The 121,896-nt window shown below is 42.6% G+C and overlaps 1 protein-coding gene across 2 annotated transcripts; it reads left to right on the forward strand.

Moving 5' to 3' along the window:
• Positions 1–57,488: 57,488 nt before the first annotated feature.
• On the forward strand, positions 57,489–115,113 carry Vps16A (vacuolar protein sorting 16). Of its 2 annotated transcripts, XM_068376638.1 has the most exons (20): positions 57,527–57,633; positions 73,890–74,004; positions 74,340–74,532; positions 74,725–74,853; positions 75,059–75,203; positions 85,326–85,441; positions 85,825–86,000; positions 88,625–88,787; positions 92,960–93,043; positions 93,358–93,483; positions 96,060–96,165; positions 98,580–98,746; positions 98,856–98,993; positions 103,770–103,931; positions 104,626–104,775; positions 106,043–106,156; positions 107,406–107,539; positions 108,754–108,850; positions 114,511–114,614; positions 114,839–115,113. In XM_068376638.1, the coding sequence occupies exons 3-20, from the start codon at positions 74,359–74,361 to the stop codon at positions 114,981–114,983; spliced, it is 2,430 nt and encodes an 809-aa protein (XP_068232739.1). In that variant the 5' UTR covers positions 57,527–57,633; positions 73,890–74,004; positions 74,340–74,358; the 3' UTR covers positions 114,984–115,113. The 2 variants fall into 2 exon arrangements, with proteins under 2 accessions (XP_068232738.1, XP_068232739.1); XM_068376637.1 differs by lacking the exon at positions 73,890–74,004 and having other exon boundaries at positions 57,489–57,633.
• The last annotated feature ends 6,783 nt before the right edge of the window (positions 115,114–121,896 follow it).

Consider the following 121,896-nt stretch of genomic DNA (forward strand, 5'->3'; position numbering starts at 1 on the left):
TCCCATCTAGACCTTTATGCGTTCCCCCCGTTCAAGATTGTCAACAAGGTACTGCAGAAGTTCGCCTCTCACGAAGGGACAAGGTTGACGTTGGTTGCTCCCCTCTGGCCCGCGAGAGAATGGTTCACCGAGGTACTGCAATGGCTAGTAGACGTTCCCAGGACTCTTCCTCTAAGAGTGGACCTTCTGCGTCAGCCGCACGTAAAGAAGGTACACCCAAGCCTCCACGCTCTTCGTCTGACTGCCTTCAGACTATCGAAAGACTCTCAAGAGCTAGAGGCTTTTCGAAGGAGGCAGCCAGAGCGATTGCCAGAGCAAGGAGGACATCCGCTCTCAAGGTCTACCAGTCAAAATGGGAAGTCTTCCGAAGCTGGTGCAAGGCGAATTCAGTATCCTCAACCAGTACCTCTGTAACGCAGATAGCTGACTTCCTTTTACACCTAAGGAAGGTAAGATCCCTATCAGCTCCTACGATCAAAGGTTACAGAAGCATGTTGGCAGCAGTCTTCCGCCACAGAGGCTTAGATCTTTCCAACAACAAAGATCTACAGGACCTCCTTAAGTCTTTTGAGACCTCAAAGGAGCGTCGGTTAGCCACACCAGGTTGGAACTTAGACGTGGTTTTAAGGTTTTTGATGTCAGCAAGGTTCGAACCGCTTCAATCAGCCTCTTTTAAAGATCTCACTTTGAAGACTCTTTTCCTCGTTTGCTTAGCAACAGCTAAAAGAGTCAGTGAGATACATGCCTTCAGCAGGGACATAGGATTTACATCTGAAACGGCTACATGTTCCTTACAGCTTGGTTTTTTAGCTAAAAACGAACTCCCTTCTCGTCCTTGGCCCAAATCGTTCGAGATTCCAAGTCTGTCCAGTTTGGTTGGAAACGAACAAGAGAGAGTACTATGCCCAGTAAGAGCTCTTAAGTACTATTTAAGACGTACGAAGCCATTACGAGGACAATCAGAAGCTTTATGGTGTTCTATTAAGAAACCTGCTTTACCGATGTCGAAGAACGCAGTTTCTTATTACATCAGACTTTTGATTAGAGAAGCCCATTCTCATCTGAATGAGGAGGACCATGCTTTGCTGAAGGTAAGGACACATGAAGTTAGAGCTGTCGCTACTTCAGTGGCCTTCAAACAAAACAGATCTCTGCAGAGTGTAATGGATGCAACCTATTGGAGAAGCAAGTCAGTGTTCGCATCATTTTACCTTAAAGATGTCCAGTCTCTTTACGAGAACTGCTACACCCTGGGACCATTCGTAGCAGCGAGTGCAGTAGTGGGTGAGGGCTCAACCACTACATTCCCATAATCCCATAACTTTTTTTAATCTTTCTCTTGAAATGCTTTTTATTGTTGTTTTTGGGTTGTACGGAAGGCTAAGAAGCCTTTCGCATCCTGGTTGATTTGGCGGGTGGTCAAATTCTTTCTTGAGAAGCGCCTAGATTAGAGGTTGTGATGAGGTCCTTTAGTATGGGTTGCAGCCCTTCATACTTCAGCACTTAGGAGTCGCTCAGCATCCTAAGAGGATCGCGAGGCTCAGTAAGGAAGACGTACTTAAAAAGGCAGAGTAATGGTTCAAGTCGACTTCCTTACCAGGTACTTATTAATTTTATGTTTGTTATTTTGAATAACTGCTAAAATGAAATACGGGATACTTAGCTTCTAATGTTAACATGTATGCTGGTCTCCACCCACCCCCCTGGGTGTGAATCAGCTACATGATCACCGGGTAAGATTAATATTGAAAAATGTTATTTTCCTTAGTAAAATAAATTTTTGAATATACTTACCCGGTGATCATGAATTAAAGGACCCGCCCTTCCTCCCCATAGAGACCCAGTGGACCGAGGAGAAAATTGGTTCTTTGTTGACAAGAAGTACTGGAGTACCTACTCGACAGATGGCGCTGTTGTTGTACACCCCCACCTGTATAGCGATCGCTGGCGTATCCCGCCCGTAGGTTTTTTCTGTCGGGCAGCAGAGCTGCAGCTAAATGATCACCGGGTAATTATATTCAAAAATTTATTTTACTAAGGAAAATAACATATTTACAACTTGGCACAAAAACAGCCTTCCGAACCAAGAGCATCCAAAGAACGGTACTAAAATGACCAAGATAACTTCTGTATGGAAATGAAGATGCTGATTGGCCAATAAAATGTCACGTGATAATGAATGAAAAATAGAAGTCGTCTAGGTATAGGAGGACTTGTCATAAAAACCCCTTACTATTCTTCTAATTTTTTTTTAGTTTGTCAACCAACTGCACTTTTAAAACTCAGAACGATGAATTTTTGCTAAGATTTATTAAAATAATATCCTTATTCTAGATACATTATAAGTAAGTTATATGATATGAAGGTTGTATTATTTAGCACAGTTTTTTTGTATATGGAAATCTGGAGTATCAAAGAAGATACACTGTATGTATAACCAATGCATATACTGTACACTTTAGAATATTTTTTTTTTATGTATTACTCTTTTAATAATGGCTTGTGTTTGTAATCATTTTACTTTTCAGGAGACTTAATAATATAATTTCTTTTTTGAAAAATAAATGGTACGAATATATCAGAATTTAGTACTGTACTTGAAATCAAGAAAGAACTATGTCATCACGACCAAAGAGAATCATCAAAGCTAAAAAGAAGGATGATGAAATATATACCAGCATCTGTACAGATATAAAAAGTACCCCATCTGTTGTAGCAAAAAGGAAAGTAAGTGGAGAGAAGGGTGAAGAACATCTCAAAAAGAAAAAAATTGTTAAAGCCAAAATAACAGATGTAAATGCTGCAATATATAAGAGACTTCAGGAAACCTTGAAAACTGAATCTAAAACCGAAGGTGCTGATGATGACAGTGATGAGGATGAGGATAAGAAGGAAAGTGTCCCCAGGAAAAGAATTCCAAAACCTTCCTTTAAATTGCAATTGGATGAGGAGTGTTCCGATGACTACCTTCCTTCAGATGAATCTGACCTAGACTCGGATGAAAGCGAGCCAAGAAAGACACCAAAGAAACCAAGAAATGGTTCTGTTAGGAGTTTTAAAAGCAATTCAAGTAAGGGGAGTAAATCTCACAAGGAAGGCATCACAACTTCGTGCAAGGTGATTATGTCGACTGTCTTTTTAAGTTTATGTAGCATTTGATTCTAGTTCAGCACTGTACTGTACTTTCATATCAAGGCTAATCATATAACCCTTTGTCTTGACTGCTTTATAGATAATGAAATCTTCTTAGAACTCTATCATCATGTCATTTTAGTATCCAAATCTTTTTTTGTTAGTGTCCATGGTTTTGTAGCATAAATTTTTTCAATATTAAACTTAGCCGGTGATTATATAAGCTGCAGCTCTGCTGCCCGACAGAAAAACTCTACGTTCAAAATACGCCAGCGATCGCTATGCAGGTAGGGGGTGTACATCAACAGCGCCATCTGTCGAGCAGGTACTCAGTACTCAATGTAAACACAGAACCAATTTTCTCTCTGTCGTGCCACCGGCAAGACCTACTAAATTCGCTATTGCTTACTGGATTGGTTTTCACATATTTTGGTGAAGTACACATTTCTAGTTTTGAGCTTTCGCTATGCAGGTGTTTTATCTTCATCTCAAAACTTGAACTCGTTTTGGATAGATTTAATTATGGTGACAAGGAGAGTATGGACTCTCTTTCACTTTTAAATGGCCGACCCTTCCCTTAGACGGAAGTGTGTTTAGGTTTTTAGTAATTTTGCTTAACACGTTATAGATCTATATATTTTATATCTCTCCGCCTTTATTAGGCCTCTTCGATTAACTTTCCATTTTCTGGGTCGAACCTGTGGCGCCGGGCGAAAAGTCCTTCTTGTATACCTTTTCTGATAAAATCCTTCCAATTATACCAGAGAAAGATAAAAGCATGGAATGCTGAGGTTACAACCCTCGCGCGAGCACCTTTTGGGTGTCGTGTATAAAGCAAAGGCGCGTAAAATCCACTATTCACAGGTTGTCTTCCATTTAGTTAATTCCTTCGCCAAAGGGATGGGCCGATACAGAGGCCCTAGACACATCCCCACCGCCGCACCACCCACGCCACGACGCGAGCGCCATCTGAACTACATCCTTCTTTTTGGAATTCAAAGTGTTGAATGTTTTCGTTGTGCTCTCGGTCTTTTTTATCTATCGTGGATTTATTTTGTCATGTCCGAAGCTCCATCTTCACACATTCCAATGTTAAGTACCATAGTTTGTTTTGACAGTATTTTATTGTACCGGGCTTGTGTTTTATATCCAGTATAGTCTGTTTTTTATTCCCGTCTGGCCTTTCATGGCGGCCATTGTTTGTTCACTTGTTTGGGAATTCATCTTTATCTGCCCGTTTAGTACTCTGTCACTTAGGTTCTTGGTTAAGTCCCTGGCCTTATGCCTTTAGAACCGTTATTATTTTTATTTTTATTTTTTTTGTGTATTTATGCTCATGGTACTTTTTGCAAGTAAGTCCAGCCTACGATCGAGATAGCGATTTAGCTTTGTTTTTGTTTAGTAACCGCCCGAGGCGTTCGTCACTCGACTCGGTTAAGGAACAGTGCTATTTATTTTCAGTTTTAACGGATGCTATTCTTCGATCGTAGTGTTATATGGATGTACTTTTTTATTTTATACGTTTATAATAGTGTTTTGTGATTTTTAGTCCTGTTTTTGTGTCCAAGAGAGCGGGAGATTGGGGTCCCCGTTTTCTGTTCGCAGTCACGAGTTACCCCTTTCTCTCGTTTTCTTTCTTAGCTCCGGTGGGGGAGCGGATTTCCCGTTTTCCGTTTTGTGCGTTCAGCGGGTTCTCCCTCCCTCACCTCTCCCCCTCTGGGTGGATGATAACTTACGAGTTATTTATTTTTCGTGACTTTTCAATTGTTAGCGTTATTTTGGTCCGTGTTTCGTCCTCTCCCCGTTACGGCTCGGGAGTAGTTATGAACGTTTTCCACTCCGCCTTGAGTTATACTCCGCCACGAGGGATTCTCAATAACTTTCGTTCTATTGTTATATTTATATTGTTTACTACATGGGACGGGCTTCATATTGTTTAGATAAGACCCTCCGGTGGCCCTTACTTCGGTCTCAGGCCACGGCCATATCCACAATAGCCTTTGTTATTACAACTGTGTTGTTATTCACAATAATTATTCAGGACCTTTCTTCTCCCTCCGGCCTCACCGGAGATCGTAAATACGCTTTACTATAATCTAAGCTTTAGTCTTTAGCTACGACTTAGCTTTTTATCTTTCACAATTGAATTATTAGCCACAATTGAATTATTCAGGGCATCTCATTATCCTCCGGCGTCACCGGAGGTCGCCCAAACACTTAACACTTAAAGTTGCCTTAGCTAATTAGCTAAGGCTCCTTTATTCAGGACATTTCATTACGATCCGGCCTCACCGGAGCTCCGGCTTCACCGGAGGTTGCCCATACACTTCACACTTATATTTGCCTTGCCTTTAGCTAAGGCTGGTGTTTGTATTTATTTTAAGGGCATGTCACTGCTTCCCCGACCCTTGGAGGTCGGCGGATTACTTTAAGCTTATTATCCTTATGTCATTAACAGACATTGGGTGCATTACAAATATACAGACAATTGAATTTTAAAGTGCCAACAATGGTATGGGGCAGTATCAACTTAAAGTTAATAGTTAGTTGTTTGGTCAATGCAATATGGGTGCTTAGGTAATTCAGTGAGTGCCAGAACTCTAAAATAATAGGTTTTTATCCCTTATCAGAGTTTCAAGCATCACCAGACTCATGTCTCCTTTCTTTTACAGAAGGCCCGTTGTACTGCTGAAGGATGCTCTGCCTCGTTCAGCGACCCCGTTGGGCATGACCTCTGTCGGTCTCATGCTCACTGCTCCATTCCCTTTATCCAGGAACCGGGACAGGCCCAATACCCAGTGTGGTTCCCGGATTTGTGCTCGTTCTGTTACGAGTTGTCGTCAGTTCTGCTGAATGATGATGTAAGTGGGTTTTCCCTTTGTTCCTTATTTCTCGTTGGCAGACACTAATATAGACATGAATATGATATACACAGTATATTTAGGAGGGCAAACCCCCTCCTCCATCACTAATCACTGCAAATCTTACAGGCCGATGATGTCTCTCTTCGGTCAGCAAGGGCTACTCTTCGGCCGTGGGTGTCGGGCTTTGGCAGGAATGCCCCGTCTGGCGCTCCCTATCTCCTCGATGGGGATATGGCCTCCCGTCTCTTCCCAGGCTCGACTACTGCTGCAGTCTCTCCTGACCTTGCTGCCCCTTTAATTGAAGAAGTCAGGGCTACCATTTCCGTGGAGGACGAAACCCTCGTACCGATGGACATGGCTGGTCTGGATATAGACGTAGAACCCAGGGACGAGCAGGTAAGTGGTGCCGAGTTGGTGGAAACCCTTTTCTCTCCTACTCCCTCTTCTACCTCTTCCTTTCTAGGTTTTGATAACTCTAAGGCTTCTCCTCGGGATCCCTCTGCCTCCGTACGACCCAAGGTGAAGCCACTTCGAACTTATAAGACTTCAGCTTTGCCAGTATCAACGTCACCGGTCCCCGGACCCTCGACAGCTCCTGATATTCATATTGCTCCTCGTAAAACCACTACTCCTAAGAAGTCTAAGTCTACCAAATCCAAGAAAAAACCAACGGGTGACTTTCAGGTACCCTGGGCTGATCTCCTCCCCATCCAACTGATCAAAGGATTGGTCAGGGATCAAGTTCAACATCACTCTGGTGCAATAACAGAGATTAAGGATATGATGGCTACTCTGATCCGCGCCGGAACTCAGTTCCCTCCCCCTTCTGCCCCAGACGCATCGAAGCTGCCGCCCTTCGATAAAAACAATCCTTGGCGGTTTGCTTTGCATGCTCCATTCGTAGATGGCTCCCTAACTCTGGAGGGCATGGGCACCCGCCCTCTAGAGGACCTGGAGTTCTATCCCCCGGGCCTAGCATTCCCGTTCAATGGTTTTGTACGGTTAAAGGAACATGCATTGGTCCGTATGGACAAGGTACCAAAGGAAACGGTCATATTTCCAAAAGAGCAGGCCCAGGCTATCTGGGCCAGAACACTATCAGAGTGGGGGTGTATTAACTCCAAGCTCACCCCTCACAAGGGTTCCTACACTATTTTTACGACAGCGGCCTCCATCTCTTTGCCGCTCATAGACAAAGTCACAGAGCTGACTATACAGGCCATCAAAGAAGGCTCTTCCATGCCGGCTCTCAAGGAGACGGACCCCACCTCTTTGCTTATTCCGGGTTCCTCGGCAGCCTGGGATGCTGCGGCCTCTACCTTCACGGTGGGGAAACTAGACCCGGACTGTGCCTTTACTCTTTTCTCTGAGAAGCTTCCCAGATTAATAGAGAGTCTTCTAAAAACTGAGTTCGAGACCCGTACTAGACTTGCTAGGTCCCTCCAATCCATCACCTCCATGGAGTCCCTTGCATCTCTTTACCCAGAGGAAACGCTGTTCAGAGTCGCCACAAAGAACCAGCTGCTATCCTACCAAATAGATCTCCATGACTTCTGGTCAGCACGGGTTAGTTGCAGGAAGTTCGTTCTGTCGGAGGCCACCATCAGGCATGAGCCGAACAGACTGATAGCTTCCTCCTGCTGGGGTAAGACCCTCTTCCCTCAGACCGAGGTGGATAAGGTTCTTCAGGACGCAGCGAGGGCAAACCAGAATTTGCAGGTAAGGTGGGGTCTCTCAGCCAAAAAGAGGTTCGAACCCCAGAGACACACATTCTTCAAGAAGAAGCTGAGGTTTAGTCCTTACAAAGCGGCCCGGGGTACCTCGTCCCCACAGCCTTCCGCGGCCTCGACTTCTCGACAACAGGCGCCTCCTCAGCAGGTAGTCTACCTCGCTGCTCCCCCTGGTACACAGCCCAACCCCTCTTGGATGCCCTCACCTGCATACAACCCTGCCTACGAACCCTCCGGTTCCTTTCGTGGATACCAAAGAGGGAGTTCCAGAGGTAGAGGACAGTTCCGCCAACGCGGCGGGCCCAGAGCAAGGGGTTCCCGTGGAGGGAGGGGCCCTAAGTTCACTCCCTCCCAATGACGTGATGCCGGTAGGAGGGAGACTTTATCACTTCCGGGATCATTGGACCTTCAGTCCATGGGCTCACAGCATAATATCAAGGGGCTTAGGTTGGAAATGGTCACAGGGATCCCCTCCTCCACCGGTGACCTTCTTCCAGAGACCCACTCCCATCCTGGAAGAGTACACTGCGGAGTTACTCAAGAAGAGAGCAATCAAGCGGGTTCGATCCCTGAAGTTCCAAGGCCGCCTGTTTACAGTCCCGAAGAAAGACTCGTCGGCGTTGAGGGTAGTTCTGGACTTGTCGAAGCTCAACTCTTACATCCTTTGCGACAAGTTCCGTATGCTGACTATCTCTCAGGTACGGACCTTACTTCCCCGTGGGGCCGTCACCACCTCTATCGATCTTACCGACGCCTATTATCATGTCCCTGTAGCTCGAAACTTCTCTCCTTATCTAGGCTTCCGTCTCGGCAAGAGAGCCTTCGCATTCAAAGTCATGCCCTTCGGTCTCAGCATTGCCCCCAGGGTATTCACGAAACTGGGGGAGACGGTGCTCGAGCAACTCAGACACCAAGGGATACAAATCGTCGCCTATCTGGACGATTGGCTCATTTGGGCCCAGTCGCACCAGGAATGCAAAAGAGCTACGTCGAAGGTACTCCATTTTCTCGCCAAACTGGGCTTCCAAGTCAACCTCCGGAAGTCCCGCCTACAACCATCAAGCCTCTTCGAATGGTTAGGCATCCGTTGGGACCTCTCAAAGCACAAGCTCTCCCTTCCTCCCAAGAAGGTGAGGGAGATAGCTTCCAAGGTCAGGAACTTTCTCAAACACAAACAGGTGTCCAGAAGAGCTTTAGAACGAGTCCTCGGCCTACTCCAGTTTGCCTCACTGACCGATCTCCTATTAAAAGCCAAACTCAAAGACATCAATCGAGTTTGGAGAAAGAGGGCGACAATACCTTTAAGAGACAAGACCTCGAAGATCCCCTCTGTCTTGAAAATGAGACTACAACCATGGTCCGATCGGAGGAACCTCTCCAAGTCGGTTCCTCTACAGTTCCCCTCTCCACAAGTGACAATTCATACCGACGCGTCTCTGAGTGGTTGGGGGGGTTACTCCCAACATCAGATGTGTCAGGGCTCTTGGTCACCCGCCATGAGACAGTTCCATATCAATGTTCTCGAAGCCATGGCGGTGTTCTTGACCCTGAAGAGAATCTCCCCTCCGAGGTCGACCCACATCAGAGTAGTCTCAGACAGCACGGCCGTAGTCCACTGCCTCAACAGGGGGGGGTCCAAATCACCCAACCTGAATCAGATCCTGGTCACTATCTTCACCTTGGCAGCCGACAAAGACTGGTTCCTGTCAGCAACTCACCTAGCAGGAGTCCAGAATGTGATAGCAGACGCATTATCCAGGACGAGCCCACTGGAATCGGAGTGGTCCCTGGACATGCACTCCTTCCGGTGGATACTCAGGCTGGTTCCAGGTCTCCAGGTAGATCTATTCGCGACCCGACTCAATCACAAACTCCCGTGTTATGTGACACCGAACCTGGACCCTCAGGCTTATGCCATGGACGCATTAACCCTGGATTGGAACCATTGGCAGAAGATCTTCTTATTCCCTCCAGTGAATCTTCTACTGAAAGTCTTGCACAAACTCCGCTCCTTCAACGGGGTAGTAGCTTTAGTGGCACCTCACTGGCCAAAGAGCAGTTGGTTTCCTCTCCTCCTCGAGTTGAAACTCCGTCCCTTCCGGATCCCATTCCCCAAACTGACCCAGGTGGTCCAAACACGGACTGTGTCAGATTCCTCAAGGATAGCCAAAACCCTAACTTTGTGGATTTCATGAAGTTTGCGGCACGTAGGGACGCAAACATCGACCCAGATAATGTCCTCTTTATAGAATCAGACAAAAGGGACTCAACGATTCGCCAATATGATTCGGCGGTTAAGAAACTAGCGGATTTCTTAAGGACCTCAGACCATTCGGTTATGACTCCTAATTTAGCCATCTCCTTCTTTAGGTCCATTTTTGACAAAGGCCTAGCAGCTAGCACTATAACCACCATTAAGTCAGCTCTGAGGAAAGTCTTCCTGGTTGGGTTTAACATTAACCTGGCGGAGTCTTATTTCTCATCTATTCCAAAAGCATGTGCTAGGCTTCGACCTTCGGTCCGTCCTCAAAAGGTCTCTTGGTCTCTAAATGATGTCCTCAAACTGGCCTCCGACACGGACAACGAATCCTGCTCTTATATCACTCTTCTTAGGAAGACTTTATTTCTAACAGCTTTGGCCTCGGGTTCCAGAATCTCAGAACTAGCAGCTCTCTCACGAAACTCAGAGAACATGGATTTCCTCCCTTCAGGTGAGGTACTTCTTTCACCAGACAGGGCGTTCCTAGCTAAGAACGAGGACCCCCAAAATAGGTGGTCCCCTTGGAAGATTATTCCTCTTCTCCAAGATACTTCTCTATGTCCGGTCACCACTCTCAGGGCCTTTTTAGCCAGGACTGCTACCCGATCGTCTGGCCCCTTGTTTATCAGAGAACAAGGAGGTACCATTTCCATACGTGGCATTAGGCAACAGATCCTATACTTCATTAAACAAGCCAATCCGGGATCATTTCCCCATGCTCATGATATCCGATCGATAGCTACCTCCATCAACTATTTCCAGAATATGGACTTTGATAACCTTAAGAAGTACACGGGTTGGAAATCTCCTATGGTCTTCAAACGCCACTATCTAAAGAACTTACAGGCTCTTAAATATCCAACGGTTGCAGCTGGGAGCCTTATCTCTCCCCATTGATCTTTTGTTCTTCCTTTCATCCATCTCTTCTCTTCTCCCTCCTACCCGCCACTCGCACCACGACGCCGCTTCCTTGGTGGTTCGTTAGCCCTAAGTGTATTACATATTAGGTTAATATGATTGTAACTATTATTGTTTTCCCTTGTTATTAAGTTGGGATATTCTTAGCCATGTCAGTTTTGTTGCATGTTTTCCTCTGATACTCAGAGGTTTCCTTGTTATCATGTTTGTTTATCCTTACTCTCACTATGCCCTGTGGCTAGTTTATATTTTATGCCTACTTACCTGAATTATATATGATTTTCTTTACATGGTGTTGTTTCTCTCCCCTTATTAAATTAGTAGTTATTGTTGGGCTTGGAAGGCATTCTCTGGTACATTTTCGCCCGGCGCCACAGGTTCGACCCAGAAAAGGGATTTTGACGAAGGAAAAATCTATTTCTGGGGAGAGACCTGTGGCGCCCGGCGAAACCCTTCCCCTTATTTTACACGCTCCCACCCTTTCCTTTCCAAGCCATCATGGTCAATACAGAAGGATGTTGTTCAGATGGCGCTCGCGTCGTGGCGTGGGTGGTGCGGCGGTGGGGATGTGTCTAGGGCCTCTGTATCGGCCCATCCCTTTGGCGAAGGAATTAACTAAATGGAAGACAACCTGTGAATAGTGGATTTTACGCGCCTTTGCTTTATACACGACACCCAAAAGGTGCTCGCGCGAGGGTTGTAACCTCAGCATTCCATGCTTTTATCTTTCTCTGGTATAATTGGAAGGATTTTATCAGAAAAGGTATACAAGAAGGACTTTTCGCCGGGCGCCACAGGTCTCTCCCCAGAAATAGATTTTTCCTTCGTCAAAATACCTTTATTATAAACATATAAAAATAAATTTTTATGTTTTGTTTATATGCGACCTTTCCTGATAGTAGGCGGTCCTTACTTGGAACCGAAGTTAATCAACGTTGAGCCCGTTATATCGTATTTAGCCTTTAAAGAATTTAAAACTTTTTAAAATTTAATGTTTTATGAAAGAATTTCTTTGATAGTCTTCGTACTGTTTTCAAAGATGAACTAACGTTTAGTTTTTTAGACTATGCAGTTGTTGACGTTCAGGACGTTCAACATGCACTCTATCGTTACGATAGAGAGAGAGTGTATCACGGTTTCACTTTGCAGTAAGAGTAAATCGATTCTGACGTTTTGTTCATTCTTTCTTAGCTTAAATGTTTTAAATTCTAAATTAAAGGAACTTTTTATTTGGAAAACCTTTCAGTTTTTTCCTTTAGTCAAATAACATGTTTTTTGACGATATATAATTGGGCTCTTCTCTTAGGTGCGAAATCAAGAGAGAAAGAGAGAGAGAGATAGAGACGGAGGGAGAGAGAGGAGAGAAAACGTTCCGTTCAAGCGGGTAACGTTTTTCTCGAGTTGCTCTCGTCCCTAGTCGCTGTACGGGGAGGAAGGATAAAACGTTTTAGTTTTTTATTCTCGTCCCCAGGCTATGTGCGGTGAGAGATTGAAAACGTAGTTATATGAACTAGTGTTTAGTCTCTTTCCCAGCCACTGATTTTTTTTTTATCTTAAAATAGGTTTTCTGTTTTTTGCTGGTATTAATGAGCTTGCATTATACGACTGATTTCGCAATTACTACCTTTTAATGAAGGGTAGAATTGCGTGTTTCAGGTAGAAATCAGTAAAAGTTTCGATTTCAGTGAAATAAGTGCAAAACAGAAAATCGATAAAGTGATATGCGCAAAGTGTTACAGTGTTGCGTCCGAGGGTTCGTCTGTTCGTGCCTGTCGTTCACCTAGTCCGGGACCTCTTGCAAGCTCCCAAGCCCAGGGGAGAAGTAATGTCGAACGACTTATGGGTTCGAGAGGCCTTGATCAACGAACAGACGTTTTCCCTCTGTGGTTTCGGGCGTATCTACCCAAGATCGCCCCACCCACTCTAAGACGAGAGAGCCCATTTATTCCTCGTCTGCGGAAGAGGTTTCTCGTAAGAAACCATGGACCAAGGTCTCGCGGCTTATTAAGCGCAAGTCGGTCCTTTCCGCGCAAGTCCAACGGCCCAGTTGTAGCCACTGGGTCAGTTCAGACTCGCTGCAGTCTTCCGACGACTGCTCACCTCCTAAGAGAGGCAAAGCGGTACCGCATCAGGCAGTCACACCGTCTGTTTCCGCACCTGCTCCTGTAGACCCTAGTGGTCTTTGCTGCAGACCATGCAGTCTCAGTTAACGTCATTGATGCAGGACTTTCGTGCGGAGAAGGTTGACGCTGCACCAACCTCTAGCCTACAACCAACCACGGTTGTGCGTCCTGTGGACGCTGAGGCGACCTTCTCCCGCACTCCAAGAGAGTCCCGCCACCCATGCGTTCCAGTGTACCCTGCCAGCCGCATGTTGACGTTCAGCGACGCACGGAATCTTCCGTTGACGTTCGCGAGGTACAACAACAGTCTAAGTTGTTTTGTTTTGACGCGGTGCGTCAACTTCCGCATTCTAGAGTTGTTTTGACTGCTTAGTCTAGACAGTCAAAGCAGTCTCGAGTGGACACTGTACGTCCTCACACACCTGTTGTGGTTGACAGTTCAGTTGTTGACAGTTCACAGACTGTCAAGCAGTTACATGACGTTGCCTTCTGGTCTGCTACTTATGCACCAGTGAGAGACTCACTGAGGTAACCTAGCTTTTATCGGACAAGGTTCCTGTGGATGAGGAAGTTGCTGTTCTCCCTCCTACTGATATTCCCTTGAGGACTCTGTCAGATGGAGAGGAGCCTCAAGCTGCTTAGCCTCCTATGGACTTTAATTAAATCATGATGATTTTTTTAAGGATCTTCGTCCGGATCTTGTAACTGCTGCTCCTCGTTCGCCTAAACGTCAGAACTTACACTAGGCCTAGCTACTTCGAAGCCGTTGTTTTTAAGCTAGTGCTCTCTCGCTCTCCTAGAGAGCGTTACGTTGGCTAGGCGACTGGTTTTTGCACCAGGAGGAGTTTTTTAGGGATACAGCCTTTGATTTCCCTTCTTTTAAACTGGCTTATAGAGCGAGAGTCTGATATGACACGAGAGAAGTTCTCGGCTTGGGAGTTCATGCCTCTGCCCAGATAGACTTCTCAATTCTGGTAGACTCGCCCTGGCGCCTAGCCAGGAGACGCTCCAAGTTGTTTTCAGGTCAACTTCTCAGCTTTTGTCAAGCCTTTGATGTTTTGCTGTACTATTATGTCACACATAACAAGGCTTTCAGGGATGGTAAACGGTTCCGCCTCAGTCGCTAACCCCGTCTGTTGCCACACCTGCTCCCGTAGACACTAAATGGGCTTTGCTGCAAGCCATGCAGTCCAAGCTGAGGTAACCTACTCGCGTCTGCCAGTTGAGGTGGTTCCTCCTTCTGGCCAACAACCTTCCAACCGGTCGGTTGTGCGCCCTGTTGACGCTGAGGTAACCTACTCGCGTCTGCCAGTTGAGGTGGTTCCTCCTTCTGGCCAACAACCTTCCAACCGGTCGGTTGTGCGCCCTGTTGACGCTGAGGTAACCTACTCGCGTCTGCCAGTTGAGGTGGTTCCTCCTTCTGGCCAACAACCTTCCAACCGGTCGGTTGTGCGCCCTGTTGACGCTGAGGTAACCTACTCGCGTCTGCCAGTTGAGGTGGTTCCTCCACCGATGCGACCCAGTGTGGGTTGCCAGTCGCACGTTGACGTTAAGCGATGCTCGGAGGTGGTTGTTGACGTTCAGGACGTTCAACAACCAGCAGAGGTGACTTGTTGTGACGCAGTGCGTCAACCTCAGCAACCCGATAGGGTGTTGACTGCACAACCCAGACGGTCTAGACAGTTTCGGGTTGACGCTGTACTTCCTCGCGAACCCATGGTTGTTGACAGTTCACAGACTGTGCAGCAGTTCCATGATATTGCGTCCGGCTCCGTCACGCATCCACCAGTGCGACCGGATTCAGCGAGTCAGGCGTTACCCACTCCGTTGCCGTTTCCTCACCAGTTTCGGATGAGGAACCCTCTGATGAGGATGTTGCTGAACAAGACGATCAGCCCCCCGCCCTGCTATCCATCCAGAAGATGCTGAAGAAGGAACGCTGCTCAGTCAGGCTGTGGATGAGTCTGGTAGGGACACTGTCATCCGTGGATCAATTTGTGTCACTAGGAAGACTACACCTCCGTCCTCTTCTATACCATCTAGCTTTTTACTGGAAAAAGGACAAGACGCTAGAAGCGGTCTCGATCCCGGTTTCCGGAAAGATAAAGTCTTGTCTGACTTGGTGAAAGGACTATATCAACCTTAGAGAGGGTCTTCCCCTAACTGTTCAGACTCCCAACCACGTTCTCTTCTCGGACGCATCGGACGTAGGCTGGGGTGCGACATTAGACGGTCGGGAATGCTCGGGATTATGGAACTCGAGTCAAAGGACAATGCATTTCAACTGCAAGGAGCTTCTGGCAGTACGTCTGACCTGGAAAAGCTTCAGGTCTCTCCTTCAAGGCAAAGTGGTGGAGGTGAACTCAGACAACACCACGGCTTTGGCGTACATCTCCAAGCAAGGAGGAACCTACTCTCTGACGTTGTACGAGATCGCAAGGGACCTCCTCACCTGGTCAAAAGGTCTAGACATATCACTAGTAACGAGGTTCATCCAAGGCAACTTGAATGTCATGGCAGATTGTCTCAGTCGGAAGGGACAAATAATTCCAACAGAATGGACCCTCCACAAGGATGTATGCAAGAGACTTTGGGCCACCTGGGGCCAGCCAACCATAGATCTCTTCGCAACCTCGATGACCAAGAGGCTCCCAATATTTTGCTCACCAATCCCGGACCCAGCAGCAGTTCATATAGATGCCTTTCTACTAGATTGGTCACATCTAGATCTATATGCATTCCCTCCGTTCAAGATTGTCAACAAGGTACTGCAGAAGTTTACCTCTCACGAAGGGACAAGGTTGACGCTAGTTGCTTCCCTCTGGCCCGCGAGAGAATGGTTCACCGAGGTACTTCGATGGCTAGTAGACGTTCCCAGAACACTTCCCCTAAGGGTGGACCTTCTACGTCAGCCACGCGTAAAGAAGGTACACCAAGGCCTCCACGCTCTTCGTCTGACTGCCTTCAGACTATCGAAAGACTCTCGAGAGCTAGAGACTTTTCGAAGGAGGCAGCCAGAGCGATTGCTAGAGCAAGGAGAACATCCACCCTTAGAGTCTACCAATCGAAGTGGGAAATCTTCCGAAACTGGTGCAAGTCAGTATCCGTATCCTCGACCAGTACCCCTGTAACTCAAATAGGTGACTTCCTCTTATATCTGAGGAAAGAACGATCTCTTTCAGCTCCCACTATCAAGGGTTACAGAAGCATGTTGGCATCAGTCTTCCGTCACAGAGGCTTAGATCTTTCCAACATAAAGATCTACAGGACCTCCTTAAGTCTTTTGAGACCACGAAGGAGCGTCGTTTGGTTACACCTGGTTGGAATTTAGACGTGGTACTAAGATTCCTTATGTCAGACAGGTTCGAAACGCTACAATCAGCCTCCCTGAAAGATCTCACCTTAAAGACTCTTTTCCTGGTATGCTTAGCCACAGCTAAAAGAGTCAGTGAGATTCATACCTTCAGCAAGAACATCGGATTCTCATCCGAAACGGCTACATGTTCTACAACTTGGTTTTCTAGCCAAAAACGAGCTGCCTTCTCGGCCTTGGCCAATATCGTTCGATATTCCAAACTTATCGTATGGTTGGAAATGAACTAGAAAGAGTCTTATGTCCTGTAAGAGCTCTTAAGTTCTATTTAAAACGAACTAAACCTTTACGAGGCCCGTCTGAAGCTTTATGGTGTTCAGTTAAGAAACCATCTTTGCCTATGTCAAAGAATGCTTTATCCTATTTTATCAGACTGTTAATACGAGAAGCTCATTCCCATCTGAATGAGGAAGACCAAGCTTTGCTGAAGGTAATGACACACGAAGTAGAGCTGTCGCAACTTCCGTGGCCTTTAAACAAAATAGATCTCTGCAAAGTATAATCGACGCAACCTATTGGAAAAGCAAGTCAGTGTTCGCGTCTTTTTATCTTAAGAATGTCCAGTCTCTTTACGAGAACTGCTACACTCTGGGACCATTCGTAGCAACGAGTGCAGTAGTGGATGAGGGCTCAACCACTACAATTCCCTAATTCCATAACCTTTTTAATCTTTCTCTTGAAATGTTTTATTATTGTTTTTGGGTTGTCCGGAAGGCTAAGAAGCCTTTCGCATCCTACTTGATTTGGCGGGTGGTCAAAGTCATTTCTTGAGAAGCGCCTAGATTAGAGGTTTTGATGAGGTCCTGTTGTATGGGTTGCAACCCTTGATACTTCAGATCCTAGGGGTCGCTCAGCATCCTAAGAGGATCGCGAGGCTCCGTAAAGAAGACGTACTTAAAAAGGCAGAGTAATTGTTCAAGTCGACTTCCTTACCAGGTACTTATTTATTTTATGTTTGTTATTTTGAATAACTGCTAAAATGAAATACAAAATACTTAGCTCATAATAATGTAAACTAGTAATGCTGGTCTCTACCCACCCCCCTGGGTGTGAATCAGCTTATATAATCACCGGCTAAGTTTAATATTGAAAAATGTTATTTTTATTAATAAAATAAATTTTTGAATATACTTACCCGGTGATTATATATTAAAGGACCCTCCCTTCCTCCCCAATAGAGACCCAGTGGACCGAGGAGAAAATTGGTTCTGTGTATACATTGAGTACTGAGTACCTGCTCGACAGATGGCGCTGTTGATGTACACCCCCTACCTGCATAGCGATCGCTGGCATATTTTGAACGTAGAGTTTTTCTGTCGGGCAGCAGAGCTGCAGCTTATATAATCACCGGGTAAGTATATTCAAAAATTTATTTTATTAATAAAAATAACATATTACTACACAGGTGTAATATCACAAATTCTTAAAGTGACTTGTATTTGTTTCTGCACAAATGCAAACCTGAATAAAGGAGCCAGGTTTGTATAGTTAGGAAAAATACAAATTTCAGTACTTTTGAAAAAAAAAAAAAAAAAAATCTAACTTCCTTGTATACAAATCTAAGTCCTTCAATAGGAGTATGCTTTCAGCATAGTAGAAACTCGGCTGTTAAGATTTTATGATGAGATGTCAGTAGTTACTGGCTGGTGGTGGCAAAGCCCCCTACCAGTACACAGAGTAGCCACTCTGACGTTAAACCTAGGACTTACAGTGTGTTTGAGGTGAGGAGTGTAACGTAAATGACGCAGGTTTGACTAGTTAGGAAAAATTCAAATGTGTTTGTTCTGAGATATTTCAGTACTTTTGAAACGTAGGTAACATAAACATTGTTAACTGTCAATTTTCCTTCAGCATTATTAGTTTACAAGTGTATAGGGTTCTTGCCCTTTTTTTCTTTTAGACTGGAAAGATATTTGGTCAAAATTGTATTCTTGAATTACTCAAGAAATTTCCAATCAGATTGGCTCATATACTTTCCCATCTCTTTGACTTAGTTTTCCTCTTACAAGGTGATGATTTCTTTGAGCCTTCCAGCTCATGTGTATTGCTTTAACCTCTACCTCTGCCTTGTTTTAGTATTCAAACTGTACTGAACTTGAAAGAAAAAAACAACTATGTCTAAATCTGTTTCTAAACTATTAGCTGTATTTGTTAGACACCATAAGAAGTTTTCCTCATTCCAAATTTTGGAGCTATATATTTACCATTTGTTCCTACACTTGATACAAACCCTCATTCTTTACTATAGGAGATATTCTAGCGCGAGCTTGAAAATACGCTAGAAAACCTTAACAAGGTCGTTAACGACCGGGCCGGTAGTTATCCACCTGTTAGTGGTGGGGAACTGCCTGTCGGTAGCTACTGAATACCTTCAATCGAATTCTAGCCGTCGCAGTGGTAACACCGCTGCTCCTGCTTTTATTTGACTGGCAGACTAGCCTTTCTATATTGTGTTTTTGATTAACTCTTTTTCTTTTTTCCTTGTTAGATGTGATGTCCTCTATTATGAGGAAGTGTCCCAGGGTTCCCCCAAAATCATGTGGCACAGTTATGTCACCACCAGAGGTGGATTCTCATTCCCTATGCCCTTCGTGCAGAGGTTATAGCTGTTCTGAAGGCTCCCCTTGCCAAGCATGTTGAGAATGGTCGCCCTTTCAGTAGGAAAAGTTCGTGAAGAGGAAGAAGAAATCCAAAATGGATTCGTTACCTCCAGGTTCGCCGTCGAAAGATAAGGAGTCTCGGGCCTCTTCTTCGGCCTCTCAATCTCTCCCTTCAGACTCTTCCTTGCCTCCATCCTCCGGGGGGAAGTCAAGGAAGAGCGGCACCATTGACTTAACCCTCATTCCCCTTGGTCATGCTGATCACGGGGGCCCCTCCTACTGGGACAATTTTTTCCGCCACCAGGAATGACTCTATTACCGCTTCCATTCCAGATCATGTACGAGCGGTATGGCCTGCCCTTGGACTTCCTGGTTCTCCTTCGGAGGAAATGTGGAACCAGTTCCTCGCGGGCACAGTTTTACCTCAGGTCCCTTCTGTTTTGGAACCCTCGGGAGTTCCGGACCTCGCCTACCTCCCATCAACTCAGTCAGCGCCTGCAGAAGTTTCAGTAGGTATAGTAACTTCAGCTCCGGCGGCACCTACTTCGCACCTCGCTTGCGCTTCTACAAAACTACAACGTCGCAAGAGCAAACATCGCAGTAACCTCCCCCCTCCTCCTCCTCCTCCTCCTCATCATCATCATCATCATCATCATCGTCCTCACCCTCCTCGGTGGCCAGGAGGGAGAGAGAAGAGGAAAAAGAGAGCTAGCTCTCCTTCACACAGACGTTCCCGTTGGAGAGGCAGGCAATATAGGAAGAGATATCATTGTTCTCGCTCTTCCTCGCCTTCTATATCTTCACGAAATGTCTCGCCGAGAAACTATAAGTGCTCTCGTCACAAACATAAGAAGAGCGCTTCCTTGCGTCATCATTCTGCCTCGCTATCGACTTCCTTTCACGAGGGATCATCTAGGCACTTCAAGAAAAAGAGCGCTTCGATACGTTCTCGCTCTTCGTCACAAGAGAGTTCTCCAAAGCGTAATAAGTGCTCCCGTTCGAGAAACTCTTCCCACGATTTTTCATCTAATCGCGCGCGGACAAGGGAAAAGCGCACTCTGAGCACGATCCCTCTCCTTCACATATTAGTTTGAGGTGCTCAGATTGCTCTAGGAAAGGGAGAAAGAGCACTTCTCCTCACCGTCGCTACGTATCATCAGAGAGAGAGCGCTCCCGTCCTTCAACCTCCCGATCGCGCAAGTCTCCGGACATATCCGCGCGGGGTCAATCACCTCCCCCTCGTGTTTCAGACAGGACAGCTCTGGTTCCCTTGCTCCCTAATGAGTTACGGAATACGAGCCTCATGAGAACCACGGAAGAAGACGCAGGGGTTCAACCCTTCTTTTCCTCGGTTGAGAGCAGAGGGTAAAGGCCAGATCGCCGATCAATGCAACCTCTTCTACCTCGTTCTTCAGACCCTTCAAAAAGAGGAATCTCTACGAATCTTGCCAGGACAGTACCGATAATTCGGTCACCTACGCCTAGACCATCAACTTCCAGGCAAGGTCAAGCGCTCGCGGCGCCATTATCCAGCGCTCAGCCTTCCCTTGGAACAACGGCAATGGAGTCTCCTACTTCGCCGTTACCTCCAGTCACTCTGACTTCTATCGCCCTTTCTCGCGATGAATTAGCGCAACCGGAAGATTCCTCAGAAGAGCAACCATCATAGGACTTAGAGTCCTCCTATCTGAGGGCTTTGATAACTATGTGTAATATCTCAGGCCTCGGCGATCTACATCTGTCGCCTCGACATACCAACGCTCCAGCTTTAGACAGACTATGTCGTCCTCCACCAAACCATAAGACCAGAATCGAACTTCCCTGGTCTATTCACACTGCAGGCCGTCTGAGGAAGATCTCGCAGGTAGCCTAGTCTCGGGGGAAGCGGGTTCCTTGAAGTCGCAAGGATCCCGTAAACTGCTACAATTCCCGTATTTGAATCAAAAGCGCTTTTACAAGGTCAGAGATGCCAACCCTTCTTCTGTGACCCTGGATCCCCTCACAGCAAGGCTCACACCTGGCTGCTCTTCAAAGAGACTCTCTTCTCTCCCAGTCTCCTTCACTGTCACAGAAGCCTCGGCAATAGAAGCACCTTCAATGTCCCTTCTGGAAGCATTATCCTGGTTTGACACATGATCAGGCACAGTCGGCTACCTAGCGAGTCACGAAAACCTATCAAACCAAAACTCCATGCAGTCCCTACAGGAAGTCCTAGCTGCTTGGGCCAAGACAATGGACTTCCTAACTGCTACAACTGCAACCATGTGGGGCAATTGGGTCCTCAAAAGGAGGGAATCAGTAGTTTCCAGACTTCATAGGAGCATCGGTAAGGCCGAGAAATCAGATTTGAGAAACTCGGACCTTCTGCAACCTCTCCTCTTTTCTAAACAAGCAGTTTCCTCTGCCTTAGATACGTGGGGGAAAGAGATGCAGGACACCGCGATGCAAAAGGCTGCCTCCCTTCGCACAATGCAACAGCAGCCAACTCCACAACCTAAAACCACAACCACAACTCCACTCCCAGCCAAGAGCCTCAGCAGCCCCTCTTTTATAGCCAAACCTATGGGCAGAGGAAAGTCGGCTCCTCCCAAGGCTAAAGACAGAGGGAGGAACCCTAGACAGAAATAGGGTCACGGCTCCCCCCTCGCAGTCCGTAGAGGGGAGCCTGCAGGGGAGTTGGAGGAGGTGGAAGGCTATGGGGGCTATGCAATGGACCATCAAGATGCTTCGTTGGGGGTACGGCATCCCCTTCATAGGCTCTCCTCCTCCTCTAATTCCTCCCCCAATCTCGTCCTCCCAGGTACCTCGGGATCCCGGGAAACAGCAAGCCCTAGCTTGGGAGATCCAGAGCATGCTTCTAAAAGGTGCCATACAAGAGGTCTCCAACACCTCCCTGGGGTTTATCAGTCGCCTCTTTCTGGAAGAGAAAGCCTCAGGAGTTTGGAGACCAGTAATCGGTCTCTCTACCTTGTATCAGTTTGTGAAGCGAACTCCATTCAAAATGGAGACAGCAGCCTCCGTGATCCAAGCGGTGCGTCCAGGAGACTTTATGGCATCTGTGGACTTGAAAGACGCATATTTCCAAGTACCGATTCATCACGCATATCGGAAATTCCTGCGCTTTCTGGTTCAGGGTCGAATCTTCGAGTTCAAAGCCCTATGCTTCAGCCTCTCGACCGCCCCACATGTTTTTACGAGGGCTTTCGAACTCGTTTCCTATTGGGCTCACAAGCATGGGATACGATTGCAAAGGTACCTAGATGATTGGCTACTCCTGGCCTCGTCCATGGAGCTAGCTCTGGATCACCTGAGAAGACTTCTAGACCTTTGCAAGGACCTGGGGATCCTTGTAAACGCAGAGAAGTCGTGTTTGATTCCAACCCAAGTCTTAAACTATCTGGGTATGTCCATCAACACCCAGGTAGGGAGGGTGTTCCCTTCGGAAGACAGACTTCGGAGACTGGAACAATCCATCGCCCAACTCTTGTCTCCACTGCCTCCTACAGCCAAGTTGTGGCAGAGAATTCTGGGCCATCTTTCCTCCCTGGAAAAATTAGTTCCAGGTGGAAAATCAAGAATGAGAAGTCTCCAGTGGCATCTGAAGACCCATTGGTCTCAAAAGATCGATTCCCTATTCTTGTCAGTGGAGGTTCCAGCTTTGGTGTTACAAGATCTTCATTGGTGGTCAACCAGAGAGAATACCCAAAATGGCATTCCCCTCCAAAGCCCAAGTCCGAAGTTAAAACTGTTTTCGGACGCATCGCTACGGGGCTGGGGTTCCCACCTAGGCCCAAAATTAGCATCAGGAGTTTGGTCTCCGATAGAACAAACTCTCCATATAAATCACATGGAATTATTAGCAGCCTGGAAAGGCCTAAAATACTTTATAATAGATCTACAAGGACGAGAGGTGGTGCTGATGAGCGACAACTCCACAGCCGTCTCGTACATCAACAAACAACGGGGTACAGTACTCTGGCAAGAGACCTCTGTCTGCTAGCGGTCCAGATTTTCCAGTGGGCGGAAGGTCACAACATTTCTCTCACAGCCAGGTTTATTCCGGGCCGGAGAAACATCGTGGCGGATCAACTGAGCAGGCATCACCAAATGTTGAGTGGCGAATGGTATTTGGAGCCTCGAGTAGCGAAGACATTAATAGCTTTGTGGGGTTTCCGTATGATAAACCTGTTTGCCACTTCTCTGAATGCGAAACTTCCCCGCTACGGGTCCTCAGTTCCAGACCATCAGGCAGCAAACCCAGGACGCCCTTCAACATTCTTCGGACAACCTGGACGCATACACCTTTCCACCCTTTTGCATGCTAAGAAGGGTGATCAACAAACTCAGGACCTCCTGGAACTGCAAGCTAATGCTAATAGCTCTGGTATGGCTAAGCAGAGAATGGTACGCAGACCTTCTTTCCCTGCTGGTTCGGGTTCCAAGGTTTCTTCTCAGAACCCCTTCTGCTGACGCAGCCACACAGTGGTGTCCCCCACGGGAGAATCCCCTTCCTGAAGCTTCACGCCTGTAGGCTGTCCAGTCACTCCTCAGAAGCACAGGCTTTTCAGGGAAGGTGGCTGAGCACATGTCCAGGCACCTGCGCCAATTTTCCACAAACCTCTACCAAGCAAGATGGAGAGTGTTTGCAGCTTGGTGTAGAGGGCGAGGCGTGTCTCCAGTCGATCCCTCTCTTCCATTAGTGGCAGACTTCCTTGTGTACCTCAGGGAGGAAAAACTCCTCTCAGTCTCGGCAATTAAAGGCTGTCGTTCAGCCTTAAGCCTCATCTGTAGACTGAGAAGTGTTGACCTTTCCACCTTAGAAGATATCACCTTGTTGATTCGAGGTTTTGAGAGATCTTGCCCCCCTGTTGAGTGGGACGTGTCCCTGGTCTTACGTTCCTTGAAGGGTCCACCCTATAAGCCCTTAAATAGGACCTCTGACTACTTCCTAACCCTTAAGACCGTCTTCCTCGTAGCTCTGGACTCGGCAAAAAGGGTCAGTGAACTACATGGTCTGTCCTACAACCATGGGGGGAAGTCTCACTCAACTTTGTGCCAGGCTTTATGGCCAAAACTCAGAATCCTTCATCGGCCGATGAGAGGTTTAGAGAATTTCAATTTTCCAGCCTCAGTAAGGTAACACAGGATACTGACCAATTGCTACTGTGCCCAGTCAGGGCGCTAAGAATATACCTGAAGCACACCAGACCTTTCAGACCACGCCTCCGTCATCTCCTCCTTAGTACCAACAAGGTAAAGAAGAGAATCTCTCGCAACACCATCTCTTTCTGGCTCAAGAAAGTTATTGTGAGAGCCATTCACGGAGACCCAGAGGCAGCTCAACCCAAAGCCCATCAAGTTAGGGGAGTGGCTGCCTCACTGGCATTTTAAGAAAAAATTTTCAGTCTCCAAAGTCTTAAGAGCTGGAGTCTGGAAACGCCAATCTACATTCACCACTCACTATTTAACCAATGTGACACATAGGTCTCTAAACACCTTTTCTATAGGGCCTATTGTGGCAGGTCAACAGGTGCTGTAGCTACCTTACGCCCTTTCAGGGGACAGTAGCCATTGGTCGAGGATTCTGTGTTACACTAGGTTTTTAGAAAGACATCCATCTACCTTCTGCACTTCCTTCTCCCTCCCATCAGGGTATCCTAGTCTGTAGCCAGTTGCAGCTGGACTCGCCAATGGAAATAAGGTATGAAACTCATCTGACTCCTCTCACAGGGTATAAGTTATACTCGTAGTCACGAGGGTTCCCCTTTTCAAGGTCGGGGGAATCCTAAGTATGAAAGGGTCCGAGTCAAATGTTTCTGACTGTTTTCATCCTGAAACATTTGTTTCCACGTAATTACAAACTTTCAGTCGTGCTAAGATTATGGGAATCTACAAAGAAAAGTTTAACGGAAGATTTTTTCATCAAAAGAGTCTAGTCTGAGGACTATCTTCCCTAGGAATAGGGAACTCCTCGACCACCCTGGCCTCAAGACTAAGTCTCCTATAGTAAAGAATGAGGGTTTGTATCAAGTGTAGGAACGAATGACAAACTTATAACAGAGTTTGTATTTTTCCTAACATACAAACCCGAATTCTTTACACAAATCTTCCCTCCATCACCGCCCCCTAAAAATAGTCCTAGCTAGAATCCGATTGAAGGTATTCAGTAGCTACCGACAGGTAGTCCCCCACCACTAATAGGTGGATAACTACCGGCCCTGTCGTTAACGACCTTGTTAAGGTTTTCTGGCGTATTTTCCAGCTCGCGCTAGAATATCAACTATAATGAAGTGTTCGGGTTTGTATGTTAGGAAAAATACAAACTGTTATAAGTTTGTCATATTTGGGCATATCTGGATAAGTTTTTATAACTTATCATATAATATATCTTAAGCTTTACCTTTAGCATTTGTCAAAAGCATATTACTGAAAGTAGGGATTGAAATAGTCTCCTAAATTCAAACTATTGTTTGGTATATGTACTGTACCTCTCTCTGAGAAACATATTACAACACTTGTTCTTTTAGACTTGGTATTATGTGATACTGTGCTCTCTTTTTCCTCTCCAATCTTCATGAGTTACAGGTAGATTAGTTGGTTAATCTACCTGTTAATGTTAGTGAAAAGAAGGATAATCCTGGTAGGGTGATGATAAGCTTATTGAGTTAGATTTCAAAAGAATTTGTTTTAAAAGTAAATATTTCTCATTTGTAATACGAACATGTTTATTTTAAAGACATCTAGATTTTGTAACGTATTTGTAATATGCTTGATTAGAGTATACTGTAGACATTAAAACAAAGTTACAAAAGTGTCCTAACCTGGTAAGGGAAATACAGTATAGAGAAATACTCTTAATTTTTTTTTTTGGTGCTAGTGTAGCATGTATCCTACCCATACTTCTTGTTCCTACCAAGTGTAGCTTGTATCCTACCCAAGGTTTGGGTGGGGAAAATTTACTGGGAAATCGATAAATAATGTAAAAACTAACCTTTTCTTCTCTGTACATTATTCTTCAAAAAAAAAATTGCACAAAATATCGGCATCCTATTGTACCAACCGTGTGTCACACAATTGTACATAATTCCTTTTGTATATATTATGCTTGTATCTGCGCTCTTCCCTCTCTCGGCCTGTCACACTATGCTTCTGCAATATTTTTCATTTGTTTGTTGACATTCTACGATTCACACATATTCGCTCCGGTTTATTTGTTTGACCTGGGTAGGGGGTCCAGGGGCTTGCCCCCTACCTAGGTCTAGAACTTGGGAAGGGGGGTTTTGGACTAAGGTGGGGTGTATTATGTTTTGTGCCCTTTTGAATGTATCCCAAAATCATTATACAGTAACTTAGGACGGGACAGTATTTTCTATAGAAAAAAGTTTTCCTTATAGTAGATACACCATAATGTATTTTTCACCTTGTCCAACCTAAAGAAATACTCTTTAAATAAAAAATGTGTACACTTATATATTTTTCTCCTTTTCCCACCTAACTTCTTAGTAGGATACAAGCTACATTCTCAATATCTTAGTAGGATACAAGCTACATTCTCAATATCTTAGTAGGATACAAGCTACATTCTCAATATCTTAGTAGGATACAAGCTACACTGGCACTTTTTTATGTTCATATTTATGGTATTTGTAATTACCAATGTAAAATCTTACAAAAACAATTTATTATTCCAGATTGAAGAAGACACAGAAATTACTATCAAGGAAGAGCAAGTTGATGTTGATGTAATGACTGTCTCTCAAGGTAAGGACCAGTTAACTGGGAGGGATAAAATCATCCAGTTGCCCAATAATCGCACATATTTTGAGTTTGCGGAGCCAAAAAAGAAAGTAATATTGCAGATTAAGGCACCTTATGATAGTCTTGAACTGAAAAGTCAGACTTTGTATGAGCTAGTGAATTCTCTGAAGATGAGAAATATGATAGGCTCTGATGGCCAGGAACTTCTTGAAGCTTTTAGGGAACTTCCTGAGACTTTACATAGAATCAATACAAAAACAATGAAAGTTCCTAAAATATACACAGTTGAAGTAAAAAAGTTTGCCACAGTTTTGTATATTTATGCACCAAAGGCATATGATTTAGTCAGTAAAATATTTTGCCTCCCTCTTAAAGATGAACTTCGGGAGAGCCTAATTTCAAAAAATTACTGGCCTGGCTTGACTGAGGAAGCTTTGGAGATCCTTCAGAAAGCTGGTTTTAAACATCCTTCAGAAAAAGTCTGTAGTATCATGATAGATTTTGTTCCCCTTAAGAAAGAGCGACATAAAGTTTGTGATGAGAAGTGGCTTGGGCATGTAGATTTCTCGGGAGGCCCTACAGCGGACGATTCAGACGAAGTGCCTCTAGCTTCAGAAGTATTATTACTTACAGTTGTAGGTATTGGATGGGACTGGAAGTTGCCTTTTGGATACTTCCTAAGTAATGGACTTTCAGGAGAAGCCCTCCACAGCCTAGTAATAGAAGCCATTAGAGCTGTAGAAGAAGCTGAACTGAAAGTCAAAGCTATTGTGTGTGACGGTTTCCCAAACACCATCAAAATGGGCGTATTATTTGGTTGCAACATACATACAAAATCTTTTGCAGAAATTGTCACAAGTTTTCCACACCCTTTGGATGATAAACGGAAGATTCACCTCGTTTTTGGTATTCGACGTGCCTTAGTTCTTCTCAGAAATCTCCTTGCAGACAGAACCATTCTTCGGAGCTCAACGTATGGGGTAAGCAACTTAGAGAAGGTCCTGTTCGTAAAATCTTTACAAACTTGAACTGTCCTAAGTATTGAATTTAGGTTAACATAATACACAATATAAATCCTGAAGAAGTCTGATTGTCTTTACTTCTATAAGTACAATTTGTTCCGTAACTGAAATACAAACCACGCTATTTAATATGGGTAATTACTTTCGGCGTAGTTGAAATGACGAGCCATTAGAATTTTAACGAGGGTTTACTACCCCACCGCTAGTTAGCGGGGGGTAGGGAGGGTAACTTGCTACCCCCCCCCCCCCTCACACACACCTGTGCTGAGTTCACTTTGCTCTTGGCTCGGGTGCTAGACGGACGTGTCCGCTGTCACCCTCGCCTTTCTGACAGCCATTTTGACTGATCTTTTATTTGCTTTTTCTTTTCTACAGAGTGTTTGTGAAGTTGGCCTCTGTGATGCGGAAGTGTTCCGGTTTACCTGACCGCCCTTGTGGGACTTATATGTCGGCGGTCGAAACGGACCCTCTCACCTTATATCCTTTTTGTAGGGGCCAACGGTGCGATAGAAATAATGTATGTGGTGAGTGGTCTACCTCACAGTGGGAGAGGTTTTCCCGGCGCCGGAAGAAGAAGTCCAAAAGGGATATTTCTCCTTCGAAGAGTTCTTTGAAGGGGGAAAAACCCAAGGCTTCTTCTTCCGTGCCCCAAACCTCCTCTGAAGCTCCCACTTGATCAGTTTCTACCGAGAAACTATCGAGTGGTAGCGTAGGCCGCAGATCTGTTGACCGATCTCGGAGTTTGGGAGAGGGAGTTGCCTCCCATAGCGAGGCAGCTCCTCTTCCTCCCCCGGGGAGGATATTGATTTTCATGTTAATGTTTCTAACCATGATTTGTTACAGCTTTGGGCTTCCTTGGGGCTTCAGGGTTTGCCCTCCAAGGAAACCCTGTTTGACATGATTAAGTTAGGAGCAGCTGTCAAACAGTCACCACTTTAGCAGAGATCGATCCTCTGTTTATCATCGACGTTGTTGTGGCAGAGGCTTCTGACAAGTTAGGTCAAACCTCTGCTCCTGATGTAGCTGAAAGCTTAGTTCCAACCTCCGAACATCCTTCGAGGGAGGAACTAAGTCCAACGGTCTCTCCTGCAGGTGATTCTCCCCCTCGGGGGAGTTCACTGACAGAGACTCCTCTTCGGAGGACTGCTGGTCAGCTTGCTGATCCTACAGCCCCCAGAGGGCATATAAGGCGCAAAGCCCGCCTTCCTCTTTGCCGTAGAGGCCTTCCCTTGCCCCACAAGGGCGTAAGGAGGCACCTGTTCGGCTCGTCATCCCCGCAGTCCGCCGCAGAGGAACCTCGTCGTCGATCACCGACCCTGCCAGCTGCATCCTTGGACCTCTCTGCAGATTGTTCGCGATCACCTCGGTGGAAGGTCGTCCTTGCAAAGGAAGCGCCGACCTTCCTCCCGCCAGACCTGCTGACCTGCCGTCGCCGTTCCTGGCCGCTGATGTGCTGTGGGCGCACACGCATCCCGTTTTCAAGCGGGCATCAGTCCCTTCGGGGCACAAGGGACTTTCTCTCCTAGAGACTAAGTCCCATACGCGCCATCGATCTCCTACGCACCAGCGCGCAGGCGCACTCCTGTTCCAGAGCCTGTTAGAGTGCGCCAGCGCTCTCCTGTGCGCCAGCGCTTACCTGCGCACCAGCCCTCACCTGTGCGCCAACGCTCTCCTGCCCTCCAGCGCGCCACTGCGCGCCCTCTTCCTGATGCGTGCCATCCGCGCCTACGATCTCCTGCGCGCCAGTATTCTCCGACGCGCCAGCTCTCACCTGTGCGCCAACGTTCTCCTGCACGCCCACGATCTTCGGATCTGAGCGCAGAAGGGAAGATAATCTCTTCCCCTGCTTGTCGGCGCTCGCCAGCACCCTCACCTACGCACCATCGCGCTCAGTCTCCATCGCGCGCCATCATTCGCCCACGCGCGCCCTCACCTGCGCGCCCTCGCCTGCGCGTCATCGCTCACCCACGCGCCAACTCGCGCCTTTGCCTGCGCGCCACCACTCACCCGCGCGCCCTCGCCATCGCCTACGCACACACGCGAGCAATCGCCCAAGCGCGATTTAGGTGGAATTCCATCGCGCGATTTAGGTGGACTTCCATCGCGCGAGCGCCAACGCGACCACCAGCACGAGTCTGTGGGACGACGTGCGGCTAGGTCACCATCATGCGCGCCCACGATCTTCGGATCTGAGCGCAAAAGGGAAGATAATCTCTTCCCCTGCTTGTCGGCGCTCGCCAGCACCCTCACCTACAAACCATCGCGCGCCCTCACCTGCGCGCCATCGTTCGCCCACGCGCGCCCTCACCTGCACGCCATCGCTCGCCCACACGCGTCATCGCTCACCCACGCGCCAACTCGCGCCTTTGCCTGCGCGCCAGCACTCGCCCACGCGCCCCCTCGCCATCGCCTACGCACGCACGCGAGCAATCGCCCGAGCACGATTTAGGTGGAATTCCATCACACGAGCGCCAACGCGACCACCAGCACGAGTCTGTGGGACGACGCACGGCTAGGTCACCGTCATCGCTCCTCCCCCCCCCACACACACACACACCCCACCCCCACCCCCACCCACCCCCCGCAAGCGCAGAACAGCGTGCTCACCGGAGGGAGGGAGAACTCTAGGTAGGTCCAGGAACTTGACTTCTTCTTTTCAGGCCGACCCTGCTTTGGTAACTCCTCCTAGGGATTGAACGATCCCCTTTCCTCCAGGGGGAGTTTCTAACAGCAGAGCTGTCAGTCGTCAGCCCTGGTTTGGGTCCCTCGTCAGAGCGGTCGTATAGGATTTCAAGCCTGTTCTCTCTGAACTAGGACACAAATCAGTGGAAGTTTCGACTCCCCTGAAAAGGAAGAGAGGAGGAGTGGGCGTGGTAACTTCTCCAAGGGCGAAGTTGACTCCTCTGAAGTCTTTGAGGAAGGCTTCCCCCCCCCCCCCCCGCAGACTTTCTCTTCCTCCCCTTCGGACGAGGATTTCCCGTCCTGAGGGGAGTCCCGTGAGGTGAAGCGTTCCCCCATCACACCAATGAGGGAAACCCCACCTCGCGCAGAGAAGTCTTCTCGGGTAGACGTGAAGAAGAGCCTCCCACCATCACTTCTGGATTCCTGTATCCCTCCCAGGAGGGAGTCGAAGGACTCCAAGACAGTTCCGAAGTCGTCCTCGAGGATTAGACCAGAGCCAGCCAAGCCCTCGGAGAACGTCCACAAGTCCCCCGAGAAGAGCCTTCGGGGACAGGAGACTTCACTGCCAGCCCTTCAGGAGGGGAGCTTCAGGAGTCAGAACACGCTTTCTGGCAAGTTCTGACCCTTATGAGGAATCTCAACGGGTTCTCGGACCCAGAGATTCCTCCTCATGAGGGCAAGAACACAGTCTTGGACCGAGTCTTTGGTACTCAGAAACCCTCTATGGCCAGTGCGGCTTTGCCTTGGTCCCAAGGGGTTAAGAGTGCCAGAGATAAGGTTGAGGGCCAGCTCTCCGAGCTTGCCTCCTCCAGTCGGTCCAGCGCCGGGAACAAACTCCTCCCGCCTCCTCGTGTCCATCAGAGAAGGTACTTTGAGATCATGGAGGAGACTTGTTTAGCTCTTCCTTTGCACCATTCTTTGGAAGAGCTTACCAAGGGAGTCCCTCTTGAGAGACTCTCCACCCGGCAAGTGGCTTTCTCGGCTACGGAGATCCTCAGCCAGGAGAAGGTAGCGAAGTGTGCCATGCAGGCAACTTCGTGGCTGGACATCTGGCTAGGGTTTCTAGGCATCCTGCTATGTGATATCCGGTGTTCCACAGGGTAGTGTTCTTGGCCCATTACTTTTCATACTATATACACATGACATGTGGTTTGGCCTAGAAAACAAGCTTGTTGCATATGCAGATGATGCTACTCTCTTTGCATCAATTCCATCCCCTGAATGTAGATCTAGGGTTGGTGAATCCCTTAATAGAGATTTAGCTAGAATTAGTGCATGGTGCAAATTATGGGGTATGAAGTTGAATCCTAACAAAACTCAAAGTATGATTGTAAGTAGGTCAAGGACGGTGGCTCCTCAACATCCGGATCTCAGTATTGATAATGTTTCTTTAAATATGTATGACTCTTTCAAAATTTTAGGTGTGATTCTCGACAGTAAATTTACTTTTGAGAAACACATAAGGTCTGTGTCTTCTTCAATTGCACAAAAAATAGGCTTATTGAGAAAGTCTTTCAAGATTTTCGGTGATCAATCTATTCTGACGAAGTGTTTTCATTCTTTCATTCTACCTTGTTTTGAGTATTGTTCTCCTGTCTGGTCTTCAGCTGCTGATTCTCATCTTAATTTGTTGGACAGAAACTTACGGTCTATTAAATTTCTTATTCCTGATCTAGATATTAATCTCTGGCACCGTCGTTCAATTAGTTCATTATGCATGTTGCATAAGATTTTTCATAACTCTGACCATCCTTTACATTCAGATCTCCCTGGACAATTCTATCCTGTTCATAATACTAGGCAGGCAGTTAATTCTAATAGCCAGGCCTTCTCCAGCACGAGGCTCAATACTACGCAGTACTCTAGAAGTTTTATTCCAGCTGTTACCAAGTTGTGGAATAATCTTCCTAATCGGGTTGTTGAATCAGTAGAACTTCAAAAGTTCAAAGTTGGAGCAAATGCTTTTTTGTTGACCAGGCGGACATGAGTCTTTTTGTAGTTTATTTTTGACATATTTGTTTTTGATGTTGTTAATAGTTCATATATGACATGTCTGTTTTGACGTTGTTACTTATTTTAAAATGATTTATTGTTAATTTGTTCTCTTCATTTATTTATTTCCTTATTTCCTTTCCTCACTGGGCTATTTTTCCCTGTTGGAGCCCCTGGGCTTATAGCATCTTGCTTTTCCAACTAGGGTTGTAGCTTGGATAGTAATAATAATAATAATAATATGATCCGAGGACCTGTCCAAGGAAAGTACCAGGAAGGCCATGGAGACATTTCTACTCTCAGGCACTCGTACCATCGAGTTTCTAGCCCACCAAGTCTCGAACTTGTGGGCTAACACCATCTTGAAGCGTCGAGATGCGGTGTCTGAGAGGTTCCACCAGAAAGTCCCCAACACTGAGATCAGCAGGCTCAGACATTCTTCCATCTTAGGGAGAAACCTGTTTGAGCGTAAGGACGTGAAGCAGGCACCTGAGAGGTGGAGGAAGTCCAACCAGGACTCTCTCCTGCAGAGGGCTTTAACATCTAAGCCCTATAAACCTCCAGCAACCCAGCAACCACGTCCTACCTAGACGACGAAACCGGCAACGGCAGCGAAGACAACGGTGTCAAAGCCCTTTCCTGTCAAAGACAAGAAAGGCAAAAAGTTCTCCAGGGGAGGGAAAAATCCTAGAGGGAGTGGCCGAGGCCGCAAACGCTAGGATTGGCAGTCCCCCTGCATGTCCACCAGTAGGGGAATGCCTGCAAAGTTGCGTAAGCAGAAGTCAGCAACTAGGGGCTGATTCCTGGACGATTTCCGTAATCAGTCAAGGATATTGCATCCCGTTCATAACATCTCTACCTCCCCTGACAGCGGATCCAGTGTCGTTGAGCTCCCTTGCTATGGGATCGGCAAGGGGGCAAGCCCTTCGGGCAGAAGTCGAGACCATGTTGAAGGAGGGCGCTTTCCAAGAGGTCATCGACGGGTCCCCAGGCTTTTTCAGTTGACTCTTTCTTGTAAAGAAGGCGTCAGGAGGCTGGAGACCAGTCATCGACCTCTCAGCTCTGAACAGGTTTGTCAGGCAGACCCCGTTCAGCATGGAGACGGCAGACACGATCAGACTTGCAGTGAGACCTCAAGACTTCATGTGTACACTGGATCTGAAGGACGCGTACTTCCAGATCCCAGTCCATCCGTCTTCAAGGAAGTACTTAAGATTCAGCCTAGACAACAAGATCTACCAGTTCAAGGTGCTGTGCTTTGGTCTCTCCACAGCACCTCAGGTTTTCACCAGAGTGTTCACCCTGATATCATCGTGGGCACGCAGGATCGGCATCCGTCTCCTCCGTTATCTGGACGACTGGCTGATCCTAGCAGACTCGGAGTCAGCCCTTCTTCGACACCGAGATGAACTTCTGAGACTTTACCAAGATCTGGGGATCCTGGTAAATCTTGAGAAGTCCTCTCTGCTCCCTAATCAAAGACTGGTATATCTAGGCATAATAATAGACACCAATCTCCACAAAGCCTTCCCATCAGATGACAGGATAGCAAGGCTGAGGAGGGTCGTGAGTCCTTTCCTCAGATGAGAGGAACTCCCAGCCCAATCGTGGTTACGTCTCCTCGGTCACCTCTCATCCCTGGCCCGTCTAGTTCCCAATGGTCGCCTCAGAATGAGATCTCTGCAATGGCGACTCAAGTCCCGGTGGAATCAAGGACACGATTTCCCGGACGTCATGATCCCGATGGGTCCTGCGGAATGGACGGACCTTCAGTGGTGGGTGACAGACGAGAACCTACGAAAGGGAGTGGATCGTCTCGTCCTCCCCCGGATTTGATGCTGTTTTCGGACGCTTCAAAGAAAGGGGGGGCGGCCCACGTTCTGCACCACAGGACCTCAGGCCTGTGGTCAGAATCAGAAAAGTGCCTCCATATAAATCTGCTAGAAATGAAGGCCATATTCCTGGCTCTTCAACAGTTCCAACAATACATGGTGGGTCACTCTGTGGTGGTGATGAGTGACAGCACCACAGTACAGTAGTGGCTTACATCAACAAGCAGGGAGGTACCTTTTCAGAGCAGCTATCCCATCTGGCAGTAGAGGTACTGAGATGGACCGAAGTCCACTCTACAGTATTCCACTATCGGCTCGCTTCATTCCAGGCAAGAGGAATGTGCTCGCCGACAGTCTGAGCAGAGTGTCTCAGATAGTGAGTACCGAGTGGTCTTTAGTTCATCTAGTAGCCAACAAAGTCTTGACTTTGTGGGGTTCCCCGACTGTGGATCTGTTCGCTACAGCGTTGAACTTCAAGTTCCACTGTACTCTCCCCAGTCCCGGATCCCAAGGCACTCTGGCAAGATGCCTTTCAACAACGGTGGGACAACATCGACGTTTACGCCTTTCCCCCGTTCTGTCTGATGAGGAGGGTACTCAACAAGACCAGAATATCGGTCAATCTCTCGAGGACCCTAATAGCTCCGCTATGGCATCATGTGGAATAGTTTCCGGATCTTCTGGAACTCCTAATGGAACTTCCGAGAGAAGTCCCTCCACGACACAAGCTACTCAAACAACTACACGCCAACATCTTTCACAAAGCCATAGCTTCGCTTCGACTTCACTCCTGGAGACTATCCAGCATCTCCTCGCAGAGAGAGGATTTTCGCAACAAGTTGCGAACAGGATGTCTGGACACCTGCAAAGGTCATCCGCAGGGGTCTACCAAGCAAAGTGGAGAGTTTTCTGTGGTTGGTGTCGTGGAAGGGGTATCTCTCCACTCGATGCCACTATTCCAGCGATAGCGGAGTTCTTCGTGTATTTGCGAAAAGAAATGCGCCTTTCAGTCTCGGCAGTGAAAGGCTGTCGCTCAGCCTTAAGTCTAGCCTTCAGGCTCAAAGGAGTGGACATTTCTTCTTCGCTGGAACTTTCCCTACTCATACGAAGTTATGAACTTACCTGCCCTCAGTCGGAAGTGAGACCTCCTCCATGGAACGTGGTTCAAATTCTCAGGTCTCTTAAGAGACCTCCTTACGAACCATTACGCCAGGCTTCAGATCGCCACCTGACTTGGAAGACGGTGTTCCTACTAGCCTTGGCCCCGGCCAAGCGAGTCAGTGAACTTCATGGTCTCTCGTATGACATCGTCCAATTAAGGGGATGGGGGGAGGCAGCGTTCAGATTCGTCCCTGAGTTTGTTGCTAAGACTCAGAATCCAGGAGTGCCGGACCCACGGTTCAACTCTTTCCAGGTTTCGAGTCTTCGTTCTGTAACAGATGACCCAGACCATATCCTACTGTGCCCAGTAAGGAGTCTGAGGCTATATCTTAAAAGAACGGCAGCAGTTCGTCCCCAAGTGCAGGCATTGTTTGTGAGCACTGGGAAGACGAAGAGGAGGGTTACCAAGAATACCATCTCGGCATGGATTCGGAAGGTAATCCATCTATCCCTGAATCCTGACCCTCCTCCGTCACGTCGCTCTAGAGCACATGATGTCAGGGGCGTAGCTACGTCCCTGGCCTTCAAAAAGAACTTCTCAGTGACGTAGGTTCTACAAGCAGGGGTGTTGAAGTGTCAGACAACCTTCACAGCCCACTACCTGCAAGTCGTGACCCACAGGAGACTCGATACGTTCTCTATCGGTCCTGTGGTGGCTGCACAACAGCTGGTTTAAACCTCAGGCTCCTTAATGGACAAGTAGCAGAGGGTTGAGGGCATTGTTACCTGGTCTTAGTCTGCATGAATGAAAAGGTATGCCTGGCCCTTATTCTTTTCTTCATCCTCCCCTATCTTGGGGAAAGCAGCATCCTAGGTTCTCTGCACAGCTAACCTCAAACCACTGCAGGTAAACCATGTTCCCTTGTGTTCTTAGTATTAAGTTAATACTGTCACGTCCCCATACCCTGACGAGGTGGTATTGGGAGAGTCCTAGCCTAAAGTTTCCATCTAAAGGACTTCAGGTCAACTTCCTAGGACGAGTCACTCTTCAAACCTTCACACACAGCTTACGTAGGCCGCAGCCCTTGCATAGCAAGGTTCTAGCGAGGTGCAGGGACTCCTTATTGTTGAGTGCTGACACTCAGATATTGAGTCCCCGGGCAAAGCCAAAAGCCAGTACTGGCTGGGACTTACCACCCTTCCTAAGGGTTGAGTCACACATATTAAATAGCATGATTTGTATTTCAGTTACGGAACAAATGACAAATTCGTAGATAATTTGTATTTTTCGTAACTATACAAACCTTAGCTATTTAATCAAACTTGCCCGCCAGCCCTATCCCCTGGGAAGTCTTACCTCTAAGCAAAGTGAACGGAGCACAAGTGTGTGTGTGAGGGTGGGGTTAGCAAGCTACCCTCCCTACCCCCCGCTAACTAGCGGTGGGTTATTAAACACTCGTTAAAATTCTAATGGCTCGTCATTTCAGCTACGCCGAAAGTAATTACCTATATTAAATAGCTAAGGTTTGTATAGTTAGGAAAAATACAAATTATCTACGAATTTGTCATTTCAGGTACCAGCAAGTGCTACATCCCCCCGTCAGTATTGTAATTACAGGTATTTGTTTGCGGTTGTTTGTTTATTTTTTATTTTAATTTTTGTGGAGGTGATTACAAAGGTATTGAGTAAAATAATTTTTTTCCAGATTATCCAGTGGAGATTTTTTGAACTGCTTTGGGGGAATAAAAAAAGAACCAAGTATGAAGCAACTCAGAATTTTAAGCCCAATCATCTTGAGTTTTATAATATGCTGAGAATCCTTAGACATTGCCATCCAACTTTTAGCTGTACTGAAAATATGGCTTTTGAACTAGCAAATGATTTGAAGATAGAAGGATACGACCGGTCTACTGCTGCAGCTAATTTTGTAGCTGATATTTACAGGTATGGGTTTTCATGGGGAAATATCGATTTTCCCTCAATGCATCAGTACAGATTAGTTTAAAAATGAGGGAAACAATAAAATGTATATGTTTCTACCCAACTTGAATAAATATTATAAATACTAATGAAATAGAGAATGCTGCATAGTAGATATTTAATTAGTATAGCTTATGTTTAATGAAAGCTTTTACTTCAGGGCATTTGATCTTTTAAATTCAAGAAATCCTGTGACTTCTGGGGAGAAGCCACCCATCACCAATCCATTTCTTCCTGAACAACTAGAGTCAATGTCTGTGATTGCTCAGCGTATTTTTGGACTTGAATTTCTCACAGGAACAGGAGTTATATTGGATGGTCGTTGGTTATCAGTAATGCTGTTTGCCTTTACACTGAAAAGTGTATCTCTTCTGGCATCAGAATTACTCGCTGAGAGATCATTAATGTGAGTTCTGGAGCATTTCTTGATTATTCATACTCGTTGGTGGGAAACTTTGTTATTAGATTGTATATGCAAGATTTTCTTTTTTGATAGTGCAGTGAATTTTGTTATTCATAAAGTACAGTATAAAATATATGCTGTATCTTGATATTGCATATACATTTTGCAAAATTCAATTAATCAAAAAGCATAAAACGTTTACTGTATCTTGATACCGTATTTACACCATGCAACGAAAATTAGCTATTTTTCTAGATTCAGACTTTATGTCCATTTTAGTAAGTTTTCTTTTTTGAAACTGAAAACTTTTAGGCCTCTTGAGGTGTTTTACAATCTATAAGTTTATATTTTATAGTTACGTTTCCTAGAAATCCTCTTTAGCTTGGTCCTCTTAAGTCAAAATGTGTCTATGAAGTGAATAAATCCTAAGACACTAAGTACTCGATTTGATTACTAGCTTAAAATTAAAACAAAAGAATTTTAATTCATTTTCTATCATGTTGCACTCACCATAGTCATCTTCATTATGTACATAGTCCACCTAGTAAGAAATTATTAGTAGCTGTTCTTTCACGTTCACACTCTTCGTTATACTTTTCATCACTGGTTAAAATTGTCCTATTTCATTCATTAGTTTATCACTTGGTTCTACATATCTTATTGAGTACGGGCTCTGCAAATTGTAAGTCTCTTTATGATGAGTTACATTTAAAGCAATGTCTGGTTTCTATTTAAGATGCTGGATAATTGACTGCCAATTTTGTTTTCACATCTTTATCTTGGTATTCCCAGCACATTACACTTAATCAATTAGCTTTGAGTTTGTCTTCTATTTTCATATTACTGTACTTCATTGTTACTCGTTTAACAAGACCATTGAGTCTCATTACTAAACATTGTTTGTTCCGTAACTGGAATACAAACCACGCTACTTGATGGTATAATTTTCGGCGTAGCTGAAATGATGAGCCATTAATTTTTAATGAGGGTTTACTACCCACACCGCTAGTTAAGGGGGGTAGGGAGGGTAGCTTGCTACCACTCCCCCTCACACACCTGTGATTGAGCTCACTTTGCTCTCGGCTCGGATGGTGATCGGACGTGTCCGCTCTCATCCTCGCCGACATTTTGGCAGCCATTAATGCTTTTTGTTCTTTTCTTTTTCTTAGACTGTGTACGTGAAGTTGGCCTCTGCGACCATGCGCACCTGCCCTGGTCTTCCCGACTGCCCCTGTGTAACATTTATGTCGGCGGTCGAGACCGATCCTCATGCCCTTTGTCCTTCTTGTAGGGGCCAACAGTGTGATAGTGTCAACAAGTGTAGGGAGTGGTCTTCTTCCCAGTGGGAGAGGTTTTCGCAACGGCGGAAGAAGAGGTCCAAGTGGGATGTTTCTCCTTCGAAGATTGCTTCGAAGGAAGAAAAATCCAAGGCCTCTTCTTCCTTTGCCCAAACCTCCTCCAAAGCTCCTACTCGGTCGGTCTCTTTCGGGAGACCGTTGATTAGTAGCGTAGACCGAATTATTTCTGTCCAACCTCGGGTCTCGAGAGATGACATTGCGTCCCCTAGCGAAGCCGCTCCACCTCTCCCCCCGGGGGAGGCCATGTCACTAACTTCCCTTTTTCAGATTTGGTCCTCCTTGAGGTTCGCGGGTTCGCCCTCCAAGGAGGTTTTGCTTGATTACATCCACCTGGGTGCTGCTGTCAAGCAATCGTCGTCACCGTCAGAGGTAGATCCCCTGACTCTTGTCGACGTTGTTGTGTCATAGGTGTCCCATGCGGCGTCACCCGTCTTCTCTACCACTCCAGACTCTACGGTAGCTGACGGCTTAGTTTCTCCCGTTCCTGACCATCCTCTGAGGGGGAAACTAAGTTCATCATCAGTCTCTCCTGCTAGTGTTTCTTATCCCTCGGAGAGTTCATTTACAGAGACTCCTCTTCGGAGGATTGCTAACGGTCAGCTTGCTGATCCAACGGCCTCCAGAGGGCGCATCCGTCAGAAGGCTCGCCTTCCTCTTCGCCATAGAAGCCTTCCTTCACCTGCGGTGAGGAGGCACCTCTTTGGTTCAACGTCGTCTATGCAGTCCCCTGCAGAGGAGCCTTTAAACCGATCGTCCATCACTGCACCTGCAACCAGTCTTGTGACTTCGGTCCTGGACCTCTCTACAGATCGTTCACGATCTCCTTTGGTGGATGGTCGTCCTTTTAAAGGACACGTCAACTTTCCACACAACAGACCTGCCGACCTTCCATCACCGTTCCTGCATGGGCCTAATAAGGCTCCACCTGAGTGCGCTATTGTACGCCAACGTACTATGCACCGCGCACCCACGCACCCACGCAACCTGACCAGCGCTCACTAGTAGCTCGTCAGGTCCCAACACTGCTGCGCACCACCCATCTTGCTCGCCCTAATGCAGGGCAACAACCTCATGCGCCAACAGGACCAGATTTCAACCACGTGCCATGCGCGCCAACGATCTCCTGCGCGCCAGGGCTCTCCTGCACCGACGCCCCGTGTTCACGCGGCCTGCGCCAACGTTCTATTGCGCAACAGTGCTCTCCCGCGCGCCAACATGCACACCCCACATCACGCTCTCCTGAGTGCCATCTTGCGCGCCAACGTTCTCCTACGCGCCAATTACCTGTACGCCAACATTCTCCTGCGCAACATCGCTCTCCCGCGTGCTAACGTGCGCACCCCACATCACGCTCTCCTGAGTGCCATCTTGTGCGCCAGCCAACGCGCCAGGCAAAACCTGCACGCCATCAATCTCCTGCACGCAAGTTCGTAGGTGAGGCTCGTAAGTCTTCGAAGCAGGTACTCTCCCCCCTCAGACTTTTCTCCTTCATCTTCGGACGAAGTTTTCCCACCCTCAGGAGAGTCACAGGAGGTGAGACGTTCCCCAATCACACCATTGAGGGAAACCCCACCTCGCGCGATAAGTTTTCTCGAATGAAGGTGGAGAAGAGCCTGCCTCCATCGTTGTTTTAGTCCTGCATCCCTCCCAGGAGGGAGTCAAGGACTCCAAAGAAATACCGGGAGTCCTCTAGCACCAAATCTTCAGGCTCAGACATTCTTCATTATGGGAATGAACCTGTTTGAGCCTAAGGACGTGAAGCAGGCGGCTGAGAGGTGTAGGAAGTCACCGAGACTCCCTCCTATATAGGGCTTTGACATTCAAGCCCTATAAACCAGCACCTCAGCAGTGGCTTCTTATGCGCGCAAGCGCCGACGATCTTCTTACGCGTGCGAGCGCCGACGATCTTCTTGCGCGCGCAAGCGCCGACGATCTTCTTGCGCGCGCAAGCGCCAACGATCTTCTTGCGCATGCAAGTGCCGATGATCTTCCTACACGCGCAAGCCCTTTCCGGTCAAGGACAAGAAAGGCAAAAAGTTCCCCAGGGGAGGGAAGAATCCTAGAAGGAGCAACCAAGGCCGCAAACGCTAGGATTGGCAGTTTCCCTGCATGTCCGCCAGTGGCGGGATACCTACAAGGTTGCGCAGACAGGGTGCAGCAACTCAGGCCCGTTTCCTGGACGATTCCTGTAAGCAGTCAGGGATATCGCGTCCTGTTCACAACATCTCTACCTCCCCTGAGGACGAATCCGGTGTCATTTAGCACCCTTGGCATGGGACCAGCAAGGGGGCGAACTCTGTGGGCAGAGGTCCAGATTAAAGAATACTATACTTCGGTCAGCATGGAGACTGCAGACACAGTCAGTCTGCCAGTAAATCGCAAGACTTCTTGTGTTTACTGGACCTGAAGGCCGTGTACTTCCAGTTCCCAGTCCATTCATCTTCAAGGAAGTACTTAGGATTCAGCATAGACAACAAAGAGTACCAGTTCAAGGTGCCGTTTTTCGGTCTCTCCACAGCACCACAGGGTTTCACAGGACTGTTCACCCTAATTTCATCATGGGCACTCAGGATCGGCTCCCGTCTCCTCCGTTATCTGGATGACTGCCTGATCCTAGCAGACGCGGAATCATTCCCTCATTGACACTGAGACAAACTTCTATGACTTTGCCTGGATCTAAGGATCATGGTAAGTCTCGAGAGGTCAGCTCTGCTGCCCAATCAACGACTGGTTCACCTAAGCATGATTATAGACACCAATCTCCATAAGGCCTTTCCATCAGACGACAGGATAGCAAGGCTGAGAAGAGTCGCAAGCCTTTTCCTTAGACGAGAAGAGCATCCAACCCAATCTTGGTTACGTCTCCTCGGTCACCTTTCACCCTTGGCTCGTCTAGTCCTCAACGGTCGCCTCAGGATGAGGTCTCTCCAGGGGCGACTCAGGTCCGAGTGGAATCAAGGCTGCAATTCCCTGGACATCATGATGCCTATGGATCCTTCGGAACGGACGAACCCCCAGTGGAGGGTGACAGGCGAGAACCTACGGAAAAGAATGGATCTTCTCGTTCCTTCCCCCGGATTGGAGGCTGTTTTCTGACACCTCAAAGGAACGGGGGGGGGGGGGGGGTCAGAATCGGAAAAGTGCCTTCATATAAATCTGCTAAAGATGAAGGCCGTTCTTCCTGGCCCTTCAACAGTGCCAACAAAGACCTAGCGGATCACTCTGTGGTGTGATGAGCAACAACACCACAGTAGTGGCTTACATCAACAAGCAAGTAGGTACCTTTTCAAAGTAACTATCCCATCTCTCAGTAGAGATACTGAGATAGACCGAAGTCCACTCGATTCCTCTATTGGCTCGCTTCATGCCCAGACAAAGGGAATGTGCTCACCGACAGTCGGAGCAGAGCATCTCAGATAATGAGTACCGAGTGGTCCTTGGATCATCCAGTGGCCAACAAAGTGCTGACTTTGTGGGGTTACCTGACTGTGGATCGGTTCGCTACAGCGCTGAACTTCAAGCTCCCCTTGTATTGTCCCCAGTTCCAGATCCCAAAGCATTCCGGCAAGATGCCTTCCAACAACGGTGGGACAACACCGACGTGTGCGCTTTTCCCCCGTTCTGTCTGATGAGGAGCGTGCTCAACAAGACCAGAATATCAGTCAATCGCTCAATGACCCTTTATAGCTACGCTATGGCATCACGCGGAATGGTTTCCGAACCTTCCGCAACTCCTAACGGAACTTCCGGGAGAACTCCCTCTGCGACACAAGCTACTCAAGCAACCACATGCCAACATCTTTCACAAAGCCGTAGCTTCGCTTCGACTTAACGCCTGGAGACTATCCAGCATCTCCTCACTAAGAGAGGATTGTCGCAACAAGTTGCGAACGGGATGTCTGGACACCTGCACAGGTCATCAGCCGGGGCCTACCAGGCAAAGTGGCGAGTTTTCTGTGGTTAGAGTCATGAAGGGGTATCTCTCCACTCGATACCACTATTCCAGCAAGAGCGGAGTTCTTCGTTTATTTGCGGGAAGAATGCGCCTTTCAGCCTCAGCAATGAAAGGCTATTGCTCAGCCTTAAGTCTAGCCTTCAGGTTCAAAAGAGTGGACATTTCTTCCTCGCTGGTACTTTCCCTACTCATACGAAGATACGATCTTACCTGCTCTCAGTCGGAAGTGAGACCTCCTCCAGGGAACATGGTTCGAATTCTCAGGCCTCTTAGGAGGCCTCCCTACGAACCATTTCGCCAGGCTTCAAATCGCCACCTAACTTGGAAGACGGTGTTCCTACTAGCTTTGGCCTCGGCCAAGCAAGTCAGTGAACTTCATGGTCTCTCGTATGACATCGCCCATGCAAGGGGATGAGGGGAGGTAACGTTCAGGTTCGTCTCTGAGTTTGTGGATAAGACACAGAATCCGGGAGTGCCGGATCCTCGATTCGACTTTCTAGATTTCGAGTCTTCGTTCTGTAACAGATGACCCAGACCATCTCCTACTGTGTCCAGTAAGGAGTCTGAGGTTATATCTCAAAGAACAGCTGCATTCGTCCCTAAGTGCAAGGTTTGTTTGTGAGCACTGGGAGAACAAAGAGGAGGGTCACCAAGAATACCATCCCCACATGGATTCGTAGGGTTATCCATCTGTCCCTCCTGACCCTCCTCCATCATGAGCGCATGATGTCAGGGGTGTAGCTACATCCCTGACCTTCAAGAAGAACTTCTCAGTGAAGCAGGTTCTACAAGCAGGGGTGTGGAAGCGTCAGACGACCTTCACAGCCCACTACCTGCCAGACGTGGCACGCAGGAGGCTCGATACGTTCTCTATCGGCCCTGTGGTGGCTGCACAACAGCTGGTCTATCCTCAGGCTCCTTAATGGACAGGTAGCAGAGGGTTGAGGGCATTGTTACCCAGTGTTAGTCTGCATGAATGAAAAGATTCGTCTGGGTTCTCTGCATAGCTGACCTCAAACCACTGCAGGTAAACCATGCTTCCTTGTGTTCCTAGTATTAAGTTGATACTGTCACGTCCCTATACCCTGACGAGGTGGTATTGGGTAAGTCCTAGCCTAAACTTTTCCATCTAAAGAGCTTCTGGTCAACTTCCTAGGACGAGTCACACACAATCCTTCACACACAGCTTATGTAGGCCGCAGCCCTCGCGTAGCAAGGTGCAAGCAAGGTGCAGGGACTCTTTATTGTTGAGTGCGGGCAAAGCTAAAAGCCAGTATGGCTGGGACTTTTCCACCCTTCCTAAGGGTTGAGTCACCCATATTAAATAGCGTGGTTTGTATTTCAGTTACGGAACAAATGACAAATTCGGAGATAATTTGTATTTTTCCTAACTATACAAACCTTAGCTATTTAATCAAACTTGCCCGCCAGCCCTGTCCCCCGTGAAGTCCTACCTCTAAGCAAAGTGAGCTCAGCACACAATTGTGTGACCCTACCTCCCGCTAACTAGCGATGGGGGTAGTAAACCCTCGTTAGAATTCTAATGGCTCGTCATTTCAGCTACGCTGAAAGTAATAACCCTTATTAAATAGCCAAAGTTTGTATAGTTGAGAAAAATACAAATTATCTCCGAATTTGTCATATTTTAGAAAAAATACTGATTTATTGTGTCATTTTTTTTATTCTTAAATTTTTTGCTGATGTTTATGTATTAAGGGTACAGTATTTGTTTCTATTAGCAAAGGGTATAACAAAATTCTCTCTCTCTCTCTCTCTCTCTCTCTCTCTCTCTCTCTCTCTCTCTCTCTCTCTCTCTCTCTCTCTCTCTCTCTCTCTCTCTCTCTCTCTCTCTCTCTCTCTCATGGTATACAGTACAGTATTTGATTATAAGTATATTTTTTTAAATATATTTCTCATATTTTTTCTAGGTATTTTACAACATATCGTATGAACCTTGACCACTCAGACATGATACTGAATTGCATCCAAAGGTTTGGTGGCTGGGAAGATGTTCCTACAGCAGTTGAGTTTCAAACTGGATATCAAAGGCTTCTAGAATCCTCAAAAAAACTATTCAAGGTGTCCTCCTTTTGCAGCGACTTTGAAGGGAGTGATTTAACTATTGGCCAAGGCATAATTTGTCCCTTTAAAGTATTCTTGCCTATTCTTAGATGTAATTATATTGAGTTTGCTGTTGAGTTTCCTCCCATAACAGATCTCAGTATTGACAGTGAAGCTCAAGCAAAGTGTATTTTGAGGTGCATATCACAAAGATTGACGTGTGCTTTGTGCATGGATTTGTTGCTTGAAAATGAAAGTTTGAACAATGTAAAAGGAGATAAAATCATTGTTGATGATACAAAGACTTCAAAACTTTTAAGAGACATTTTGAAAATTTCGGGAAGAGTTTTTAAACAGAAGTCATTATTACCAAGACCAGAAATTGAACATTTTGTCATGCTTATCTTCTGTGAATTTCTAAGTGACTTTTGGAAGACACGGTATATTGAAAATGATCATATATTAGAAGAACCTCATCATTTTGTATCTCTTATTAAAGTGGTTATCAGAATATATGTAAGATGTAAATTCAGTGCTTCAAAACATATATCGGTACTAAAATCTGGACTATTCAGGGATTCTTGATAAAAGTTACAACAAAAACATGAATTTTAATGTAAATACAGTATTTTTATACAATATTTTATAATAGAAAGAAGACTTATCTAAAATTGATATTTTAAAACTGCTAAAGATGCATTTGCAATGTATAGTACTGCAGTCTTTTATTTAAAGTTGTATATACAGTATTACTGTATTTAGTAAAAAATATCCTTGCTCTGTTTCCAGTAACCAAACAATGTAATTTAGATTGAATGTTGTTCTTCACAAAACATCTGAAATTTATTATATAGTCATCTCATTTCAGAAGTAAAATTCTACGTTAGTGAACCAATACCGTAATTATGGTATAAATATAAGACTTGACAATAGTTTATGGTAATAAAATCCATGCTATACTGTACTTCTATCATACAAAGGCATCTTTAATTAGCATGCCTTATAGAAGTCCCCATAGGGAGTTAGAGCTGTCAATGTTCCTCACAGAGTGTACTATAGACATTACTTAGGGGTTTTTGCCACATCCCTTCGCTACTTATGGATTACCCATTATTATTATTACTTGCTAAGCTGAAATCCTAGTTGGAAAAGCAGCCTACTACAAGCCCAAGAGCTCCAACAAGGAAAATAACCCAGTGAGGAAAGGAGATAAGGAAACAAATAGAATAGTGGGCCTAAGTGTACCTTAAAGCAAGAGAATTTGACTCCAAGACAGTGGAAGACCATGGTAGAGACTATGGCCCTACCCAAGACTAGAGAACTGTTTTTATGTCTGATTATCCTTCTCTTAGAAGAGCTGCTTACTATAGATAAAGAGTCTCTTTTACCCTTACCAAGAGGAAAGTAGCCGCTGAACAATTACAGTGCAGTAGTTAACAACCTGGGTGAAAAATAATATTTCAGATATGTAACTGTTATCAGATGTCTGAGGAAAGAGTGTGTAAAGAATAGGCCAGACTATTTGGTGTATGTATAGACAAGGGAAAAATTAGCCATAATCAGAGAGGGATCCAATGTAGTACACTCTGGCCAGTCAAAGGACCCAATAACTTTCTAATGGGTGACTAGTGTCTTGGCCAACCTACTACCATTCTGAGCCTCAGACCAAGTTATTTTCATTTTACATACCTTATGGGGCCCAATAGGAGAGAGATGTACTCCAGCTTAGATTAGGTTTAGATCATAGCCCTAAGCTAGTGTGGTAATGATGGTGTTAATTATATACAAACAAAATTATGAATACACTGTATTTGAATCGTAGGACTATTACTGTATCATTATCATATTACTATTAGCTAATGTATTCAAGTTGATAAGATCAATTAGTAGCATGTCCAAATTCATAAGGATTGGTTCCAAATTGAGAGGTGAGATTTTAGCAATTTCAAGTTGAAAATGTGGGCCAAAACATGTCGAGGAAAATGAAGAAAAATTTAAGATGAATCAAAGCAGGAAATTGACGGGATGCTTCACCAAAATGTCTTTTAGTGCCGTCCGCAGTGCCATGCATAAAGCAAAATATAAACAACCTGGAATCAATTGTATTATATTCTAAAGCCCATATGAAGCTATCAACCCCCTCACTGAAATAAGTTTAACTACCAAGGGAAAAAAAGATCAAGAAACTTATTAAGAAACATCATCTTTTGATGGATCTTACACAAATAGAGTTGGATATGATGATGTAGCAGGTGGTGTCATCATCTAAGGAATATTTTGAGAAGATTTATGCCAACCCTGATTTCAGTAATATTTATCTTTCATAAAACGTTTAATGCCCTCTCACCAACCAATACATGAAAGGCATGATTGGGTGATCATACTATATTCTTGTAAACTTTTGGCTGATCTTACCACATGCTTGTAAACTTATCTGGTCATACCACATTCTTGTAAACATATGGGGTAAGCTTTTGTGGGGTACCAACTCTTGTAGGAATAGATGAAAATGTGAGACCAGATGGGTTAACTTAAGTTGTAAGATTACATTATTGATCAATAACAATTATCATACTCTGTATGGAGATCGTAAGGAAGTTTCCATTCTTTCATTAGAAATAATGTAAATAAGATAGTATGACTGATAGTGGTAACCTAAAGCCCATGCAACTATCTATTGAAACATGGTATGCTGTGCTTAACCCTTTTACCCCCAGGCTCTTTGGAAATTAACAACCCTTAACCCCCAGGGGGTTATTATTTTCCCAGCACATTTTGCAGTATATTTTTTAAAAGTTGCTCTAACATCCTTAATTTTTGTCTTAGATAGGTCAGATTGGTCTCATTCTCTTGGAAAGTGCCTGAATTTTCTCAAAATATTATAAAAAATATGAAGAAAAAAAGATTTTTATAGCATTTTTTCGCAAGGACGTAGCGGTACGTCCATGGGGGTAAAGGGATGGGTTTTGTGAAACGTACCAGTACGTCCTTGGGGGGGGGGGGTAAAAGGGTTAAGATCACAATGACAAGAGAACCAGCATCATTTTAGTAAGATTCATATTGGACAAGTGCATGTCATTGATAGATATTTGGTACAAACTGGAGATGTAAGACTGGTTCCAGTGTCAAAACGAGCCTTTGGAGTATTCATTCAGCCCATATTGCACCTGCTTTGTATTCATTTACTTTACCTGTTTTTGTTTCCTTTTATCTTTCTGTCCAACCTCTTCTTACTTCTACCTCATACTATTTGATTGCGGAATGGCATCACAGTCTCCAACATGAGGCTATATAATCCCAAACAAAAAACAATTTAAATAGACTGTTCTCTGTTTAACCAAGAAAAATCCCCTCATTGCTTTAGAGGTCCATCAACAAAGTACTGTACTCGGTTATTTTTTAATGAATTTTAGTTTCTTGAATTTTATTTTGTGATCTATAGGTATTCTTACTCACTTCAAAGTACTGGATAGCTGAAGATACCCCAGTACTTTGCTTGTTAGCCTAACTTTAATCCAAGATAATATATATATATATATATATATATATATATATATATATATATATATATATATATATATATATATATATATATATGTAGTATAAGAGTTTCATTTGAACATTATCAAAGGATTTGTACTCCAATGACAATTTTCTGACAAAATCTAGCTTTCATTACTGAGCCATAACATATGTAAATCAATCCAATCATGTAGTCATTTTAAATATGAGGGTGGAATATCTGTAAAATTAGTGAAACTTAGAAAATTAGGGCAGCATTTCGGCAAAATTAATGGTCAGGAATTCTCAGACGTACATTATCACATACAAATGACAAAATCTAGCTGGGTATAAATTTCGGAAAGGAAATAAATGAAGCAATAAACCTATTCATATTTTCAGGATCTGAAGATATTTGCAATGTAAAAAATCATGTTTTGCTGTTTCATGTAGTATTTCTCCTATGAAACCTTTATAAAACTGGCACCGTGCACTTGATAAATCAATACTGTACACTGCTTAAATTTTTCTGTGAGTGTGTGGAGAGTGAAGTCTGTAAAAACTACCAAAAATTTGCAATATTACCAATGGTGAAGCCATATACTATAAAGACCTCTAAATAGCTAAAGAATATAAGCGGTTTGAAAAGATGGCACTACAGTAGACTACTGTGATGTGACACTAAGTTTGATTGATTATCTGCTTGGCATATGGAAGAAATAATAATAAGGGGAAAGTTCCATGAGAAAAAAAAAATTTATTTGGTTAGAGGACTGTAATTTCTATGGTGACATACTATGTCTAGAGAGTTATTGGGTCCTTTGACTGGCCTAACAGTACTATATTGGGTCCCTCTCTCTAGTTACGGCTCTTTTTCTTTTGCCTACATGTAAGCCGAATAGTCGGGCATATTCTTTTCACATTCTCCTGTCCTCATACACCTGATACCACTGAGGTTACCATACAATTCTTCTCCGTTCGAAGGATTAACTACTGCACTGTAATTGTTCAGTGGTTACTTGGTAACGGTAGAGGAGACTCTAGCTATGGTAAGCAATTCTTCTAGGAGGACACTCCAAAATCAAACGATAGCTTTTTACTCTTGAGTAGTACCATAGCCTCTGTACCATGATCTTCCACTGTCTTTGGTAAGAGTTCCCGTGTAGTTTTATGTGCTACCTACAAATATCCCATGACCCATCTTTCCAGATTTTGTATCGTAGGCCAATTTTCAATATTCAAACAAAAACAATATGCTAGTCCTGTTCCGAGTTCATCGCATTTGCCCAAACCAAACACCATCTCCTGAGAACAGTTGAATCCAGTGCAAAATAACAAATGGAAAAAAGCATACTAACAGCAGTGAGGAAAATGATTTTTAAAAATCTTCATCATGTGTATTTTAATGTCTGCAATTTAGTTATAACATCCTTTAAGTCTCCAAAACATGCTTAATTACAATATTGGAATGCTCTAAAACGTGTAATGAACAACTGTTTTATAACAAAATCTATAATGAACGTGCTTTAAAACAAAAGAAAAGTCTATGAAGGTCCATTTGCTTCACTGTGTGTATAATTCAGGTAAGTTGTTTCCATCTTGTTTAACTACCTCTCCAATTGATTTGTCCTTATTTCTATTTTCAAAACATCGTCACCCTGGGCCAAAATATTCTATTATTCCTTCGAATGACTAATTCCATTATACTTGAAATGTAATAAAATACGAATTACAGTCATAGAGTTCCTTCACTACCTAAGCTCGATACAATAGAAGCTTTGTCTGACAACCAATCTGCTTACAGAAAACTATACTCTAAGGAGACAGCTCTGTTGTAAATGATATGCTAGAAATGATGGATGAAAATAAATGTGGTATCTTAATACTGCTCGATCTCAGTGCTGCTTTTGATACAGTTGTGCATGAACTGCTACTAAATGATCTACGGTCCATGGACGTTGAAGATCAAGCCTTCGAATACCTAAATGACTACTTAGTTGGTAGAAATTACTGTGTACAAATTGGAAACGCTTATTCATCATATGAACCCTTAAACAGAGGGGTACCCCAGGGGAGTGTACTTGGCCCAGTCTTATTCTGCATCTATACTATTGGTCTATCGAAAATGCTTCATAGGCATGGCGTGAAGATTAAACTATTTCCAGATGACACAATTTTACTTCTCCATAAATGATATACATGACACTACTGAAACTCCAAATTGAATTCTTGATGGTGTTAGAGAATGGATGACATTTAAACAACTAAAATTAAATGAGAACAAAACTGAATTCATTGTGGTGGGCAAGAGAAACAGTATGAGAAACTTAGGTGATATTCAAATGAACATAAATGACTCGGTGCCGATATCTAGTAAAGTTCGAGATATAGGTGTATTTCTTGACTGTAACCTGTCTCTAAATGCCCAAATAAATAATGTAATAAAATCTGCTGGTTATCATCTTAAAAATATTGCGTTATAAAAAAAAGTACCTGGACAAAAATTCTGTAAAGAAAGGATTGACTACTGCAACTCTATTACATTTTACCAAAAGTGCAACTTAAGGAATTACAAAACATAATAAACAGAGGAGCAAGACTGATAAAAGGTGTCCCACCTAGAGAAAGGATCACCCCTATACTAATCGATTTACACTGGCTACCGATTGAAGCGAGAATTTAATTTAAAATATGTACAATAACCCACCAAGTTATCAGAACCGGACGTCCAAAATACTTGGGAGAATTGCTACATATTGCGCCACCAACAAATCGTGTCAACACGAGAATAGTTACATCTGGTGCCAAACTGTTTGAACCTAGATTTATGTCTACTTTAGGCTCCAGATCCTTTAGATATGCGGCACCGAGACTATATAATAAGCTCCCACGAAACATTCGAATGATTGAAGACGTTAAGGCTTTCAAGAGGTAACTGAAGACTTTCTTATTTCATGAGTCTTTTGACAGTGACTATTTAACAGTAAATGAACAATACGCGGTCGCAATATGAAACGTTAAATACTCTTAACGAACAAGGTAAAATGACAGTGGAGGACCTGTAGAGAGTGGGGTTCCCCTGTTTTATGGGACCGGAAAAGCAGCCATCAAAGTAATATATACATATATATATATATATATATATATATATATATATATATATATATATATATATATATATATATATATATATATATAATATTGAAGATTAGCCATACTCTATAGGTCATTCAAGCCAGCAAAGAGAATTCAGTCATTTAGACAACTGGAAAGTTCATCCTTCTTTGTGTATTTTGTCAAAATATAACTAATAAGAACACTCCGTCCCCAATTTACTTATGTATGTAATTCATCGGAATTCTGGCTAGTTTTACCAACAAAAACGCATAATCATCGGAGTCTCCCAAATGTCGGTTCATTCCAGTACTTTATTTGGCTATAACTTTCTCAGCTGTGATTGGTTGTTGCCTTTGTTTACTATAGCTTCCTGCACACACACATCTAACATCATATAAAAAAAAGCCAATCATTCCTTCGAATAATTTGCATTATACTTGAAATGTAACAAACTACGAATTGCAGTCCTGATCTGTAGTTTCTTCACTATTTAAACTCGATATAATAGTAATATTTATTTGAATATCGAATATTAGCCACATACTACTTTAAACCTCACTCAAACCAGCAAATAGAATTAATCGGACAGGCAAGCTTCATGTTCATCCTACTCCGTATGATGTCACAAAGACACAATAAAAATAGTAACTGGAATGTATCACTCAGAAGAAAATATATTGAAACATCTTATAAGAGACTGTCTCCATATATTTTGAGGAAAATATATCTCAAATTCCCTAAATAACAAAATAATGAGCAGCAACCCATGAGTTCCCGGAACTCTCTCTTGGCGGGATATCCCAGCCCTCTGATTGGCTGTTTCTTCTCAGCTATGATTGGCTGTTGCCATTGTTTACAAATTCACACATACACATCTAACATCGTAGCCAAAACTTGTTTCATTATTCCGTCAAAATGACGTATTTATTTAGATTACAGATTTGAACAAGATACATTAACTGTTAGATTATTAATCTAATAATATTTTGAGTTTGTTTTCATAAAAAATGTAATTTTTAAAACTTAATTTATTTACAATAAGTATAGGTATTTGTATCTCAACCCGGTTGAATTCATTCATAAAATACGAGTTACATGACGTCACATATAACCACCAATCACAGCAGAGGAGGAATCAGCCAATAAGATGCCAGATACTTTCCACTAAGGAAACGTATTAGGTGGAAGGGTTTCTCCCGCTTATGAGTTGCTGTTGGCAAAAAGTCAAATTCACACAAGATATTTTGTTCAAACGCTCTAGGTAAGGAAGTTTTTCATCAAACTTTTCTGTTAATTATAATAATAATGATGATATTTAGGGTTCATTTTATTACTATATCATTGTACTGAGTTTGTTTCTGTAAAATTTGCAGTTTTCAAGTCATCATTCCTCTGAAATATGTATATTGTTGGTATTTTACATCTAACGACATATTTCCTGATTAATATATATATGGTTTGGTAATCGTTTATTCAATTGCATTATACTTGAAATATAACAAAATACGAATTAAAGTTTCATGGTTACTTACATATTCAAGGTCGATATTAATTAATACCTCACAAACCAGAAAACGAAAGCAAAGTGAAGCTGTGAAATTCCTCCTACTCTTGATGACGTCACAAAGACGTATTTTGCGAATAAAAATAATGATTTAGTAGTAATCAGGACCCATCCTTCTAATGAAACATATCAAGATATCGTTTAAAGGATTACCTCTATATATTTTGAAGAATATTTATTTTTAGTTCCCTTAAAAACAAAATCTCTTCAGCTCGTCCCATATTGTGTATTGACTCTGCTGTAGGCAAACGAGTCATACCCACACGAGGCATTTCGTTCAAATGCTATACGTAAGTAAGGGCTCTTCGTCAAATTTCCATTTTACATATTATAATGATATTTGCGATTCATTTTATTACTAAATGGTTGTTTTGAGTTTGTTTACGTAAACTTGGGAGTTTTTAAGTCATCATTTCCCCTGACGACATATTTCCTGATAAACATAGTTTGATGATCATTTATTCAATTGCATTATACTTGAAATGTAACAAAATATGAATTAAAGTTACGTAGTTACTTCGCTATTTAAGGTCGACGTTAATAGTTCACTCAAATTAGCAAGAGAAAGAAAGCAGAGACAATCTGTAAAATTAATCCTACTCTTAGTGACGTCACAAATACGTATTTTGCTAATAAAAAATAATGATTTAGTAATCCGAATATATCCCTCAACTGTAATATGTTACCGGAATATCGTACACACGACTGCCTCTATATATTCAGAAGAAAATATCTTTAATTCCCTGAAGAACAAAGTCTTTTCATTTTCCCTTTGCCTACATACACACTGAATAGTCTGGCATATTCTTTACATATTCTCCTCTATCCTCATACACCTGACAACACAGATTACCAAACAATTCTTCATCACCCAAGGGGTTACTGCACTGTAATTGTTCAGTGCCACTTTCCTCTTGGTAAGGGTAGAAGAGACTCTTTAGCTATGGTAAGCAGCTCTTCTAGGAGAAGGACACTCCAAAATCAAACCACTGTTCTCTAGTCTTGGGTAGTGCCATAGCCTCTGTACCATGGCCTTTCACTGTCTTGGGTTAGAGTTCTCTTGCTTGAGGGTACACTCGAGCACACACTCCTATCTTTTTTCTCTTCCTCTTGTTTTGTTAAAGATTTTATAGTTTATATAGGAGATATTTATTGTTGTTACTCTTCTTAGAATATTTTATTTTCCTTTTTTTCCTTTCCGCACTGAGCTATTTTCCCTGTTGGAGCCCCTGGGCTTATAGCATACTGCTTTTCCAACTAGGGTTGTAGCTTAGTAAGTAATAATAATAATAATAATAACTCCTTCCCAATAATTGGAAATTCAGGCAGGTGTCTCGTACAGCAACTCATAATACCCAGAAACTCTCGCTTGGTGCTAAATTCTTGTTCTCTAATTGGCCAAATCTTCCTCAGCTATGATTGGTGGTTCCCGTCGGTTACCACACCTTCATACACGTACGCTGTCAAGCGTAAACACACATCTAACATCGTAGCCAAAAACATAGGCAAGTAATCCTACAAATATGACGTATTTATATACTTTGTGTCCTTCAACAAGATGTATTAGTTATTTGATTACTAAATCAATAACCTTTGTAAGTTTATTTTCATAAAAATTAAATTTTTAGGTCATAAATTTATCTAAAATATATATAGGTATTTCACCCCTACCCAGTTGAATTCATTCATAAATACAACTGCATGACGTCACAAATGACGATTGCATGACGTCCCAAACGACCACCAATCACAACTGAGGACCAATCAGCCAATGAGACACTAGATATTTCCCGCTAAAGAAAAAAAAAACATAAGACGAGAGGGTTTCTCTGTATTATGAGCTCCTGTTGGAAAACGGTTTAAGCTCATGAGAGCCATTTCGGTCAAACGCTCTAGCTAATGAGAGTCAACATCTGGTTTATGCGAGTGCTGTTTACGGACGAGTTAAATTTATGCAATTCATATAATTCAAGCGCCATAGCTAAGGAGTTTATCATCCTAATTCCTTTTTATATAAATATAAACGGTGATATTTATGTACCCCGAGAAGAATATTTTCCTATTTCTTATGTTTTAGATATCATTCAAATGTTTATTAATTTCAGACTTTCTCATCAGTAATCACGCTTTTTTTTATTTTAGGAGTGAGAAACACATATAATATGATTTTCATGCAATTTTCATCATCATTATTTCTATCATTTTGAATATTTTGTGAGATATAAGGTAAAGAATTTTGAGTTCACAATTATTGATTTTATAACAACGTACTTCGAGTCAGAAGTCCAAGAAGAATACATATCAAATAGTAATGTTCAGAATTGGTTCAGTAGGGACCTGAATTTCTTTTTTATACGTGTTTTTAAAGCTATGGCTTTGTGTAAAGATAAAACAGTAATAGGCTACACAAAACATGGGGGTCAAGAGAAAACTGTCAGAACAAGTGGACGTATAATGAGAAGTGCTCATGGTGCATGTAGTAGATGATAAATTGGCTTGAACTGTTTAATCTTACTTACTTTTACGGGTTTATTTCTCGCCCTCCGCCAGACACTAAAAGTCTGTTCTTGTGAGAATAAGGATATAGGGACAAGAAAGGGACTAGATTTGTGAAACAGATCTTGAAAAATCTGTTATTATTACTATATAGTACTACACTTACGTAGTTGAAGAGCTGAGAGGATGACGAAGAACAGACAATATAGGTAAAAGTTTGTGGAGTATTTTGTTTTCATGAGAACGGGATATGGTTAATACTTATCCTGAAAGTTATAAAATTTCTCGAAATAACTCAAGTATTTTGCTGTATCCGAACGCGTTTCCTTCAAATTTGGAAAATGTGCGTTAAAATATTTTTTTTTTATTTTTCTTTTTATTTCAGTAGTGGTCTAGAAGGACCACCAAGTAATAAATGAAAACCACCAGTGTACTTCTCTCAATGATTGTCAGTTCTCTCAGTGAGGCATGGGTGATGCAAATTCACTCATATTGGGGTCAAAAGGATACGGCCAGACGTAAATTGATATCTGACCAATTTAAGAATAAAACTAGAAGATAGAATCACGTGATATCTATGATTAGAATACCACTTACTAAAAACAGACAATTCTACGTGAATTTGTGTTTGTTCGATGGTAATTTCTTATATTGTACCAGCAATTTCTTATAATGAAAACGATAACAACATTTGACTTTAGTGGTCAAGTTTACTTTGACTGAGAGATATGATAATAATAATAATATCAATCATAGTAATGATATTTATATTAATACAATCTTTATAGGTAGTAGGTTGGCCAGGGCACCAGCCACCCGTTGAGATACTACCGCTAGAGAGTTATGGGGTCTTTTGACTGGCCAGACAGTACTACATTGGATCCTCCTCTCTGGTTACGGTTCATTTTCCCTTTGCCTACATACACACTGAATAGTCTGGCATATTCTTTACATATTCTCCTCTATCCTCATACACCTGACAACACAGATTACCAAACAATTCTTCATCACCCAAGGGGTTACTGCACTGTACTTGTTCAGTGCCACTTTCCTCTTGGTAAGGGTAGAAGAGACTCTTTAGCTATGGTAAGCAGCTCTTCTAGGAGAAGGACACTCCAAAATCAAACCGCTGTTCTCTAGTCTTGGGTAGTGCCATAGCCTCTGTACCATGGCCTTTCACTGTCTTGGGTTAGAGTTCTCTTGCTTGAGGGTACACTCGAGCACACTCTCCTATCTTATTTCTCTTCCTCTTGTTTTGTTAAAGTTTTTATAGTTTATATAGGAGATATTTATTGTTGTTACTCTTCTTAGAATATTTTATTTTCCTTTTTTCCTTTCCGCACTGAGCTATTTTCCCTGTTGGAGCCCCTGGGCTTATAGCATACTGCTTTTCCAACTAGGGTTGTAGCTTAGTAAGTAATAATAATAATAAAAGCGCCACAATTACCCTACTGTCAATTTCTTATTAACAGAGTTGCCAGTTTTTTTAAATGTGAAAAGGCCAACTTCTAATCAACAGAAGCTTTAAAAGGCCAACCCATTGGTAGAAAAAGGTCAAATATATAGTATTTAAGGCCTGCCTTTGCTTCATACTGTATTACTTAAGGTCAACCAATTTAAAAAAGGAAAAATTTCAGGTTTGGTGGGGGGGGGGCCTGAAAAAAAGGCCAAACTGGCAACTTTAGTTCTTAACCAAGGCGTTTAGTTTCTTCATTGTCGAACGTCCGACGGAAAAGTATGACAGGTCGTGAATGTCAACAATGGCTCTGATATCAGATTGGACGCAATTAGGAAGTGATATATTTTACAGGTACGTTAAAGTGTATTTAATTACTTACGTTTTGTATTTTGGTTAAGGAGCATAAAGATTAAAATTTAAATGTGTACGTTTCATTATTATAGTAGATAAACTTATGTATGCGATATTGTTTTTCGTAGTGTCATTGTAACGCCCACTAACCGTAAACAGGGCAGTTAACTTGACATGGGCAGTATAATTGGATAATTATACCTAAACTACAGTAACTTTGCATGATAATAAGATGTCTCTGCAGGTCTGGGGTATAAGTCTTTGGCGTAGCCCCCCACCCTAGGTACGTAAGCAAAGATACTTCTGTTAGGTTAGGTGGTGTTCTTGTGTTTGTTTGCCTTTTAAGATATTTTTTGGAGCCTTTGTATATCAGCGGCCAGTTCCTCACGCATTGATTAAAGTTGAACATCAATTAACCTTCTGGCAAAACGTCTTAATAGGTTTGCTGAAGGTAATCATCTATTCCTTAGTTTGCAATTTGGTTTTCGTAAAGGCCTTGGAGCATGTAATACCCTTCTTACAATCTCCAATGCTGTACAGAAATCCCTTGATTGTGGTCAGGAAGTTCGTATGATTGGCCTTGATTTTAGTGCTGCCTTTGACCGTGTTAATCATGAGGCCCTTCTTTTCAAACTCAAACAGTTAGGAGTGGGTGGGTTGTTTCTTAGCATTATTATTGATTTTTTTAAGTAATAGATCTCAAAGAGTTGTTGTTGATGGGCACCATAGTGATTATAGGAATGTGATATCCGGTGTTCCACAGGGTAGTGTTCTTGGCCCATTACTTTTCATACTATATACACATGACATGTGGTTTGGCCTAGAAAACAAGCTTGTTGCATATACAGATGATGCTACTCTCTTTGCATCAATTCCATCCCCTGAATGTAGATCTAGGGTTGGTGAATCCCTTAATAGAGATTTGGCTGAAATTAGTGCATGGTGCAAATTATGGGGTATGAAGTTGAATCCTAACAAAACTCAAAAGTATGATTGTAAGTAGGTCAAGGATGGTGGCTCCTCAACATCCAGATCTCAGTATTGATAATGTTTCTTGAAATTTGTATGACACTTTTAGAAATTTAGGTGTGGTTCTCGACAGCACATTTACTTTTGAGAAATACATTAGGTCTGCGTCTTCTTCTAGTGCACAAAAAATTGGCTTATTGAGAAACTCTTCTAAGATTTTCGGTGATCAATCTATTCTGAAGAAGTGTTTTAATCTTTTCATTCTACCTTGTTTTGAGTATTGTTCTCCTGTCTGGTGTTCAGCTGCTGATTCTCATCTTAATTTGTTGGACAGGAACTTACGGTCTATTAAATTTCTTTTTCCAATATTAAACTTACCCGATGATCATATAGCTGTCAGCTCTGCTGCCCGACAGAAAAAACCTACGGGCGGAATACGCCAGCGATCGCTATACAGGTGGGGGTGTACATCAACAGCGCCATCTGTCAAGTAGGTACTTAAGTACTCGATGTCAACATAGAACCAATTTTCTCTCTGTCGTGCCACTGGCAAGACCTACTAAATACGCCGTCCCTAACTGGATTTGTTTTCACAACGATTTGGTGAAGTACCCTATTCCAGTTTTGAGCTTTCGCTATGCAGGGGTTTTTTCTTCATTTCAAAACTTGAACTCGTTTTGGATAGATTTTATTATGGTGACGAAGAGAGTATGGACTCTCTTTCACTTTTAAATGGCCGACCCTTCCTTGACGGAAGTGTGTTTAGGTTTTTGGTAATTTTGCTTAACACGTTATAGTTCTATTTATTTTATATCTCTCCGCCTTTATAGGCCTCTTCGATTAACTTTCCATTTATTATAAACTTATAAAAAATAAATTTTTATGTTTGTTTATATGCGACCTTTCCTAATAGTAGGCGGTCCTAACTTGGAACCGAAGTTAATTAACATTGAGCCCGTTATATCGTATTTAACCTTTAAAGAATTTAATACTTTTTTTTTAATTTTAATGTTTTATGAAAGAATTTCTTTGATAGTCTCGTACTGTTTTCAAAGATGAACTAACGTTTAGTTTTTAGTCTACGCAGTTGTTGACGTTCAGAACGTTCAACATGCGCTCTATCGTTACGATAGAGAGACAGTGTATCACGGTTTCACTTTGCAGTAAGAGTAAACCGATTCTAGCGTTTCGTTCATTCTTTCTTAGCTTAAATGGTTTAAATTCTAAATTAAAGGAACTTTTTATTTGGAAAACCTTTCAGTTTTTTCCTTTAGCAAATAACATGTTTTAACGATATATAAGTGGGCTCTTCTCTCAGGTGCGAAATCAGAGAGAAGAGAGAGAGAGATAGAGACGGAGGGAGAGAGAGGAGAATAAACGTTTCGTTCAAGCGGGTAACGTTGTTCTCGTTTTTTTTTTTTTTTTTTTTTTTTTTTTACTCCTCTCCCTAGTCGCTGTAGGGGTAGAAGGTAAAACGTTTCTAGGGTTTTATTCTTGTTCCCAGGCTTTGTGCGGTGAGAGATTGTAAACGTAGTTTATTTTATCTAGTGTTTAGTCTCTTTTCCAGCCACTGAATTCTTTATCTTTATTTATGTTTTTCTGTTGCATTGTAAAACTGTTTTCGCAATTACTACCTTTTAATGAAGGATAGGATTGCGTGTTTCAGGTAGAAATCAGTTAAAGTTTCGATTTCAGTGAAATAAGTGCAAAACAGAAAATCAAAAGTGATAAAGTGATATGCGCAAAGTGTTACAGTGTTGCGTCCGAGGGTTCGTCTGTTCGTGCCAGTCGTTCACCTAGTCCGGGACCTCTTACAAGCTCCCAAGCCCAGGGGAGAAGTAATGTCGAACGACTTATGGGTTCCACAGGCCTTGATCAACGAACAGACGTTTTTCCCTCCGTGGTTTCGGGCGTATCTACCCAAGATCGCCCCACCCACACAAAGACGAGAGAGCCCATTTATTCCTCGTCTGCGGAAGAGGTTTCTCGTAAGAAACCATGGACCACATCTTGCAGCTTTTTAAGTGCAAGTCGGTCCCTTCCGCGCAAGTCCAACGGCCTAGGTGTAGCCACTGGGTCAGTTCGGACTCGCTGCAGTCATCCGACGACTGCACACCTCCCAAGAGAGGCAAGGTGGTACCGCAACAGGCAGTAACTCCGTCTGTTGCCGCACCAGCTGTTTTAGACCCTCAGTCACAACGGACAGTAGCTCCGTCTGTTGCCGTTTTTGTAGACCCTAAGTGGTCTTTACTGCAGTCTATGCAGACTCAGTTAGCTGCGGTTATGCAGGAGTTTCGTGCGGAGAAGGTTGACACTGCTCCCGTTAGCCTACAACCTGCCACGGTTGTGCACCCAGCTCACGCTGAGGCTGCCTGCTCCCACACTCCGGCTGCGGAGACCTCCACCTCTGATGCGCACTCGACCCTGCCAGACGCATGTTTACGTTAGCCGACGTGCGGCACCCTCCGTTAACATGAGTGAGCTACCGTATCAGCAGTGGGAAGGTGGAGTCAAGCTGCCGTGTTTTGACGCGATGCGTTAGTTTCCGCAACCCACGGCAGTCCCCACCACGCACCACCACTCCGCTTTGGTTGTTGCCTGCTCCCACACTCCGATTGCGGAGAAGGTTGACGATGCACCCGTTTGCCTACAACCTGCCACTGTTGGGCGCCCAGCATAGCTGCCTGCTCCCACACTCTTGTTGTGAGAGCTCCTCCACCCATGCGCAGTCGACCCTGCCAGATGCATGCTGACTCCCGCAAACACACGGAGCACTCCGTTGCCGTGCGTGAGCTACCACAAGCTGCCGTGTTTTGATACGGTGTGTCAGCCTCCGCAACCCACTGTGGTTACCGCCACTCGCCCGCAGCAGACTAGTCAGTCAGGAGTTGAGGCTTCCCCACACATCTTTGGTTGTTGCCAGCTCACAGACTGTCAAGCAGTTACATGATGTTGCCTTCTGGTCTGCTACTAATGCACCAGTGCTGTATGTCCTCACGCACCTGTTGTGGTTGACAGTTCAGTTTTTGGCAGTTCACAGACTGTCAAGCAGTTACATAACGTTGCCTTCTGTTCTGCTGCTTATGCACCAGTGAGACCCTCACTGAGATAACCTAGCTTTTCTCGGACATGGTTCCTGTAGATGAGAAAGTGCTGTTCTCCCTCCTACTGATATTCCTTTGAGGACTCTGTCATTTGGAGAGGAGCCTTAAGCTGCTTAGCCTCCTATGGACTTTAATTAAAGCATAACAAGGCTTCCAGGGATGGTAAATGGTTCCGCTTCAGTCGCTAACCCCGTCTGTTGCCACACCTGCTCCCAGAGACCCTAATGGGCTTTGTTGCAAGACATGCAGTCCAAGCTTGTGTCCTTGATAGAAGATTTTTTACGGAGAAGAACCTTCTGGCCAACAACCTTCCTACCGGTTGGTTGTGCGCCCTGTTGACGCTGAGGTATCCTACTCGCGTCCGCCAGTTGAGGTGGTTCCTCCACCGATGCGACCCAGTGTGGGTTGCCAGTCGCACGTTGACGTTAAGCGACTCTCGGAGGTGGTTGTGGACGTTCAGTGTGTCACTAGGAAGACGTTCAACAACCAGCAGAGGTGACTTGTTGTGACGCAGTGCGGCAACCTCAGCAACCCGGGAGGGGGTTGACTGCACAACCCAGACAGTCTAGACAGTTTCGGGTTTACGCTGTACTTCCTCTCGTTCCCATGGTTGACAGTTCACAGACTGTGCAGCAGTACCATGATATTGTGTCCGGCTCCGTCACGCATCCACCAGTGCGGCCGGATTCAGCGAGTCAGACGTTGCCCACTCCGTTGCCGTTTCCTCATCAGTTTCGGATGAGGAACCCTCTGATGAGGACATTGCTGAACAAGACGATCACCCCCAGCCATGCGATCCATCCAGAAGATGCTGAAGAAGGAACGCTCCCCTGTCAGGCTGTGGATGAGTCTGGTTAGGACACTGTCATCCGTGGTTCAATTTGTGTCACTTGGAAGACTACACCTCCGTCCTCTTCTGTATCATCTAGCTTTTCACTGGAAAAGGACAAGACGCTAGAAGCGGTCTCGATCCCGGTTTCCGGAAAGATAAAATCTGGTCTGACTTGGTGAAAGGACTTTATCAACCTTTGAAAGGGTCTTCCCCTGACTGTTCAGACTCCCAACCACGTTCTCTTCTCGGACGCATCGGACGTAGGCTGGGGTGCGACATTAGGCGGTAGGGAATGCTCGGGATTATGGAACTCGAGTCAAAGGACAATGCATTTCAACTGCAAGAAGCTACTGGCAGTACGTCTGACCTGGAAAAGCTTCAGGTCTCTCCTTCAGGGCAAAGTGGTGGAGGTGAACACGGACAACACCCTGCTTTGACGTACATCTCCAAGCAAGGAGGGACCTACTCTCTGACATGGTACGAGTTCGCAAGAGACCTCCTCACCTGTTCAACAGGTCTAGACTTTTCACTAGTAACGAGGTTCATCCAAGGCAACTTGAATGTCATAGCAGATTGTCTCAGTAGGAAGGGACAAATAATTCCAACAGATTGGACCCTCCACAAGGATGTATGCAAGAGACTTTGGGCCACCTGGGGCCAGCCAACCATAGATCTCTTCGCAACCTCGATGACCAAGAGGCTCCCAATACTTTGCTCACCTATCCCGGACCCAGCAGTAGTTCATATAGATGCCTTTCTACTAGATTGGTCACATCTAGATCTATATGCATTCCCTCCGTTCTAGATTGTCAACAAGGTACTGCAGAAGTTCGCCTCTCACGAAGGGACAAAGTTGACGCTAGTTGCTTCCCTCTGGCCCGCGAGAGAATAACTCACCGAGGTACTTCGATGGCTAGTAGACGTTCCCAGAACACTTCCCCTAAGGGTGGACCTGCTACGTCTGCCACGCGTAAAGAAGGTACTCCAAGGCCTCCACGCTCTTCGTCTGACTGCCTTCAGACTATCGAAAGACTCTCGAGACCTAGAGGTTTTTCGAAGGAGGCAACCAGAGCGATTGCTAGAGCAAGGAGAACATCCACCCTTAGAGTCTACCAATCGAAGTGGGAAATCTTCCGAAACTGGTGCAAGTCAGTATCCGTATCCTCGACCAGTACCTCTGTAACTCAAATAGCTGACTTCCTCTTATATCTGAGGAAAGAACGATCTCTTTCAGCTCCCACTATCAAGGGTTACAGAAGCATGTTGGCATCAGTCTTCCGTCACAGAGGCTTAGATCTTTCCAACAATAAAGATCTACAGGACCTCCTTAAGTCTTTTGAGACCACGAAGGAGCGTCGTTTGGTTACACCTGGTTGGAATTTAGACGTGGTTCTAAGATTCCTTATGTCAGACAGGTTCGAACCGCTTCAATCAGCCTCCCTGAAAGATCTCACCTTTAAGACTCTTTTCCTGATATGCTTAACCACAGCTAAAAGAGTCAGTGAGATTCATGCCTTCAGCAAGAACATCGGATTCTCATCCGAAACGGCTACATGTTCTACAACTTGGTTTTCTAGCCAAACACGAGCTGCCTTCTCGGCCTTGACCAATATCGTTCGATATTCCAAACTTATCGTATGGTTGGAAATGAACTAGAAAGAGTATTATGTCCTGTAAGAGCTCTTAAGTTCTATTTTAAAAACCTTTACGAGGCCCGTCTGAAGCTTTATGGTGTTCAGTTAAGAATCCATCTTTGCCTATGTCAGAGAATTCTTTATCTTATTTTATCAGACTGTTAATACGAGAAGCTCATTCCCTTCTGAATGAGGAAGACCAAGCTTGGCTGAAGGTAAGGACACACGAAGTTAGAGCTGTCGCAAATTCCGTGGCCTTTAAACAAAATAGATCTCTGCAAATTATATTCGACGCAACCTATTGGAAAAGCAAATCAGTGTTCGCGTCTTTTATCTTAAGAATGTCCAGTCTCTTTACGAGAACTGCTACACTCTGGGACCATTCGTAGCAACGAGTGCAGTAGTGGTGGGGGCTCCACCACTACAATTCCCTAATTCCAGAACCTTTTTAATCTTTCTCTTGAAATATTTGTGGGTTGTCCGGAAGGCTAAGAAGCCTTTCGCATCCTACTTGATTTGGCGGGTGGTCAAAGTCATTTCTTGAGAAGCGCCTAGATTAGAGGTTTTGATGAGGACCTTTAGTATGGGTTGCAACACTTCATACTTCAGCTCCTAGGAGTCGCTCAGCATCCTATGAGGATCGCGAGGCTCAGTAAGGAAGACGTACTTAAAAAGGCAGAGTAATTGTTCAAGTCGTCTTCCTTACCAGGTACTTATTTATTTTATGTTTGTTATTTTGAATAACTGCTAAAATGAAATACGGAATACTTAGCTCATAATAATGTCAACATGTATTGCTGGTCTCTACCCACCCCCCTGGGTGTGAATCAGCTATATGATCATCGGGTAAGTTTAATATTGGAAAATGTTATTTTCCTTAGTAAAATAAATTTTTGAATATACTTACCCGATGATCATAAATTAAAGGACCCACCCTTCCTCCCCAATAGAGACCCAGTGGACAGAGGAGAAAATTGGTTCTATGTTGACATCGAGTACTTAAGTACCTACTTGACAGATGGTGCTGTTGATGTACACCCCCACCTGTATAGCGATCGCTGGCGTATTCCGCCCGTAGGTTTTTTCTGTCGGGCAGCAGAGCTGACAGCAATATGATCATCGGGTAAGTATATTCAAAAATTTATTTTACTAAGGAAAATAACATATTCCTGATCTAGATATTAATCTTTGGCACCGTCGTTCAATTAGTTCATTATGCATGTTGCATAAGATTTTTCATAACTCTAACCATCCTTTACATTCAGATCTCCCTGGACAATACTATCCTGTTCATAATACAGTACGAGGCAGGCAGTTAATTCTAATAGCCAGGCCTTCATCATGAGGCTCAATACTACACAGTATTCTAGCAGTTTTATTCCAGCTGTTACCAAGTTGTGGAATGATCTTCCTAATCGGGTAGTTGAATCAGTAGAACTTCAAAACTTCAAAGATGTAGCAAATGTTCTGTTGACCAGGCTGACATGAGTGTTTTTATAGTTTATATATGACATATCTGTTTTTGACGTTGTTAATAGTTTATATATGACATATCTGTTCTGACGTTGTTACTGTTTTTAGAATGATTTATTGTTTGTTTGTTCCCATCATTAATTTATTTCCTTATTTCCTTTCCTCACTGGGCTATTTTTCCCTATTGGAGCCCTTGGGCTTATAGCATTGTGCTTTTCCAACTAGGGTTGTAGCTTGGCTAGTAATAATAATAATAATAATAAACTTTCCCCCCCAACCTTACCTACTAATCGTGTCCTTACCTACTCACCTAACGGGATGGCTAACACCGCCCTGCGACCCCACTTACACTGTCTTATTCTAAGTTTGACATAATAATACATACAGGTGGCCGCTATTGTACATACACCGCTATCTTTTTTTTTTTTTTTTCATTTCAGTTAACTTTAGAAATTTTACACCCGGTCTGTCCAAACCAAGTACAAAGGCTCAGTCTATAAATCACAATCCAAAGTAACAACCTACCAGTAACTGAACTTAACTTAGCATTGTGAATGCATCCTTACTTGTAACTCGTTTTCTTTATAGAACAGTGCAATATTAGTTAGGAGATTAGCACTCGTATAATTCAATAGATCCTTGTAAATACCCAATTTTGAATTCCTTATACTACTGACAGAAAACTCTATTAACGAAGTTGCAGATTTTAATAAAAAAGATAAATTGATTTGTCATCATTGCTCAGGCTACAGGAACCTCCTTCCACCCAGTAGTTCAGAAAAATCTGATAGTGGGTGCTTCTGAGGTAAGTTACTTGTGCAAACAGAATAAAGGGCCCAACTTCTTATATTCTAAACCTCTTTATTATTTGTTTTCAATATTGGTATATACAATATAATTACAGGTATTGTTTTAATTATTATTTTTCAATATTAAACTTACCCGATAATCATGTAGCTGTCAACTCCGTTGCCCGACAGAATTCTATGGAGGGATACGCCAGCTATCACAATACTAGAAGGGGGTGTATTTACCAGCGCCACCTGTGGCCAGGTACTCAAGTACTTCTTGTTGACACCTCCTCAATTATTCCTCTGTCGTGCTTCCGGCAAGACGTTCTGGGATACGCTTATGTTCTTGGAGTATTTTCACGACTTTGGTGAAGTATTTCTCTTTGATTTCGGCTGTCGCTTTACTGGAAACTTCTATATTAGCTTAGTTAGCTTTTGGAATTAATTTGATTAATTATGGTGACGAGAGAGTATGAACTCTCGTTCACCTTTCAATGGCCGACCCTTCCCTTAGACGGAAGTGTTGGTGTCTAAGAGAGTATAGACTCTCTTTCTTAATTTTGCTTAACAAAAGTTATAGATTTATTTTATATCTCTCCGCCTCTTATAGGCCTCTTCGCTTAACTTCCTTTTATTATAAACTCATTAAAATTAATTTTTATATTTGTTTATATTCGACCTTCCTAATAGTAGGCGGTCTTTTACCGAAGTTAATAAACTTTGAGCCCGTCATTTCGGTTTTACCTGTTTACATATTATGCTATTTCCGCCACAGAGTTTGAAAGATTTTCTTTGACAGTCTCGTACTGTTTTCAAAGTTGAACTAACGTTTTGTTTTGTCTCTGCAGTTGTTGACGTTCAGAACGTTCAACTTGCACTCTATCGTTACGATAGAGAAAGAATGTTCACGGTTTCACGTTGCAGTAAGAGTAACCGTGTCTAGCGTTTTGTTCATTCTTTCTTAACTTAATGGTTTTGATCCTAATAAAGGAACTTTTCAGTTTTTTTCCTTTAACAATAATATGTTTTAACGATATATATGATTGGGCTCTTCTCTCAGGTTCTAAGTCAAGAGAGAGAGAGAGAGAGAGAGATAGAGACGGAGGGAGAAAGAGGATAAACGTTTCATTCAAGCCTGCCAGGCGTACGAGTAACGTCGTTATCGTTTTTGCTCTTCTCCCTAGTCTCTTTAGGGGAAGAAACTAAACGTTTCTAGAGTGATCTAGTGTTTAGTCTCTTTCCAACCACTGAATTATCTTTCATTAGATTTTTCTGTTACATTGTAATTCTGTTTTCGCAATTACTAACTTTGAGAAAGGATAGAATTGCGTATTTCAGGTACAAACCACTTAAAGTTTCGAGTTCAGTGAAATAAGTGCAAACAGAAATCAAAGTGATAAGTGATTAGTGCGTGAGGGTACTTTTGTGCGCGCCAGTCGTCCTCCCAGTCCGGGACCTCTTGCAAGCTCCCAAGCCCAGGGGAGAAGCAATGTCGAAGGGCATAAGGGTTCAGCAGGCCTTGATCGGCGCACAGAAGTATTCTCGGTGGTTGTGGGCGTGTCTTACCGAGACCGTCACTCACACCCGCAGACGATTGAGCCCTTATTTTGCTCGTCTGCAGAAGAGATTAGGGGAGAAATAAAGGCAGAGTAACGCTGGTCTCAGGTCTCAAGACCTCTTAAACGTTAAGTCCAGACCTATGCCAGACGTACGAAGTTAAAGTTCACAACCCGAATGCAGTCATTGGGTTAGCTCTGACTCTCCTCAGTCATCAGTTGATTACACTCCGCCTAAGAGGAGTAAGGTTCTGCCACAACAGATCTCTGCTGTTAAGGCTTTACCTCAGCAGAACTTAGTGTCTGCCGACCCCAAGTTAACTCTACTGCAGTCCATACAGTCACAACTTTCGGTCTTGATGCGTGAGTGTCGGGCTGAGAGTGTTGCGCCTCCGCCTCCGCCTACACTCCCCCCCGCCTATGATCGCTCCGCCTGATCACAGTACCACCTGCCAGGCGTACGATGTTGTGAACTCTACTACAGTCCATGCAAGCACAGCTTTCGGACTTGATGCGTGAGTGTCGGGCTGAGAGTGTTGCTCCTCCGCCTCCGCCTACACTCCCTCCACCTACACTCGCTCCGCCTGATCACAGTACCATCTGCCAGGCGTACGATGTTGTGGACTCTACTACAGTCCATGCAAGCACAGCTTTCGGACTTGATGCGTGAGTGTCGGGCTGAGAGTGTTGCTCCTCCGCCTCCGCCTACACTCCCTCCACCTACACTCGCTCCGCCTGATCGCAGTATCACCTGCCAGCAGTTCCACCTGCCAGGCGTACGATGTTGAGCCACGTGCTGAGTTTGCTGTTCCCTGTGGTGTTCAGCCTCCGCCTTCCTTAAGGCAACCTTTACATTGGGATCAGGAGGATTATACCTCTCTTCCTCCGCCTCCACTTGCTGCTCCACCAGTGATGCAACACTCGGTTGAGGTACAACAACCTCTCCCGTCCATGAGTCAGTCTCCTCAGCTCTTGCTGCAGCGAGCTCAACCCTCCACAAGGCAAGCACCACAACACCTTAGCCTTGCGCCTCAGGAGCCTCAGCTTGCGAGACATTTACCTTGTTCTGCGCAGCCTCTTCCTCATCGCGCTCCGCTCACACCACAGGAACTGGAACTTGCTACTCCGCTTCCGCCAACCGCTCAGCAAGCGCAACCCTTGGGTTCAACCACTCATGCTAGGAGTCAGCCTCCTCCACCCATGCGCCTTCCTTCTGCTTGTCTTTTATTCAGCCTTTGCAGACTGAGCCTCAGGTGTTCCCTCATCGGAGTCTTGAAGAGGAAACCACAACTATTGTTGTTCCAGCTCGTTCTGACTCTGCTGTTCAGCATACCTTACCTCCATTTTCATTCCATGGTTTAAACCCCATGCAAGCATGCATAAAGCACTCTAGCACTGGTCATGGAATTTCTGAGAAATGTTAAACGCCATGCACACGCTCTGCTTTCCTTACAGCAGGCTCTGCTTACAGCAGGCTCTGCTTACTACATGCTCAGCATTCAGCATGCTCTGCATTCAGCATGCTCTGCATTCAGCATGCTCTGCATACAACATGCTCTGCATTCAGCATGCTCTGCATACAACATGCTCTACATACAGCATGCTCTGCATACAGCATACTCTGCATACATCATGCTCTGCATTCCTTACCGCATGCTTCTCAACACATCTTGGGTTGTTGCCAACTCACTAGACTGTCAAGCAGTTTCATAACGTTGCCTTCTAGTCTGCTGCTTTTGCACCAGTGAACCCTCACTCAGAGAACTTAGCTTTTCTAGGATAAGGTCCCTGTAGATGAGAAAGTTCTTTTCTCCCTCCTTCTGATATTCCCTTGAGGACTCTGTCATTTGGAGGGAGCCTTTAGCTGCATAACCTCTTATGGACTTTTATTTAAGCATAACATGCTTACAGGGAAGGTAATGGTTCCACTTCAGCCGCTAATCCCGTCTGTTACCACACCTGCTCCCATAGACCTTGAGCTGTGTTGCATGACATGCAGTCCAAGCTTAGTCCTTGTTAGAGGATTTTTTGTTTACGGAGTCAATGTGTCACGGGGAAGACGTTCAACAACCAACAGAAGGGACTTGTTGTGACGCAGTGCGGCAACCTCAGCAACCCGTTAAGGAGTTGTCTGTACGACCCAGACAGTCTAGACAGATTCGGGTTGTCACTGTACTTCCTCGCTTGCCCATGATTGACAGTTTACAGACTGTGCAGCAGTATCATGATCTTGTGTCCGGCTCCGTTAGACGACTGGCTTTTAAGAGCTCCCACAAGTCGTCGCTGTCTGGAGATTTTCAAATGGACTATGGATCTGACCAAGGAACTGGGCCTCCTGGTCAATTTTGAGGAGTCTCAGCTCGTTCCATCCCAGACCATTGTCTCCTTGGGTATGGATCTTCAGAGTCGAGCTTTTCGGACTTGTCCGTCGGCCCCAAGGATCTTCCAAGCCCTAGAATGCATCCAGAGCATGCTGAGAAGGAACCGATGCTTAGTCAGGCAGTGGATGAGTCTAACAGGGACACTTTCATCGCTGGCCCTGTTCATCGAGTTAGGGAGACTCCACCTCCGCCCCCTTCAGTATCATCTAGCTGCTCACTGGATAAAGGACATGACGCTAGAGACGGGCTCAGTTCCTGTTTCCGAAGAGATGAGGTATACTCTAACGTGGTGGAAGAACAGCATTCTTCTCAAGGAAGGTCTACCATTGGCTGTTCAGACCCCCGACCACCGTCTCTTCTCGGACGCATCGGACACGGGCTGGGGTGCGACACTGGACGGACAGGAATGCTCGGGAACATGGAATCAGGAGCAAAGGACACTTCACATCTATTGCAAGGAGTTGTTGGCAGTTCATCTGGCCTTGATAAACTTCAAGTCCCTCCAGCTTAACAAGGTGGTGGAGGTGAACTCCGACTACACCACAGCCTTGGCTTACATCTCCAAGCAGGGAGGGACTCATTCGAGGAAGTTGTTCGAGATCGCAAGGGACCTCCTCATTTGGTCAAAAGATCGAAAGCTCACGCTGGTAACGAGGCTCATTCAGGGCGATATGAATGTCATGGCAGATCGCCTCAGCCGGAAGGGTCAGGTCTTCCCCACAGAGTGGACCCTTCACAAGAATGTTTGCAGCAGACTTTGGGCCCTGTGGGGTCAGCCAACCATAGATCTATTCGCTACCTCGATGACCAAGAGGCTCCTCTTGTATTGTTCTCCGATTCCAGACCCAGCAGCAGTTCGCGTGGATGCCTTTCTGCTGGATTGGTCCCATCTCGACCTGTATGCATTCCCGCCGTTCAAGATTGTCAACAGGGTACTTCAGAAGTTCGCCTCTCACAAAGGGACACGGCTGACGTTGGTTGCTCCCCTCTGGCCCGCGAGAGAATGGTTCACCGAGGTACTGCAATGGCTGGTCGACGTTCCCAGGACTCTTCCTCCTAGAGTGGACCTTCTGCGTCAACCTCACGTAAAGAAGGTACACCCAAACCTCCACGCTCTTCGTCTGACTGCCTTCAGACTATCGAAAGACTCTCAAGAGCTAGAGGCTTTTCGAAGGAGGCAGCCAGAGCGATTGCCAGAGCAAGGACGACATCCACTCTCAGAGTCTATCAGTCTTAATGGGAAGTCTTCCGAAGCTGGTGCAAGGCCAATGCAGTTTCCTCAACCAGTACCACTGTAACCCAGATTGCTGACTTCCTGTTACATCTAAGGAACGTAAGATCCCTATCAGCTCCTACGATCAAGGGTTACAGAAGTATGTTGGCAGCGGTTTTCCGCCACAGAGGCTTGGATCTTTCCTCCAACAAAGATCTACAGGACCTCCTTAGGTCTTTTGAGACCTCAAAGGAACGTCGGTTGTCCACTCCAGGCTGGAATCTAGACGTGGTCCTAAGGTTCCTAATGTCATCAGGATTTGAACCGCTCCAATCAGCCTCTTTTAAGGACCTCACATTAAAAACTCTTTTCCTCGTGTGCTTAGCAACAGGTAAAAGAGTAAGTGAGATCCACGCCTTCAGCAGGAACATAGGTTTCACATCTGAAACGGCTACATGTTCCTTGCAGCTCGGTTTTTTGGCTAAAAACGAGCTTCCTTCCCGTCCTTGGCCTAAGTCGTTCGAGATCCCAAGCCTGTCCAACATGGTGGGGAACGAACTGGAGAGAGTACTTTGCCCAGTTAGAGCTCTTAAGTACTATCTAAGAAGGTCAAAACCATTACGAGGACAATCAGAAGCCTTATGGTGTGCTATCAAGAAGCCTTCTCTACCAATGTCTAAGAACTCAGTTTCTTACTACATCAGGCTTCTGATTAGAGAAGCAAATTCTCTTCTGAAGGAAGAAGACCTTGCTTTGCTGAAGGTAAGGACACATGAAGTGAGAGCTGTGGCTACTTCAGTGGCCTTCAAACAGAACCGTTCTCTGCAGAGTGTTATGGATGCAACCTATTGGAGAAGCAAGTCAGTGTTCGCATCATTCTTTCTCAAAGATGTCCAGTCTCTTTACGAGTACTGCTACACCCTGGGTCCATTCGTAGCAACGAATGCAGTAGTAGGCGAGGGCTCAGCCACTACATTCCCATAATCCCATAACTTTTTAACCTTTCTCTTGAATACTTTTTATGGGTTGTACGGTCGGCTAAGAAGCCTTCCACATCCTTGTTGATTTGGCGGGTGGTCAATTCTTTCTTGAGAAGCGCCAAGGTTAAAGGTTGTGATGAGGTCCTTTAGTATGGGTTGCAGCCCTGTATACTTTAGCACCTTTGAGTTGATTCAGCCTCCCAAGAGGAACGCTGCGCTCAGTAAGGAAGACGATCTTATTAAAGGCAGAGTAACGGTTCAAGTCGACTTCCTTACCAGGTACTTATTATTTCATTGTTATTGTGGATAACTGATTATATGAAATACGGGATACTTAGCTATCCTTTAGTCTTGTACACTGGTTTTTCACCCACCCCCCTGGGTGTGAATCAGCTACATGATTATCGGGTAAGTTTAATATTGAAAAATGTTATTTTTATTAATAAAATAAATTTTTGAATATACTTACCCGATAATCATGATTTAATCGACCCTCCCTTCCTCCCCATAGAGAACCAGTGGACCGAGGAATAATTGAGGAGGTGTCAACAAGAAGTACTTGAGTACCTGGCCACAGGTGGCGCTGGTAAATACACCCCCTTCTAGTATTGTGATAGCTGGCGTATCCCTCCATAGAATTCTGTCGGGCAACGGAGTTGACAGCTACATGATTATCGGGTAAGTATATTCAAAAATTTATTTTATTAATAAAAATAACATGTTAATAATGAAAAGTTAGGGTAAAATAGTGCATTTGATATGTTTAGTCTGATAATGAGAAATGCAAGCCAAGTCCATGTACAGACATTGGCTGGAGTTCGAAGCTACAACTCTCCTGTATGGTAAGTTTGTATAATTGAAATAAGAGATAAATTAGATAAATAAAATAATATCAAACTACTAGCCCACGGTTCTAACATGCGTAGTGAAACATGTTCTGCTTGCCAGAACAGAGAAGCAATGAGATGATGTTTAATTGCGAATGAAGCGAGCTACGGTAGAGCAAAAACAATAATCCATTAGCTCAATTAATTAAGGATGTATTTGTATTACGTTGAACACTGCTATGAATGATTCAATAGAATATGAATGGAAAAATAATGGTTTCTATATGGTATGTCAGGAAGTCATAGCAAACAAAAGCTCCAGTGTTTTGATCGTGTTTCATTACTATTATTCAGTTTTGATTACAGTAACTTTTTTTTTATTACCATGATTGACTTTTATGATGATGACTGGCAGAAACAACAAAGTCCTAGTACTGACTTCCTTTAAACCCAGTACTGGCTGGAGCCCTAACAACTTTTATATCTCTCTGATTAGCTGTTAAGAAGTTGTGGGAGTCTGCTTCCTCGCTCCCGTACGGGACCAGGAAGGATGACATTTCTAAAGAAGAAAAGAACCCTCCAGTTTTGTTCCAGAGGATTTTCTCTCATCAGTAAGTGAGATTTCCTATTTTAAAGGACTAAAGGATTGCATATGGGTAAGAACAAATAAAAATTTTTAAAGTACAGTAATACAGTATTTTTCCTAGCTATATAAACCGGAGTCCTTTAAATTGAATTTCCCGTCTCAACCAATTCTCTGAGTCTTATAAGGACAAAAGTGGGTATATCACTCTATAAAAGATGGTTGTGCTGTGCTTCCCCTGTGGTTTGTAGTTAAGAAAATACAAATTACTGTACTTTTCGGAAAATTAATAATTTTTTTTATCTAAATCAAATTTTAAATTTATTCTTGAAGTCACTTTAATTTGTTTTATTTCTTTGTTAGGAAACATGAACTCTACTCAATGGAATGGGGTGGGGGCATCAATCTAGGTGACTTTATGGTTGCTGCTGCACCATATGGAGGACCAATTGCACTCACTAGAGATGAAACAAAATACACAAAAGTGGCACGTTCTGGAGGGAAGCCCATTGTCTTTGTGTTTAGTGCTTCAGGAAAGAAGATAGCTTCGTTCAAAGTAAGTTTATCAGTTGTCAATGTGAAAATGTTCAGAATACTGTACTTTTTTGTCTTGTATATTAAGGAATATTTTCAAATAAAAGAAAAGTATGTGTACTGTAGTGTATTTAAGGAGTGTGTACCAATACTTGGGAAAATTGAATATGTTTGCTGTTCTCTAAATTTATATTATTTTGGCCTTCATATCCAGTGGACTGGCGGATATCTCCTTGCTTTTGGATGGTCTCGAAGTGAGGACATAGTATGTGTGCAGGACGATGGAGCTGTTCTTATGTATGATATGTTTGGGAATTATCAACATACTTTCAATTTGGGTCAGGTAGGTGGTACTTTATTTAAAATGCAGGCTAGATAATTAACATTGGTTGTCCATGTGTCCAAGAATCTTGGCATCAGTCATAACATTGTGTATAGATTTTATAGCTAATGAGCATTTCTTTCTTTAAATCTTGAATGTAATGCTGGTTGTATTTTTAATTTCTTTACATTTGTTTACTCATATTTTTTTTTACATTGTTGTACAGGAGGTAAAAGACACACACATTTTGAGTGCTCAAGTTTTTACAAGCCATCGTGAGACTGGAGTGGCCATCTTGAGCAACTCGAATCGAATATTTCTGGTTAGCAACATTTATGAACCTCGGACAAGGAAGTACCCAGATATTCCAGGTGAGAATTTTTTTTTTGTGTTTGAAAAAAAAATATCATTTATGAACCTCGGACTAGGAAGTACCCAGATGTGCCAGGTGAGAATTTTGTTTTTGTGTTTAAAAAACAAATATCATTTTACACATTGTTATGGTTAGAAATATGTTACGGCAAACTTCAGTTTAAAGTACGTAATGCTTTAATGTCCTGTTTTCATGAACCTTGTAGTTGATTCTATATCAGTGGCTAAGTGAAGTGGTGATCCATCCTCTTGGGGTTAAGTAATTTAGAAATTGATCAATGAACCTCAAGTTAACTCATCTAAATTCACAGACAAATTGGGAGTGTTCAGTTCAACATTACGGAGCAATAGTTTGTTGAAAGAATGCAAATGGAAGCTATGAAGCTTCGGAAAATAAGTCATTCAGTTAATGGAGAGGATTTCAGCTAATGAAAGAAATCCCGTCCCTGACAGAATTTGCATTTATGAAGCATTGAAATTATTTTAGTTTTATTTCAGTAAACAGAATATGAAATTTATTCTTCCAAGAATACAGAGCCACTTATAATAACGATAATATTGAAGAGTATTGTAACTCATTTTTCAACATGTATATATACCATCATCCTTTAAAAAGGAGTGTCTTCAATGTGAGCTAGAGCGGACATTGAATTTCTACAATACTGTAGTAGATAAGGTAGTTAGCAGGTGGCAGGAAGAGACAGCCTCCTTCTCGACCATATCTTGTCACTTTGTCTTTGACTTCAAACAGTCTGGATGTACTTGTTCTGTGCTTCCTGACTGTTGGAGATTTTCATCACTTGTGATTAATGTTAGTGTTATTTTGTTTCATAACCCCTTTCACTTACCAGCTGAATATCATTGAAGGTAAACATTGCAAAAGGAAATTTTTCTTACGTGGATATAAACCTTCTGTACTTTGTGTTGCGTGTCTTGTGAAAGGTGGGACTGTACATTGTTTACCTCCTGAAGGGTGGGACTGTTTGTAGTTCCCCTCCTGAAGGGTGAGACTGTTTGCAGTTACCCTCCTGAAGGATGGACTGTTTGCAGTTCCCCTTCTGAAGAGGTCGTTCTGCCAAAGATATCTCATTGCTGATAAGCGAGTAGATGAATTTCTCTAGGAGAGTTACTCGGTTTGCTTGGGAATTTTTCTTCTCTGCAGGGAATTTTTATTCAGGTCCGACTGTTTGCTCTTTCCTCTGTGCTTAGTGATCTTCATCATTTGTAGGGTATGCCTCACGTGCTCTTAAGTGTGAACCTTGTAGAATGCTATGGTCACCGCAATCTATCCAGGGAAAATAACCCACGCGGTCACGCCCACCTTGTGATGTCATGGCATGCTTCCACCTCTCCCAAGAGTTCCCGCTTAGCACAAGCACGACATGTTGTTCAACAAAAATTCCAGTAGATTTTGGCTTTGAACTTTTCTTCACTCTTGTAATTATAATTCCTACAATTATCTGTCACAGGAGCATAACACTGGTACCTATAACTAAAGATAAAATTATCAAAAATGCACAGTTATTTGGGAATGCAGTCTGATAGAAGCAAAACAAACATCAGTGAGACCACACAGACAATTTGGGCATTGTATTAAAATCCAAAACCTTATCCTGTGCATATATAGCCAAACAATGAGAATAATGACAAAGCCCATCAGTGGAAGAGAAAGTGTAATATCAGCGAGTCCCATGGGAGTAGAAGATTAGGGGAAAGAAAACCAAGAATAATAAGTCAGAGATAGAAATAAGGGCATAAAATATCCCTAAGTAAAAACTTGAGGAATAGGAATAGCTATAGAGTAAAGTATTAGTTAAGTTAAAGGGAACTAATAAGTTAAAAGAATGAAGGAATAGAAGCTAGAGAGAAAAGTGAAAGAAAGAAAAAAGAACAAAACTGAAATATATGAATGCAAGAGAGGTGTTGGGTGTAGGGGTGAGTGGGTGGTCCGAATTAGCCGAAGGGGAGGGTGAAAGGACGATGGCAGGTGTTAAGAGGGTTATAATTTACAAGACAAAAGAACAATAGGCTTGGGAGCAAGAAGGGCAGTCGCGGGGATGCATATATGTTCAGGAAAAGTATTTGGTAAGGAAAATTACAAGGAAAAGACGAAAAGACAATGAAAGGAATTGGGGAAAACCTGAAAGGGAAAATGACCTACGAATGGCAAGAATGTGGGAAGGAGCTGAGGCAAGCATTGAATGAAGTGAACGATGAATTACGGGAGTGTGGGGAGCAAAGCACAAAGCTTGGAAAACAGAGGTTGAAGCATTCTGAAACAAGCAGTAGATTACTGAAAAGCATAATACAGTAGAATAAGAGGGAAAAGATGATGGTTATAAAAAGAATATAAATTAGTGAATGAGAGTATTTAAGAGAATATGCAGAGAATTGGTGATAAAAAGAAGGGAACAAGAAAAGAAAAGACACGAATAGCACGGTGACAGTAGGTAGGAGGGATACCAGAGAGCTGCTTCTAGATGTTTGACTGCAACTAGAGGTGCAAAGAGACTGAGAAACAGCTGATGAGTACAGTAGTGAGGAGAAGGACATTTTTTTTGCTTCCGTCAGACTGTGTTCCAAAAATAATTGTATTTTCGATAGTTTTAACTTGAGTTATAGATACCAGTTTTATGTTTCTGAGACAGATTATTGTAGGAATTATGATTAAAAGAGTGAAGAAAGTAAGTTAAAAGCCAAAATCTACTGGAATTTTTGTTGAATAACGTAAGTCATGCTTACGCTGAGCGGGAACTTATGCGAGTGGTGGAAGTATGCCATGACGTCATAAGGAGGGCGTGGCCTATTTTCCCAGTTGACTTTGTCAAAACTACAGTATAGTGTCAGTTTTTCAATATTAAACTTACCCGATAATCATGTAGCTGTCAACTCCGTTGCCCGACAGAATTCTATGGAGGGATACGCCAGCTATCACAATACTAGAAGGGGGTGTACTTACCAGCGCCACCTGTGGCCAGGTACTATAGTACTTCTTGTTGACACCTCCTCAATTTTTCCTCTGTCGTGCTTCCGGCAAGACGTTCTGGGATACGCTTATGATCTTCGAGTATTTTCACGGCTTTTTGGTGAAGTATTCTCTCAGATTTCGGCTGTCGCTTTACTGGAAACCTTCTTATATTAGCTTAGATAGCTTTTATATAGTCCTGATTAACGGTTAACGATCTTTTGCTTGATTTTGGAACCCCACTTGGCTAACTCTTTGGGTTCAAGATGTCTGACATTTCGCAAGCCCCCACCCATAGGCGATGTAGGTCTTGTAATAGGCGTATTCCGAAGGCCTCGGTAGATCCTCACACCGCTTGTTCTGACTGTAGGGATAGGCCCTGTCAGTTAGAAAATCGATGTGAGGAATGCGCCGGACTTTCGGAACTTGATTTTGTCCGTCTTTTGAAATATTCAACTAAGTTAGAGAGAGGTAGAGTTAGGAGGAGTTCTTCTCACTCTTCACTTTTTTCCTCACCTCATGATCCCCTACCTTTTCCTACCCCTGTAGTGGCTACCCCCGAACCTACTATTTGCCCTCAGCCTGATATGTCTGTTGTTTTGCGTGCTATTCAGGCCTTAGGCGATAAAGTAGAGTCAGTGGTAAGTGATCATAAGTCTCTTATGGCCGAAGTCAAGGAACTTAAGGTCAAGAGTGCAGTGGGTGGAATTAGTGCCAGTGCTGTGACGAGTGCTAGTGTCAGTGCAGTGCCAAGTGCTAGTGTCAGTGTCAGTGTGGTGCGTGAGGATACTTCTGTGCGTGCCAGTCGTCCTCCCAGTCCGGGACCTCTTGCAAGCTCCCAAGCCCAGGGGAGAAGCAATGTCGAAGGGCAAAAGGGTTCGGCAGGCCTTGATCGGCGCACAGAAGTATCCTCGGTGGTTGCGGGCGTGTCTTCCAGAGACCGTCACTCCCACCTGCAGACGATTGAGCCCGTCTTTTTCTCGTCCGCTGATCAATTGTCAGGGAAGAAACGCTGGACTCAGGTCTCTAGACCACTCAAACGCAGAGTCCAGTCCGCGAGTGCTCAGCCGGGCTGCAGTCATTGGCTCAGCTCTGACTCGCCGCAGTCATCAGTCGACTGCACTCCGCCCAAGAGGAGTAAGGTTCTGCCGCAACAGATCTCTGCTGTTAAGGCTTTGCCTCAGCATACTGTAGTTTCTGCCGACCCCAAGTTGACTCTACTACAGTCCATGCAGGCACAGCTTTCGGACTTGATGCGTGAGTGTCGGGCTGAGAAGGTTGCGCCTCCGCCTCCGCCTGCACTCGCTCCGCCTGCGCTCGCTCCGCCTGACCGCAGTACCGCCTGCCAGGCGTACCATGTTGAGCCACGTTCTGAGTTTACTGTTCCCAGTGGTGTACTGCCTCCGCCTTCATTAAGGCAACCTCAGCAATGGGATCAGGAAGCTTATACCTCTCTTCCTCCGCTTCCACTTGCTGCTCCACCAGTGATGCATCACTCGGTTGAGGTACAACAACCTCTCCCATCCATGAGTCAGTCTCCTCAGCTCTCGCTGCAGCGAGCTCAACCCTCAGCAAGGCAAGCACCACAACACCTTAGCCTTGCGCCTCAGGAGCCTCAACTTGCGAGACATTTACTACGTTCTGCGCAGCCTCTACCTCATCGCTCTCCGCTCACACCGCAGGAACAGGAACTTGCTACTCCGCTTCCGCCAACTACTCAGCAAGCGCAACCCTTGAGTTCAGCCACTCAGGCCAGGAGTCAGCCTCCTCCACCCATGCGCCTACCTTCTGCTGCTTCTTTTGTTCAGCCTTTGCAGTCTGAGCCTCAGGTGTTCCCTCAACAGATTCTTGAAGAGGAAACCACTAATATTGTTGTTCCAGCTTGTTCTGACTCTGCTGTTCAGCACACCTTTCCGATCTCTTCGCTACACTCTGGTGATGAGGCGTCGGATGATGAGGCGGCACACCTGGATCCCTCATCAGACGTGGATGAATCCAAGTCTTCTCCGCCTTCCATTGACTTTCGTAAGGTCTTGGCTCTGTTTAGGGAGGTATACCCAGACCACTTTGTCTCTGCTACTCCCCGCTCTCCACCATCTGAGTTTTCGCTGGGCATGCAGCCAGCTAAGTCTACCTATACTAAGCTAGTCCTAGCAAGGTCCTCTAAGAGAGCGTTAAGGATCTTAGGGGAGTGGTTGCAGACTAAGCAACACCTTGGCAAGACTTCGTTTATGTTTCCTCTGACTAAGCTCACTTCTAAAGCGGGCGTTTGGTATGCCACAGGAGAGGAACCAGGCTTGGGAGTACCTGCCTCTGCCCAGGCTGACTTCTCAAGTCTGGTAGACTCGCCTCGTAGAACTGCAATGAGGCGCTCTAAGGTTTGCTGGACCTTCTCAGACCTTGATCACTTCCTCAAGGGTGTTTTTAGAGCATTCGAAGTGTTCAACTTCCTAGACTGGTGCCTGGGGGCCCTCAGCAAGAAGACCTCCCCTGCGGACAAGGATTCTGCCATGCTATTAATGTCCTGCATGGATAAGGCCATTAGAGATGGATCTGGCGAGCTTGCGTCGATGTTTGTATCAGGGGTTCTTAAGAAAAGGGAACAGCTGTGTACCTTCCTTTCCTCCAGCATTACACCTTGTCAAAGGTCGCAACTCCTTTTCGCTCCGCTCTCGAGGTTCCTCTTCCCCGAAGAGCTGGTTAAGGACTTGTCTGCTGCCCTGATACAAAAGGACACACATGATCTTGTAGCCTCATCGGCTCGTAAGACTAAAGTTGCTACCTCAGTCCCCAGGACTTATCGTACCCCAGTGGCTGATACTCCTGCTACGAGGTTCATACCGCCCTTTCGTGGTAGAGCCCCCAGCCGAGGAAGCTCCCGTCCAGACTCTTCCAGGAGCAAGTCTAGGAAAGGTTCCAAGGCCTCTAAAGGAAAAAACTGACTCTCCGCATCTCCAGACAGCAGTAGGAGCCAGACTCAAGAGCTTCTGGCAAGCCTGGGAAAAGAGAGGTGCAGACGCCCAGTCTGTCAGTTGGCTGAGGGAGGGTTACAGGATTCCATTCTGCCTCAAACCCCCTCTGACCACATCTCCCATCAACCTCTCTCCCAACTACAAAGAAGAGGACAAGAGGCTAGCGTTGCACCAGGAGGTGTCGCTACTTGTGCAGAAGAAGGCAGTGGTTATAGTCCGGGACCATCAATCCCCGGGCTTCTACAACCGTCTCTTTCTGGTGGCCAAGAAGACAGGAGGTTGGAGACCGGTGCTGGACGTCAGCGCGCTCAATGCGTATGTCACCAAGCAGACGTTCATGATGGAGACGACGAAGTTGGTCCTAGCAGCGGTCAGGCAGGAGGACTGGATGGTCTCGTTGGACTTGAAAGATGCCTACTTTCACGTTCCTATTCATCCAGACTCCCAACCTTTCCTGAGATTCGTTTTTGGAAAGGTTGTCTACCAATTCCAAGCCCTGTGTTTTGGCCTAAGCACAGCTCCTATGGTGTTCACGCATCTGATGAGGAATATAGCAAAATTCCTCCACTTATCGGACATCAGAGCCTCCCTCTACTTAGACGACTGGCTGTTGAGAGCCTCCACGAGTCGTCGCTGTCTGGAGAGTCTCAACTGGACTTTGGACTTAATCAGAGAACTGGGTCTGTTAGTCAACATAGAAAAGTCTCAGCTCATTCCCTCCCAATCCATTGTGTACCTGGGAATGGAGATTCGGAGTCAGGATTTTCGGGCTTTTCCATCGGCCCCCAGGATAAGCCAAGCCCTAGAGTGCATCATGAGCATGCTGAAGAGGAGCAGTTGCTCGGTGAGACAGTGGATGAGTCTCACAGGGACCCTTTCATCACTGGCCCTGTTCGTCGAGCTAGGGAGACTCCACCTCCGCCCTCTTCAATTCCATCTTGCAGCTCATTGGGACAAGGGTTTGACTCTCGAAGCAGTCTCTATCCCAGTCACCAAAGAAATGAAGACCACTCTGTTGTGGTGGAAGAACAATCTCCTTCTCAGGGAGGGCCTATCGTTGGCTATTCAGACCCCCAATCTTCATCTCTTCTCAGATGCATCGGACTCGGGCTGGGGTGCGACCTTGAACGGACGGGAATGCTCGGGAACGTGGAACGAGGAACAGGGAACGCTCCACATCAACTGCAAGGAGCTACTAGCAGTTCATTTAGCCCTGCTGAACTTCAAGTCTCTCCTGCTAGGCAAAGTGGTGGAGGTGAACTCAGACAACACCACAGCCTTGGCTTACATCTCCAAGCAAGGAGGGACCCATTCGAGGAGCCTATACGAGATCGCAAGGGACCTCCTCATTTGGTCAAGAAGTCAAAACCTCACTTTGGTCACGAGGTTCATTCAGGGCAACATGAACGTCTCAGCAGATCGCCTAAGCAGAAGGAATCAGGTCATTCCCACGGAATGGACCCTCCACAAGAGTGTGTGCAACAGACTTTGGACCTTGTGGGGTCAACCTACCATAGATCTGTTTGCCACCTCCATGACCAAGAGACTTCCGCTGTACTGTTCCCCGGTTCCAGACCCTGCAGCAGTTCATGTGGATGCTTTTCTACTGAACTGGTCCCATCTCGACCTTTACGCATTCCCACCGTTCAAGATAATAAACAAAGTTCTGCAGAAATTCATCTCGCACGAAGGGACACGGCTGACGCTGGTTGCTCCCCTTTGGCCTGCAAGAGAATGGTTCACAGAGGTACTTCAATGGCTAGTCGACATCCCCAGGACTCTTCCTCTAAGAGTGGACCTTCTACGTCAACCTCACGTAGACAGGTTGCACCCAAACCTCCACGCTCTTCGGCTGACTGCCTTCAGACTGTCGAAAGATTCGCTAGAGCTAGAGGCTTTTCGAAGGAGGCAGCCAGTGCGATTGCCAGAGCAAGAAGGGTTTCCACTCGTAGAGTCTACCAATCTAAGTGGGAAGTCTTCCGGAGCTGGTGTAGAGCCAATTCAGTATCCTCTACCAATACCTCTGTGACCCAAATAGCTGACTTCCTTTTACATCTTAGGAATGAGAGATCCCTTTCAGCCCCTACGATTAAAGGGTATAGGAGTATGTTGGCTTCAGTTCTCCGCCACAGAGGTTTGGACCTTTCTTCCAACAAGGACCTTCAAGACATCCTTGAGTCTTTTGAGACGTCTAAAGAGCGTCGTCTATCTACTCCAGGCTGGAACCTAGACGTAGTCTTAAGGTTCCTTATGTCACCTAGGTTCGAACCTCTCCAGTCAGCTTCCTTCAAGGACCTTACCCTCAAGACTCTTTTTCTCGTCTGCCTTGCAACAGCTAAGAGAGTCAGTGAGGTTCATGCCTTCAGCAAGAACATTGGTTTCACGACCGAATCTGCAACATGTTCTTTTCAGCTCGGATTCCTAGCAAAGAACGAACTTCCTTCACGTCCTTGGCCTAGATCGTTTGAAATACCTAGCCTCTCCAACATGGTAGGTAACGAACTAGAGAGAGTTCTTTGCCCTGTCAGAGCTCTCAAGTATTATCTTAATAGGTCTAAACCTATTCGAGGACAGTCAGAAGCCTTATGGTGTGCCATCAAGAAACCTTCGAGGCCCATGTCCAAGAACGGGGTTTCGTATTATATAAGGCTTCTGATTAGAGAAGCCCATTCTCACTTAAAGGAGGAAGACCTTGCATTGCTGAAGGTAAGGACCCACGAAGTAAGAGCCGTAGCTACTTCGATGGCCTTTAATAAAAACCGTTCTCTGCAGAGCATAATGGATGCAACCTATTGGAGGAGCAAGTCAGTGTTTGCATCATTTTATCTTAAAGATGTCCAGTCTCTTTACGAGAACTGCTACACCCTGGGACCATTCGTAGCAGCGAGTGCAGTAGTAGGTGAGGGCTCAGCCACTACATTCCCTTAATCCCATAACCTTTTTTAACCTTTCTCTTGAATGCTTTTATTGTTGTTTTTATGGTTGTTACGGTAGGCTAAGAAGCCTTCCGCATCCTTTTGATTTGGCGGGTGGTCAATTCATTCTTGAGAAGCGCCTGGGTTAGAGGTTGTGTAGAGGTCCTTTAGTAGGGGTTGCAGCCCTATATACTTTAGCACCTTTGAGTTGATTCAGCCTCCAAGAGGAACGCTGCGCTCAGTAAGGAAGACGAACTTAAAAAAGAGGCAGAGTAACGGTTCAATTCGACTTCCTTACCAGGTACTTATTATTTCATTGTTATTTGAGATAACTGTTATATGAAATATGGGATACTTAGCTATCCTTTAATCTTGTACACTGGTTTTCACCCACCCCCCTGGGTGTGAATCAGCTACATGATTATCGGGTAAGTTTAATATTGAAAAATTTTATTTTTATTAGTAAAATAAATTTTTGAATATACTTACCCGATAATCATGATTTAATCGACCCTCCCTTCCTCCCCATAGAGAACCAGTGGACCGAGGAAAAATTGAGGAGGTGTCAACAAGAAGTACTATAGTACCTGGCCACAGGTGGCGCTGGTAAATACACCCCCTTCTAGTATTGTGATAGCTGGCGTATCCCTCCATAGAATTCTGTCGGGCAACGGAGTTGACAGCTACATGATTATCGGGTAAGTATATTCAAAAATTTATTTTACTAATAAAAATAACATATTTCTGTCCCTCCCCTTTCTCTTCATTGGACACTTTTCTTGGAGAAGTTGTTGACAAAGGGAATGGTCGCTCAGGAAGGCCTCCCACCTACCTCCTGTGAACTACTACCCTTACCTTGTTAAAGATTCAATAACTTGATCAGCTCTCACAACTGTATAGACATGGTGCTATTTAAAGAATTCAGATTTATACTGTAGTTGGAAAAAATGTTAATTGATTTTTAAATTATTGATATTGTAGATGCTGCTTCTTCTGAGGATTGTAGATACATTATCTAATTTTAAAACAATAAATTTTTTTTATAAGATTAATAAAAGTAGTAGCTCAGTAATGGAGTTATTAGATTTTGTGAGAATATTTATCATGTGTTTTAGGGTTAATTTCTCTTCTTTGAATTCAGTTACACAATTCTGTAAAACATTTTAAAAATAAAATTTTAAGGTTGTAATAAAAGGTGAATATATCAAAATTTAGAATTAACATCCTTCAGTGTGTTTGACTATACCATGCTTACATGTGTGCTTTCAGGAGGAGTTGTAGAATGTTGGTGTGTGGTTAGAGAGGAACGTCACACTAATGTTTTGGTTAGTCAGGGTCAAGATCTGTTTCTACTAAGTCATTTGGAGCAGCGACCACAAGCTTTGGTATGTGTTCAATCAGGGTCTTGAGAAATTTGAGAAGCATGTTTTACAAACATATTGAAATGTTATCATTGGTTTCTAAAGGTAGAATTATGATTATCTACTTAATAAGTACTATACAGGGAATTGTTTATTTTGACACATCAAGTTTTGAAGATAAAATGATACAGCCCTCTTTAGGAGTCATATAATATTCTCAGTGATAATGAAATTTACACATCATAATTATATTACTCACTCTGAGATTAAATATGTTCATCCTTCCACAACATTACTTAAGAAATTGATAATTTTAACTGTAAGGTCACAAATATACTGTAGTACTCACCATCTTTAAAGAATATATTGCAAGGATGTTTTAATAAGGGAAAGGAAATTAATTTCAGTACCCTGACTGGAGTGAGCCAGGTGGACGTATACTAGAGATGGCCGTGTCATCAAATTCCCGTCATATTGCACTTCTTTCGGATTCAGGAAAGCTTTGGATTGGATCCTCAGATATAAGAATGAAGTATTGTGAATATGATGCAAAGAGTCAAGTGAAACCAAAGCAGATATCTTGGTGAGTACAGCTCTGTTATAGCATTTCATAATTTGAAAGAAACATGTTTTATTTTAAAGGTAATGTTCCAGTACTAACAAAAAATACAGAGACAAAGGAAACAAGTGTGATGGGTAATTCAATAAGAAATAAACACCTTATACTTCAACACCATATTGCTGATGTAGGTTGCTTATACTTTAGAGTAAGTCCTTGTAATTGTTCTCATATCCTAACGTGTCCTTGAAGCATTACTAAAGGTCTTTTTACACTCTTTTGGCCTGTAGCTGTATCCCTTTTTTTAATCATCTAACCACCTCCTGTTCTTGCTTCCTTTCGTCCATCTTTGTGTCAAGCTTCTTTGAACTGCTAATGAATGCTGCAACTGTGGGGTTTTCCCCTAGTTTCACCATGGCTCTGGATGACCTTAAGAACTGGGCTATATGGGCTTAATTTCATAGGTCCAGTCCAACCCTAAACCTTCAATTTTTACTAATCTATAGACTTTAAAGGATTATCATCAAAATAGATACCATAGTTAAGCCACTATTATAATTTAATCAAGAAGTCCTGACATCTCAAGTTTATAAGATCTGCAAAATACATAAAGTTGTACAGTATAAAAAATTTATACAATACAAAAATTCTGTAATAATTTTCAGGAATTTATTTTTAGAACATAAATATGCTGAGTGAAAGACAAAATAGTTGAATGAAATAGAGAGAGAGATTTAGTTCAGTGTGCCTAAATTCTATAGGCTCAAAACCAATTGCTTGACCCTTGTGCAGTCTTGACTATGAGTCCTAACACTCTAAACAGTACTCTTCCTGGTACATTTGCACATCCTTCCTTGAAAGCCCTCATCTTTTGTTTAGTTCTTTGAGACCCAAACCTTCATCCCAGGTAGCACCGATGGAGGATGCGTTCAAACATCCCTGGAGCAAGAGCAACCGTGGTGTATTATGTATTTTCACCTTTCTGCCTGATTTATCGGGTCATCAAGAGTGTGTTGGAGACCCCAAACATCAGGATGACCTTGGTGACTCCCAAGTGGCCCCAAGCTCAATGGTTCACTGATCTGCTGATGCTCCTTGCCGAGGTTCCAAAAGAACTACCCTGGTAGCCCAACTTCCTCTGTTATCCCCACCTTCAGAGATTCCACAACTCTGTGGCATCCTTGTCACTTCACCTGTGGCGGTTATCCAGCATCTCCTCCAAGTAAAGTGATTTTTGTAAACACTGCAATGGGGATGTCTGGATATCTGTGCAGATTCTCTGCAGCAGTCTGCCAGGGGAAGTAGGCCATCTTATGTGATTAATGTCATAGATGGAATATTTCTTTGGTCGCAGCACCTTTGGAAAATATTGCTGCTTTTGTCGTCTTTCTTCGCAGAGAGAAGCACCTCTCGGTCACTGTGGCAAAGGGCTATCGCTCAGCCCTGAGACAGCTTCTCGGATTAAAGGGCTTGAACATTTCCTTCCAGTGAGAACTGTCTGGCACATGAGGAGCTTTGAACAGTCTTGCCCTCCAAAGGAACTCTGATCTTGTGAATGGGACGTCGCGAAAGTCCTTAGATCTCTATAGAGAGAGTCATACAAACCTCTGAAGGAGGTGTTAGATTGCAATCTGACAAAAACACTCTCTGCTTGCCCTGGCCAAAGTGAAGTGAATCAGCAGTGGGTTGTAAGGCATCTCATATGCTGTCAGTCATGCCAAGGGTTGGAAGAAGGCCTCTTTTTCATTCGTCCCACAATTCATAGTAAAAGCGCAGAATATAGTGATTCAGGATTCCAGGTTTGAGACCTTCACCATCTCCTCTCTTAAGAAGTAACTGGCAATGGAGATGATCTGCTTCGTCCTATGAGGGGTTTGAGATGCTACCTCCAGAGAACTTAACGCTTCAGACCTGAGCATCAGAGACTTTTACTAAGCTCTGGGAAGGTTAAGAACATTATTTCCTACAGGTTTCGGGAAACCATCAGATGATGCACACACATAGGCAGACCCTCGAGAACTAGGGCACATGAAATCAGACGTATTGGCTCTACCTTAGCCTTCAGGAATAATCTGTTTGTGGTGCAGGTTATGAAGGCCATATCTGGAAAAGGCAGGTGACCTTCACTGCCCACTACCTTTGGGAATACTATACCCACCGGTTCTTGGATGCCTTCTCCCTGGGACCAGTGGTAGCTGCTTAATAGGTGGTGTAGCCAGCCCAGCTTCCTCACAGGACAAGTAGCATCTTCTGGATAGCAGTTGTGACGTAAGTCTAGAGTGAAAAGTAAGAATGACTGGCAGTTTGAGTTAACTCAACAGTTAAATATTCAAATTGGCAAGCATTTTATGAATACGGTAATTGTAAACTTGTTCACGCTAATAGCACTAAGGGGTGGAGTAAGGATCTAGTAAAAAATCAGACTTTGATGGTAGCTAACCTAGGCAACAGTATGTTTGGCTACCCCAAATTATAACCTAACAATGTGTAGCCTATGCAAACATAGACAAATTTTGGCAAGTAATCTAGAATAACATAGGTTAAACTACTCCAAAATTATAACTTAAAATTGTTTATGCATAGAATTCAAATAGATAAGTTTTCCTAAATTTTCTTATTGATCTCTTTTACCTATAAATGTTTTACAGGTGTGGAACAGGTGCAGTTGTGCTTTTGTGGGATATGACCCTTGAAGTTGTGAGTGTAAATGGTGATGCAACTAGTTATTATCTCGATTCTACATCATATCTTGTTCAGGAAGCTGATGGAGTTAGGGTTATTGGAAGTGTCTCTCACGATTTGTTACAGAAGGTAAGATGTGCCTAAAACTTTTGAGCATAATATTGGTTTGTCCTGATACTGTAATAGCAGAGCTTCATGGTTATAGAAAAGTGGTTATAGAAAAGGCAATTTGTGATGGGAATTCTGGATGTTTATTCTTTCAGGATGTATGCTTTTATAAATACATTGCCTTCGTAGATACAGGTATATCTTACCCTATGCCGGTGATTGGTTCCAAGAGAGGCAACTTAAAACAAAATAAGACTCAAGTCGAATTTACTTGTCTCCTAATTTACTTGTCACTAGGCTAAACCACAATTACCGGTAACTTCCCAGTTCTGTATTCTATTTGTAAATGCAATTTGAATATATGGTTAATAAGAATCTATTTTAAGCTTATAAACAAATAAATTTCAGCTTTTAATGTAGTACTAAAAAAGTAATCTAAATTTATGAATCAATGTACATGTAAATCTGGATATTTAAAGATAGCCATGTTTATAGCACCTGTACAGCATAGGCTACTTATTAGAGTGTGAGGTTTACTCTAAGGTTTAAAGGTCACTCATGAATGGCAGAGGCAAGAAACAGTGACAGTTATTTTTGTAAGGTTAAATAAATCGAGTCATTAGAATTATTTTTCTATATAGAATAAACTAATTTGTTAAATTTACCAACTTTTACAATCAATTTGTTTGTTTACATTGTGTAAGTGAGCATAATCATGATATCATCATGACCTTGAAAATAGATGACAATAAACATACATACATACATATACCAAGGCACTTCCCCCAATTTTGGGGGGTAGCCAACATCAACAAATGAAACAAAAAAAAAAGGGGACCTCTGCATTCTACGTTCCTCCCAGCCTGACAAGGGACTCAACCGAGTTCAGCTGGTACTGCTAGGGTTCCACAGCCCACCCTCCCCCGTTATCCACCACAGATGAAGCTTCATAATTCTGAATCCCCTACTGCTGCTACCTCCGCGGTCATCTAAGGCACCGGAGGAAGCAGCAGGGCCTACCGGAAATGCGTCACAATCGCTCGCCATTCATTCCTATTTCTAGCACGCTCTCTTGCCTCTCTCACATCTATCCTCCTATCACCCAGAGCTTTCTTCACTCCATCCATCCACCCAAACCTTGGCCTTTCTCTTGTACTTTTCCCATTAACTCTTGCATTCATCACTTTCTTTAGCAGACAGCTATTTTCCATTCTCTCAACATGGCCAAACCACCTCAACACATTCATATCCACTCTAGCTGCTAACTCATTTCTTACACCCGTTCTCACCCTCACCACTTCGTTCCTAACCCTATCTACTAGAGATACACAAATGAAAACAATCGGTAATTCCTGTTGTTAAAATATACCTTTAATATTATTAACCCTTTTACCCCCAAAGGACGTACTGGTACGTTTCACAAAACCCATCCCTTTACCCCCATGGACGTACCGGTACGTCCTTGCAAAAAAATGCTATAAAAATTTATTTTTTCATATTTTTGATAATTTTTTGAGAAAATTAAGACATTTTCCAAGAGAATGAGACCAACCCGACCTCTCTATGACAAAAATTAAGGCTTTTAGAGCAATTTAAAAGAAATATACTGCAAAATGTGCTGGGGAAAAAATAACCCCTTGGGGGTTAAGGGTTGGAAATTTCCAAAGAGCCTGGGGGTAAAAGGGTTAATAATGGAATACTGTATTACAAAATTAATTAAGCAAAGTTCAGATATCAAAAAACAGAATTATTTTAGACGTCTTTCAGTAAATACTGTATACGTTATGTTCTAAAGCTACAAATCAGCTGACGAAATTGAATAAAATTTTTTAAGCCTGGCCTATAATCGAACAGACTTAAGCAGTGTACAAGTGTATTTTGTGTGTAGTATTTACACATACGCACACACACAATGTATTCATATAACTAATGGTAATAGATACAGTATAAACAAAATGTATGAAAACTATATTCTATAATGAAGTGGTGCTGATGTAATTTCCATTAGGAATTTGTATTGAGCAAATTAAGAAATTATATAGACGATATTCTTTGTTATTCGTACATGTGCATCTTCTCGATAAAGTCTTGAGATTAGCTGATCACAACCAGAAGTAGAAAAGCCCTCTGGGAGTGCAGACCTCTGCCACGGAAGCTTATTTCTCAAAAACCAGCTTGCCTTTCCCATAATCAATTTAGACCATAAGCATATTTGAAGTCTGTGTAACAACCATGTGTGAACTTGGGGTTAAGGTTAAAGTTAATGTGGTTGGCATTTTGCTCGACCTTGACCTTTGACCTAGGACTTAAAAAATTGAATCACTTCTACGTCTCAACATAGTAATTAATCCCTGAAAGTTTGACTATTCTATGATTAAACTTGTGGACAGGAAGTTGTTTGCAAACAAACAGACAAACTGTCAAACAGGGGCAAAAACATAATCTCCTTCCTACTTTGTTGGCAGAGATAATAGAAAATAGTAAATAGCTGTTGATTGTTAAAATGCACATGAAATTGAAAAATAAGAATTAAAAATTGGCTTAATAAAGTACTATTAACCTTTTGAACTTCATGCTTATTGCAACTACCGTGGAAAACGCCTTAAGGTCTGAAAGAGTGCTATGTAAGTTGACAGCAACAACACATAGTCATGGATACTTTCATATTTCGTTCTCTAAGATTTATGATGATTATACAATTAACATTTACTGTAACTGTACGTATTTTTATAAGATTTTAAACTGTACACTTTTGTTGTTATTTATTGTACAGTAACTTGATTTATATACTTCTAATGCTTTTCTAGTGATGTTACGACTTCAATATCTCTGGCGGAGTGACATAAAAGCAGATAAAATGGCTTAAACTTTACTTTTAATTTTCCATATACAGTATTGTACAGTATTAGTTTTTACACCACAATACTGGAAAAAGAACAAATGCCCGGTACTGAAATAAACTGTCAAAACAAACTATGGTACTTAACATTGATAAAGGTGAAGTAGCAACGTCAGTCATGTTGAATTAACGACAAACACTTGCAAAAAAACACTGATCAAAACACTATCGACTTATCGGGCAAGTCCAAAACAGAAGGATGTCCTAGAGAGCGAGCGTGGTAGGTGTCGGAGGGGTAGTCCAACTGTGTTCTCTAGGGCCTGTCACGGCCCTCCCCATTGATGAAGGGATTATCTAAATGGAAGACAGCCTGTGAATAGTAGTTTACACACGCCCTTGTTAAATACACGACACCTACATGGTGCTCGCGCGAGGGTTGTAACCTCTGCATTCCATGCTTTTATCTTTCTCTAGTATATTTGGAAGATTTATATTAGAAGAGTAAAGAAGGACCTTTTCACCGGGTGTCACAGGCCTCTTCCCAGAAATAGATTTTTCCTTCGTCAAAATCCCTTTTTACAAATGACATATAATCGAAACTAATTTAGATAGAAACGACGTGATCCAGGGTATACCTGTACAGTATATATTTTTGAGTACAGTACTGTACTGAGTGCACCCTACTCGCAGAAAATGTTATGTGCTTCTAACCAAAATAGATTGAACAAGAACAGTACTCTGATCATTTTTTAGCTCCTGATCACCAAATTTATCAGAAATTTCCTCATTTGTCATATGATATTCTTAACACAGGCTGGCCACTCAGATGTTTCTTGTCAACTCCAAATTTTTCTTTGTGTAAGTTCTCAAATCCCCACCGCATTCTGAAATATGAGATCAGGTACAGTAGCAATTCAGCACAAGGAAATTAATGGGTCTGTAGGTAAAGTTTTGAGAGAGGTACTTGAATATTACTCTATTGTGCTTTCAACTGTTGTTTAACAGCATATAGCACAAAATTTAACTCCTTAGATAATGAATTTAGAAAATGGAGATCTTTATATAGTACCAATGGTTTCTAAATGTTGCAGCATACTGATAATTTTTTTATATTTGGTTTTCTTATAGTTTAATTTTTTTTTCTTGACAAAGGAAAGTTTTGCACTCTATCTATGCTGTTGGATGAGTAATTCATGCAATTTGCATAGGGAAAAATTACCTGAACTGGAATTTCAATTCTTGATAATCTCATTGATAAAACAATTTTGCTCTCATATCTCATTATAATGTACAGTATGTCACATTGCTATTCTTCAGATCTTTGGAATAACATTTTTTTTTCTTTAATGTACAGGTCCCATTGGTAGTAGCAGAAACACTTGGAATTGGCTCTATGGCACCTGGTGCTTTGCTGCTAGAAGCATCTAAAGGTTTTCAGGTAAGATGGTGTTACAGCAGGTTCTCGGGTTGGAAACGAATCAATTGCAACTCTACTTTTGAAGTAAATAGAAATAGGCCTAAATACGGTACTCTACATAAGCACTAAAATCACTCGCCCCTGCTAATGGAGTAGAAAAATCATAACACAGGACATTAAATACTTTGGCGTGCAAAGATAAATAGGATTAAAAAGCACTCATAGAGGATATTAGAATAATAAAATAGAAACTAAAAAAAATTCAAAAGGTTTCCAAGTAGCAATACTGTATATTGTATTCTTGTTGTCTTTTAATAAATACAAATTTTTTGAAGGAACGGAGCACAAGAGCAAATGACTGCTTGGGTATGATTAAGGAATCCATGGAAGAAGCTGTAACTCAATGTTTACAAGCAGCGCAACATGAGTTTCGCCCTCAGACACAGAAAATGCTTCTTCGGGTAAGAATGGAAAATATTCTTGTATCTTCTCATATCTAAAATTTTTAAAGATATCCCGTTGTTTCTACACTGATACAAATCCTTGTCCTTTAATAGGAGTATGGGTTCAGCATAGCTGGAACTCAGCTGTTAAGATTTGTAATGAGGGTTGCATGAAAGCCATGACCCTCCATCACCTCACCCCCGGCCTGCACTTTGAATAGCCACTTTGTTTTCAGCCACTATTGATTAGACATACTCCTGGTGCCATCAACTGACTTTTTTTAATTTTTTGGTCTTTCTTTTAGATAACTGTTGGCAGTTTATGTGCAAGGGATATGAACAAAGAATCAAGGTTTTGTAGGCTTATGATAACTGTAGCTGGCTGACAGTTAATGTGTAATCTGCCGATATGCACTTTCTTGTTCCTGTTTGACAGCATTCTTGATGCTGTTTATCCCCTCAAGAGTGGGAAGGATTGTCAGCTGCCACAGAGTTAAAAGGATGGAGCGCCATCCATAATATCATCAGCATCTTCCTAGAGTTCTTAGGATCCTTTCCTTAGTGTGTCATTGCCGTCGGCCGGAAAGCAACACAACACTGCTGTTTCACTCACTCACTTTTCCCCGGGTCCCTGTGACTCCTCTCACCAGAGTTGAAGAATAAGACGGCTCCTAAAGACGACGGGACCGCAGAGGACACCTGAGAGTGCTCCTTCTGAGAGTGCTCCTTCGTCTCAACACATACTGCCAGTCGAAATAGAAGAGCTCGACCCTTCTTTACCCTCTTATGGATCAAGCTCTAAAGCATGCCTCCTGCCGTTTCTCTCCCGTAGGAGAGACAGTGTTAGCTGCGCGCGCACAAGCACGGTCTCCTATATGCATATGTGGTCCTCTAGGGCACGCTTATTTGTTTGTGTACCAAGTAGCATGCTTCTATGCACCCTCTTGCCTTTTAGCCTTTACCTTTGTGCGTGTACTAACTTGTTACAGTATAAATCTTAACAGCAGAGTTCTAGCTACCCTTAAAGCATATTCCCATATAACAAGTAAAAATATAAAATTTCCTGTTATGCTTAGAATGGTCTTGATGTCAGTCATGTACTATATTAATTCTTAGCACCACCAGTCCTCTAATATTCCTACACAGGTATTTGTTGAAAGGCCTAAGAAATACCAATTTTCTTATACTGTACTGTGTGTTGTTCTCAATAATTCATTCTAATTGATTTGAAATACCAAAAGCACCTATACATTACTCCTTATTCATTTGATAGTTTCATTTACTGTAATTTGAAGGATATTTCAATCCCGATTCCTAACCTGGTCTAATGTCTTGGAATCCAGTGGTGGTAAGGAACTGAACGGATTAATGAAAGTACAAAGTTTCACAGTATAAAGACCTGAAGCAATTTGAGAGAGATCAGTGGTGAGGATATTAACTCTGTAATGCAGTGTGTACCATCAGAACCTTTACTAGCTAGTATATGTGAACTACCAGGCAAAATATAGCTAGTGTATGGTTCAGATCAGAGAAAGTTAGGCTCAGATTGCATGAATATAGTTTGAACTTCCAAGAGTTAGGAAATAGCATGAGCAGTGTCATCATCATCCCAACCTAAATCCACCAGCCTAGTCCTCTCTAGATTCTCCCCTGAATTAAAAACTTTACTTTTTAGGTTTAGAGCTCTTTTCTTGAACTTAATCAGACATAAGCTTAACATATGGTTCCATAAGAGGGACTGTTAAGTTGATCACAGAACATTGATAATATAAATCACATTGTTGCCCTTGACACATGACACAAAGGGATTAATGATCCTTGTCATCTAGCAACTAAGCCTTTGAACATTTAACACAGAAAAGCACATCTAAGAAGACATTCTAACTAGTCTAAAGCTAAGTTTGGATTTGGTTAACGAAAGATGTGCTCGATCTAGACATTAGCGACAAGAAGACTGAAATGGAGTACCCAATGTGTTCTCATTGTCATATACTGCCATATAGGTACAATATGAAACTAGGGAGTCATGTTTATTGAAGTGAAAGAAAAGGGGAAAGTTTAAAGTTTAGGATGTATGTCGACATTAACCTAGCTTTGAGAGGGAAGCCAGATGTACCTCAGGCTAGTATAAAAATGAATTTTATTGAAATTTCATCTTTTTCTTTCATCTATTTTAATTACTGTACGTAAGTTTACTCTTGATAGAATTATAGTGAACATTACTATCAGAATGTTGATACACATGAATCCAAGTAATGGAATAAGAATACTGTAAAGAGATTTAAAATTTTGATAAGCAGAAATTTTTTTTCTGATCTGTACTATACAGTATATCAGCTGCATACTTAAATAGGACATCAAGGCCCAATTTTGTGCTAAGATTCACATTTCAAATATTGTACCACACAGTGATTGAATATTCAAAGATGGTGCTCCTTCAGAGAACTATATGTATGATATACAATAAAGATTGTAGCTGAACTTTTGTGGTTTTATCCATATAGAAAAGCATTCAGGTTAAATGTTTATTGGATTTTTATGCTTTAAAAATTTCCTCTCATTGTGATTGCTCGAATTATTTTTTCTTTTTGCAGGCATCAATTTTTGGTAAAAGTTTCATACCTGAAATTAATCCTGAACCATGCAAGAAAGCTATATTTACTTTACGGGTCCTAAATGCAGTTAGAGATTACAGAGTAGGTAAGTGAACATGATCATCTATGACCAGTTTAGCATGTTTAATTGCATTTAATTTTCTTCTTTTTAATATTAAGCCACTTCCCTTTACCGGAGTAACTCCAGAGAAGTCACATTCCCATTTTAACTACTGAATTCAGGATGAAATTCCTTTGCTGAAAACACACACAAGTTTAGCTGCTTCATATGCCTACGAAGAAGGCTCATCAGCAGCATATATATATAATCCTAGACATGAAATTCGGCTCTTTTTGATAATAAAAGGAAATAGAATTTTATGATAAAATTGGTTTTGATAATCACCTGTGACTCACCTGGCTTCCCCTTCGAAGTGCATTCATATCGATGTCTATCATTAGAAAATTACTTTCCATTCTCTACGACTCCAATTGCCTCACCTTCTAGAGTACTGTACTATTGTATGGCAACTAAACCAGGTGTGGGTACACTTTCTGTACTTGAAGTGTTCTAATCTAGAAACTAACTTAACCAACCTGAAAAGGTTCACCTTAAATTTCCAGTATCCTGTGGAGTTTTCACTGAAAGGTAGAGAATCCTTCTCATAATTTTGCAATAAAACAAGGTTCCAGATTGAGAAAACTAAGTAAAAAATCTGTCATAAGGGAAGAAAATTATACAAACTTTAAGGAATCATAACTAACACAAAAGTCATTGATATACAAATCCAAAATACCCACTTAAACAAAATTAATCAGTTGCAGCTACCATAACACCTAATACCCAGCATATATATATATATATATATATATATATATATATATATATATATATATATATATATATATATATATATATATATATTATATATATATATATATATATATATTTATATATATATATATATATATATATATATATATATATACTGTATATATATATATTATATATATATATATATATATATATATATATATATATATATATATATATACTGTATATGTATATATATATATATATATATATATATATATATATATATATATATATATATATATATATATATATATATACTGTATATGTATATATATATATATATATATATATATATATATATATATATATATATATATATATATATATATACTGTATATGTATATATGTATATATATATATATATATATATATATATATATATATATATATATATATATATATATATATATATATATATACTGTATATGTATATATGTGTATATATATATATATATATATATATATATATATATATATATATATATATATATATATACTGTATATGTATATATATATATATATATATATATATATATATATATATACTGTATATGTATATATATATATATATATATATATATATATATATATATATATATACTGTATATGTATATATATATATATATATATATATATATATATATATATATATATACTGTATATGTATATATATATATATATATATACTGTATATGTATATATATATATATATATATATATATATATATATATATATATATATATATATATATATATATATATATATATATATATATATATATATATATATATATATATATATATATATATATATAGATAGATAAAAATACTGACAGTGTACCCATGCCTGGTTTAGTTTCCATACAGCATCATGTACACTACAATAGTATTCTTGGTGGGTGAGGTAATTGGAATGAGTGGGAATGAGAACGTAAATTTTCTAATGATAGCCATCAATATGAACAAGCTTTGAAATGAAAGCCAGGTGTGAACCCCAGGTGAGTCTCATCAAAATGAACTCAAGTTAATGTTTAGCCAGAGAAACAAAACACAATGTGAAGTATCAATAATTTAAAGAACGTATTTTCTCTGATAATGTAGAATTAATGCAATTTCACATTAATGTAAATAGAATTTAAATAGTTGCCTATTTTTATACAATCATTACAGTGCCTGATCATTTGCCTATTTTTGTACAATTATTACAGTCCCTGATCATAAGTTATGCAATAATTTTGGTAAGTGATATTCTAGTTTACAGAAATGGGGGCCACATAACTCTTCTTTTCTCTATTGGACCACTTGAAAGCATAACATGTTTTTAATTTTTCAAATACATAAATAATACAGCATTAAGTTTAGAAGTAGTAAGTACTTCTTATTTACTAAAACCCAGTAGTACAGTATGTTGTTACTCTGGATATCCCTGACTATTTACCAAAGGCTATAGACAGATTTTATCCTTTTTTAATTGAAAACTAATGTTCAATGGAGGAATAAATATGAAGATTATCAGTGCTTTAATTTTTTATACATAGGAGTTTTTATTGATGTATATACGGCTTACTGTGCTGTGCAAATTTTATACCTGAAGAATATAAACTGTTTATACATACTGTATAAAGATGGATCCTTGTTTTCAGGTCTGCCTTTAACATGGAGCCAGCTGGAACATCTGACTCTCCCAGTACTCTTAGACAGACTTGTCTTTCGCAGACTCTTTCCTTTAGCTTTACAAATTGCGGGATTCTTAAAGCTACCAGAATCTGATGGTGCTTCACGAATTTTAGCTCACTGGGCTTGTTACAAGGTGTGTGTAACGTACAGTATTGTCTCTTCCTTGCTTATGGAAAAAGTTATGTGGTAATATATCTGAGTGAAATATGAATTAAATATTTATAAGATTCTGAACTTTTCAGGTGCTTCAACCATCTCAGAAGAGCGATGAACAAATTGCCAAAGAAATTAATAGTAAGTTAGGATATACCCCCGGCATATCATACACTGATATTGCTAATCGTGCTGACAGAGCTGGAAGAAAGCAGCTTGCTGTAAAAGTAGGTTTTCATTTATGCATTTGAGTATTTATTGAGTTTTCAGTATGCAAATTTATTTTATAAAAGCAGTCTTAAGTAATATTCATGTTACTGTTACAGAAAATATAATTTCTTAAAAGTTTAGAAATTTTTTTATAGAATACAATCATAGCACTCTAAAATGACCTTATAAAGGTATAAGTAACATATTTGTACCACTGAACCAATAAGAATACAGTAGTCATGAAGGAACAGAAATCTAAGAAATTGATTTTCAGATAATCTATTTACAATGTAAGTGACTGAAGTTCTCTTTTCCTCTTACCTTTCCTTATGGACATGAAGTGTAAAAACCATTTTAAAGCTTTATAGATTCATTTCATTATACTATTATTGAATCTTCTTGGTAAATGTAGATGGCCACTCATTTTATTATCCTCTCCATTCTATCAAGTGTGGTAATTATATTGAAAAGGAGGGTTTTCCATCACACAGAGAAATTGTCACCGAGCATTTGCTGTATTTTGCTCATAAGTTATTGGCGAAGTCAGTGGACTCATTTACCCCTTTCAAATTATTGAAGAATAAGTTGATGAATAGGTTTGCTTTTACAGAACATAGAAATAACATTCAGTGTTTTACATTTTAATCCATCTTGTTTCATTAAAGTTGTATACTAGTTAACAATAATTTAATCTATTTTGTGTGAAGGTGTGTCACTACATTGTGTTAAATCAGAAATATTCATAAACTGTGATTTCATCTCAATTAATTCAAGGTGATTCATTAAGTATCATGGGGGTATACTAAACCTTTTTTTTGGGGAGGGAATTCTTATACTGATGGAATGATATTTTTGTAATTCCCTGCAGTGTGTCTTTTGCAGCACCTTGTAGATACAGTAATGGTATTGAGCAGTTACATATTGGCACCTAGCTATATTGCTTTATTCTTATTACCATTCAATTACCCCTGTGGCCGCGGGGGCATATAAAAATTAGAATAGCGCCAACGTTATCCCTGCGTGTCGTAAGAGGCGACTAAAAGGGACGGGACGAGGGGGCTGGGAACCCCCTCTCCTGTAAAAAATTCCTGCGAGACATCGACAAGGAGATGGAGCTGGGGGGAGAGTGACTGCTCCCCGCACTCTAGTTTTGGGGTGTTTAAATGTGCGTGGATGTAGTACGATAGAGAGTAAAAGATGTGAGATTGGAAGTATGTTTAGAAGTAGAAGGATGGATGTATTGGCCTTGTGTGAGACAAAGATGAAAGGAAAGGGTGAAGTGATGTTTGGTGAAATGTCTGGTAGAGTGTCTGGGATTGAAAGGGGAAGAGCGAGAGAGGGTGTGGCGTTATTGCTGAGTGAATGGATGACAGGTAAAGTAGTGGAATGGAAGGAGATATCATCTAGGTTAATGTGGGTAAGGGTTAGGTTGGGTAGGGAATGTTGGGCGTTTGTCAGTGCGTATGGGCCAGGTAGTGAGAAAAGTGAAGAAGATCGGAATGAGTTCTGGAATGATTTAACTAGGTGTGTAGAAGGACTGGGTAGAAGGAATTATGTAGTTGTTATGGGTGACTTAAATGCTAGAGTGGGCGCTGGAGAGGTAGAAGGTGTCATTGGTAAGTATGGCGTACCAGGTGAAAATGAGAGTGGTGAGAGACTGGTAGACATGTGTGTTGAACAAGAGATGGTAATAGGTGCTAGCTTCTTTAAAAAGAAAGATAAGAATAAGTATACATGGGTAAGAGTGGCAAATGGAAGAGTAGTAGAAAGGGCATTAATGGATTATGTGTTGGTAACTAAAAGAATGTTTGGAAGATTGAAAGACGTGCACGTGTTTAGGGGTATGGCTAACGGTATGTCTGATCATTTTTTGGTGGAAGGAAAATTAGTTGTAGCAAAAGAGTGGGGGAATAGAGTAGGTGGATGTAAAAGGGAGGTAGTGAGGATTGAAGAGCTAATAAAACCGGGGGTAAAAAGTAAATATCAGGAAAGGTTGAAAATGGCATATGATGAGGTGAGAGTAAGAGAAACTGGTAATTTAGAGGAGGAGTGGAAGTTAGTAAAAGAAAATTTTGTTGGGATTGCAAGTGATGTATGTGGCAAGAAGGTTGTTGGAGGCAGCATGAGGAAGGGCAGTGAATGGTGGAATGAAGGAGTGAAGGTGAAAGTGGAAGAGAAAAAGAGGGCTTTTGAAGAATGGCTGCAGAGTAATAGTATAGAGAAGTATGAAAAATATAGAGAGAAAAAGGTGGAAGTAAAGCGCAAGGTACGTGAGGCAAAAAGGGCAGCTGACCTGAGGTGGGGTCAGGGATTGGGTCAGTCATATGAAGAGAATAAGAAGAAGTTTTGGAAAGAAGTGAAGAGAGTAAGGAAGGCTGGCGCAAGAATTGAAGAGACAGTGAAAGATGGAAATGGAAGGTTGTTAAAAGGAGAGGAGGCAAGGAAAAGGTGGGCGGAATATTTTGAAAGTTTGCTGAATGTTGAGGATAATAGGGAGGCAAATATAACTGCTGTTCCAGGTGTTGAGGTGCCAGTGATGGGAGATGAGAATGAGAGAGAGATAACAATAGAGGAAGTGAGGAGAGCACTAGATGAAACGAGAGTAGGAAAAGCATCTGGTATGGACGGTGTGAAAGCTGAGATGTTGAAGGAAGGGGGTGTGACTGTACTTGAATGGTTGGTGAGATTGTTTAATATGTGTTTTGTGTTGTCAATGGTACCAGTAGATTGGGTTTGTGCATGTATTGTACCACTATATAAGGGTAAGGGAGATGTGCATGAGTGTTGTAATTCAAGAGGTATTAGTTTGTTGAGTGTAGTTGGAAAAGTGTATGGTAGAGTACTGATTAATAGGATTAAGGATAAAACAGAGAATGCAATCTTGGAAGTACAGGGTGGTTTTAGAAGAGGTAGGGGTTGTATGAATCAGATTTTTACAGTTAGGCAGATATGCGAGAAATATTTAGCAAAAGGTAAGGAGGTGTATGTTGCGTTTATGGATCTGGAGAAAGCATATGATAGAGTTGATAGGGAAGCAATGTGGGATGTGATGAGGTTATATGGAGTTGGTGGAAGGTTGTTGCAAGCAGTGAAAAGTTTATACAAAGGTAGTAAAGCATGTGTTAGAATAGGAAATGAAGTGAGTGATTGGTTTCCGGTGAGAGTGGGGCTGAGACAGGGATGTGTGATGTCGTCGTGGTTGTTTAACTTGTATGTTGATGGAGTGGTGAGAGAGGTGAATGCTCGAGTGCTTGGACGAGGATTAAAACTGGTAGGCGAGAATGACCATGAATGGGAGGTAAATCAGTTGTTGTTTGCGGATGATACTGTACTGGTAGCAGACACAGAAGAGAAGCTTGACCGACTAGTGACAGAATTTGGAAGGGTGTGTGAGAGAAGGAAGTTGAGAGTTAATGTGGGTAAGAGTAAGGTTATGAGATGTACAAGAAGGGAAGGTGGTGCAAGGTTGAATGTCATGTTGAATGGAGAGTTACTTGAGGAGGTGGATCAATTTAAGTACTTGGGGTCTATTGTTGCAGCAAATGGTGGAGTGGAAGCAGATGTACGTCAGAGAGTGAATGAAGGTTGCAAAGTTTTGGGGGCAGTTAAGGGAGTAGTAAAAAATAGAGGGTTGGGCATGAATGTAAAGAGAGTTCTATATGAGAAAGTGATTGTACCAACTGTGATGTATGGATCGGAGTCGTGGGGAATGAAAGTGATGGAGAGACAGAAATTGAATGTGTTTGAGATGAAGTGTCTGAGGAGTATGGCTGGTGTATCTCGAGTAGAAAGGGTTAGGAACGAAGTGGTGAGGGAGAGAACGGGTGTAAGAAATGAGTTAGCGGCTAGAGTGGATATGAATGTGTTGAGGTGGTTTGGCCATGTTGAGAGAATGGAAAATGGTTGTCTGCTAAAGAAGGTGATGAATGCAAGAGTTGAGGGGAGAAGTACAAGAGGAAGGCCGAGGTTTGGGTGGATGGATGGTGTGAAGAAAGCTCTGGGTGATAGGAGGATAGATGTGAGAGAGGCAAGAGAGCGTGCTAGAAATAGGAATGAATGGCGAGCGATTGTGACGCAGTTCCAGTAGGCCCTGCTGCTTCCTCCGGGGCCTTAGATGACCGCGGAGGTAGCAGCAGTAGGGGAGTCAGCATTATGAAGCTTCATCTGTGGTGGAAATGTGGGAGGTTGGGCTGTGGCACCCTAGCAGTACCAGCTGAACTCGGTTGAGTCCCTGATTAGGCTGAAGGAACATAGAGAGTAGAGGTCCCCTTTTTGTTTTGTTTCATTGTTGGTGTCGGCTACCCCCCAAAATTGGGGGAAGTGCCTTGGTATATAGATAGATAGACCATTCAATCATTCCTACTGGCTGCTTCTTACCAAACTATCAGACTTCTTTAGCTCCACATTGGTAGAATTTTTCTTTCACAATCGAGGAAAATTCATAGAACTGTCTGGAGATGTTATATATATTTATTCAAGTTCTCATTAAACTACCTTTTTATGAATAAGTAAGCATCTATTTATTATTTGTACATACTTTGACAACTCCTGGCATACCATTCATCTATTGAATGTGGGTATTGAATAGAATAACTCTTTAAAAACATTTTTTTAGAATAGATTTTAGAATCTTTAAATGTTTACAGTATATATGGAATTTTTGTTTTTTTCCAAAAATGCTAATATCCTTTTTGTGGCTACCAATTTGCCATCACATGATTTTGTCCTATAAATAAGTTGGAAATGGTAATGTCTTATTTTGCTAATTATGAAACCTTTTCCCTTCCACTCAGTTAATTGAATATGAATGCCGTGCTAAGGAACAAGTTCTAGTTCTTATGCGACTGGGAGAAGCCCAGACAGCACTTAGAAGAGCAATACAAAGTGGTGATACTGATCTCATCTTTACAGTGCTAGACCATTTACGCCAAAAACTCCCTTCAGGAGACTTCCTGGTAAGTATTCAAAACTCATGAAAGATTTGTGAGATGAAAAATGTGTTGTCATCATTTTTCAAGTCAGTAACCTCCATGTTGTTATTTAAGTACAGTACTCATAGTTTTGCTTTAAAGAGAAGGTTTTATGCATGCTTCATAATTTTTTATGCCCGTTAATGGGGTTCGCTTACATATCCGTAGTCTAGTACAGTACAGTTATCTCTTTTGGTTTCTCCAAAGTAACAAATATTTTATCTGCTCAGAGGTATTCCATAGTTCTCATTACTGTAAGTTTTTGTACAATTCAAGTACAGTGGTACCTTAGTTTACAAATCACTTTCCGCGGGTCTCTTTGAAGGAATTAATGACATAGGGTGGGCTATGACTAGTATAATCAAGGAATTCCATACAATAGTTGAAATTGTAAGAAGAGCATCACATAGTCATTGACCTAGGCCCTTGTAAAATTCAAACTGATAGCAAGAGAAACCATGATTTCTCTTGAACAACTATTTAATAATCTTAGAGGACATGGGATCTAGAGAATTTGGGTGTAACTTAGTAGGAAATTACGCTCCAACTTATTCTTACTAACTTGATAAAAAAAAATAAACAATTTAGGAGATATGTGTAATCAGCAGTTAACAAATAAAGTACTATGCAGTATGCTATTCGGGTATACACCTCCATAACCATATTTTCTTATTTTCAGATGCTTATTAGAGATTTCCCTGTGGCCAAGTCTCTATATATTCGCAGCTGTAGAGAAACTGATACAGACCAGTTGCGTGACATTTTAGTCCAAGAAGATGATTTCCACGGTCAAGCACTTCTGAGAGTCAAGGAAGCTTATCAATCCAATGTAAGTTCCAAAACATATTTGTTTCTATGTGTATATAAACCTTTCACCCTTTAGAATAGGTTATGTTTTCAGCAGTGTTGGAACAACCGTTGAAATAGTTAACAAGGTATTTAGTGACAGGTGGTGAGTGTGGGCAAGTAGCCCCTCTCTCTTTTCCAAACAAGAATCTTTACCTTTGTTTTTGGATGCAACATGCAGATCTTCTGTTGCGTTTAAAGACTTTAATCTTTTTTCTTTTGCAGTTTTAATGGTTGACTTTAACCCCCAATATTATTGTAAGCGAAGCAGGATATTCGTAATAGTGTGGGGGAAGGGTGGATGCTGCCTCAACCACCCCTCAATGTCCCAGGCATGAAGGTTAAAAGTGCTAGTCTTGCTGACAGATAGGTGGGCTTGGCTTTCCCCACACCACTTGTCTGTCGTTATAACTACTAAATTAGGTGTTGATGGTTATTTGAGCTTTGCTGGTCTGTTCATATTAAGGTGTCATAATTCCCATTAAGTTATGTTTTTTAAAGTAATTTGTATTTTTCATAGCTATACTGTACAAACCTGAGTTCTTTATTGTTAAATTTCCCATCTCAACCAACCCTGTCAAACCTGAGCCTAAGGTTAACAGAGAGGAATCTGAAAGGAAAGGGGGTGGGGCTACTCACCTATGATCATCATGTCATTACCTACCTCATTAACAATTTCAATGGACATTCTAGCTTGGTTAAATACATTTCCTATTTCAAAGGACTCTGCTGCGTATAATTAGTAAAAATACAAATCGATGATAAAAGGGATTTTGACAAAGGTAAAATCTATTTCTGGGCGAGGGACCTGTGTCACCCAATGAAATGCTCCTTATAGCACCATTTCTAAGGTATAAATACTGCTAAATATTACAGGTATTAAATAAAAGACAGCACTGAAGAGTATTTTTCCAAGAATTGTAGATAGATACAGTAACTGTATCTGTGCCTGTAATGCTTTAATGTACTCTATTCAGAAAGATTTTTCATTGCAATGTTCATACTATAATTGCAATAGTTTATTAAAATATCTACTTAATGTTTTAATCCATACAAATTTTATATATAAAAAAAAAAGATTGTAGTACATATTGTTCCGTGTTCAACACGAGACCTACTCTCAAGTGGTACAGTATTTGATTTTGATATACATTATAATATAAAAAATAATTGATACACATTACTTATTTTTGATTATCAATAAAAAGGTAATTTTGAGTAAGAATTTCATTGTTTATAATTTATTTCAGAGAGCAGATACAAGACAAGCTTCATTACAGGGTGCTGCTGAACTCTTCCGAAAGGCAAAAAATGAAATGGCTTATCAAATGACCGAAGAGCAAATAAGGCTTTTCAAATGGCAGGTAAACCCTGGTAGCAAAGGCTTTTCATATTTTTTTTTCTTTTTTTCTTAAGTTGAATGTATGTGAAGATAAAAGGTAATTTAGGGTTGTTCTATTCATAAAATATTTTTTTCTATTTTGCAATTTAACCTCTTTAATTTTTATGATATTGTGAAATAGTTTTACAGAATTTTAATCATTCTTACTTTGAATTCATAACTATTTCTTACTTGAAGGAAAAATTAAACCTTTCAATAGAAAATTTACTCTCCCTGACTGAGTGTGGTAACTGCCTTGTCTAGAGAAAGTGCCAGGGTTTGGATCTGGCTTCTGCATCGGCTGTTTCTCATACAAACAATTCTAACCCTTTTTGACGAATTAAATAGCCAATCCACATTTGTTTTCCCTCATAATTTTTTTCTCAGAGTAAGAATGTCACCGCGCACACCGGTCATTAGAAAGGATGCCGCAAATGTGTGAAAAACCCAAAATTATTTGTTGAAATATTTCGCGGATTTCAGCATGTGACTAAACAAAACTGCAAATTTAAAAGGTGACTGTACTTTATTGTGGTTAGGTCAGTACTGTACCTTGACTTCTCTAGAAAGGTTATCTTTGGACTAGCCCTTATTTGGATCTGGTTGCTTGCTTTCATTTTTGTTTTTGGAATAATACTTATAAGGTACAGGGATTATGTTATCTCATTTTTTTATTGGGACAGGAGTAAAAGTTATGAGGCCCCTTCCAGCATCAAGTTGCCTCCGGACAAGAGTAAGTGTCTTACATAATATGTTGGGCGTGTGACACATCTCTCATCTCGGTGTGGAATTCTTTGACTATCCCTATTGTTTGCTGCTTTCCTCCTTCTAGCAGGAATCAGCACAATGAAGTTTGGGTAATACAGTACTTATTGAAAGGCAAAACAAATTTAATAAAATTTATTTCAGTACTTCTAACGTTCATTGGATCCCACCATGCTCCCCATACAGTATGTAGTGGGGAAAATGAAAATGACAATTTCTGAGTGCCAGCGAGACAGAAAGCATAAAAGATATGAGAGGAGAGAGCTCTTCAGATGTGGAATCGTTTAATTGGGCTAATCATAAGTATTATGATAGGTCATTCCACATTATAGCACTCTAATAGAGATGCCATAGGTTTTTGCTTAAAAGGCATAATTTTATAGATGGTATATTTTTGTCGAATGCTGAAATATGCTTTTAAAGGACGCCATATATACTGTTTATTAATATTATTATTGTTTTTCTAGGTCAAGCTTGAAGACAGTCAGCAAAAACCATATGTAAATATGTCATTGCATGATACTCTCCATCAGCTAATTATAGATGGGCAAGTCAAAGAGGCAGAGAGACTCAGAGTGGAGTTTAAGATACCTGAAAGACGGTAAGATATGTTGTGTGTACAGTATCTACTAACTGGTTATAAAATGCTTCCATTTTAGGATCATGTGTAGGTTTAGTGTATTGAATTATGTGGTTTTAAAAAAAAAATATGCATTGGAAACTTTACAACATATCTAATATTGTGTAAAGATGAAAGCTTAATTTGTACCGATTTTAAAATAATGATTGTGTGAAATGCTTTTATATTAAAAAGATATTTGATCCTTTGTTCATGTAACTCCAAATCATTATTTTAATTCCTTTCTTATCAAACATACTATAGCTTTATTGTCAGTACTATTCTTGTTCAATAGAGATATGAACTAGACATGTAGTCCTCAAGAGGACAGTTGAACTGATATATGAACCAATCCAATTGCAGAGGCATCATCATCCTAATAGAAGGGTGGTTATAAAGTAGAATACAAAATGCTTTCAAGTTTTAGTACTTCATGTCAGGGGAACACTTTTTTTATGAGTTTAGTCAGCCATGTAGTAGTAATATATGTATAATTTCAGGGGAATTCAGTCCTTTAAGCCTATCCACCTTAGTTGAAGTACAATTTTTGGAGGATTCTTTTATTAAGCTTGTTTCTGCATTATTTTTGTACTTATGATAGTTTTGAACACTGTGCAAGGGCTTGTCAAACATAAGCAGCAATACTGCAATGGAGTGATGATAATGTGAGACATTTCCACACTTCTCAATCAGATAAAAATCAATGTTGGAGGATTTTAAGTAGATGTAGTTGTGAAACCATTATTAACCATTATGACATCATTGAATGAGAAATGACCATCATTGAGGTCCTAAGATGTGGAACAATTTATACAGGAGATTTTAGCTATTTAAAATTTGTTGCGATATAACTTTCTTTATAACAATAGTAATCTCAATTTTCATGCAAAAGCAACAAATAAATGTTCAGACATTCAGAATTTTGTGATGTATACTGTATATCATTACATTTGGCACCCAGAAATTCCAGCATACAAGTGTCTAGACGTGGATAATAGCTATGGGTAAGGAATGATCTTATGGTATTAACTTCAATGAAGAAAGTTGTATGGTTCCTGACTTTGCCTGTCACCAAGTGAGTCAACATTTCCATAAAAACACTTTTCATGAAAACCTTGTATTAGTCTTCAAGTTTATAACTTTCCTAGCAGTGGAGAAAGGGACAAACACAGAAAATCTATTTTGTGCATTTTCAGGTACTGGTGGTCTCGAGTACTAGCTCATGCACAGGCTTGTCACTGGGATGAATTGTCTAACTTTGCAAAAAACAAAAAGAACCCTATTGGATTTGAGGTGAGTTGTCTTAAACTTTTTTCTTGCCATGATGTTAAAAAAAAAAAAAAAAAAGAATTCCTACACATACAAATTCAGCTGCACTGAAATTCAGCTCCACTGAAATGGATGTTGAATCATTAACAAGGTAGTTTGTAATAATGGGTGACATAAGAGAGAAGCTTCAACCACTTGACTGTCACAAAATAGCCACTTTTGTGCCGTGCTCTATCAACTGTTGGATCTTTACTTGCAAGCAAGAGCAAATAGAAATAGTTCACTTTCTCTCTGCCTCATCAACCAACCTATTCTTCTTCCTCCTTTCTCTTCATTGGACACCTCTTGCCTGAGAAGAAGACGAAGAAGAACATAGTCACTTGGGAAGATGGCTCATACGGCATCGTAGACTGCTGTCGAGGATATGCAGAGGTATCCAGACATATCTTGTGCTGTCTCCCAAGAAAAGCCTCTCTCTAAGAGGAGGTGCTGGATAACCTCCACGCATTAAGATGTTGAGACTTCACTCATGGCCTCGTGATAAATCCTGACATGTGGTTGCTGTAACAGGTCGAGAGGCAAGGAAGTACTCTTGGAGTCTCTGTTAGCAAAATTATGTCTGTGGACCACTCCATCTGTGGCCATTTCGGTGCTATGAGCGTCATGGACAAGTTCGGAGTTGCTCGGACCAGGTTCATGACTTTTCTTAGAAGGCAAACTGATTGAAAAGCATATGCATCAAGGTTGCCCCACGGTTTCTGGAACGCGTTCTCCAATGCTGCCGCTGGATCTGGCACTGATGAGCAGTATATCGGTAAATTGTTTGCTCAGGACCGTTGCGAACAGGTCGATTGTTGGAGAGTCAGACCCCCTGTAAAGTCAGTATCTCCGTCGCTATCCGAGGACACAAACCATGATGACACCATTTTAAAGACCTGTGACACTGTTGACAGGCTAAAACAAGGACCTTAAAATGAAGTTTCCAATTGATAACCACTCGAAGGTATTTCCTATTGATAACCACTCGAAGGTATTTCCTAGACGACAGATGATTGGAACCTGGAAACAAGTGTCTTTGAGATCCAATGTTATCATGAAGTCCTTTGTTCTTAATGTATTAATAACAGTGAGATCCTATGTTATCATGTCTTAATATATTAATAACTGTGGCTGCTGTCTCCATCCTGAACGAAGTCTGCTGGGTAAAGGTGTTCAGGTCAGAGAGGTTAATCGGTCTCCTGCCTCCAGATGCCTACATTATAAGAAAGAGGTGACTGTTGAAGCCGAGTGACCTGTCCAGGATTCTTGGAGTGTGTCCTTCTCTAGCATGATCCTAACTTCTTGTTGAAGTGCGAGATCTTCCGCAGACTCTTGTCGATAGGATGATAATGTCACCAGAGGAGGAAGCAGAGGAAGGGGAGAGCTAATGAAAGGAAGGTAGTATCCAGATCACCACCAATCCCAATTCCTTTGCGAGGAACATTTGGTGTGTTAATGTTTTCAGGGAAGATTTATATGAGAAGGCAGGAAGGCGGCCATCGATTTCCAAAGCCATCCCCCTCCTCGGTCACATTGGGCTAGCTGGAGGACAAGGTCTTTAAGGACAAGGCCTCCTTAATATCTGGAAAATCTTCCCATTTGGTTCTAGTTCAGCTGCTGAAACACAGAAAATATTGCTAGATTTTTTGAGGCTCTTTCATTTTTTTGCTAGATCCTACCGTTACTGCACTCTTTTCCTCAAGTTGAGGTGTCTAGCTCCACAACTATGAACACCTTGCAGGTGGTTTCCATGATTGACCACTGGTCAGAAATGGTCGGTTACCTGGACAATACAGAGGACTTGACCAATCTGAAGGAGAAGCAGACACTTTAGGATATTGTTCTAGTAGGTGCGAGGCAGTCGAGTTCCTCATGTAGGATATTGTTCTAGTAGGTGCGAGGCAGTTGAGTTCCTCATGCACCAGGTGGCCTAGCAAAGGACTAACTGGGTGCTGAAGCATTACAAAACTGGAGTTTCAGACAGCACAAACTAATTAGTCATTGAGAGAGATTGGACTTAACGGAACTCCATCAATCATCCATATCTACAATAGCCGAAAGAGCAGCGATCATTGAGATGTGGAAGACAAAGGAATTTCTTTTGCAGAGGCCTGAGTCCTTTTGCCAGCCACAACCTTCCTCATCAGGACAGTCTAGGGCATCGGGTCAGTCATGGCAATCCCAGAAACCATTGCAGAAAGGATGATTACAACCACAGAAATCTATCCTCAAGAAGCCATCCCAGTCTTTCCTGCCCGATAGAAATAAAGGTGTAACAGAAGCAGAGGAAATGCCTACACCAGGATGGGCATTCCCCCCTTGCAGGATAGGCATTTTCCTCTGCTTCTGCAACACCTTTAGTTATGTCAGGTAGGGTAAGACTGGGATGGCTTCTTGATGATAGATTTCTGTGGTTGTAATCATCCTTTCTGCAATGGTTTCTGGGATTGCCATGACTGACCCGATGCCCTGGACTATCCTGATGAGGAAGGTTGTGGCTAGCAAAAGGACTCAGGCCTCTGCAAAAGAAATTCATGTCTTCCACATCTCAATAGTTGCTGCTATTTTGGCTATTTTATATATGGATGATTGAATGAGTTGCATAAGTCCAATCACTTTCGATGACTTATTAGTTTGTGCTGTCTGGAACTCCAGTTTTGTGATGCTTCAGCACCCAGTTAGTCCCTTGCTTGGCCACCTGGTGCATGAGGAACTCGACTTCCTCGCACCTCTTAGAACATCTCCTAAAGTGTCGGCTTCTCCTTCAGATTGGTCAAGTCCTCCGTATTGTCCAGGTAATCGACCATTTCTAACCAGTGGGCGATCAAGGCAACCACCTGCAAGGTGTTCATAGTTGTGGAGCTAGACACCTCAACGAGAAAAAGAAAATCCCTGTGAGTGCAGCAACGGTAGGATCTAGCAAAAAAAATGTAAGATCCTCAAAAAAAATCTAGCAGTATTTCTTGTTTCAGCAGCTGAACTAGAACCAAATGGGAGGATTTTCTGGATATTAAGGAGGCCTTGTCCTTAAAGACCTTGTCCTCCAGCTAGCCTAATGTGACCAAGGAGGTTCTAGGTAAAGTCTACCATTGGAGGAGGGTGGCCATGGAAATCGATGGCCACCTTCCTGCCTTCTCAAATAAATCTTCTGAAATCATTAATAAATCTTCTGAAATCATTAACACACCAAATGTTCCTCAGCATCTAGAAGAAGGTTAACTCTTGACTCTCTCTCTTCCATGGTTGGTGTCTCGAGACCAGCTCTCTCTCAGTGTCTTCCAATTGCACATCCTCGATTAAGGACATACAGGTTCCTCGTCTAAAATCAGTACTAGCTTTCCCGATTTGTAATGCTAAAACCCTGCAGCTGCTGCTGCAAGCCAAGATTCTTAGGAAGAGCTTTCTTCGGCGCCATTTCAAGTGTCCTCTCTCTCTCTTTCTTCCTGTCACCTGATGAGGAAGGAGAGAGGGTGCCTCTTCTTTCAGCATGGCTGCATGACACACTTTGTTTGTGAAGGACTTGCTGGTTGTCTTTACACTAGTGCAGGATGTTCTTCTCTAATATAAAGGCAATTGGTGACGCCCGATACATCTCCCTACGGATGCAAATCCTGATGTCTTCTTTTGGGGGCATCTCTTGAACCTTACCTCTGGTCCACCTTTTCTTATTGATATTAATCCTTACTATATCTTGCTAAAAGATAGGAGGAATTTGGCTGGGACGAATGAATCTTCCCATCCTCTGAAGGGGAAAGACCCTGTGATGCACATGCAACACTTGCAAGGTTGGCCTGTCCTAGAGAGTGGTCATCAGACAACAAAGGTTTGTCTCCGTCAGATGGCAAAAGCTCCTCACTCGCGGAGGGAACTCTTGCAGTTGCATCTGGTAATGCTGGGTCAGATGCAAACTTTCCCTTAGTCGATGGGGTTCAACTCTTGCAGGTGATGAGCACTTCGAAGCGGCGTGGCTGTGAGCGTAATCTTGCTGATTGTTGTGATTAACGAGACCATGATGATGGAGAGAGGCTAGTGTGATTGCTAGATGAGCGGGTTGGGGATATCCTATAGGCAAGCACAATGTTGAGGCGATCCAAGTGCGATGGCGAGGCACAACTAGGAGCAGAACTGTAGCACCTACTAGCACGTTACCAAGGAGAAACGCAAATATTTTAAATTCTGCAAGGTGGTGATGTGAGGATTGGTTAACTCACTTGCGAGAGGTATGAAGTGAAGCTGAAGACTCCAGTGGAGAGCCCTTTTAAGACGCTCATGAGGCAGGAAGTCACCGGTGGTGGGATCTAGTAAGACTTCCCTAGAGTAGTCATGCCTAACAAGAGACAATGAAGTGTTAGATGCTGGGGTGCACAACACAGCTCTTTCTGAATCCCACCATGAGAAGAGAACCTCCTGTGTGCAGAGCGTGGAGAAGCGCTGGCAGAGAAAGCTCGAATGCCAGGTATATAAAATTGTCTAGCTAATTTAGAAGGCAATGGTCTGGAAGAGGTGTCTGACCACTGTAAAGGTCACCGCCTACACGAAGCAAGTCTACGCTTGAACTGTGGAGAGGAGACATCGCAATGAGGGTGCAGCACAACTTAGTGAGCACATTCCAAAGAGCAAGAGTGTTCAAGAGAAGGACCTGAAGGTCAGAAGATCTGCTTCCCCAAAAGATAACTTCTGGTTAGCAGGATCAGGGAAGAGATTTGGGTGACCACTCTTAAAATGTTCTCTGCTGACGATGGGGTGGCGACATGCTGATCCTGGGAAGATACCTTGGGGGGGGTGATGACCTTTGGAAGGCGTGTCTGTGCAAAGAACTGATGCAGTTTTTTTTCTACCCGGCAGCTTGAATGCCCAAGGAAGGCCACAGTATATGAAGTGTGTACGCCATCTGCAAAGAAGATGGCTCACCCTATGGAGCTGTCGCCATCTCACTGGGGAGATGGCAGGACTTGCCCCTGGGCTTGCCCAAGTTAACGTTAATGTGCCATCTGAACTTTTCCCGACACTCACTACTAGGGGAGGCCTCTATACAACCAGTATAACCTGTGAGGATTTATACCTGTTAGGATTTACCTCAATACTGCACTTGAAAGTACTGCAGGTCTTCGGCAGTGCTATTCTTGAACATGTCCGTTTAGTCGGCAGGAAGGGTAGCAGACTCGTTCACACACTGGAAAAAATAATAAAGTTAGAAAATTATCTGCCAACTAATAATGGCTAGTATCTAAGCGAGGTGAGGTGACTGTGAACCAGAGGGGGATGCCGGTTGCCTCCCCGCTATCGATAGGTAAACCACTTGTCGGTTGTTTACATCTCCTTAAAACTTTTGTGTTCCAGCTTTGCTGTTATCTATTCTCCTAAGCAAAGGACAATGGTTTGTATTTGTCTAGAAACATTTTTTTTCAAGTCAAATACAGTATTTTGTGATTAAAACATTTAGGTATGAAGTACAAGCTATGGAGAGAAGTGTTTTTAAATAGAAAAATAACAATTGTTCCAATTTCCTCAGTTATAACTATTGAAAGATAGATTGTGATTTAATTAATCTAGAGTTTCTGATGTTGAAGAGAGATTGGGGTTGAATTTAAGCCTTTTCCTTGAATGTGTACTGTGTATACTTTAGACTTTCGTTTCATTTGCAGCCTTTTGTTGATGCTTGCTTGAAATACAAGAACATTAGTGAAGCACAGAAATATGCTGTGAGAGTGAAGGATGAGAACAAAGTTACGTATCTCATTAAGTGTGGGTAAGTAGAATATCATAAAACTTTTATCAGCTCATGGTTATTCAAAATATTTTCAATTTTTTTTTTATGCAATTGTTTGGAATTTCAACATCCTTGCATTAAGATAATCTTGAGAAATATCTTTCAGGATATAAATTATTCCAATAATCTGATGAAAATTTTTGCTATATTTCTGTTGCATTAAAATTGGTTATGTGTGACAGTAACCATGAAATATATTCCAGCCTTTTAGAAGAAGCAACAAAAATAGCTCAAGAGCAACGTAGTGTTTCAAGCCTAACTGAAGTATTAGCAGCCTGTGGGCCTCAGCATCAAGGAATTCAGTCACGTATCCAAATGTTGCTCAGTGATTCTTCACTGAGAAGTTAATCTTGGTGTACAAGAATAGCTAAAGTTATATATGATTTTTATTTAGAATTTCTGAATACAGATTATTCCCTTTCAAGATTGATTTTATAGTACTCATAGTGTATATTTATTTAATAAAGAAATTACCTCAGTTTTGCATTTTATTCAAGACATGTCTGTGATTTGGTATTTAGAAAAAAGTTGTATTGCTATTGATGAAAAAAGCATGTGTAACCCTAGCATAAGAGTTGAAGAAATTTGGTAGAAGAGACAGGAAAAGGAACAATATATAAAAAATATATATCTTAAGAAGGTGTCACAAATTTATGTTGTGAACATACTGTAGTTTCAAAGTGATAATGGCTAACTGATTTATTTTATTGACAATATGCTATTCATACAAGGGCAGAAAATATTTACTGAAATTAAAAAGTAAAATAAATTTTGGCAATTTGTATTTTTCCTAACTATTAAAATAGTTCTATTAAAGGAGTATGACTTCAGTAAAGCTGGAAGGGCTATTAAACTTTTAACGAGGTTGTAGCTAATTTGTACTGAAAACCCTTCCTCGGGGTCGAGTCTTGGTACAATACTACTGTACTCCTCCAACAAAACCGTGCAGAGGGATCTGTCGATGTCTCATGAGATTCAGCCCAATCAGTCGACCTGTGTTTCAGCGACTCTTTCTTCCTGTTCAGGGGGTAGATCTTTCCCTCTCTCCCAAAGAGAAAAGTGGAATGTCTTTTAAGGGTAATGAAGATCGGATCCCTTTATTCGTAATGGCAGTGAGTGTGCTCGTTCTTGTAAGAGCCGAGCATGGGTGGCAGGTGCGTGAGCTCCTATAGCCTGCACCGATACGTATACTCACAAGATGGGTACATTCCCTCTTTCATCACAAAAGGGCAAGAATGTAGTAGGATCCATTTTTGGTTCCATACTCTCTCTCCTAAATAATGTTAGGAGTCAGGTGTACACAGCTTCTATCAACCGGTCTTCTTCGATGACATCATCATCTCTAACTTTTTCATCAAGAATCCTTCCTTCCCTTAGAATACTCGCCACTATGGCCTGTCCATAGTTGAGGAGGATCTTTTCCGAAGACCGTGTTACCAGGATGGTTTCTTGTGCTGAGAAGTCACTTGTTCCAATTTCTATAATAAGTTGGAAGACCTTGACATCTGGAAACTCTAGGGTTGTGAAAAGATCCCTTGTCCCAGCATGGCTTGATCTAGGTCAAGGAATAGTTTCGAAGCATCAGAAGATCTCGGAAGATTTACGGTCTGGTACCGCTAGGATGTAACATGATGGGTGTACCAGGTCCCTAGCGACTCGCTACAATTCCCGATTGAGAGGTTTCCGACTGTGGTTACCGATTGTATGATGCATGTTTGCTGCACGCATTTAATTGCCCTGGAAACGATGATCACAGAGAACAAGTGCAAGGAGACTTGTCTATCTTGGAGAGAACTCAATAGGAACGTTCCTATGTATATGAAACATTGAGGGAAAGAGCTCGAGGAGACCTCGGCAGTATAAGTGATAGGGGCAGGGATTGTTTCCGATATATAATCTTTCATCTCGCATACATATAAGAACATACTAGGATCATTCTCCTGAGTAGATACGTTCCTGTATGTACCATTCCTTCCACAAGTGTTCTCGTCATTAAGTTAAGCAAGAGATGACTGATCATACCACATCTCAAAGTGATGGAGCATTTGGACACCAGAGGTAATCCGACATATCAATCATTCAATAGGGTCAGTTATTATCAATGTGGCATGGAAATGCCTAGGAGAAGGTGAGGAATGAGAGTAGTAGCACACATCTTGACCAGCAGAGCCTGTGTGCAGTCCAGTACGTGACCGAGCATTGTTAGCATGTGTGTGAACCACCTGTACCGCGTACCGTAACATATTCTTAGGGGAGAAAGCAATCCTGATACGTACTCTCTTCCCCCACACGAGGCAAGAACACCCTAAGATTGTCTTCCCAAATAGATGCATTCCGACACGACTATAAACCGTTGTCCTTTAAACTGCTAGTATTAAATTCTTCTTGAGATACTTTGCTATTGCTTGAGAATATATCTGAAGAAACTGTTGTTAGGCAGATTGTGGTGCAATAGTTTCAAGAACAGAATAAGCTCCTTAACGAATTTTTTTTTTTAAAGAGAATTTTGGAAGTTTTCCTTTGAAGAGTGAGAAACTTCCCTTAATGTAGTCAACATTAAACAACTTTACCAAAACAAGTACAGGCTATGCATAAGAGACAGGCAAGATCTGCTCCAAAGAAAAATCATTAGAAATAGGCAGGCTCATACTTTGCAAATGAGACTGGTACTGTACAGTTGGTAAAGGATAAGCTCAACTGAACCACTCAAAACCTCAGGAATTGAAATAAACTGCCACACTTATTTGAAGATTCCAAGTGTTTTTCAATATTTACAAGCCACTTGTCCAACAATCCAGCAAACTAAGATCTTGGAACTCCTTTGAAATCAAGGTTCTACACCTTCAATCCTCATCTACTAGTCATGCAGAAGATGTAGCCTGAAGGGCAGGGGGACAGCATAGGAAATGAAAGCCCAAGAAGAAACTGATCCTAAACTACATCATCTATCTCCTTTCTTACACTTGGCTTCCCTAACTCAGATAAACGTAATAAGCTCCTCTGGAAAGTGACAACACGGAACACCGAATAGGTATGGAGCATGTGAAAAATGTTATTTTTATTAATAAAATAAATTTTTGAATATACTTACCCGGTGATCATATAGCTGCAACTCTGTTGCTCGACAGAAAAACCTACGGTCAAAATACGCCAGCGATCGCTATGCAGGTGGGGGTGTACATCAACAGCGCCATCTGTCGAGCAGGTACTTAGTACTCCAAGCAAACAAAGAACCAATTTTCTCCTCGGTCCACTGGATCTCTATTGGGGAGGAAGGGAGGGTCCTTTAATATATGATCACCAGGTAAGTATATTCAAAAATTTATTTTATTAATAAAAATAACATTTTTCAATATTAAACTTAGCCGGTGATCATATAGCTGATTCACACCCAGGGGGGTGGGTAGAGACCAGCATTACATGTTTACATTATTATGAGCTAAGTATTTTGTATTTCATTTTAGCCGTTATTCAAAATAACAAACATAAAATAAATAAGTACCTGGTAAGGAAGTCGACTTGAACAATTACTCTGCCTTTTTAAGTACGTCTTCCTTACGGAGCCTCGCGATCCTCTTAGGATGCTGAGCGACCCCTAGGATCTGAAGTATCAAGGGTTGCAACCCATACAACAGGACCTCATCAAAACCTCTAATCTAGGCGCTTCTCAAGAAATGACTTTGACCACCCGCCAAATCAAGTAGGATGCGAAAGGCTTCTTAGCCTTCCGGACAACCCAAAAACAATAATAAAACATTTCAAGAGAAAGATTAAAAAGGTTATGGAATTAGGGAATTGTAGTGGTTGAGCCCTCACCCACTACTGCACTCGTTGCTACGAATGGTCCCAGAGTGTAGCAGTTCTCGTAAAGAGACTGGACATTCTTAAGATAAAAAGACGCGAACACTGATTTGCTTTTCCAATAGGTTGCGTCGATTATACTTTGCAGAGATCTATTTTGTTTAAAGGCCACGGAAGTTGCGACAGCTCTAACTTCGTGTGTCCTTACCTTCAGCAAAGCTTGGTCTTCCTCATTCAGATGGGAATGAGCTTCTCGTATTAACAGTCTGATAAAATAGGATAAAGCATTCTTTGACATAGGCAAAGATGGATTCTTAACTGAACACCATAAAGCTTCAGACGGGCCTCGTAAAGGTTTTTAAATAGAACTTAAGAGCTCTTACAGGACATAAGACTCTTTCTAGTTCATTTCCAACCATACGATAAGTTTGGAATATCGAACGATATTGGTCAAGGCCGAGAAGGCAGCTCGTGTTTGGCTAGAAAACCAAGTTGTAGAACATGTAGCCGTTTCGGATGAGAATCCGATGTTCTTGCTGAAGAAATGAATCTCACTGACTCTTTTAGCTGTGGCTAAGCATATCAGGAAAAGAGTCTTAAAGGTGAGATCTTTCAGGGAGGCTGATTGTAGCGGTTCGAACCTGTCTGACATAAGGAATCTTAGTACCACGTCTAAATTCCAACCAGGTGTAACCAAACGACGCTCCTTCGTGGTCTCAAAAGACTTAAGGAGGTCCTGTAGATCTTTATTGTTGGAAAGATCTAAGCCTCTGTGACGGAAGACTGATGCCAACATGCTTCTGTAACCCTTGATAGTGGGAGCTGAAAGAGATCGTTCTTTCCTCAGATATAAGAGAAAGTCAGCTATTTAAGTTACAGAGGTACTGGTCGAGGATACGGATAGTGACTTGCACCAGTTTCGGAAGATTTCCCACTTCGATTGGTAGACTCTAAGGGTGGATGTTCTCCTTGCTCTAGCAATCGCTCTGGCTGCCTCCTTCGAAAAGCCTCTAGCTCTCGAGAGTCTTTCGATAGTCTGAAGGCAGTCAGACGAAGAGCGTGGAGGCCTTGGTGTACCTTCTTTACGCGTGGCTGACGTCGAAGGTCCACCCTTAGGGGAAGTGTTCTGGGAACGTCTACTAGCCATCGAAGTACCTCGGTGAGCCATTCTCTCGCGGGCCAGAGGGAAGCAACTAGCGTCAACCTTGTCCCTTCGTGAGAGGCGAACTTCTGCAGTACCTTGTTGACAATCTTGAACGGAGGGAATGCATATAGATCTAGATGTGACCAATCTAGTAGAAAGGCATCTATATGAACTGCTGCTGGGTCCGGGATTGGTGAGCAAAATATTGGGAGCCTCTTGGTCATCGAGGTTGCGATGAGATCTATGGTTGGCTGGCCCCAGGTGGCCCAAAGTCTCTTGCATACATCCTTGTGGAGGGTCCATTCTGTTGGAATTATTTGTCCCTTCCGACTGAGACAATCTGTCATGACATTCAAGTTGCCTTGGATGAACCTCGTTACTAGTGATATGTCTAGACCTTTTGACCAGGTGAGGAGGTCCCTTGCGATCTCGTACAATGTCAGAGAGTAGGTCCCTCCTTGCTTGGAGATGTACGCCAAAGCCGTGGTGTTGTCCGAGTTCACCTCCACCACTTTGCCTTGAAGGAGAGACCTGAAGCTTTTCCAGGTCAGACGTACTGCCAGTAGCTCCTTGCAGTTGAAATGCATTGTCCTTTGACTCGAGTTCCATAATCCCGAGCATTCCCTACCGTCTAATGTCGCACCCCAGCCTACGTCCGATGCGTCCGAGAAGAGAACGTGGTTGGGAGTCTGAACAGTCAGGGGAAGACCCTCTCTAAGGTTGATATAGTCCTTTCACCAAGTCAGACCAGACTTTATCTTTCCGGAAACCGGGATCGAGACCGCTTCTAGCGTCTTGTCCTTTTTCCAGTGAAAAGCTAGATGGTATAGAAGAGGACGGAGGTGTAGTCTTCCTAGTGACACAAATTGATCCACGGATGACAGTGTCCCTACCAGACTCATCCACAGCCTGACTGGGCAGCGTTCCTTCTTCAGCATCTTCTGGATGGATAGCAGGGCTGGGGGTTGATCGTCTTGTTCAGCAACGTCCTCATCAGAGGGTTCCTCATCCGAAACTGATGAGGAAACGGCAACGGAGTGGGCAACGTCTGACTCGCTGAATCCGGTCGCACTGGTGGATGCGTGACGGAGCCGGACGCAATATCATGGCACTGCTGCACAGTCTGTGAACTGTCAACAACCATGGGTGCGCGAGGAAGTACAGCGTCAACCCTAGACTGTCTGGGTTGTGCAGTCAACACCCTACCGGGTTGCTGAGGTTGACGCACTGCGTCACAACAAGTCACCTCTGCTGGTTGTTGAACGTCTTCCTAGTGACACACTGAACGTCAACAACCACCTCCGAGCGTCGCTTAACGTCAACGTGCGACTGGCAACCCACACTGGGTCGCATCGGTGGAGGAACCACCTCAACTGGCAGACGCGAGTAGGTTACCTCAGCGTCAACAGGGCGCACAACCGACCGCTTGGAAGGTTGTCGGCCAGAAGGTTCTTCTCTGCATTTAAGTCCTCTATCAAGGACACAAGCTTGGACTGCATGTCTTGCAGCAAAGCCCATTTAGGGTCTACGGGAGCAGGTGTGGCAACAGACGGGGTTAGCGACTGAGGCGGAACCATTTACCATCCCTGGAAGCCTTGTTATGTGTGACATAATAGTACAGCAAAACTTCAAAGGCTCGACAAAAGTTGAGAAGTTGACCTCTAAACAACTTGGAGCGTCTCCTGGCTAGGCGCCAGGGCGAGTCTACCAGAATTGAGAAGTCTATCTGGGCAGAGGCATGAACTCCCAAGCCGAGAACTTCTGTCCTATCAGACTCTCGCTCTATAAGCCAGTTTAAAAGAAGGGAAATCAAAGGCTGTATCCCTAAAACTCCTCCTGGTGCAAAAACCAGTCGCCTAGCCAACGTAACGCTCTCTAGGAGAGCGAGAGAGCACTAGCTTAACAACAACGGCTTCGAAGTAGCTAGGCCTAGTGTAAGTTCTGACGTTTAGGCGAACGAGGAGCAGCAGTTACAAGATCCGGATGAAGATCCTTAAAAAAATCATCATGATTTAATTAAAGTCCATAGGAGGCTAAGCAGCTTAAGGCTCCTCTCCAAATGACAGAGTCCTCCAAGGAATATCAGTAGGAGGGAGAACAGCACTTTCTCATCTACAGGAACCTTGTCCAATAAAAGCTAGGTTATCTTAGTGAGTCTCTCACAGGTGCATTAGTAGCAGACCAGAAGGCAACGTCATGTAACTGCTTGACAGTCTGTGAACTGTCAACAACTGAACTGTCAACCACAACAGGTGCGTGAGGACATACAGCACTGGTGCATTAGTAGCAGACCAGAAGGCAACGTCATGTAACTGC

This window comes from Palaemon carinicauda, chromosome 7 (genome assembly GCF_036898095.1).
Source record: "Palaemon carinicauda isolate YSFRI2023 chromosome 7, ASM3689809v2, whole genome shotgun sequence".
NCBI classification, from domain to species: Eukaryota; Metazoa; Arthropoda; class Malacostraca; order Decapoda; family Palaemonidae; genus Palaemon; species Palaemon carinicauda.

What these genes read in the sequence shown, in the direction of transcription:
- Vps16A (XM_068376637.1), top strand. Translation starts at nt 57,575, where the DNA reads ATGTCAACAATGGCTCTGATATCAGATTGGACGCAATTAGGAAGTGAT. An exon ending in GGAAGTGATATATTTTACAG is followed by an intron (nt 57,634 to 74,339) that starts GTACGTTAAAGT and finishes TTTCTTTGTTAG; the next exon opens with GAAACATGAACTCTACTCAA. An exon ending in CACAGAAAATGCTTCTTCGG is followed by an intron (nt 93,484 to 96,059) that starts GTAAGAATGGAA and finishes TTCTTTTTGCAG; the next exon opens with GCATCAATTTTTGGTAAAAG.